The sequence below is a fragment of the Canis aureus genome, chromosome 18, assembly GCF_053574225.1.
Source record: "Canis aureus isolate CA01 chromosome 18, VMU_Caureus_v.1.0, whole genome shotgun sequence".
NCBI classification, from domain to species: domain Eukaryota; kingdom Metazoa; phylum Chordata; class Mammalia; order Carnivora; family Canidae; genus Canis; species Canis aureus.
In genome coordinates this window covers 15,232,289-15,365,191 of record NC_135628.1, presented here as the reverse complement: position 1 = coordinate 15,365,191, position 132,903 = coordinate 15,232,289, and the positions used below count along the sequence as shown (strand labels likewise).

The 132,903-nt window shown below is 40.9% G+C and overlaps 2 long non-coding RNA genes across 2 annotated transcripts in view; both read left to right on the top strand.

The window, feature by feature from the left end:
- The first annotated feature begins 89,736 nt into the window (after positions 1 to 89,736).
- Positions 89,737 to 126,225, top strand: LOC144288604 (uncharacterized). Its single transcript, XR_013356570.1, has 4 exons — positions 89,737 to 90,125; positions 90,372 to 90,470; positions 91,468 to 91,550; positions 122,336 to 126,225. It is a non-coding gene; the product is annotated as an uncharacterized LOC144288604 (long non-coding RNA).
- Positions 126,226 to 130,658: 4,433 nt separating this feature from the next.
- LOC144288272 (uncharacterized) overlaps positions 130,659 to 132,903 on the top strand; it is a 5,260-nt gene continuing 3,015 nt past the window's right edge. The window contains exon 1 of the long non-coding RNA XR_013356238.1: positions 130,659 to 132,390. This is a non-coding gene — a long non-coding RNA (uncharacterized LOC144288272). The remainder of the gene's footprint in view (positions 132,391 to 132,903) is intronic.

Sequence of the window (132,903 nt, the reverse complement as noted above, 5' to 3'; positions counted from 1 at the left end):
GTAGCCATACTTGTATCAGACTTGAAGCAAAAACAATAACAAGAGATGAGAAAAATCATTATATGTCAATAAAGGGATTAATCCATCAGAAAGCTATAACAATTGTAAATATAAATGCACCCAACATTGGAGCATGTAAATATATTAAGCAAATACTAACAGATATGAAGGGAGAAATAGACAATAATACAATAGTAATACAGACTTCAATACCCCACTTTCAACATTGGATAGATTATCAAGGCAAAGTCAATAAGGAAACAATAGGATTGAAGCATGCGTTAGATTAAGTGGAGCTAACAGACATCCATAGAACATTCCATCCAACAGCAGCAGAATACACATTCTTCTCAAGTACACATGGAACATTCTCAAGAATAGATAAATGATAGGACATAATGCAAGTCTTAGCAAATTTAAGAAGATTGAAATCATTCCAAATATCTTTTCCAACCACAATACTATGAGACTAGAAATTAATAACATGAGGAAAGCTGGAAAATCTACAAATATGTGGAAACTAAACAACACACTCCTGAATAACCAATAGGTCAAAAAAGAAACCAAAATGAAATTTAAAAATATCTCAAATAGAAACAACTTAAAATCTACACTGAAAAAGAAGTTCTAAGAGGAGAGTTTATAGTAATAAGTGCATATATTAAAGTGAGAAAGGTTGCAAATAACTTTACACCTCATGGAACTAGAAAAAGAAGGGCAAGTTAAGCCCAAAGTTAGCAGAAGAAAGTAATAAATATCAGAGTAGAAATAAATGAAAAAGAGACTAGGAAAAAAATAGAAAACATCAATGAAATGAAGAGCTGGTTTTTCAAAAAGATAAAATTGACAAGCCATTAGTGAAATTGGGGAAAGAGATGGCTCAAGTAAATAAAATCAGAAGAAAAAGAAGAAAAATTATAACTGATACTGCAGAAATACATAGGTTCATAAGAGATTAGATTACTATGAACAACTATATACCAATAAATTAGAAAATCTAGAAGAAATGGATAATTTACTAGAATCATACAACCTACCCAGACTGAACCAGGAAAAAAATACTAAGTTGGGACAGACCAATATAAAAGTAAGGAGATTGAATCAGTAATAAAAAACTTCCTAATGAAAAAAGAAAAAAAACTTCCTAATGTAGAAAACCCCAGGACCAGATGGCTTCACAGGCAAATTCTATCAAATATTTAAAGAAGAATTAATGCCAATACATTTCAAACTCTTTCAAAAAATTGAAGAGGTGGGAAGACTTCCAAACTATTTCTATGAGGCCAGCATTATACAATACCAAAGCCAGATAAGGACACTACAAAAAAAGAAAACTATAGACCAATATCCCTAATGAACATAGTAGATGAAAAAATTCTCAATAAAATAGCAAACTGAATTCAAGAATTCATTAAAAGGATTATACAACATGACCAAGTGGAATTTATCCCTAGGATACAAGGATGATTCAATATACACAAATCAATAACTATGATACACCACATTAATAGAATGAACAATAAAAGTCATATCATCTCAATAGATGCAGAAAAAGCATTTGACAAAATACAACATGTCTTCATGATAAAAACCCTCAACATTTTGGCTGTAAAAGGAACATACCTTAACATAATAAAGGCCATATGTGACAAACTCACAGCTAACATTATACTCAATGTAGAAAAATTGAGTATTTTCCTCTAAGACCAGGAGCAGGACAAAGGTGCCCACTTTCTCCAGTCCTAGCTAGAGCAATCAGACAAGACAAAGAAATAAAAGGCATCCAAGTTGGAAAGGAAGAAGTAAAATTGTTGCTATTTCCTGATGACATGATATTATATATTGAAAATCCCAGACTCAACTAAAAAACTGTTAGATCTAATCAATGAATTCAGTAAAGCTGCAGGATATAAAATCAATACACAGAAGTCAGTTATTCTCCTATACACTAACAACAAACACCCGAAAAAAAGAAATAAGAAAACTATCCTATTCACAACAATATCAAGAACAATAAAAGAACTAAGAATAAATTTACCAAGGATGTGAAAGATCTGTTCAATGAAAACTGGAAGATTTTGCTGAAAGAAGTTAAAGAAGACACAAATGGAAGGACATCCTGTTTTCATGGATTGGAGGAGTTAATATTGTTAAAGTGTCCATATTACCAAAAACCATCTATAGATACAAACAAAATCTCTATCAAAATTCCAATGGCATGTTCCACAGAAATAGAACAAAGAGAATCCTAAAATTTGTGCAGAGCCACAGAAGACCCCAAAATAGCCTAATACCTAAAGCAATTATGAGAAATAACAAACAAACAAACAAACAAACAAAAAACTGAAGACATCACAGTTGCTGATTTCAAACCATACTACCAAACTATAGTAATTAAAATGGTATGGTACTGGTATAAAAACAGACAATGGAACAGAATAGAAAGCCCAGAACTAAACCTCTACATAAATAGTCAACTAATATTTGATAAGGCAGTAAGGAACATCCAATGGGGAAAGGATCATCTCTTCAAAAAATGGTGTAGAGAAAACTATAACCACACACAGAAAAATGACTTTGGGCCCCTATCTTATACCACCCACAAAATTAACTTGAAATGGATCAGAGACATAAACATAAGACCTTAAACCATAAAGCTCCTAGATAAAACATAGGGAAGGAACTCTTTGTCATTGGCTCTTGACAATAATTTTTTGGATATGACACCCAAGGCACAAACAACAAAAGAAAAAATATCAACACGTGGGATTACATTAAACTTTAAAGCTTCATACAACAAAAGAAACAACAAAATGGACAGGCAGCCTACAGAAATGGGGGAAAAGTTTTGCAAACCATGTATCAGGGAAGAGGTTAATACCCAAAATTTTAAAGAACTCATATAACTTAATTACAAAAATCCAAGCAATTTGATTAAAAAATGGAAAGAAGAACTACATAGATATTTTCCCGAAGAAGACATCAGATAGCTAACAGGTGCTGAAGAGTTGCTCAATATTACAAATCACTAGGGAAATGCAAATCAAAACCAAGATGAGATATCACCTCATACCTGTAAGAAAGCCTACCATCCAGAAAACAAGAGATAAGTGTGGGCAATGATGTGGAGAAAAGGAGCCCCTTGTACGCTGTTGATGGGATTATAAACTGTGGAGGCTACTGTGGAGGCTACGCAAAAAATTAAAAATATAACTACCATATGGTCAGTTCAGCAACTCCACCTCTATATATATAACCAAAGGAAATGAAAACAGGTCACCAAAGAGACATATGCACTCTCATGTTTATTGCAGCGTTATTCACAGTAACCTGTATAAAAACAGCCCTAAGTGTCCATTAGTGGATAAATGCATAAAGAAAATGTGGTCTTTATGTACAATGGAATACTATTTGGCCATGAGAAAAAAAGGAAATTCTGCCATTTGTAACAAGATATATGGAGCTTGAGGAGATTATACTAAGTAAGGTAAGTGAGAGAGAGACAGACAAATATTTATGATATCTTGTGGAAGGTAAAACTGTAACCTTAAAAGCAGAACTGGTTACCAGGGGCTGGGAGGTGGGAGGATGGGAGAGATGTAGTTTAAGGGTACATACTTGCAACTAGTAGATAAATTAGCCCTGGAGACCTGATACACACTGTACTGACTATAGACAACAAAACTGTATTATAAACATTAAGCTTTCCAAGAGACTAGATCTTTATTGTTCTAAACACTGGAAAAAATTATAATTATGGGATCTGATGGAGGTGTCAGCAAACACTAACCCGATAACCATACTGCAATGCGAATGTATCAAATCAGTATGTTGTATGCCTTAAACTTATACAATGTTGTGTGTCAAATATATCTCAATAAAAAAGGTGGTAAATTTCCAGGTAGACTGTTTAGTTTTAACAACTAAATAGAATTTTTTTCCCTTAAAAATATAATAGTCTTAATAGGATATGTCTTGAGGTTGACCATTCTGTCAGTCTTACTAGACACATAATGGACCATTTCATTATGTAAATGATGATGTAAATGTAAGTCTTTTACCTCTGGGAAGTTTTCTTGGATTATGTTTTAAATTTTGCTTCAATTCCATTATTTAGTTTTTCATTTTTTAGTGACTCAAATAGTTCATACATTGAATCTTTTCTAATCTTTCACTAATTTTTTAGTGACTCAAATAGTTCATACACTGAATCTTTTTTTAAAGATTTTATTTTGTGGGAATTCTGGGTGGCTCAGCAGTTGAGTGTCTGCCTTTGGCTCAGGTAGTGATTAAGTCCCGCATCAGGCTCCCTGCGAGGAGCCTGCTTCTCCCTCTGCCTGTGTCTCTGCCTCTCTCTCTGTGTCTCTCATGAATAAATAAATAAAATATTTTTTTAAAAAAGATTTTATTTTGTTTATTTTAGAGAACACATGAGTTGGGGAGGAGGAGGAGAGGGAGAAAATCTCGAGCAGACTTCCCATCAATCACAGAGTCAGATGTGGGGCCCAGTCTTATGACCCTAAGATCATGACCTGAGCAGAAATGTAGTGTTGGATGCTCAACAGACTGAGCCACCCAGGCACCCCATACATTAAAGTTTTAAATTATCTTCTACCTCAATCACTTTCTCTCATTCCTGTTATAATTTTGTAATGTTGTTTTCATTCTTTTGTTTATTTTTCTGCCTTTCCTGAGCATAGTGTAATTTAGTCATAATTTCTAAGATGATTTTTGTCTTTTTCTTCATTTTCATTCTGAATTTTTATCCATTTATGTTTCGAGTTTCAAACTTTTTGAGTCAGGCTGGTTTTTTTCTCCATATCTCCAAATGCTTGTTTAAGGATATTTAATTCAGATTAGAGTACTGACATTTTCTTCCACTTTGTTATTGTTTGGGGAGGTACAATATTTATCAGCTAAAAGATTTTGATTTTCATGTTGTATTTTCTTCTTGTAGTTACTTTGCATGAATATTGTGCCATTTACTCTTCCTTTTGAAATGCTTTATTTTCCTGGGCCAGCAATAACTATACAGGTAGACAGGTGAGGAGTTGAATATTTAGGTAGTTTATGAGATTCTTAATTCAAGAGTTTCCTCTTCTGTTTGTAAATTATAATTTCTTAAAATTGCCCCCTCTCTTCTGATTTTGTGATTCTCTTATTTTTGAGGCACTTTTAATTTCTAGTTCTTCTTTTTCTTAATGCCAAATAGCTGAAGGCTGTTCTTTTCTTTTCCTCCAGCACCAGTGCTTTCCCAAGATTTCTACCCCTGTTCTTCCAGACTTTGAAGCTCCTTCCTTTTGATTTATCAGTTACCAGCACTTTAATCTACCATGTCTCATACTTATATTTAGTATTTTCCCATTTAGGAGAGACATTCTCTTCCTGGGACTTGTTATATCTGTTTTTCCATATGTAGGCCCCTGCTTTCCTTCCTTCTTTTCTGAACTAGCTCTTCTGAATTGGGTCATTTATTTATCTATTTAAGTATACTTTGAGTTTGCAGTATTTTCTGTCTCATGGTTGTGCTATAGGTATGGGTTCAAGTGGTTTTACTGGTTCATCTTGTTGATCTCTCTGGTTTTTGGGGGGAATGGTTATGGAAAGATTCAGAATATAGCATATTTCATTTTGATGTTTTCTCTTCTATCTTTTGGCTGTGCGTAATTTTACATGGTTACCACCATGGGTCTATTCTATTTTGCTTCTTTTAACTTAACAATATCATTTCAATTTCCCCAATTTCTTCATCATCTTAGAGATGCTATCATCATCTGTGAATAGGCCTGTAAGATTTTGCCAAGTGGATATGTCATGCTATATTTTATTACTTTTTTATTGTTGGATATTTACATTGGAAAAGAAAGATTACAAGTGTGTTTGGCATGAATAGATTTAGCTCAGGCCATTTTGAGGGATGAGCACTTGGGTTAAAATAAGCATGTAATAAATCTTCATGGAATCAAAGATTCAAAAGAAGAAACTGGACAAACGTTGCTCACATGGGAAGAAAATTGAAGTATCCTTTAAAGTGTCCAGTTAAAATATGTAAATATCATATCCCACAGGAATTTTATTGACTGTTTAGGACTCCACTTGGGGCATACCAGAAATAAATACTCTCGGAATGTCAGATTGCATAAATTTGACATTAAGTTAGGTGTTTGGTGGAGTCAAATGCAACAACTGTGCCTTAGAGTGAAGGTCATGAAAAAGTGCTTCAATCTGAGGGTAACTTTTATTCAGGGTGACTCCTGGGGATAAGTAACTGTGTGACCTTGTCATTTTCTTCCCTCTTCTTTGTATGGGTGGTGATGATTGAACCAGGGAAATGAATGAGGCTTGCAGTTCTGGATGTGGTCAGTCTCCATAAATCATTTCTTCCATTGTCTGAATACATTTGGGCATCCACAGTAGTTTATTTCCAAAGTATATAAAGAAGCAGAGGCCAAGGGTGTAATCTTGGAGCTATTTAAATAGAGTGGTTCCAGTCAAGACAAGCAGCTGTTCCCAATTATTAGTCCATATATTCTAGGTGCCAGGGAAAACCCACAAGGGTGTCACTAAATTGAATTTTAAAGTGACCTCCTGTTCAGATGAAAATCTCCTAGCTGTTGTTTTTTTCCCCAAAGAGTAGTCTCCTATTGAACAAGTTAGCAACACTCTTGTTATGAATGAATCATTGCTACTGCCTATAGAGGAAATCTGAATTACTTCATAAGGCTTCCAAGGAACGTGAATTTTTTTAAATGCCACTAGGCTAAGAGCCTGAACACCAGGACAAGAACTAGTGAGAAATCTGCAAAAAGAGCAAACTCTAAAGATGGTGAGTGGCTGTAACATTTTAAACTTATCTGAGTTGTGTTAAAGCTTGATTCCAAGGGATTTCTGGTTCCTGACACACATTTTGGTGGTCCTCAAGGGAACATGGGACTTATGGTCCATTTCTGCTTTGTGAAGTAGGTCTTTCTGTCTTTCGTATCACAGGTTATAGGAGTAACTTCCACCAGAGTTGTCCATGAAAAACATGAACCCCAAAAGAATGAATGGCAAGATACTCTTTTAAACACAAAATCTTACCATGGAATGCCTTCATATCCCTTCCACCTAATTCCACAAACTCTAGGGTTCAAGAGCACAAGCTCTGCAGTCCAGTTGCCTAGGTTTACGTCTTGGCTTCCTCACTTATAATGTAGTGTGACCTTAGGCAAGTTAGTTAACCTTTCTTTTTTATCTCCATTTTTGTATCTGTAAAATGCAGATAATAAACTACCAACTTAATAGGATTGTTGTGAGAATTTAATGAGGTTATCCATTTAAAGTGCTTGCCAAATGTTTATGGCCAGTTTTCTCTTCTTGCTCTCCTTTATCATTGTCTATTGTCATCCTTCTCAAGAGATATATACATGAAATTAAAACACTGCTTCCATTTATCTGACTCCTTTTATTCATGTTATCCATGTGTAGAACATGGACTATTTTAAGTTATTCAAAGCCAAGTATTTTCCTTTTCCTCCCTCCTCATGTGTAGACATTACAGAGAGAAGAGTAAAGGACTATTTCACAATTCACAAAACTAAAGGTGTCTTTTGTTAGGCTAATGGAAATATCTCCCAGGGTCACTGGCCAAACCAGAACATCACCCCACACAGATTTTGAAAGCGACCTCAGGTCAGTGAAAAATTACTCATTGTGCACATTTTCCCTTGATGATTTTAAGAATTGAAGTCTGAGGAAAACACATTTGGTAAATGTCAATGTAAAACATAAAAGCAATGTATATAATTCTATATGCCTCAGAGAGATATATCAGTAGAATATTTATTTCACAAATATGAAAAAGGCCCATTTAATTAGTTGTCAGGGTTAGTGAGTTTCTATTTTAAAGCACATATGAAAGCTCTTTGAACAGCAGCACAGTTTATTTAGTTGTTCTGTTTTACTACAGTGAGGTGCCAAGTTGACTCCAGAGAAATCTTGCAATGTGGTGCCTAGGAGTCTAAGACCTAAATTGAATGCCTAGGCTGCTCTCTGTCCTTGCCATGTCAAGAGCAAGCAAGCAACCTCAAGAGCAGCGGGCCTTTTATTTCACACAAATGAATTCTTAATAGTTGATGTTTATGATTGTTTTTACATACAGTTTTTATGACTTATTTTATGTCTACAAGTTTCCTAGATTATATGTCTCTGAGTTCAGTATTTCCCCTTTATTCTCTCAGACCTAACTGTGTTTGATATGCTGCATTTGATATGCTATCTTTTATTATGCAGAAGCCCTTTGATCTTTGCAGAGGAAAGGCGCCATATAAATGCAGAAATCCATTATAATCATACAGAAGAGTGGCTTTATGGGTGAAGTCCAGCTTAGCGATGCTGTTGGATTGAAGAGTATACTAGGCTGTGGAATGTTAATGCCAAAGTATATATTCAGATAAGTAGGCTTATTTGAGAAATTTATTTTTTAGCAAGCTTTTTAGTGAAGTAAACATACATATAAAAAATGTACAGATCATAAGTGTTCAGCTTGATGAATTTCAACACAGTGAATATACCCATACAGCTAGCACCCAGATCAAAAAATAGAACATTACAGTATCACTCATGCCCCTTATTCCCTACACTGGGACAAGGTTACTGCTATTCTTTTTATTTAGTTTCATCTGATTTTGAACTTCACCTAGATCAAGTCACACGGAATGTACTCTAGGATCTGGCTTCTTGTTCTTAGCCTAGAGTTAGCTAGATTCATCCATGTGGGAGTTCTTCAGTTTTTTATATTGTACCAATCTTATTGAATGGCTTTTTTTGTATGAATATACTACTATTTACCCATTCTACTATTGAAGGGCATTTGAATTGTTTCTATTTTTTGACTATTATATGTAGTGCTGCTAGATATTTGTTCAGATGTTTTTTGATGAAAATATAAATGTAAGTATGCTGGATGTGCACTTAGGAATGGTATTACTGGCTCATAAAATATGTATGCACATATTTTAGTAGGTATTGTCAAACCATTTTCCCAAGTGGTTGTACCAATTTTTACCCAATTTTTACTCCCATAAGTGGTGTGTAAGTGTTCTGGTTGTTCCACATCCTTACCGAAATCAGCATGGTCACTTTTTTAACTTTACACCTATTCTCTCGGGTGTAAAGTGTCATCTCATTGCAGTTTGATTTTCACTTCCTTAGTAATTACTATCTTACTGTCAAGTTACATTTTTTATGGGTTTATGGCTATAAGTCCTTTCTCAGATATGATATATGTATTGCAAATATCATCATCCATTCCGTGGCTTGAGTTTCTTTTTCTTAATAGTGTTTTTTGATAACATTAGTCCTTAACTTTAATGTATTTCAATTTATATTTGTTCAATGCTTTTTGTGACTTAAGAAATCTTTTCCTATTCCAAAGCATGAAGTTATTCTTCTGGGTTTTTTTCCCAAAAAAGATTTATTGTTTTACATTTTATATTTAGATTTACAAACCATTTGGAATTGATTATTTGTTTGTGGTTTAAGGTAGATGTCAAGATACACATGTTTTCCTTCCTTTTATAGATTTGCAACTTATCCAACATCATTTTCTTTTGAAAAGGTCATATTTTTTCCACTGAAATTCACTTTTGAATTCAAGGTTGAAATTCACAGCAGGAAGATCACCATTTTCTTATGCATAGGTTTTCAGACTGTTCTGCATAGGAATCACTATGGAATGTGGTTAAAATATAGATTACTAGGCCACACTTTCAGGGATTCTGATTTGCAGATGAGTCTCATGCTTGGGCTCTGGCCCATATTCGAAGGATTAGTGTTTCTTCCCTACCTCCCTGAACTAATCAGACCCTGCATCTTTATTCCTCATTTATCCATGTATAGGCATCTGTACTTCTATGATTTCTATGGTAGAGAAGACAAATCGATTTCTCCTACCAACTCTCATGTTTTGTTTGATTAATATTCATTCCCTTCATTAGTCATTCATCAATACTTATCAGTTAATGATTGTCGATTTGAATTTCACATGGGCATGCCACACCATTCTGGTGCTCAGTAAAGCTCATTGTAAAGAAAATCTTTTGAGACAGCAGCTTGTCTCTTAATATAACTTAACTAGTTGTCTTATCCTTTTGCTAGGATCCATCATATTCAATTAACCTTTATTGAACAGTAACTACTGGTTATCAAGCATTATCTTAGAATCAACTCTATCCTCAAAGTTCACACAGTCCCTAGTGGGGATGGGAAGGCTGATCAACTTCTTAGAAGATGCAAAGCAACTTGGCTGCCTGAAGAGCTGCTTGTAATCCCTTGTGTGCAACCCCTTCAGTAACTTGAAAAGCCCATATACATTGGGTAGCAGGAGCACTGTACCATTGACTCTTTTTTTTAATAATTTCTTTTTCTTTTAATGATTGTATTTATTTATTAGAGAGAGAGAGAGAGAGAGAGAGAGAGAGGCAGAGGGATAAGCAGGCTCCATGCCGGGAGCCCGACGTGGGACTCGATTCTGGGTCTCCAGGATCATGCCCTGGGCTGAAGGCGGTGCTAAACCGCTAAGCCACCGGGGCTGCCCTGTACCATTGACTTTTAAACAAAAACAAATCCAAACTGTGACACAGAATTCCAAATTAGTGAAATTTGGGGTAAGGTTGTATGTAAGCCACAGATGCCCATGGTCCTGGAGGTCAAAACACTTTTCCACGCAGAGGATAGGCATATAGACAAATAAATAAGGGGAGATCTTGACGATGAGTGTATTACTCACTTGCTCAGTGGTTGCTGCAGATTTTCCTGGTTTATCAGATGACACCACCCAGGGCTGTAGTGGGCTGTTATCCATCTTCACCCTCCTTTGCTGAAGAGGCTCGAATAGGGGGACAGGGAGCATCCTTAATGACCCATGTAGGTGGTGGATGAACACACAAGGCTTCTGATGACAGCCACCCTTCTTGATGAGATCATGAGGACCTCAGTGCTGAATAATATGATGAAGAAGGATATGGCTGCTTTTGTATCATAGATAATAAAGAGGGGGAAACCTTGTTAATTTGGTGTAAAAATAATTCAAAGTCATATATATCCCAAACTGAAAGCAAACACCAGAAAGGCTAGTTTTGAAATTGGAGGTAATTAATTCCTCATGCAATGTGCTGGAATTCAACCCAGACATGCCTTTTTCTTTTCTTTTTTTTTTTTTTTTTTTTTTTCAGACAGTTTACAGTCCGGTAGAAAGTAAAACCATGTAATCCCTTGGTGTGGTACAGTTTTACTGTGTATCTCTTTTTTATTATTTTGCTCATTTTGATCATTTTTTATGTGAACATGCATATAATGAATTCAGCTCCTCTTGTCTATAAGATTTATTTTACCCTGAAGACCTTTCTTCCCTCTATCAGTATCTGTCTATTGTTAGTATATTTCTTGATAGAAGAAAAAGATCTTTAGAGCATTGAAGGTAAATGTTAACATTAATTTGCAATTTTGATTTTTTTCTAATTCAGAAAAAAGGCTGCTTCTTATTAAAATCAGACAAGTTTAAGGTCAGAAAAACAAAGTTTAATTAAATTCCATTTCCAAGGAACTATAAGCCTCCATACTGCTCTGACCTATTAGGCCCTTCTACTTGAACCCTCTTCTATAGTCAAGTCAAAAATCCTTTTAGTCCCTAGTATATTGTGCATATTCTTAACGCTCTACTTTTGCTTCTTTCATTCTCTGAGCCTGGCAGACCTTCACTGCCACTTTCTTTTTGTTTAGTGGGGTGGTCCACTGCAACTCAGATACACAAGAGAAAATATATTTTTTTCTAGAATTATCTCGTACTCTGTAGAATTCTCCACCCTTTGAGGTGAGAAGAAAAGAACTAAATATACATTCTACTTATTTATTTATTTATGTGTTTTTTGTTTGTTTTGAGAGAGAGAAAGCAAGCATGAGCAGGGGGAGAGGCAGAGGGAGGAAGAGAGAGGGAGAGAATCTCTTCACACTCAGTGCGGAGCCCAATGTGGGGCTCGATCTCAGGACCTTGCAATCATGACCTGAGCCAAAAATCTAAAGTTGGTTGCTTAACCAACTGAGCTACCCAGGTGCCCCTTCTCTCTCTCTCTCTCTCTCTTTAAAACAGTGATTTCCTTTAGAAGTTTTTTTCTCTGGCATTCTTTGTCAAGAGCACGTGCTCTTTTTGTCCATTCATTTCTTTCTTACTTGACACCATGGCTGGTTTGTTTTAGCATTTTGAAGTTCAGTCCTAGATAGAAAGCTAATATTGAAATTGGAAATGTATCTAGAAGAATCCTTTTGAATCATATGTGCTTTGTCACTTTTAAATTTGTGTTAGTTTCTAGTAAAGGAGGTAAATGTGATTTATCATCTTCACTGGGGTTCCAGACCAGGCTGAGAAATTCAAAATCATGATCAAAATTAATGGTGTCCTCTCATAACAATGATGTCTTCCTGACTCTGTTTATTTCAGGGATATTTAATTTTTAGGAATGATATTCTTTCCTGACTTTATAGCAAGTTAAGTGGCTTTAAATATGAACACTTTTATTCTTTTTCAGCATAGTATTTCAAAGTTTATAGTAAGCTAAGTTTTCAAACTTCCAATTTTTGTACGCTTAAGCTTTTTATAACCATGGTGAAGAAAGAAAATATAAACATTTATGTTCGATTTTCCTCCTGCATGTCATTAGTATAAATTCCTGCATCATTTTCATTCAGAATTATAACTTTGATTAGATATATAGTTATAGATATAGATAGATAGATACACATGTTAGTATTTTTTGAGAAAGAAAATGAAAATAAATGGGATAATGGAAAGATGGGGCAGGATGGTAAGATCATTTTCATGAAGGAAGAATGTAGGTGGTCTAATTTGCTTCACTGTTGGTGCGCTGATAAAAAGGAATTGCCGTTCATGAAATAGTAGATCTTTTGTATCCATTTCATCTTTATTATTTCAATTATCTAAATGCACATGATAAATGACACTGATTCATGGGCTTGGCATGGGCAAGAGTTCAAAGACCTCATCAGCAACAGACCTAGGAACTGAAATGGAACAGCGTCCTTACCCTCACCCCACCACACATTTACTGTATAATAAGTTAACTTCATCAAGCAACTTCATAACTTTTACGGGTAGAAATTAGAAGACTCAATTAACATCATTATCTTCCTCGTTTGGCAGTCACTTTAAAGCATTGCAAGCTTAGGGACTAGCTAGATGGAAGAGAGTTTGTGGTTAACAAAAGAGCTGCTGTTGAAGGCAAACAGAGTGTCCATGAGAAGTATAAATCATGATCACTTGAAGGGTCAGGGAGTAGAATGATTTATTTCAAGGCAGAGTGATGTGGGAACGCTCTATGGAAAAATTTAGTTGCAAGTGTCAAGCCCTGAATCCCCATTCCAGCTCTGCTGCAGATTGGCATGGCTGGCCATCCTTCTTTCTGGGCCTCAGGAGATGGTTTGGTTAGTTGGTGTCTGTTGCCAGCTCCAGATGGCTGGGTTAGCAGTATCCACATTCCATAACAGGATAGGAACCAATTGGGCCTTAGATTTTATTTCCTTCCAATTTTATCTAACCTTAGGGAACTTCATGAGGATCCCATGTGTTGTTAGTTCTATTGGCACTAGGGGCCAAAGTCATGTACTGATTTGTTGTGGGCCAGTCAGGTACTGGCCCCTCTCCTAACTTGGATATCTCATTCTTTGGGCCTATTATTTGTTCATCAGGGGGACCCTGGGATATAGAATCCATAGGTCAGAATCCAGTACCTTCAAGTCATGTAAACAGCATGAAGCAACTGAACTATTAGCAGGCACCATCTCCTCTCATGAGAGACACTATGGCAGAGTATTGACAGGGAACTTGTGCCAACATCATTTGATTGCCTATCTTCTAATAGACTCTAAAATCTGCCGGAAGAATTTTTTTAAGTTTATTTATTTATTTAAGGGGGGGAGGGAGGGCAGAGGGAGATGGAAAATCTCAACCAGACTCCCCACTGAGTGTGGCGCCTATATGGGGCTTGATCTTACCATGCTAAGATCATGACCTGAGCCAAAACCAAGAGTTGGATGCTTAGATGACTGACCACCTAGACCCCGCTGAAAGAATTTTTTTGAACAATAATTTACTGATATACCTTTACTAACTAGATTGTTTAGCTGTTACATTTCCTAATTGTCTATTAATTTTTTTTTTGCCTTCAGGAATTTTTCTCCATTTTATTTGTAAAGTTTTGACTTAAATTATTTTAGCTATAACTTATATTACTTGTTGTTTTTAATAACTTTGGAAATGATTTAAAAAACAACTTTGAAAATGATCTGAATACCCATCCACTTCCTGGTTCCTATACATGCATAGCTCTGATAGCAAGTTCCTCCATCCTGTTTGAAAACCTCCAATGAAGAAAATAATCTTACTTTCCAGGACGTGTACTGGCATACAGGACATAGCACTTTTTTTGAAAACTTTATTTTTTAGAACAGTTTTAGGTTCATGGCAAAAATGACAGGCATGTACAGAGATTTCCTACATATCCCTGCCCCCACTAATGCATAGCTTCCCATATTATCAACATCCCCCACTGTGGTGGTGCATTTCCTACAATTGGTGAACGTACATTGACACATCATTATTACCCAAGTTCATAGTCTACCTTAGGGTTCACTCTTGGTGTTGTACATTCTATGGGTTTAGACAAATGTATAATGACACATATCCACATTATAGTATTATACAGTATCCACACTATAGTATTATTTCATTATCTTAAGATTCTGCTATGCTCTGCCCTTTATCCCTGTCCAACTCCCCCCCCCCCCCAACCTCTGGTAACTACAGATTTTACTATCAGTTTGGCCTTTTCCAGAATGTCATATGGTTGGAATCATATCAGATTGATTTCCTTCACTTAGTAATATGCATTTACATTTCCTATATGTCTTTTCATGACTTGATAGCTCATTTTTTAGCACTAAATAATATTCCATTGTTTAGATACACCACAGTTTGTTTATTCATTCACTTAACTAAGCCTGCTATAAACATCCATGTGCAGGTAGGTGGAAGAATTGAAATTTGAATTTTAGCAGTTTCAATCTAGATCTTTTCATTATTTTTTCTATTATTTTAGATTACAAAGCAATACACTGTAAGTCTGAAATTGTGCTAAAATGTTTTGGCTTCTTGAGCTTGTTTTTCTCAATAAAGCTATGAGATATTCTTTGCCAAAATGGACAAGGGAGTTTGTTGTGAAAATTGTTAAAATATAATTGAAGCCTACTGCTATTTTGAGTCATTTGGAAATTTTTTTTTTGCATTTTTTTCCCCCCAGTGGTCTGGTTTCAAATTTAATTAACTTGGAAAACTATGTTGCTATCACCTATGTGATCTTGAAAAATACATTTGAAAGAAGTAATTTCCTATGTATCCTATACAAACAGACCCCAAAGTGGGGTAAGTAATTTAATAATTTAATAGGAAAATCATTCTGTTTTAAGTGATAGTTAATTTACTCTGGTTGACCATTGGTTAAGTAGATAGGAAGGAATATGGAGTGCCAGAGGGGAAAAGTTATATCACAAGCTTCAGCTAATGCCCAAGGCAGAGATCAAACAGCAAGCTCTCAGTACTATGCATGACCATCTCATACTGCCTCCTTTTAAAAATAGATGAGGATGGACATCTAAATAAAAATGCATGAAAGGCAAGAGCAAGAGAATATAGAAATGCTGTATATTGATTCAGATCTAACAAATATAAAACCAGTCATTGGTGAGGAAAGGATTTTGGAATGGTCTTTAGAATCTTTTTAATATATGTTTCTATAAAGTTGGCTGTAGCAAACTTTTTCCTGTGGAATATGGTGTTAGAGGTGTACATTTTCAAAAGGAAAGGAAGGAAATGGTCCCACTATGTAATAAAAATCAGTATTGAGATTGAAGCAACTTGTATAAATCACACATTTTAGGATATATACTATACTTTCCTGACTCATAGTCCTAACAGTCAGATATGTAAACATGCAGACATAAAAACTGAACATATTTTATAATTAATTATAATCTCTGGTGGCAGGATCCCTGGGTGCCTCAGCGGTTTAGCTCCTGCCTTCAGCCCAGAGCATGATCCCAGAGTCCCGGAATTGAGTCCCATGTCAGGTTCCCTGCATGGAGCCTGCTTCTCCCTCTGCCTGTCTCTCTGCCTCTCTCTCTTTGTTTCTCTCATGAATAAATAAATAAAATCTTTAAAAAAAATCTCTGGTGGCTTAAGTTTTGGATTTCCTGGTCTTCAATATACTAAATTTAGTCTTTGAGATAAATAAATAGGCCTTTGTGGGGATTTCTAGCTTTTTTTTTTAAATCTTAATTTTTTAAAAAAATTTATTATTTATGATAGTCACAGAGAGAGAGAGAGAGAGGCAGAGACAGAAGCAGGCTCCATGCACCGGGAGCCCGACGTGGGACTCGATCCCAGGTCTCCAGGATCACGCCCTGGGCCAAAGGCAGGCGCCAAACCACTGCGCCACCCAGGGATCCTGGATTTCTAGCTTTTAGCTGCCTTTTGGTTCTGATAGAATTCATCTTGTGGTACTCTTTTGGTGCTATGGAAATATGTGCGCAAAAGTCACCAGGAGCCATTCTTGCTTCCTTTTAAGGAATCTACTTATTTCTGTAATCTGAGGAATAGGTTTCTGAAGAATGAGTTTCTTCTTTTAAGCACAGGTCACTTCACAAAGACCCCATAATATTTTTTCTTTTATGTCCTTGATCTGCATACTCTTTGGCTGCCTCTTTCTATGACATTTTGTGTTATACTTTCCTATTAAAATAGAAAACAGAAAGATAACTTGATCTTTCTTCTGGCATTGTTGATCAATTAGCCCTCCGTCCTTTTATTTTTTGCTATTCATAGTTTTAAAAAGCATTTTTTAGCTTCACAGCTTGCTATTGGGATTGTTGTATAAAATTTTAGAATTGTCAAATTTAGGGAAAATGACATTAAATTTATTTCAGAGCTTTTCAAATTTTCTTGTGAAATTAATGAATCCTAAATATTCTTTGAATTGATAGCACTCATTTATCAGTTGGTTACTGATGTCCTTGTTTCAGTTGAGCATTATGGGTTTTATATGCTCCTCACCATAGTAGTAATTTCATGTAAATGGGCCAAAAAAGGGCAACATCTTTTTCTAATATGCTCATATGATTTGTTCTTCATAAGATGGGTTATCAAGAAATTTAAGAGCCTGCTCATTACTTTGATTCTAAATGTATGTCTCCTTGTTAAAGAATTAATGATTTTTTGCATACTTAGAAAAATGCTTTGTTTGAAATTTGCTTCCTGATGTCAGAATAGTTTCTATTTTGGTGAAGTCCCAATGGTTTATTTTTGCTTGTTTCCCTTGCCTCAGAAGACTTACCTAGAAAGAAGTTGCTTCAACCAATGTCAGTAAGGTTACTGCCTATGTTCTCCAGAATTTTTATAGTTTCAGGCCTCACATTTAGGTCTTTAACCCATTTTGAATTTATTTATTTATTTATTTATTTATTTATTTATTTATTTAGTGTAGGAAAGTGGTCCAGTTTCTTTCTTTTCTTTTTTTTAAAGATTTTATTTATTTATTCATGAGAGACACACACACAAAGAGAGAGGCAGAGACACAGGCAGAGGGAGAAGCAGGCCCTTTGCCAGGAGCCTGATGCGGGACTTGATTCCGGGTCTCCAGGATCACACCCCGGGCGGCGCTAAACCTCTGGGCCACCGGGGCTGCCCTCTTTCTTTCTTTTTATTTTTTAGGTTTTAAATTAGCATTTATTTTTTAAAAATTTAAAAAATTTTAAAATTTAATTTGCCAACATATAGTATAACACCCAGTACTCATCCCATCAAATGCCCTCCTTAGTGCCTGCCACCCAGTTATCCCATCCCTGCACCCCCCTCCCCTTCTGCAACCCTTTGTTTCCCAGAGTTAGGAGTCTCTCATGGTTAGTCTCCCTCTCTGCTTTTCCCCACTCAGTTCCCCTCCTTTCCCTTATAATCCCTTTCACTATTTCTTATATTCCTCGTATGAGTGATACTGTGTGATGACTGTCCTTCTCCAACTGACTTATTTCACTCAGCATAATACCCTCCAATTCCATCCACATTGAAGCAAATTGGTGGCTATTTGTCTTTTCTGATGGCTGAGTAATATTACATTGTGTATATACCACATCTTCTTTATCCATTCATCTGTTGAAGGACACCATGGCTCCTTCCACAGTTTGGCTATTGTGGACATTGCTGCCATGAACACTGGCGTGTAAGTGTCCCAGCATTTTACTACATCAGTTTCATTCTTTTGCATGTTACTGTCCAGTTTTCCCAACATCATTTGTTGAAGAGTCTATGTTTTGTCCATTGGATATTCTTTCCTGCTTTATTAAAGATTAATTGCCATATAGTTGTGGGTTCATTTCTGGTTTTCTATTCTTTTTCATTCATCTCTGTGTCTATTTTTATGCCAATAACATACTGTTTGGTATACAGATTTGTAATATAACTTGAAGTCCAGAATTGTGATGTCTCTAGCTTTGCTCTTCTTTTTCAAGATAGCTCTGTGAAAAATGCTGTTGGTATTTTGATAGGGATCGCATTAAATGTGTAGATTACTTTGGGTAGTATATTTTAACAATATTTGTTCTTCCAATCCATAAGCATGGAATGTCTTTCCATTTCATTGTGTCATCTTTAGTTTCTTTCATCAGTGTTTTATAGTTTTCAGAGTACAGGTCTTTCACCTCTTCATCAAAAGAAAAACCTACACAGTGAAAGAAACCATCAACAAAACTAAAAAGCAACCTACTGAATGGGAGAAGATATTTGCAAATGACATATCTGATAAAGGGTTAGTATCCAAAATATATGAAGAACTTATAAAACTTAACATCCAAAAATGAATAATCCAATTTAAAAATGGGCAGAAAACATGAATAGACATTTTTTCAAAGAAGACATGCAGATGGCCAACAGACACTTGAAAAGATGCTCAACATCACTCATCATCAGGGAAATGCAAACCATAGCTACAATGAAATATCACCTCACTCCTGTCTGAATGGCTAAAACCAACAACATAAGCAGCAACAGGTGTTGGTGAGGATGTGGAGAAAAGGGAACCCTCTTGCACTGTTGGTGGGAATATAAACTGCAGCCACTCTGGAAAACACCATGGAGGTTCCTCAGAAAGTTAAAAATAGAACTACCCTATGATCCAGCAATTGCAGTACTAGGTATTTACCCAAAGAATACAAAAATACTAATTCAAAGGGATACATGCACCTTGATATTTATAGCAGCATCATCTACAATAGCCAACTTACGGAAACAGCCCAAGTATCTATCACTTGATGAATAGGTAAAGAGATGTAATATATATATATAATGGAATATTGCTCAGTCATAAAAAGGATGAAAGCTTCCTTTGCAATGCCATGGATGAAGCTAGAGAATGTTATGCTAAACAATATAAGTCAGTCAGAGAAAAACTAATACCATATAATTTCACTCATATGTGGAATTTAAGAAACAAAACAAATGCGCAAAGGGGAAAAAAAGAAGAGCAAACCAAGAAACAGGCTCTTAACCATAGAGAGCAAACTGATGATTACCAGAGGGGTGGTGGGTGAGGGATGGATTAATAGATGATGGGGATTAAGGAGGGCATTTGTTATAATAAGCACCAGGTGTTATATGAAAGTGTTAAATCATTATATTGTTCACTGAAACTAATATTAACACTGCAGGTCAACTAACTGGAATTTAAATAAAAACTTTTAAAAATCATGTGAAACACAAATGGTTGTACCAAAAAAGCAAGAATAGTTTTATTGATTCTATACAAAATAAATGAAATGTCCTTATTTTGTGCATTTATAATTTATGTGCATTATAACTTGCATTTTGATCAGTATTAATGAGAGAGGAAACTCCTTCTTGTACTTCTGATTTGAAGGACTTTCTGTAGAGTAGCTTCTGGCTCCATACATTTTAAATCTCATTTCTCTTCCATCACCCACATACTTCAAGTGTCAAGAGCTGTGAACTTGTTCATATCACACGTAGCTCCTCTGGTCTCACACCTTCATGTTACATGGGGAATCAGCACAGAGAGCTGTGGGAATGTTCCTGAAAGCCATTCTTACTAGGACAGCTGGGAACCTGACTCTGCATGAAAGTAACTGTGAACAGAGAAACATACCTCACTAAACCCAAATTACATGTATCCTCAACTCAGTTTCCCCTAGGTCAGTGGTTTTCAACTGGAAAGATTTTGCACCCCCGCTCCTACCTCAGGGAATTTTTGGAAATGTCTGGAGACATTTTTCATTCTCATGACTGAGGGAGTAGTGTGGCATTACTGAAATCTCGGAGTAGAGACCGGGAATACTGCTAAACATCCTCCAATGCACAAAATAGCTCTCACCACAAACAGTTATCCAGCCCCAAATGTCAACAGTGTGAGTCTAGTAAACTCTGACTAAATGGATTCCCCCAAAGCCACAGCTAATCCAATGCCACCTGATGTGAGCATCAGTGTGACAGAGGGGAAGTCAAAGCGGAAGTGACTGTAGTCATAACTGTGGTTAAAATATTTTACTTCTGAGAATGTTGGGAAACAATGACCCTGTGAACACATTCCTTGGTCTTGGAAGGGTTGGGGAAAACAAGGTGCCCTGAAGCTTCAGCTCATTAGTTTCATGGTAAAGACTCTTCTTTGGTGCTTTGTGTTGGATCCTTTCTTCCCTTCCCCATACCCTCCGAAAGTGGAACGTTTGTTTTACAAATAAGATGGGAAAATCCCGTAAGCACTGAGAAGTGAGACTTTGCCATTTTTCCAATCGAATAACAATCTGCTGGAGACAGGAGGTGCCAGTGGCTGTCCTTCAGTTTTCACCTGATCTCTTACGGATTCCTCATGGGCCCTACTTCCCAAGGATGATCTGGGTTTCCTTGGCTGGGAAGATATTAGCACTTTATACACTTTCCTTTCCCAGATGTTCCCTCAAAGGTATTGTCTTTACTACATCTGAACCCACAGTAGCTCCTTAAAATAATGCATTTCCCTGTCTGATGGTAAAAGCAACCTATGGATATGGAAGAACATTTAGAAAGTACAGAAAATGTAAAGAAAATTAAAACATTCTGAAAAACACCCTGTTATACGACTGTTCAATGTTTTGGTATGTTTCCTTCTAATCATTCCCTGCAGGATATGTGTATGTGTGTTTTTACATGTATTTTAATTAATATATAGTACAGTTTTCTGACCTTCTCATTGTTTTCTTTATATATTTTTATTTATTTTATCTATCATAATTCCCCTGTTGTTAGATATTTTTTTGAAAAATATGACTATATTTTTTTCATGACTATATGACATTCCATCCTGTGACTATCATAATTTATAGAAGTACCTTTCTTCTTGTAAATATATCTATACCCACTCCTAGTGTTCCCATTTATTTATATAAATATATAATTGTATAAAATGTTGTAATGAACATCCTTGTACATAAATCTTTGCCTATATCTTGATTGTCTCTCTAAAAGAAATTCCCGGGGGGATCCCTGGGTGGCTCAGTAGCTTAACACCTGCCTTCAGCCCAGGGCGTGGTCCTGGAGGCCCAGGATCGAATCCCATGTTGGGCTCCTTGCATGGAGCCTGCTTCTCCGTCTCTCTCAATCTCTCTCTCATAAATAAATAAATAAAAATCTTTTAAAAAAATAAAAGAAATTCCCAGAATTGGAGTAACTGGGCTAAAAAAAATGAACATGTAAGGTACTTGCATTGAAATTATCAAATTACTTTCCAGGCCACAGTGTAATTTAAATTTTATTCCTAATGTCATCTTGATGATTAAGAGGAGGATTCTAAACCCTCAACATCCTATTTTAATGAGAAAATCAGATCTCAATAGAAATAATCATTATTATATACAATGTATGAAACTGCTCTGCCAAGAGCATGTAATTTGGGCCTGAAGGTGACTTTAGACGCTGCCTCATTTTATGTGGGTATGAAGTGAGGCCTACAGAGATGAAGTTACTCACCTGAGGATGTACAGTGGATTGGTGTAGAAATGAAGTGAGAACCCCTAGTGCTAATGTCAGCACTTAAAATTTATAATTCTGTACACTTTATGTGGTTTTCAACTTAACTGATTTGAACAGAGTGACCCTGTAAGACAGAAAAGTCAAGAGTTATGATGACCATTTTCCAAATAAGAAAACTGAGGCCCTAAGAAATTGAAAGACTTGTGCATAGCCCTATAGCTATTATGGTTGAGCTTGAATATTCTACTCCACTCAGCCAGTGATCTCAGTCTTGGTGGTGCATTAGAGTCACTGGAAAAATACTTATGCTTGGACTCTATCTCAGACCAATTGATCAGAATTTGGGGGAATTGAGACTGAAGACTCATACTTTCAAAAACTCTCCAAATGATTCCAATGTGTAGCCAGGGTTGAGAATACTGCACCAACTTTAGGACAGCATAAAGTTCCATTTCTTCTGCCACCTCTGATATTTTGATAGTCCTGCTTGAAGCCTAGTTAAATATTAAGAAGGATTCTGAGGCCTCCCTGTCTTGTGAGCCTCAATATAGTGTTGCCATAAGCCGGGACTAGGAAGTAATATCACAAGTATCCTTGCTATCCTGACACTATACCACATTGTCATTCCACTCATAGCTTCTAGAAAGAATATTATCAATAAAGACATAGGAAGATAAGGGGGCAAATAAGAGTTAGTTTAGGGTATAAATGGCAAGCAGTCACAAAGGGTCTAAAGCAAATTGTTGTGGCATGGTACAGGTTCAAAAGTACTTTGCTCACAGATCCCCCCTGCCTGTGAAAAGAAACATGAATTATAAACAGCATTGCCATGAGTTAATCTTTAAATTCCTAGGTTTGGAATTGATTCTGAAACCTTTCGTGGTATATCCTAAACAAAATAGGAAAGTTAAGGACAGAAAGTTCAGTGAGACTCTTTAGAGCTGTGTTAGTGTGCTAGGGCTGCCATAACAAAGTGCCACAGACTGGGTGACTTACATAGCTGAAATCTATTGTCTCATAGTTTTGGAGGCTGGAAGTCTAAGATCAAGGTGTTGGCAGGGTTAGTTTCTTCTCCTTGGCTTGCAGATGGCCACCTTCTTCTGTGTCCACATACAGTCTTTCCTTTGTTTTTTTTTTTTTTATAATAAATTTATTTTTTATCGGTGTTCAATTTACCAACATACAGAATAGCACCCAGTGCTCATCCTATCAAGTGCCCCCCTCAGTGCCCATTACCCATTCACCCCCACCCCCCGCCCTCCTCCCCTTCTACCACCTCTAGTTTGTTTCCCAGAGTTAGGAGTCTTTATGTTCTGTCTCCCTTTCTGATATTTCCCACACATTTCTTCTCCCTTCCCTTATATTCGCTTTCACTATTATTTATATTTGTGCATGCATCCTTGGTGCCTCTCTGTGTGTCCAGCTTTCCTCTTCTTAAAAGGATATGAGTCAGATTAGATTAGGAACCATCCTAACGGGTTTAACTTAATCACCCCTTCAAAAGCCCTATCTCCTGATACATTTATATTCTGAGGTACTAGGGATTAGGACTTGAACGTAAGAATTTGGGAGGGGACACTATTCAGCCCATAATAGCATTGATCCTTGTAAAATGTTGAAAAATAATGCCTATCCATGTTTATCCGGCTCTCAGGCTTTAGGTTGGAACAGTCTTAACCAGGCAGTTTGCTTCCCAGAGGACATTTAGCAATGTCAGGGGACATTTTTGGTTGTCATAACTAGAAGGAGAGGTTGCTAATGGCATCAAGTAGGTAGAGAACAGGGGAGCTGCTAAATATCATACAACACACAGGACACCCTTCATATGTTTTCTTTTTTAAGATTTTATTTATTTATCCATGAGAGACAGAGAGAGAGAGGGAGAGAGAGAGGCAGAGAGAGAAGTAGGCTCCATGCAGGGAGCCCGATGTGGGACCCCATCCCGGGTCTCCAGGATCAGGCCATGGGCTGAAGGTGGCGCTAAACCGCTGAGCCATCGGGGCTGCCCTCAATAACAAATAATTGGTCCAAAATGTCAATGGTGTTGAGACTGAGTTAGAGGGACCTCATTTGGAATCCCTGTTATGACACCTAATAGACGTGTGGCCTTGTAACACACTCCATCTTTATGAATATTCTCATCTGTACAGTCCTCAGAGTGGGTTAAATGAGATAATCTATTACAGCTTCTAGCACACAGCCTGACTCCTGGAAGCTCTCAACAACCTTTAAGTGCTTTATAGATTTCTCCCCCAACAGATGCCTCACTGGAGAGCTCAAGTGAGAATTAGAATTGGGAGGTGTCCAGCGCGAGACAAGAGGAAGGGCCACGCCAGGCGCAGGTAGGTAATCGGGGTACAAGAAGGCAAAGGCCAAGACTTGCAGACATATATTGAATTCCATATTTTCTTTGGATGTTTTCCAGTTTCAAATATGTCTACTTCATTGGGTGAAATATGGCTTGAATTAGGGACAGCCTTTTCTCTGAATGTAAAAGGTTACATCATGCATTTCCAGGATCTGTGCAGCCTGCTTCTTCTTCCTCGAAATCATTTAGAAAGATGTGTCGGGCACATCAGATTTCCTGCTCACAATGTCAGGTCTGGAAGGCCCCTGAGGGGGAGGAGGGAGAGCCAGAGGGGGGTGGTGGTGGTGGAAAGCAGTCTTAGAGGGGAGGACTGTTTGACACACCAATACCCTCAGAGTTTTCTGCTAATTAAAAAGATATTAGAATGCATTTCTATGTTAGGACCCATGCTATATTTTACAGAAAAGTTTAATTACCTGGGCACTAAAGGCATCTTTTTATGCTATTATATTAGTTTCCTCCAACCTACACAAAAGGTAGTCCCTGGACTGGCAGTATTTGCTTCACGGGGTCTTTGTTAGAAACGCAGAACCTCAGGTCCTCTAATACTGAGGACCCTGTGAAGCAGCACCTGCATTGTAGTAAGATCCCTAGGTGATCCTACAGCCAGAGCAGCATGCTCTTGTCTCTGTGGTGTGGTCCCTTTTCCCTTTTCCTGGTATTTTGTCTTTCACCCTGCTCTCATGGCTCCACAGACCTCATGTGAATTTGTCTTTAATTGTGAGCCACCTCAACCCTTTCTGGGCTTCAGTGGGGTATAAATACTTACTAAGTGTAAAGGGTCATCTGTCCTCCAAACCAGGGTCTGGCATAGAACTCTTCTTAATTGTTCTGATTTCTGCTTTATAGGTTAGGAGCGGAGGCTCAGAAAGGATGACCCTGACTAAGGAAGGCAGTGCTCAGCAGTAGCTTCGAGGGCTTCATTAGTTCCTTATGACCACCCCCAAGCCACCACTAAAAATTGTCTGATAATAATAAAAGGGTGATAATTTTGCATAAAATTGTGCAAGCCATACAAATTTACTTCAAGACACTCCCCTCTCACCCTTCTACTCCCCCTTTCAACTCGTTTGTGGTCCCTGTAGCCCTTACAAATGGACCTTGGAGAGTGACACTACACCCAAAGCCACTCAATTCCACCATGTTGCCCCAGTGTTTCTTTTGGAAACTGAGGAAGAAAAAGTTTTGCCAGACACTTTGAATGAAGAAGGGTTTTTGGAAGTTTCCTTCTGCTTTATGAGATCTTCCCAAGGAAAGTGTCTTAAATGGCTAATCTATAGTCCCTTCCCATCCAGTTCTTTTAAACAGAAGGAATTTGACTGACTGTCCTGGATGTCCCACATCACTGTCCCCACAATGTGTCAGATGAAGAAATGAGGTAAGGTGTGCAGTGGAGGAAGACAATGTGTTTGCAAGGAGGACTGTCATTTGAACCATGATGCTCGCACTCGGGTTTATTCTCTTTCCATCATGCTTTGAGGGCCCAGTATCAGTTTCTGTGCCTAAAGAGGGGCTGTGAAGATCTCACATATGAAGAAGTCAAGAGACCAGCAGTGGGATTATAGCAAGGAATTGTAAGGAGAGCTGGGGCAATGGTGTTGCACAATCACATTAGAATCCTGGCTTTGCAAATTTACTGGAAACCAGGTCGTGGGCAAGTTAGTTCATCTCACTGAGCATTGTTTGTACATCCATAGAATGTGGATAACTGTACATTTTGGGCTTTTTGTGTAGTTGTGTAATCAAGGACCTGGCACATAGTCCAGGCTTAGTAGATGGTAGTTCTGGTGACAACCATGATGATGATGATGATGATGATGATAACTTGAAAATCACCTGAATTAAGAAACATCAAAGGCTTATGACTGTTCAGCCCTGAGGAGAGAAGTGCCTTAGAAATAGTTGTCAAACAGTTTTTCATGCAAGGATGGTGCTGGGTTTTTCTGTGCTCTGATAGACCTAGTATAGAGGCCATCTGAATGCTATACATAAGAAAATATTTCTGGAAATTAGACAGCCTGGTTTCAGTCTGGGCCTACCACACCCTAGCTCTGAAAATAATCAAATTGGCCAATCTAAGTCTCAGTTTCCCCATCTTTAAAGTGGAGATAATAATATGAGGGGACTCAAAGCATTTTTTGATTAATATATTTAACATAGTGCTGCATACAAAGTTCAATTGCTATTATTTGTATTTATATTTAAATACCAACCCAGCTTTTCCAGATCTAATTAGAATATTATAGAATGACCTATAGAAAGACTTTGCAAAAGTCTCCCTCTGAGAAGGCATTTCATGAGCAAAGGAAGTTGTCTTAGTGTGGAAGGGTTCAGATGGATGCCCAACTGCAGTGGAGACTCAGACAGAGAAAGAACCTATCTGGCTAGTCTAGTGCACTGTGGAGACAGGATTCTTAGGAGCCTGAACTGCAGGATTTATCAGCAGGATTGTTACTAAGAAAACTGGTAATCTACTTTTTAACCTTTCTTCTTGCCATATTGCCAAAGAACTATAGAATGGTCATGATGGGCCAATCTGTGTAATTTCCATGTACAATATTTAAATATTTTCAAGTTGGTTTCTATTTTGATAGCATGTTCTTCCTTCATGCTTATCAGCCTGTATAATCCGAGGAAGGTTTAGGATGGGCTCTTATAAAACAATCCTATGAACACATATGTATCATATGAATAGTGTGCTTCTTTTCTGCTTTCCCCTTTGTGTCAGATACAGGAATAGAAATAAGGCCTTCATGATAACAGTTAATATTTTTCCTCATTGCTCCTATGAGCTTATTATCTATTTGACATATTTTCTGGGGGAGAGTATTGAAATTTTCTTTAGTGTCTACCAATTAAATAATAAGCATTCTGATGGAGGAGGGTGGATCATGATCAGAAATAGAGACACCTGGGTGGCTCAGTCGGTTAAGCATCTGCCTTTGGCTCAGGTTATGATCCCAGCGTGCTGGAATGGAGCCCCGTGTCATGCTCCCTGCTCAGTGGGGAGTTTGTTTCTCCCTCTCACTCTGCCCCTCCATCCAATTGTGCTCTCTCTCTCTCTCTCTCTCAAATAAGTAAATATAATCTTAAAAAAGAAAAGAAATAAATAAACTCTGAAGCAAGTAATATCCTGTTTTTCTGAAAATGGTTTGGAAATAAGAAACAAGAACAGGAGAATGCAGAAAATATGATCTGTTATCTCAGATTGCTTCTAAAACAAACTATTTTTCCAAAAGTAAAGATGAATTTTTTTCCTATTATGCAATTGCTCTGGCCTGCATAAATCTAGTGGACACTTTCAGCTGGGCAGAAAATTCCCAGTTTTTATAAGTTATAAGAAATATTGTCTTCATTCCTTCTTGACATAAAGACCATTCATTCATTGATTTGTGAACTGATTCAGTCATTCATTCAACAATATCTATTGAGCATGTATTGTACAGAGATGAATGACCATGCATTAAGGAATGCACACTCACTGGGACAACAGACATATGCATCCACTATTACCAGTGTGGCGACTGTGAAGCACAGGTCTGTAAGCACTGAGTAGAGATCCCCATCTGGTTTGCGACTCTCAAGGAAATTTTTCCAAGGAGTGTTGAGCTGATTCTTGATGAATGAAGAATAATCAGTTAAGTTTTGGTGAAATAAATGAGAAGAGAAAGGGGTCTTGAAGAGGGAGAAAGGGCACATGCAGAGATACAGAGGTCAGAAAATGTGGGGGGTTCACAGAGCAAAACAAAAAGCAATGCTATTCCAGGAGGCAGTGGGGTGTCCTTGAGTGTCATGAACTGAATTCTGGTTAGTGCTATTGAAAGAGAGGAAAGAAAGAAACACAGTCCTGTGACTCCTTAATAGATCCATGCTTCCACCAGATTTCAAGACATGTTTTCATATGTGTTTAATCCCATATTGAGAAGGGTCTATTGTTCTCTGTTCTCCAGGAAATGCTCCATAGTCAAAACATCACTTGACATTCCATCCTCTTGCAACAAGCAGGATGGCTGAAGCTATACTTTGTCTTATAGTTATGATCCATGACAATTACATTACCAAGAATAACAGTCTTTAGAGCAAGATCTACAAATTTATCACTAGCGTTTAAATCAACGCCCAGTCACTTAAATAAATATCCACTTTGCTAAATTACCTTCTCTGTCAGTGTCAGGGAGAAAAGGAGTGCCTGAGAGCTTTTGTTTGACATTAGAAATGAAGACCCAAGGAGCAGGGATGGGCAAATTGAGAAATAAATTTCTCAAATAGTTAAAATATCAATGCTATGAAGTAAGAGGAATATTTCTGAACATCTATGTGAAAGTATTTGGCTCCAGGGTGTGAACGAGTGCTCTAATAATCTAGAGGTAGAAATCAGAAAAAGAGAACAGTTTAAAAGCACAAAACCCATTTTGACACATGTCTGTTTGGAGCAGTTGGGAGTTTTGTGAATGCCTCGCCAGGTGGCTTTTTAAGCTCTCCCTAATCTCTAATGAGTCTGCTTTCTTCTTTCACAACTGGGGCAGCTGTCGTTCCTCTCAGACTTGGCAGAGGGTATTGTTGATAAGGGAAAACCAATGAGGCTGAAAGGTTTTTTGAATGGCCCCTTCCCTTCTGTCTGCTAGGATGGTCTGCCCTTTAATAAAAGTAATAGCCAACCTTATGTGGTGGTGTATCAGGCATTTTACAGATGTGATTTCATTTCATCTTACATTAACATTATGAGATAGGTATTGCCATCCCTGTTTTCATAGGAGGAAACTATAGTCAGAGGAGTTTAACTAAGTTGCAAAAGTCACTGAGCTAATAAGTGGTAGAGCTGGGTTTGAACCAGGCAGTCAGATGCCCAAACCATGTTTTTCCAATGTAGTCTACTATCTCCCTGTAATATCTGGATTTGTAGCATAGGATTTGGGTTCCAACCTCTTAAATCCCCAGATCAGGTTTCTTAGAGCATAGTCTTTTCCACTGAAATAAGAATTATCCATAGAGAGAAGGGTAGAGATAAAAATTTAAAAACCCTAAGACTTATGCCTAAGATGCTATGGCTACAGAAAGCATCCATGAATCTCCTACTGTAGACAAAGTGGTTTGAGCAAGTCACTTAACTTCTCTGGTTTTACACCTGTAAGCTGAAGGAATAGGGTCAGATGTTCCCTATGGTTTATTTAGGCTTCAAATCTATAAATCTGATTTACTCAGCAAACAGAGAAAGAAGGCTGGGGGGTTTTTGGGGTAGGCTTCACAGGTAGCTCCTTAGTTTATATTATAGTAATATGTTGATTGAAGTCCTTTAGGCTGCAGTTATAGAAACCCAACCTGAACTAAGGTGCTTATGTTCAAACTAGGTGATTTTTATTAATTTCATGATTGAGGAACACCTGAACTCTGAAGTAGGTGGCTGGCCTTCAGGAAGACATTTTGCAGCTGGGGCACTGAGAAATCCCCAAGTCCCTGCCCTCTTGACCTTTCTTCTCTGCCTCTCCTGGGTACTTCTTTCCTCTTTCTTACAGAAGAGTCTTCCCTGTTTAGCTGTCCAGGTGGCAGAAAAATCATCGTCTCTTAGATCTGATCCAAATTTTGTAGGAACTGATTTCTCTGGCTTAGGTCCCATTGGACCAATCTATAGCAGCCAGAGGGCAGGGTCATGTAGTAGGGACAAGTTGCTTGCCTTCATCTGGGAGGGTAGAGAAGAGCTGTAAGTTGATAATGCACCAGGTTGAATCATTCGAGAGGATGAGAACCATGGTTCCCATTTATCAGAGGTGATGGCTAAGATGATGAGATACTGAAGGGACTTATACACTCTCATATAGTAAATGACTAGATGGATGAAGAATAGAACATAGTTTTTAGCTTTTAGTTCTCTCTGCCTATTTGACCGTATTTCATTGGATCTCATGAGGGAATCTACTACCTTATTTGAGTAGACTCTGTAACTGCTTTGAGTGGTAATTTTAAGTACCAGAATAGGGAATCTAAAGAATTAAACCCTCTCCCCTCTCCAAAAGGTACACCTTTTCCTATGCACAGTCAGTTGATCCAAAGTAAAATTAAATTGAAATTGTCCCCTTCCATAGCTTTCATTCAAAGGCTAACCTTATAAGACTGTTAGGAAAGATTTTATCAGACCATTTTGGAGGTGAGCAATAAATAGATCCCACATTTCTTATAAAGCTTAAAACTCATACTTCTCAGCCCTGAGAGAATGGCTGCAAGGTTTCATTGTGACTTTCTTGAAAGGCCTTACGTCTCTACCAGTAGGATGTGATCTTGTTTGAGGGACCCAGGCACTTGGAACATAGAAGAATTTCCTTTGTGTGAAACTTAGCTCAAACATGCTCTGTCACGCTTGATGGAGTTGTTTATGGGCTACTTCCTTTCAACCCCAACCAGCAGGCCCATGGCTGCATTTCACAAGCTATTAAAAACATGAACGCTCTCTTTTTTTGTGTGTGTGGCATCTAACCATTTATTTTGAATATTACATATTTGGAAAAGCATTCAAAATAGAAAATGACGGCTTTGGGGGATTCTGACTATGCCCTGAATAAACTAGATCTATAATCTGAAACATATTCACATTATGCAGGAATGATGACCATGGTCTGTTGCCATGATTTTTTTCAATACTTGAAAGCTTCATTTTTCTGTTTTCAGGGAATTATGTTTTGATTTCTGTTTTCCATAGACAGTAGCAGACACTCACCTCCCTTAATCATTCATGACCTTCCCTTACTGTTTTTATTTTGGCTCCAAAGAGTTTCTCCTTCTCCAAAAATACCCTCCAGAGCATTCAACATTTTTCTCAGTTATCACTTAAACCAATACAATCTTTTGTTAAATTAAATTCTTACAGTTTATGAAACACATTTAGGAACATTTTATCATTTGATCCTCTCATAAACCTTGTGAAATAGTTATCATTCTCATCTCCATTTTACAGATGAGGAAACTGAACTTTAGAGAGTTACCGAAGGTCACACAAGGTGGGATCTGCTTCCAGGGCTTCTGTCTATAGAGCGTGTGCTACTTAATTTTTCATTCATTCATCCACTCCATTAATTAATTAATTAAATTAATTAATTAATTCATTCAGCATAGTTTAGTATGGGTAATATGGCAAACAAATAAACTGGCACATCCTGCCCCTAGATGATCTAGAGCCTCAAGGAAATCCAGTGGAATGTGTTAGATCTTCTGGTAGGGTTAGTACATTGGGTTTTTCCAAAGACGCTTAGCTGTGTTGTGTCTGATAGCACCACACTTGACTACATTGTGAGCTATTCTCTCAAGTACTTGATCATGTGTCGCACTAGGCCTGTTGCTTTTTCCAATAAGGGCTAAAAGCAAGTGGATGACTACAGAGTAGAGAGGGAGGAGACCCACTAGCTCTTCCATTTGTCAACTACCACAATTTTGTGCTAGTGACAAGACACACACTATGCTTTCATCTTTCTTTGCCTTTCCTTCAAGCTTATTCCCAATGGCTGCTAATATTATTTCTCAGTAGAAAGACCACTCTGTTCATTTCCCCTACATTCTATCTGAGGGTTGGCAAAATTTCTGTAAATGGCCATAAGAGCAGGACCAGGTGAACAAGGCACTTATATCAGGTAAAAAATATAGGAAGGGGTAAAAAAGAAAAAAACATCAGTAATTAAGATAAATAAATGATAACAAAAATTTCAACAAAGATCTGATGAGTTGCAGTGCTGTGCAGAGCCATGTAGGAGCCTGGGGCAAAAGAAATAGAAATATTAATCCTTTGATAGAGTATTGAAATCTGATACAGGATTGGGCCTTCATTTGGCCTTGTTCCTAGGGCACCTTGAAATTCTCCTTATGCCTTTTCTTAGTGGCTCTCCTTGGGAAATCTCTTTTCTGTTAAGCATGCCTCACTGCTCCTAACTATGACCAACTTTGGAAAACCCAATATTTGATTTCCAAGGAAACCTCAGAGTCTAGAAAATGTTTCTGAGGTTTTCCTATAGCTAGTGATCATTTCTAATAACCTGGGAAGACAGGAGCATCCATGGCTTCCTGGGCCTTAGAAGCCTGCTAGAGAGGTCATTCTATTTCTGGATGTGGCAAAAAGAAGGCATTTGGCCATCTCTTCCCTTATGAATTCTTTTTTTAAAAGATTTTATTTATTTATTCATGAGAGACACACAGAGAGAGGCAGAGACATGGGCAGAGGAAGAAGGGAGGGAGCCTGATGCGGGACTTGATCCCCAGACTGGAATAACGCCCTGGGCTGAAGGCAGACACAACTGCTGAGCCACCCAGGTATCCCTCTTCTCTTATGAATTTTTGTTTGATCCAAAAGTCAGAATTCAAAACTTATCCTTCATTTGCACTATTAACATTTAACCTATTTTTTCTTTTAACCTATTTTTAAATAATCATAAATATGTTTATTTACAATATCCTCTTAATAGATTTTGAAATGTATTACAGATATTAACACTGGCAAAACAAGGTGAGGATCACTTCACTGATATGTTTGCTTTGGTCCCCCTTCTGTTGGTTGGTAATTACATAAAAGAAGAGTGCTATAGTCTGTTTATAGCCCCCTAAAATTCACTTATTGAAACCTAACCCCAAAGGTGATGGTATTAGGAAGTTGGGCCTTTGGGAAATGATGAGGTTTTGAGGATCCCAGGATTTGTGCCTTTATAAAAGAGGCCTGAGAAGGAAGATGTGGAATGGTAACTGGGTGATAGGCATTAAGGAGCACATGTGATATAATGAGCACTGGGTGTGTTATATGCAACTGATTAATAACTAAACTCTATATCTGAAACAAATAATACACCATATGTTAATTAATTGAATCTTGAAAATTTTTAAATAAAATAAAAAAACAAAAAACAAAAAACAAGGCCTAAGAAAGCTTCCTTGCCCCTTCTACCCCATGAGATTACATCTAGAGGTTGCCATCTGTGAACCAATGTCATGGAACCAATGTCATGGAGAAGCTGTTCAGAGGGTCCATTTCCCAGCCAGAAGCCACAGGTCAGATGATCAGAGGGCTGTGTGTTATATGTAAGTGAGGGGTTGGCTGTTTTCCTATAGATTCACATCTTTATAGGAATCAACATCTTTATGTGAATGACTCTTTCCAGCCATCCTCTCTTCCTGGCAGTAGGTTACTCTGAAACCTCACCACACACTATGTGTGGTCTCTTTCATGAATCTGCTGCCTGTGCACTGAGCCTCATGCCTGACCTTCAACATGGAAATCCATTCCAGGGGCAAGGACTGCATTCCTGTCTTCAGTCTCTAGGGCTGGACTCCTCTAGCACCTCTTGGTTCATATCTGGGTACACAGCATTTTGCCTTCTTGGGCAACCTGTAGTCCTACAGCTGTTTAGAGAGTTTCAGCTGTCATTCTATATAGAGAGACCACACTTTCTAAAATAAAAATTTGTGGGGATCCCTGGGTGGTTCAGCGGTTTGGTGCCTGCCTTCGGCCTAGGGCATGATCCTGGGGTCCCGGGATCGAGTCCCGCATCAGGCTCCCTGCATGGAGCCTGCTTCTCCCTTTGCCTGTGTCTCTGCCTCTGCTTCTCTCTCTCTCTCTATCTGTGTTTCTTGTGAATAAATGACTAAAATCTTTAAAAAAATTTGTTGAGCTCTAGTTTGTGCCCTATGAACTTACAAGAGAGTACATTAAATTAGGAATCTCTAGGAAATTCAATATGAATCTATGTAGTTTTGAGATTTGTGTGGATTTAAAAATCACTTATTAATTTTTATTATGATATTAGGACTTACATTGATTTTATAGGTAACAGTGATATATACTGCCTGCAAACATTTGCAAACTCATGCTAACTATAACTCATTTTGGGGAAAAAATAAGCATTTTTCCTTGATCCTGAATATCATATTCAGTATCTTCTCCTTGCCAAAGTTAACTATCTTTGAGCTACGTTTCAGAGCTAAATCTGATAGATTTTACAAAAGGAATCAGCACATAAATGTGCATTTTTAATGCTTACATGGGGCTCTTTATTCTCTAAAATGTAGCAGCATTATAGTCAAGCTGAGTGAATCATATTCTGCCCAAGGTTAGGAAGACTTGAGGACTGATTCACTTATTGCCCTTGAGCTCTACATAGGGATGCCCCAAGAGTCACATACCGGGAAAGGGACAGTGTTACAGTGCGAATGGCATCTCCATAGGCTCTGGTCAGCTCAACATAGCAGTGCAGTAAGTATTCCAACTAGTTAAAAGAAAAAAAGTTAAAAAATATATAAAAGACAAATCTCTTCTCAAACTCATAGTCCATTGATGGTTTGTGCCATTCTTTATTAAACCTGTGTGACTTGAAAAGCAAACCCCGTGCTGCCTTGTGAGATACCACAGTCATTCCTGCACCCTGGTTTTCCATTGCCCTTTTCTCTTTCTCTGCTGTTAAAATAAATGTCCCTTTCAAGATGTTTTGTACCCATTTTAAGAATGACTCCTACAAACTGCCCACAGATAGAGGAAGAAATGACTTTTTTTCCCCAAGCCTATTCTTTGGCACAAAAACATGAATTGATGTGTGTGTGTCTGATTTGAAATGCACAGCAAACAAGAAAAGAAAAGCCCCTGGGCAATTCTTAAACTCCAAACATAACCCCCAGCCCAGATGCACTGCATTTTCCCACTGAGAATTAGGATTACAGAGGGAAGCTGCCAGAATCAGGCAAAGTGAAGCTTAAGGAAACCTACACTCACAGTATTATCTCCTGTATGGTGGACAGGAGAGGGGATTTGTGGGACATGCCAACATTTGTTTAACTTTTTAAAAGCTGACTGAAGTGTAATGCAGTATCCAATCAATATGCTTGAGATGGATTTTCAGTAGGGCAAATAGGCTTAATTCCTAGATTTCCTCCCACTTCGTGGGGTCATCTCAAGAAAAGTCTGATGCATTTGGTAAGGTCATGGCATTCACACAGAGAGAAGTGAACTTCTTTCTTCATTCATGGTTTTTATTTATTTATTTATTTATTTTCATTCATGGTTTTTATTTTTTTTTTATTTTTTTTTAAATTTTTTATTTATTTATGATAGAGAGAGAGAGAGAGAGAGAGGCAGAGACACAGGCTCCATGCACTGGGAGCCCGACGTGGGATTCGATCCCGGGTCTCCAGGATCGCGCCCTGGGCCAAAGGCAGGCGCCAAACCGCTGCACCACCCAGGGATCCCTTCATTCATGGTTTTTAACATGAGTTTCTCCTTGAGTTAACTTTTCAGAGATCTTAAGGTGTTTGAGAATCTTCCCTTCCTCGAGAGACTGTGTCACATGCTGGATAGAACAGGGGCTTTGGAATAGCAGCCCCAGCCTCAAAGTTTGTTCAAGCACTTTCTATCTGTGTGACCTTGAGCAAATCACTTCATTTCTCTGGATCTCAACCTTTCCATCCCATCTATAATATGGGTAGACTTATCTCCTGTGCGCAAGATTGTTGTGAGCATTAAGGGAGAGGATGCATGTGATGTGATCAACATTCATTCATTCCCTCACACAAACCCCCTTTTAAATGTTTCTAAATGATATTTCTGGGAAAAAAGATAATGTCAAATAATTGTGAATTTCTGAATGAGATTTGCTTATTAGCATTATAAGCACACATATATTTTAAAAGAGGGGGGATGTTTGAAAGAAATTAAGCCACAAATCTAACTTACTTTATTTAAAGATATTTCTGTTTTTATTTATCAATTTATATCAGGCTTTGCTGGGGCACTTGGGTGGCTCAGTGGTTGAGTACCTGCCTTTGGCTCAGGTCATGAGCCAGGGGTCCTGGGATCGATTCCCACATTGGGCTCCCTGCAGGGAGCCTGCTTCTCCCTCTACCTATGTCTCTGCCTCTCTCTCTGTGTCTCTCATGAATAAATGAACAAAATACTTTTTAAAAAGATTATATCTGGCTTTGCTATTTTAGTCAAGGGCTTCTACTCTCCAGCAAGCATGTACCATTGCATTGAATATGCACTGTGTTTTGTATTTACAACCTTCAGACAGCTAGAACATTGGGGAAATGAACTGGTTTCAACTAAAATACATTGCCTGTTTTTAAAAATCTTTCCGATTTGATAAATCAAGAAGGGGTCCAAGAAACTTGGATGCAGCCTGGGCATTTTTGGCAAAGAAACCCCTATTCCATTTTGGAACTGAGTACAAAGAAGACACTTATCCCAGATAACACTTGTTTTCCTGTCTGGCCTTTGTCGCAAAGAAAGGCGTGGTGCGGAATCCTATATGTTTTGGGAGTCATATTTGCCAGAATAGTCAAATCTTGATGATTCAGGATCAGGAAAATGTAAAATGTATATGAATTCATGTAAAATCTCAAAGTCTCATTTTTAACCACTGATTCCAATTTCTCACCACATTAAGCTATTTTTAAAACTCAAAGGGAAATGAAATATTTAGACGTGAGATTTTCCCCTTTACTTTAACTTGACAAGCCCTCTGGAATCAGGTATTAAGAGTATCAAGCAGGGTAAAAGCAGAGCCAGGAGATAAAGCCCAGTGAGAGCTCTGTTCTTACTAGCTGTGTGACAATTGACAAGTTATGTATACTCTTCCATATTCAGTTTTCTCATCTGTAACCTAATAATAACAGAAGCAACAGAAACAGATTATTTACTTGCCAGTTAATATGGCAAAATGACTGACTGGTTGAATATTGGTATTTTCTGCCTCCGTTCACATATCAGTTATTTGCAAATTTTAAGGCACTTTGAAAGCATTTTTAAAAGAATGTTTGCTTTAAAATCTTTGCTTTGTGGCTTCTAGGATGATTTAGCAATTTTTCACGTACTCTAATGCCTTCTTTGTTTGCTTTTGAGTTTTATTTTTTCTAATTTTTTAGTCATTTATGAAAATGACTAATTTTTTCTAGTCATTTTTAATTTCTAATTTTTTAGTCATTTATGAAAATGACTAATTTTTTCTAGTCATTTCTAATTTCTAATTTTTTTAGTCATTTATGAAAATGAATGAAATTAGAAATAAAAGATAAAGCTTAAAGAACAATAAAGGCAAAATTAATGAAGGCAAAATATCCATAGAGTCCATTTTTGCCTCTTAGCCAATAGTTCCACACATTTAAAAAAATTTTTATAGTGTTGCACAATTTTTGCTACAGACAAAGATCACTCACGTGTTACTTTTAGAAATGGAATGTGGAATAAAAAGCTAAAGAATATTTATTTAGGCTATTTCTCGTTATTTGAGCATTCTGGTAGGCATTGTTGTGCCTTTTTCTCAAGATCATTATTATATACCTAGATGGTGAAAGTCCTTCTATTTTGCAGTTTGTAAAAAAGCAAAGTTGGCATAACTGCCAGAAAATGTGCTTAAATTATTCCAAAAGCAAAATACTTAGAAAGTGGTAAAATATCTAAAGAAAACTAATTAAAATTTAAAAATATAATTAAAATTAAGAGAATCATTCTAGGATGTATTGACATCACCAATATATAAATTACTGACCAGAGATAAGAATTTCTGGATCATTTTACTTCCTTTTTAAAAATATATTTTATTTATTTATTCATGAGAGACAGACAGACAGAGAGAGAGAGAGGCAGAGACGCAGGCAGAGGGAGAAGCAGGCTCCATGCAGGGAGCCCAACGTGGGACTCGACCCTGGGTCTCCAGGATTATGCCCTGGGCAGAAGGCGGCACTAAACCGCTGAGCCACCCAGGCTGCCCAAGGACCATTTTACTTCCAATCAGTTTACTTAGAACTGGACATAAAAATTTAAAACTCACAAAAAATAGTGCCAGACCGATAGAATGGGCAGAACTGGCTAAAAGTAAATAAAATATTTGAAAACCAATGATCTGGAAAAGAGACAAAAATGTAAAAACACACATAAAATGTTCAAGGCTATTTTCTGTATTCTCTCCCTGGCTCTCCAAATTAAAAAATCTGCAAAAGGCATAAAAACTCATAAAGAGTACCAAAACTGCTGAATGATAAACCAAAGTGACTAATATATATTTTAAAAATCTATGTCTAGATTTTTACTTAATCATTTAGCCAAATTTGTTATTTTAGCCAATTCGTTTTAAACAATTCATGTATGATTTCCTACCTTGCAGGATGGTGAATGAGGATGAAAATAGATGGTTTGTAAAGTAACTGGATCAAAATGGACACTTAATAAAACACAGCTCTCCATATTTTCTGAGGCTCAAAAAGCTTGATGCCAAAAAAGTATAACAAAAATTAGTGTAACGAATTGAAATAAGCTTGAGGATTTGAGGACTGCTGAAGAATAATTTCTGCAAATTATCTTTTATTCAGCATGTCTGATGTTTGCGTACTTAATGAAACTGTTCTCCAGCAGAAAGAGAAAGACAGGTAGGTTGATTCAATTCTAAAACTCATTGATTCATCAATTTACGCAATGACTATTTGGTAAGCGTTATTAAAGGAGGTATATATAACCAGAGGCTCAGCCCCTTCAAGGCTGTGTTCTGTGTTCTCTCCCTGGCCCTCCTGCTGTTGGTTTGTGGTGACCAGCACTTGCATCATGAGCTACAGTACTTGATATTACATGCAGTACTACCAGAAGTTTTGGTTACATTTTCACTTAGTGATACACACACACACACACACACACACACACACAATCAGCTAAGCCAAATTGTATCTCATGATTTATTTTCCTGTTTTTTTTTTTTTTTTTAAATAACTTTTTGCTTTGTCTATAGTTAAGAATTCTCTCATTTTCCACTTTGAAGAGAACTATGTTTGGGCCGGTCACCCAGTTGTTATCCTGCCAATAGCCCCTGCTTTGCTACTGCCTGTTGTATCTTCTGTTTTCCGAAACCCATCTCTCTCACTCTCTTTTAGGCTCACTCCCTCATTTTGATGAAATGTATGTATCTTCTGGTCATAGCTTGAGAAAAATGTCCATGGGTATGTTTGAAACTTTGCATGGCTTAAACTACCTTTATTTTGTTTTTGCATTTGATTTATGGTTGGCCAAGGTATAAAATTCTCGATTCTTCCTTTTTTTCATTCAGTATTTTCAGGCCTAATATTACCTCTACTATTGTTATAAGAAGTCTGAGTGTCACTCTGTTTTCCAGTCCTTCTTGAGGCTTTTAAGGTCCCTTTATTGTTGGTGATCTGACGAATTCATGATAATATGCCTTGGTGAGGGTCTCTTTAAATTTATTATGCTGACTGCTTGGTGGGCCCTTCCAATTTAGAGTCTGGGAATTTTTTCTTATATTATTTGATAATTTCTTTTTGCTACATTCTCTAATCTCTTTTTTCTGGAACTTCTGGAAATTGAACTTCCTTAATAAATACTCCAAATTTTATCTTTTCTGTTATATGTATCCTTTCGATTTCTGTCCTACTTTTGGGGAGATTTCTTTTACTTGACATTTTAACATTTTGCTGATTAAAAACAGTTAGCTATTATATTTTTAAGATTCAAGAACCCCTTCTTCTTCTTCTCCTCTGATTATTCTCCTTATATAACACCCTGTTCATGTTTCACAGTGTCTTTGAAATTCTGTCACTTCAAGAGGTGTCTCTGTTATCTTTGAGTTCTCTTTTATTTGTTTATTTGTTTTTGTCTCCCTTGTTCATCTTGGAAGCTTTCTTCAAATGCCTGGTATACTTGGCTGTCTTTTCATATGTTAAAATGGGCTACTAAAAAGGTGATTGGAAATGTGTACATATGATGCCTCCCTGTAGAGTGGTCTAGTTGCTGACTGGCCTTTTCACTGGTGACTCACATATCATTAACTATTGATCTTTTTGATATGATGATACTTCTAAGAAAAATCCTCTAACTTCCTGCCTAAGAGTTTTAAACTTGGCTGCTGGTGTTCAGAGGTGGGTAGGAAAGGGAGCTTGGGGAATATCACTATTCAGTATTCAGACTTTCACTTAATTGCTATATTTTTAATCTGCTATCCTAAATGGGTCCTTGCTCCAGGAGATTTTCTAATTCATGTTCTCCAGGGACTGTACCACTTATCTCTAGTCGGGAGAGGATTTCAACTGATGAGGGTGGAACCTGGAGTTATAACTGACTCTAAAATAGACTTCAGATAACTTCCCTATTCTTGCCATCCTCCTTGCCCCTGCCTTCTTGGTGTTTCCAATGCTTGAGCATTTCTAGAGTTTCACAGAATGACTCAGTTTGCTTCTAATCAACAGAGCTGCCTACATACAGGCAACTTAGTCCAAGCCTCTTACACTCCTTTGGGGCCATCCTCTTTCTGTACATATTATAGACTAAGGTTATAGATATCTCCTAATACTCTTAAAGATAGAGTTTGTGTTTCTCTTTTTCATTCTACTTACTGTCTGGGAATGATTTTTAAAAGGATAAGGAGATAGAAATATCTTTATATATTTAAATGTGAAGATTCTGGGGTTAACTTTCATATCAGAATATATTGGGAGTGGAATATTGCTCTTTGTGACTACAAATTAATATCTGGACACTAAAGAGACTGAGCAAAACTTCTTTCTTCTTTTTACAATAATTGGATTTGGTTCTCATGGAATTTTGAACTTGTGCTGACTATTGACCATGTATTTAGTTGCCTTAGATCCTCAAGTTAGCCAAATATCCCAAGTGTTTCTGGAAGGAGAATTGGTGATGAGGTAAACAAAGCCTCCTGGTCAATGGGCTCTTCACCGTGTGGGTCTCTCTCTTTAAGAGCTGTGCTGCATGCTGCTTATGTCCATTTAAAAGAGTTAATGCCAGGATCCCTGGGTGGCTCAGTGGCTTAGTGCCTGCCTTCAGCTCAGGGCGTGATCCTGGAGTCCTGGGATCAAATCCCACATCGGGCTCCCGGCATGGAGCTTGCTTCTCCCTCTGCCTATGTCTTTGTCTCTCTCTCTCTTTCTCTGTGTCTTTCATGAATGAATAAATAAAATCTTAAAAAAAAAAAAAGGAGTTAATGCTCTTCATCTTTGCTTCCAATCTCTTCATCTGGTACAAAGGAAGGATAATTTGCTCTCTAATTATTTCAGAGTGTGAATCTTGATTGTTACTTATGAACTCAGTGAACTTGGACAACCAAAACAATTTTGCAAGCTCAATGTCTTCCATAAGCTGGGGAACCGATACCAGAATTATGGATAATATTAAACAAATTAAGAAGTTAATTCATTTATGAACAAACACTTTAGACTTCTTTTAAGTACCAGGCATAATGCTTGGCATGGTGTAAAGATGCAATAATGAGTAAGCCCAAAATCCTTGATGGCAGTTGAGCAGGGGAGGGAAGCTTAAGAGCGGTTATTAGGGTGCACGGTGGTGAGGGCTGGGACAGAGGCATGCCTATGGAAGTACAGATATGAGCAAGTGACTTAGCCCTGGGGGTCTGGGAGCATGTCAGGAATCGCCTTTGATAGGATGAAAAAGCAGGAGCTACCCAGGTGAAGAGGAAAGAGAAGAACATTCTATGCTACGGAGACAGCATAAATAAGGATTACAGAGGTGAGAATTGACATTGTACAAGGAAAGTGAAAATGATTTAGTGTTAATGAATCACCTAACAAAGACCCCAGCACTCCAGAAATGTTAGTCACCTCCCTCCCTGCAACCCCTAAATGTGGTCTTACTAAAAAGCCAAGGGGTTCTCAATTCTTGGAGCCATGATACAGATGTATCTGTCATATGCATTAGGCAGAGCCACTGCAGGATGTGTGTATGTTCACACACTTGTACGTGTGTGTAAGTGTGTGTGTGTGGTGTTTGAGTGTAGGTGAGCTTGTGCTTTGTTGTCTATGGCTGGTTATACAGGTTTCATTAGGGAGCCAATTTCTTCCTCTTAGCAGTTCAGTTTGACCTCTGCCATTAGTATATTAGATTAGAGTATAATCTAATATGCATGTATATAGAATACACAAAAAATATACACTAATGTGGTCTATTAGGTTACACTCTGCTGTACTTCTCTATGAACTCTCTGTATAATTCTCTATGAAAACAGCTGTCATGTTCTATGAAAATCCTTGTGCTCAGACTGGTACCACAAAGGGGACTTTTTCTTAGCACTGAGTTAGGTTTGCATATTCCTGAATTCCCTGAAAAGGTATTCTTGCCAACGACTGCAATGGAATTGAGATATAACCCTCTCATTTGAGGCATTTGGGGAATTCCAGCTCAGTATTAAAACTCTGCTGTTGAGACTAACATAGATTTTTCTAATTAGATCATTCAAAAAAGGGGATGAATTCATCACCTATAAGTTCTCAATCTTCTCAGAGTCAGAGATGAGTTGACATGGATATCATACAAGTTGCCCTATTAGTTTTTATGGCTTTGCTTATATTTTCAATGGGGAGCATAATGTGACTTCATCATTGCTTGGCTTAACTTATTTCAGAATAGTGGTAAACATTTTCTGTCATTAGGTATATCTATAAAAGATGGTAAAAATCATAGAGATATAATATGGCCTCTGCCATTGTTATTCTCTTGTGAAGGTGGATTCTAGTGTTAATGCTGCCTTCAGATCCTAAAGCACAGTTATTGGATATTCTCAATCAATTTCATCATTTTAAGGAAGAATTCTATTGTAGAAACTTCACAATCATGTCTTGTAAATAAAGTGTGGAAGATAATTTTAATTTACACATGTGGTGTCACTATGAATTAATGAGAATCATTTTCAAGGATGCTTTGCAGAAGTGGTTCTGAAGGTAGTGTTAAAAAGAGTTTCAGAAAAAAATTGTTAGCATAATTGAAAAACTTTTAGTTTATTCACTTGCTCATTTATTCATCTAATGTCTGCCAAGGCCTATTATTATTTTCTGATACTCCACTAGGTACTGGGAATGAAAATGATGAATGAGACAGCCTGTCCTTTGATGAGGGATCCATCCACTTTGGATGGTTGGGATGGAGGAGGCCTGGAAGAAATACATGAAACACAGTATGATAAATGCTATAGTGTTGATATATTCTCTTGTCTTCCATATATTGTATATTATTCAATAGTGACCAATTCCTGGGTTGTTAGGTATTGTATATTATTCAATAGTGACCAATTCCTGGGTTGTTAGGAAAGACTACCTAGAGAAAATAATGATCTCTTCCCAAGCTGAATTCCTTGAAGAACGGAACTGTCTTGGGAAGATATAAGTTCTGCCTTAAAAGACAGACAATAAAAAAAAAAAAAAGGCAGACAATAGCATTACTTTGTAAATGTATTTATAGTGATGTATTTGCACTGGATATTTGAATTTCCCGTAGTATGCCATGGAAAGAAAGATTTCTGGACAGATTATAAAAGATAGTCACTAGTTCCATTCCTTTTAGAAGTAGTAAACACTATGGTTATTTTTCTGAGAAAACAATGAATATGAAAACCTTTTTCATATTGTTCATGAAGGGGTTGCAATTGTTATTATTATTTCTACCTTGTACCCATTTGTGCTTTATATCAACTATCAAAGACAGAGTTATCAAAATGACTAATAGAGGTCCTTGAAGTCTTTTTTTCTTATAACAAAGAATTGACAGGTTGAGATGAAAGAAAAGAAAAAGTAGTAGAAATTATTGAAAAGGATTTTATTCCATATATCTTAGGGAAATGCTATTTTATTATATTAGGATAAGATAGAAAAGCCATAACTCATTTGCCAGATGATAAAAGCTTAAACATCTAAATTCATTATTTACCTCTATTGATCTTGTTTTCATCATTTCATTTCTTTCTATGCAACTTTCTTGGGCATCAGTACCTCAACCTAACATAAATGTCACAAAATTCATAATTTATTCACTGATCGTAGCATTTTGGAGGTGAGATATTGCTTTCTAGCCAACACCAAGATTGATGGCAGCTGGTGCAGGTCCTAGAGACATTAAAAAGACACATAAGGCCTACATCCTTCTTTGAAGAAAGAGAAGCCCAATGAGAGTCTCAATAACGTAATGCTACAGCCAGACTCATGTGAAAAACCTGTGGTATACCTATGCTCTCTCGTGCAAAAACTCTGAGAATATTGGAAGCCTGAGAAACGTTTCAAGACTGACTCACGTTAGTTTGACATGTTCATTTATTAGCTGCTAAGTACAGACCTCACATTTGCCAGGCACTGAATTCTTGCCCTCGTGGAACAAATGTACTAGTAGATTAAAAGAATAATTGTATTAGGCATGGTTTATGCTTTTGTTGATGAAGCAACATCTATTAACATTCAGTTTTAGAACAGGGTGATTTCTAGGGTATGTGGCCCAGAAAACAGTATAATGATCTTAAAGTTCTAAAACGAGGCCCAGTTCATCATGATGATTGGCTGAGTCTGGAAATCTAGGATGGGACAGCTAAGTTTACATGATAGAAAACGGTGTGACCGCAGCTCTGGAGTTGCCTCCTGACATATTGAATTTCAGGGCCTGGACTCTGGCCTGAGAAGTAAGTGTTTATAACTACGTGTTTTCACATATGTTTCCCTGACTGCTGCATAATTTGGCCTTTGTTTATATATATGCACACACTGCAAAGGAAAAAGTATGCTTGACAAGAAAATTAGAGGATTTTGATGTTAAAAATGACAGGCAGACTTGGGGCTTGGAATCTAGTGAGAGATGTGGGTGGTGAAGGGTTAACAAGAAGGGGAGGGGAAAAAAATCTCCTCAGATGTGTTTTCAGGTGTAGAGACTAGTCCTTCCACAAAGCCACCACATGCAAGCCTAACATTCTTGGTAAGTCTCGAACAATAGACACTCTAAGATTACATCACATTGCGTGTTTTTGGTCAGGAGAAGGCATATTTGTGAATAGGTGGGCCCGCAGCAGCCTTCTGCCAGTTTAGTTCTGTGACTGACACAGACAAATAATTCCTCAAGTGGCTACATACTTAGGTATCACAGCTGGTGTGTGTGGCACGCGTGGCTGAAAGCCGGAGTGAGATATTTGTGAGGCTGGGGATTGGTGAGGCTGGTTTTCAAGGTGTTCCTTCTTTTGTTCCCGTTAAACCTCTTTCTTGCAGAATCTGTCAGAAAAACAAGCTTCACTTTGAGAGAGATTATGCTGAATCCCATTCAGTAAGCAACGAGGTGGTAATAACACTCTTGGGACAAGCTTTGGACTTAGCTTGCCCATTCCACCCCAATGATGTTTGGTAAATACCAAGACACCAAAGGGAGTCCTGAGTACTCCCCAGGTCAGCCTGTAACTCAACTCAGCTTGTAGCAGGTCAAGAGGAAAGACCGAGTTGTTAAATTGTTTTTCTCCTGCCGAACACTCATCAGCAGTTAAAAGGTAGAAAAGTGGAAACAAGAGTAGGGACCCTAAAGCCCAGGAGAGCTAGAAGGTTTAATAGCAGGTTCTAGGGCCATGCCAGGGCAATGACTGAAAGATTTCTGTTGCAATTCCCTGCTATTATTTTATTTACCTTTAAATGGCAGATCCAAAGTTAGAATTCCTTCAGAGCTACCTCAGTCACCTCTTTCGTCTAGTCTATAATCTGCTCTCATGGTCAAAGATTAATCTCCAGGGGAAAAGGGTGATCATGAAGTGGCTTTCCCTTGGCGTTGTCTTTATTTCTGCATGTTTGGCCTCTGACATAATTACCTTTTCTAATTTAATAAACATATGGAATTACTTTTTCTAAACATGACTAAAGGGTCAGAGTTTATGTTTCCTTTAATAAGATTACAAAAGTTCTTAAAGTTGAGAGTGAATTTTTTTCATGTGATAAAAAAATTCCTGAGAGATTCTTGATTTATTATTATTTTTGAATGCAGAGACTTGAGCACAATGTTTTAATTCTCATTAAATGCCTGTCTATAATTTTAACTATTTTTCATTCGATAGTTTATATCCTTAGGACACATTACATAGTGTGCTGGTCCCCGTTCCCCATTTTAAAAGTGGGGAACTTTATTTATAAATATTCTGGCAGTTGTTTTTAGATTTCATTTTATCCCAACATCCAAATATAATTGTATGTTTGAAAGTACATGTGAAAATGCAATATGAAAGTATCTTCTCAAATTAGTTTTATTAGAATAGGACAAGAATCCCAAATATGTGGGGGCGCCTGGGTGGCTCAGGGGTTGAGCATCCGCCATTGGCTGAGGGCGTGATCCTGGGGTCTGGGATTGAGTCCCACATCAAGCTCCCCACAAGGAGCCTACTTCTCCCTCTGCCTGTGTCTCTGACATCCCCCCATCTCTCATGAATAGATAAATAAAGTCTTAAAAAAAAGAATCCTATATATGTGTATAGTATTATAAACTTGCAATAACAGCTGATTTGCAGGTGTTTTTTTTTTTTGTAGTAGAATTCTTTGCTTTATAAAGTAACTTTCTACAGAGTTGATTTAAGTAGCATTCCCACCCATTTTGTTTAACAGAGGATTATGAATATGAAAAATTCCTAAGCACTTTGATGTACATTTAACTTCTTAACATTTCTATGGAGTCAAGTAAGGCATTTATATATTTTTCTTTCATTCACTGGCTATTTTTTAGTACTCTCTATGTGCTGAATGCTGGCCTAAATGCTAAGTGTGCTATAATGGCATACTCTTGTATTTAGTCTAGAGGGGGACATGGACATGTAGGCCGATTTACCATTGGGCATGACAAGGGCTATAGTAAATTATGCATACAGTGTTGGGAAAGCACGAGAGGAGCATCTCACTCAGACTAGAAGAGAAAGGTGGGCTTCTTAAAGGTGATGATATTTGAAATTAGTTTTGAAGAATGAGAAGAAGTTAACCACTTCAGAAAGGAGCAAGAACATTCTAGTTACAAAGAACAGCATGTAGGAAGGCTCCTCAAGGAATGACACTATCATAACACTGAGCAGGACCTTGATGTGTAATCAAGAAGATAAACATGCGAAGATATTAGATATTAGAAGATACAGAAAATATTAGAAGATAATAATAATCTCTCAGTTTGATTCCTACTTATTGATTACTTCTCTGTCTCCTCGACAGCTTCCTATATTTTCCTCTAATTCCAAACCTCAGACTTTCTGAGAGCTCAATTTTTAGTTCTCTATCTACATTCACAGTTAGTGATTTCACTGAGTTTCATGGCTTTCAATGCCACCTCTATGCCTAGAACAGTCAAGTGTAGATATTCTAGCCTAAATGCTCTTCCAAACTAAAAACTTGTCAACAAACTATATTTATGACATTTCTGTTTGGGTGCCTAATAGATCTTTCAGACCCAACATGTTCAAGACTCAATTGTTCATCTTCCCCACACTAGGCTGCTCCACCCACAACCTTCCTCACCTCCATTGATGGCCACTTCATTCTTCCAGTTGCTCAAGCCAGAATACTACAAGATATTTTTTTCCTGTAGTTAAGGTAAGATTCACAGAATATAAAATTCATCACTTTAACCACTTTAATGTACAAGTCAGTGGCTGTTAGTACATTCATAATGTGAAAACATCACCATCTAATTTCAGAATATTTTCATCATCCCCAGAAGTAATCCTTTATCCATTACCAACCATTCCTCATTCTCTCCGGTTCTCCGGCTCCTAGCAACCACTAATCTACCTTCTGTAGCAATGGATTTGCCTTTTCTGGATGTTTCATATAAATGAAATTAGGTAATATATGACCTTTTGTGTCTGGCTTCTTTCACCTAGCTTGATGTTTTCAAGGTTCATCCATTTTGGAGATTAAGAGTATTTTTGATTCCTCTCTTTCTCTCACACCTCATATCCACTACATTAGGAAATTCTATTAGCTCCATATTCAAAATATACCTGGAATGTGAGCACTTCTCAGTTCTTCCACTGCAACCACCCTGGTGTGAGACACTGTCACATCTCTTCTGCATTATTACTGTGGTTCCTATCTGTCTCCCTGCCCTATTCTCACCTCCCTCCAATGGATTCCACCTGTAGCAGTCAGAAGGATACTTCTAAAACCCAGGTCAGCCAATAGAATTTTCTTAATCACTTGTGGTCTTTGCAGTAGTAAAATAAATAAAAAATAATATGATTCAGTGATAATATACATCTGATATTCATTACAAACTACATTATTCTATGAAAGTATTCAAGGAAGAATCAAATATTTAATCTAATCAGAAATTATTTTTCCTGTAAAGCAATAATTAAATGAACTTAAAATGAAAATAACATTTCTCTAGGTCACAAACTAAGCAGGTGATGACAAAAAAAGAATCTCTATATTGAAGTTTAAAAGAAGAGTCTATTACATAATAGCTGCAATTTATTTGTAGACCCTTTGTTACTGAGAAAAATTTTTCTGATAGATGAATAATTATAAGATAAGCCAATAAAATAACATTTTCAGGCACAGGTTTTCACTATTCAGAATCTTTCAGTTAATAGTAGCATATCAGCAGGAAATCAGAATTTGTAAATTAGGCATTACAAATGAATCATTGCGTAAGATTTCTCAAGCTTTGGAACATACTATATATATACTTTTAATTTTTTTTTGCTTTCCTAAATCTCCTGCCTATTTTCTAGGATAAATACACCAACAATAAGGAAGAGGATTGAGGCAGGGTTGTGGAGCAACAATGCACTACATTACATTTTTTGATGGGGTTAAAGTTTGGTTAGAAAATGGTAAGCCATATTAAACATGAACTAATTTGATAGGCTCAAGCTAGAGATTAGTTACCAACGTGTTTATAAAGTAACATAAAACTAATTTCCAGCACTACGGCAAACATATGACACCTAGAAATGTTAAATGAATATATTTAACTACATCAGGAACAAAACAAGCAAACAAAACCCCAATTGCAAAATACCCCAGTTCAGAGCATGTCACTCTTTTACTCAAAACCCATCAGTGGGTCCCTATTCCATCCAGAGTAATAGCCAAAGTCTCTACCATGTCTATGAGGCTCTTGGGATCCTTATAACTTTCCAAAGAGTTGATTTAAGTAGCATTGCCCATCCAGACTGGCCTACTCTCACTCTTTCTCACTGGGCCACTCAGACCTTCTTGTTCTCCTCAAATGCAGTCTGCTCCCAGCTTAGGGACTTGGCACTCACTCTTCCCTCTGCCTAGAATGTGAACTCACTCATTTCCTTCAGACCCTGGCTTATGGGTCACCTACTCCATGAGGCTTTCACTGGTCCCCACCCTTCATCTGAAATTGCAACAGGACCTCCTACTCCAGCACTCAATCTCCCCAACCTTGCTCTTGTAAATTTTTCTAGAACACATATCATCTTCTTAACTTACCCTTTACCTTCCTTCCTTCCTTCCTTCCTTCTTTCCTTCCTTCCTTCCTTCCTTCCTTCCTTCCTTCCTTCCTTCCTCCCTTCCTTCCTTCCTTCCTCTCTCTCTTCCTTTCCTTTCCTTTCCTTTCCTTTCCTTTCCTTTCCTTTCCTTTCCTTTCCTTTCCTTTCCTTTCCTTTCCTTTCCTTTCCTTTCCTTCTCTCATTTCTTGTGCATGTATATCTTTCATCAGAATGTGAATTCTGTAAGGGTAGACGTATTTGTCTTTTTTTTTCAGTGATGTATTATATATATTATATAATATATAACATATATTTAAAGATTTTACTGATTTATTCTTGAGAGAATAATATATAACATATATTTAAAGATTTTACTGATTTATTCCTGAGAGACACACAGAGAGAGGCAGAGACATAGGCAGAGGGAGAAGCAGGCTTCCTGCAAGTAGCCTGATGTGGAACTTGATTCCAGGACCCCAGGATCATGACCCGAGCCGAAGGCAGACGCTCAACCACTGAGCCACCCAGGTGTCCCCATGTATAATATTTTTAGGACTAATCTACCATCTGTTTATCTTTTTATGTGCCAGGAACTCAGCTCAAGGCTATACTTACATTATTTATCTCATTTAATCCTCAGTAACTCTGTATGATGGATCATCATTTCTCCCACTTCCAGATGAGAAAACAAAAGTTAGAAAGGTCAAATAACTTACCCTAGGTTTTATAGCTCTTAAAAACTCAGACTGCTGAGTACTGTACTCTCAATAGTTACTTTGTATTGCTAGAGAAGTAAGCAGGATGGGGTCATGAAGGGTGCTGGGAATTCTTGAACTCTGTCCTGAAAAACAAGGAGAGAGCTAAACATTTTTCATCAGGGGTGTGATGGAATAAACTTCTGTTTCCACGGAGTATGGTAGGATAAGTAATGGTACCCTCAAAGATGACCACATCCAAATCCTCAGAACCTATGAAAATATTACCTCATATGGTAAAAGGGATTTTGAAAATGTGATGAAGTTAAGGATTCTGAGATAGGGAGATTATCCTTGGTTATCCAGATGGACCCAATAGAAGTACAGGAGTGTTTTTAAGAGGGAGGCAGGAGGAGCATAGTGATGGAGAGCTGTAAAAATGGAAACTGAGGTGGAATGATGCCCTCTGACATAGAGGAAGTGGTCAGGAGCTAAGGAGTATAAGCGGACCCTAGAAGCTGGAAAAGGCAAGAAAACTGAGTCTACCTATAACTTCTAGAAGGAATTGCAGTCCTGCTAACATTTTGATTTTAGCACAGTGGAATTGATTTTGAATTTCTGACCTCCAAAATTGTAAGATAATAAATTGAATTGGTTTAAGTCATTAAGTTTTTGGTAATTGGTTATAGCAGCAATAAGAAACAAAAACATGGAGTTTTCCCTTACTTCTTGAATTTAATAGGGAATTGATAAAGATCAGGTTTATCCTAAATTAAAAAATGACTCATCTCCTCCATGAATAGAGCCTGGCTTAATGGAGTGGCTTGTAGAGCTCACAAGAGTGTTAGGAAATATTAGGATAAGCTGCCAGAGTTCAGTGGGAGGTTGGGAGAGGGGGTGGTGTTAAGGGGTTCAGCTCTCCATGTTCTGGTTGCACATCTACTCTTGATACTGTCCTCCATGGAGCAAGAGAGGGGTTTGTCTGTATTGCAGTGCATTAGTGTGTTAAATAACCATAGCTGTCTTTTCTTCTCCCCAGGTGAAGGCTGGATAGCATAGCCTCAGAACAATGCACATACAGAGCCAAGTACATGAAAGGTGAAAGGAATCCTTTTTTTCCTTAAGTACTTGGAGTTTTTCTGATGCAAATACCACTAAACAAGGAGATAATTCTTCTTTTCTTTTGCAGTTTAAAGAATGTTGTCAACCTAAGACTAATTTAGACTCTTTAAGCAGAGCACATCATCCTGGGATCCTGGGACAGCTCTCTGAACTTTTTTCCTTTGAATTTGAGTTTGGATGCAAAGGTAGCTCAAGAAGGTACTTGAAGACAGCACTTTGGAAGGGAGTTAATTTGGAGCTGCCACAAGTTCAGTCACACACTGAACTAGTCCAGAGATGGGAACCCAAATGGAATCAATGTTTCCCCTCCTTGGCACCACTTGCAGTTGATAAGGAGTTAACTCACATTTGCCTGTCGCTTCCTGACCCAACCTTAACATGTGAGAAAATTTAGTTTCACAAAAGCAAATTTAGAGAAAACAGAGTTGCATTAATAAAATAGCAGTCCCTTTAGACTTGGGTCATCCTGAAGATTCAATTTCAAGAGTGTTTTAGTGTAAACACATTTCTAAAGTTTCCTAATGCCAGCTGATATAGTCCTTTTGGGAGAAACCAAATGTGCCCAAATAAAATAGGGGAAAATGCCACAGAGAAATTCCCATAAAAGATAAACTATTGCAAAAAGATATATGTTTTTTTACTCTCTGCTTTGGCCAGAGTTTCAACAAAGATAGATCAAGATAAAGGAAGGCAAAGATTAAACCATAGTACTTTTGATTAAAAGAGAGTCAGAATTGTTTAAAATGATCTTTCCATCTTCACAAGGTAGTCAGCTGTGGTCTGTCTGTACTCTCTGCTATGTCACTTGTGCTCCTCTCAGCAAGGGACTGACATACAGAGCCAGCACCAATTCTGGCAATGGATGGCATTCCCAGGGTAGCCCCTGAGGCTTTCTGCTTATTCCCTCTGTGGGGTCTTCAGAAAAAAATGAAGGCTGGCCATTCCTCTCTATAAAGCAGGGACAGCCATGTATTCATCAGCTCTTAGGGTGAGATGCTCCATGGCTATCCAGTTTTAACCAAGCAAACACTATTGCACTCCTTTCATTTAGTAAATCTTTACTGTACTCTTTGCATTGTGGCTTTAGACATTAACCTCTCTTTCCCTTAAAGATTTCATAATCTTCTGAAGGAGACACATCAGTAACCTTCATGCCTAAGTAACTCTCATTGCTGGGAAGGCCAGAGAGAAGCAGGTAATTCATCTTTGTGGTAGGTAGGGAGCAGAGGGAAGTTTCTGAAAAGAGTATCCAGAGAAAGCTACATGGAGCTGACTCTAATACCCTGAATTGTAAATGAATTACATACTAAGCCCCAAACTTTAGTTCCCAGTAGGAAATACTTGTTTGTCTTAGTGATGGATTGTGAGTCCAACAGAATAACGTGCTTGCATGTTATTTTACTGGTTTCTCATCCCCAATCCTGCTTCTTCCTCCTTTTAGTTCCAAGTGTTAGATATTCAGCTAAAGCAAGGTAAGCATGTCTGGTGTCAGGGTGCCATTTTAAAGCTTATGACTACACTGGTTGGGAGTTTATTTGCTCAGAGGAAATAATCTGTGAGGAGATTATAGAGACAATTATTACCTACTTTTATATAATAATTTGCTCTTAGAAAGTATGTTAATGGGCATGATATTATTTGGCTAATACTTAATTCATCCTCTAAGTGACTAGAGCCAACCTTTGCCAGGCAAAATTTTAGAGCCATAAGTCAGTGTTATGGGTTGAATTGAGTCTCCCCAAAATTCATATGTTGTAATTCTTGCCCCAGAAAGTGACTCCATTTGGAAATAGGGTCATTGCAGATGTAATTAGTTATGATAACGTCATCCTGGAGGAGGGAGGATTCCTAATATGACTGTTATTGTTATAAAAAGGTGAAAGTTGGACACAAACATTCCTGGAGGGAAGGCAACATGAAGAGGCACAGGGAGAAGACAGCCATCTACAAGCCAAGGAGAGAGGTCAAGAACCCCTCCTTCCCCCACAGCCAGCAGGAAGAATCAACCCTGCCACACCCTGATTTTGGACTTCTAGCCTCCAGAACTGTGAGATAGCACATTTCTATAGTTTAAGCTCCCCAGTTGTGCAACTATGTTGTGGCAGCCCTAGGAAACCAGTACACCCACCAAAGTCTGGAGTCATGGCTTCTGGTAGAGGGAACAGGTCTACTGATGTGTTGCTTCATTCTGTCAGAGCCGCTCACTTTCCTCTGCACTGATGGGAGGGAATTGGAGTTTTTTCCAAGAGATGCCAAGCATGAGTTATGAATTCAGCATGGCTCAGCATTTTGTCTTTTAAAAATGGTATTGGAAGAGAGTAAGACTCACAGATTAGCTTTCTTTTATTTTGTGGAATGTTGGACAGGAAAGAAAAAGAGAAAGAAAAAGCCCTCAGGGCACTTTAATAATACTTTTTAAGCAGTAGTGAAAAGAATTCATGAGTTATTGATGGGATATTTTTAAGGAGAAAAGGTATTTTTGTGATTTCTTTTTCAAATGACCAAAACCCAACCAGCCAACCAACCAAAAACAACCAACCCCTAAACTGATCAACAATTTAAAAAGCCTCAAAATCCCAAAACAAAAACTCTTCACTTTATTTTCTTGCAAATTTAGTAGAACTCAGTGATCTTCATCTCAACCTTCTGACTTAGTTTTTAGTTTTTCTCTGAATTTCAATCCTTATTGATGAGTATTCTTAATTTGGTGATTAATTGTTGCCCTTGAAGCACATAATTTGTTGCCCTTGAGGCACATGATTTGCTTTCCCTAATTTGCAGAAGACATATGTATTTGTTGAAGGGGTAGATTACAATAAGATTCCACTTTTTATTTTGTAAAATGATCAGCTATTAGTATTAATAGATTCTATGCATATACTAATTTGAATTTTGAATATTACCAAGTAGGAAGCAAGTGTCTAGAAAGAGTATGGACTTGAAATAAGAAAATCTGAGTTTAAATGCAAACCCTGACACTTCCTGTCTTGCAACTGTGAGCTGATCACATAACCTCACCAAACATGTTCAAGGCTACAAGATAGCTATCTCCTCCAAATGTTTATACTGAGAATTAAAATTAGATAATGAACATCAGATTATCTGGCATGATGCCCACACATAGGTACATCCTAAAAAATAGCTATTGGGAGTTTGTTAAATTGAAGCTCTGTTAGAGTAATAAATGGTGTTATTTTCATTCTAATTGTTCTGTTTTATAAATAGCATGTTTTTTTTCTCCCCAAACTGGAAAGCCTCTTAAAATAAGTAAAAAGAACCTAATCTGTAATCAATTTTTCAAGGCACCTAGTTTTAGGATGTCATTTAATATTTATTGAGGGTTTACGGTGTACCAGAAAGTATTTAGTATCTATTATCTCATTTGGTCCTTATAAAAACCCAAGGAGGGAGACACTATCATTACTCCCATGAGGAAACTGAACCCAGAGAATAACTCTAAGTGCAGAGCCCCCCTGGGAAGGGAAAGAACTAACTAGGAAGGGGGTTCAAACCAAAGTAGCATGGGGCCGGGACCAGGCTTTTAACCTCGGCACCAGTCTGCCTCCCTGTAGGGGAAGAATTATCTCAAGTGCTACCCTCTCACTATCCAGAGGACAGCTTATGGATAAAGTGTTTTTCATTGAGAGAGATAACTAGCAAAAGGGATTAGATTTATTATTACCACAGCATAAAGAATGAAGACTTCTCAGAGATCACTGCTGTCTTTAATCTCTTCTTGAAAGAAAAATCTTGGGAAAGGATAAATGAAAGTGAATGATGCCCAGCCTTGGGAGAGAAATGGTTTCCCACATCTGAGATGACTCACATCTTAACCTTTTTGCTCTAATTTCTCTCTTTGTACATATCCTATGATTTACTCTCTGGATGATGGCTCTGTAGCAAATTCCCGGCCAACGCACGCAGACATTATGCATTTCAGAAGACACATGCGCTCTGCTTTTAAGTGGTCACTTTCCCCTGGCTTCCCATATTTCTTTTCCCTCAAGAATACATTGTCTACCATGAAGTGGGTTAGGAAGCAGAACCACTTCACACAATAAAAATGGCAGGTTGATTTTGGAGAATTTTGCTGTGTCTGTTACAACCAATTGATCCCAGGTAACAGAGACTCTGGTAACCTCCTCCTGGGGACTACGGTGGTGCTTGCGTGATGCTGGCTTTGTAATGCAGTGTGCTGTGGCGTGTACATGGGGTTGATCACTGCCCGAAAAGTAGGGACTTATTCCCTGACTTTGTCTCATCAATCTGGTTCATTTTGCCTCAGACACATTTTTCTCCCTAAGATTATCTCCACAAACCTCAGTGCCGAGAAGAATGAATTCCAATAAAACCCAATAAATCTGACAGAAAAATGTGGAGTTAGAGATCCACACAGACCACGAGGACTGTCGCATTAAAGGCTCCTGGGGATTTTTTTTATGACTTTTTTTTCCCTCCCTCTAATGCTTGGTCTCTTGCTTCCATAAATTCTGCGGGCTGGCTTTTCATTAACTCAGAAAGCTGAAATAATTCTTTGTAAAGAATTCTTTAGTCACACATGATTCAAAAGTTCACCAAGATCAAAGCTGGTCGGCTTTGTGGCGGACCCAACACCGTATATTTCATGTAAATGGTGTGGCTTGCTGCATTCTCAGCTGGACCTGCTCCAATTTCACATCCCCTCTGTAGATAATGGGACCCTCTTATGCCGTCCCCAGCACAAGGGGCTGCTCTGTGTCCAATCCTGTCTCCCTCAGGAGCCCATACAGATGCTGTCTGTACAGGCCAGTGAAGTCATTCTGACATCCCCCTCAATATTATCTGAAATTTCATGAAGCATGGGAGTCGTTCTTGGCCCTAGGGGGGCTGGGGCAGTGGGATGGGGGAGGCGGGGAATGGAGCAGAGAAATGCTTCATTGTTCATGCCTCCTCTGTCTCTCTGATTTTCCCTTTAGGAGGGTGGGATGTATTAAAGAGACCCAAAGGTGAGATTAAAGTAAACCAAGAACAACAAGAACAGACAGTCTTCCTTCTTGGGGATATCACTCGCTTGTTCTCAGACTGTCTTATTGTCCTTACATTTTTCATTTAAAATATATGGGCACAGGAGGAAATGATGTGTGAGAGATACGGGAGAAAGAGTTTGACAGTCGGCCTGTAACAGTAATAGTGCTGGAATAATAGAGGGCCTTTCAAGGGGCTGACCATTTCCATGTGTACCCCCACTGTAGACAGAGGGGCTCAGAGCCATTTAGATATTTGCCACACACTCGGATGGAAGCAAGGATAGAGAGCCACGAGGACAGTAAATTCTTCATGATGTAGAACAGGGAAAAGGGTGTCCTTGCAAGTGAACTTCAGAGGCTCCTAGTGTCTGCTTACTGTGTACCTCTTGGCTGCTGTATTGATTACCTGATAGCCACCTAAGCTGGTTTCCAGGAGAGACCATGGAACGAATGAGCTTCTGGTCTTATGCATGATCAGTAGTGGCTGTGATACCTGAGAGAGCACTTCCGGGGCCTTAGAGGAGGTCCAGAGATGAAGGGCGGGCATAGGAAATGATGGAAAGGCAGGGGATATACCTGAAACAGGGAGAAGAACTCAATGAAGAGAGGATGAAAAGGCAGCCAGTTGTCAGAGGGCAAAACAGACACCCCCATCACCTTGTGCTAAGCGGAACTGGCAATCCTGTGTCCATTTGGTAGTCTGGGTAAATTCTTGGGGACTTCAGCAGACTAGCTAACATGGCCTTTCCATGATATCATAAGATTCAAGCCCTAAAAAAAAAATTCAGGTTCTGATTCATCTCTCCCTTGCTTTGCATTGACCCCTTCTGCCTTAGTTGTCACATCTCCATTATAGGATCATGGTACCTACGCCTTAGCCTATTTCGTCAGCATGTTAACGAATATAATAATGTAGGGAGTAATTCAAACTTGTAGACAAATGCTCTGTTTTCCAACCTGATGGAAATATTGACAGTGAAGTTAGAAGAACAAAACCTGGTGTTCTATTGCTTCAACAACAGCCCATACATCACAGAATTTGAAAGTCAGCCTCCCCTCCTTCCTCCACAAGGAGCAAAGTATATTTTCAAAAATGGAAGCATCTGGTTAAATATTAAATAGGAGAGTCATTCTTCTGAGGTCTTGCATTGCCAGCACTTAGGTAGCAGTTAAGTAAGATGGCCGTTGGCTTTGACAGCCATGCATTTATGATGCTGTATAAATAATAACTGACAGCAACTCCACATACTCTTTCCACCAGGCTCGCCTCTTTGCACTTTCTTTAGTGGTTTATGCGTACACACGTGCGCACACACGTGCGCACACACACACATATGCTTGCGCCCACGCATGCGCGCACACACACTTTGCCCTACTATCATAATAGCTATTGTCTTCTCCCCTCCTGTTTCTTTCAACAGATGTGTCCATTTTTAGTTAATGTAAAGGAAATGGCAGCTCTTAAAGGTAGCTTTTGCAGTGGGAAAGAGTTACATTAACTGTGAAAACCTTTTAGTTGCACAATTTTTATATTCAGACTCCCTTCTCCAGACATTGCTTCCCCAGGTCTGCATTTCCCTTTAAGCTTACTGGCTGTCAGAAGGGGCTGCTTAGGGGCCGTGAAGGAGCAGTGCACAGCAGCAGCTGAGAGAGTTGAGCTGAGGCCCCTGGGCCAGGGAATAGCAGCATTGGAAGCCTCTGACAAAGTACTATTTGTGTGTTCAAAAAACATTTTATGGAAAAGTTTGTTGTGCCAACCTGTGCTCAAAATGCTAATGGTATTTGCCTAGGCCATTGGCCAAATAAAAACAGATTCACACATCTAAAGTAGAAGGACACTTGAAATAATAACTTTACGTTTTCAGAGTATCTCAAAATGTGATTAGCATATGTGCTCAGGAGACTGAGATCCACAGGGCTACTGTAGGGAGAAGCATCAGACACAAACTGACCTCAGGAAGAGAAAACTTGCACATTGGCAGTGTGGGAAAAATCTCCCATTGTCGTTTTCACTGGAATAACTGGGAGAGAATCCACAGAGGGGCAATCTCGGGTGTTAAACACTTTCCAGGCAACTGAGAATGCCAGCTCATCATGCCAATGTCAGGAGTAGCAGAGAAGGCCCAAGGATGCAATTCATGTGAGAAAGATTCTGGAAAGTGATCACGCTGAACCCACCTGGTATCTAAGGACTCACACTTCAGCCAGCAAATGCATCTTACAGGCCTTATTCAACAGAGTTTGTCCCCAGAAAGACAGATGTCCCCCCCTTCCACCTTGCCCTGGTGCCCAAATATTAAGAATGTACAAAATAATGTGAGGATTCTAAAACACTCTCTGGAAACTCATAAATGCAGGAAAACCAACCATTATCCCACCTTATAGAATGCTAAGTCCATAAGGGCTCAAAGACTTGAGGAAAAGTCTGATGACAATCTTTCCACACTATCCTTTTCCCCATTTCTGAGAAAAACCTTCTATGTCCTCCTAAAGGCTGCTTCCAGCAAAAGTGAGCAGAGGGGGCCTGTTTCTTTTGTAGATGTACTTGATTTTTATATTAAGAAACTTTGCGATGCTTCCATACCCCTCCAAGTGGAACTGAGAATCACTGAACAGACAGGATCTTCATAAGCGTTTTGAGCACCAACTATGTGCACTGATAAATTCTGAGCGATATGAAAGTTTTCCAGACAGAAAATGTCTGCACCTTCCTCTGTTGAACAATCTGTAATGGAGATTGGAGATAAATTCCATCAGAACAACTTACAAAAAAAAAAAAAAAAAAAAAAAAAAACAACAACAACCTACCAACACCTGAATATGAGCTTTTGTTCCTGAGCATTTTCTTTGAGTTCTGTGAGGAGATAAAGCCTTCCCCCAACCAGTCAGAATTTTTTTCTGCCCTCATGTCTAATCAACCTACAGATCATGGTGGTCCCCAAATATGGCTTTCATTGGAATCACCTAGGAGGTTTGAAACACATTACCTCTCACCTTCCTGAGGTGTTGATGTAATTGGTCTGAGGTGTGCCTTGGTTGGTGTTAGATTCGATATCTAGGGGTGAGAATCTTGGAGGACATCTTAGAATTCTCCCTACCATGGTGGTAATTGTTAGAAAGGACAGGGAGGGGAACCCTGGGTGGCGCAGCGGTTTAGCGCCTGCCTTTGGCCCAGGGTGCAATCCTGGAGACCTGGGATCGAATCCCACGTCGGGATCCCGGTGCATGGAGCCTGCTTCTCCCTCTGCCTATGTCTCTGCCTCTCTCTCTCTCTCTGTGTGTGTGTGACTATCATAAATAAATAAAAAATTAAAAAAAAAAAAAGAAAGGACAGGGAACCCCTTTCTGGACAGTAAGTTACTAAAAGTCAGGGCCAGGGTCAACCAGTAGATGAATACTTTGAAATGACTATTCCTTTAGCAGTGACTACCAACATCTGCAGATGATGGACTGTGGGGCTAATAGAGTAAACTGGGAGAATAGACTCCTGCTTACTCCAGGCTTTACAGTTAGCAAAGACTTCCCTAGAGTTGGCTTAGATGTGTGAATGCTGGGCTCCAGGCAGATGGGGGCAGGAAATCTCAAAAGGTACCTCAGGGATGGCTGAGATGCGAGGAGGGTTTGAGTACCAGAGGTTAAACAGGCTGGGCTCTGCTCTCCTCCTTGGCGCTCAAACTGGAACAGCTCTGCTTTGATGTGTTTTGGGTATTGGACTAGAATGCACGTGACTTCTGGAGACACATTTCTTCCTGAAGTGGTTTTCAGGGTGCCTTGCGGGGCAGGTGGGGTAGCTGTTAATTTCCCTGCCTTGCTGGTGAGGGAACAGGTTCCCCAAGGCTTCACAATGTCCCCAGCATCCATTTAGCCAGAGATGCTTCAGTCTGCTCTGAATATGTTGGCACTTGCTGCCCTGAAATATCTTGCAGAGCCCACTTATAAGCCATGTGATAAAAATCAACTTTTTTTTTTGCCTTAGAGCAATCTAATTTTGACCCCCAAATCTATACTCCAGGTTGATTATTTTTTTTTTTTAATAAAGCACTCAGCTTCTTGGACTTTTCCCACAAATCTATACTATGAAACCATGAAGGATATTCAAAATGATGTGCTAAGCACTGAACGCAATTGCAAAGGAATTTCTCACACAGATAGATAACTGGTTGTGTGTGTGTGAGTGTGTGTGTGTTGGGGAAGTGGAGGAGAGAGAGGCTTCACTCAAATAGGTCCAGGTATCTTATAGTAATCTACTATGAAGAGGATGAGAGTTATTTGGATGCATATACTTTTTTTTAGTGTATTTTTTAGAGAAAAAAAGTTACCTAATTTTACCATATTTAGATTTTGATAGATTTAATAAGGACCTTTGAAATCACTGGAAAAATGACAAAGAGGAAATGGAAAATACTCTGAGTTCATGGCATGTTATCAACCAAAATATTAAAGTTGCGTGTTGCTAAGCTTTCAGACTTTTCTCTTGCTTTTGGAAAGGGATGGGTTTTCCTCCTGGCTGCAGGATTTTTACAGTATTATTGAGGCTGGCTAGTATTGCAGTAGGAACTCTGCTGCCTATAGGAACGGCATTAGCAGTGAGAAGTCAGCGAAGTAGTTGATTTGCAGGGTATTTCCTAGAGAGAAAATCGTGCTCATCTGTCTTTTCTTCCTTTGAAGTGTCCCTCGTGTGGTCTCAAAGTGGGGGGCTTTGAGAAGGAGGGGTTGCTCGGGGGAGGAAGGGAAGCCAGGCCAGGGAAATGTATCTGGGAAGAGCAGCCCCGGCTGCTGCTCTCAATCCCTCGTCCCTTTGCCGCATACGCACAGACACAGGCACATTAGCGGTCAGTTTAGCTGCAATATTCACAGCACATTTGCTGGGGTTCAATTGATCGCTTCAAGCAAGAGATAGCGTCAGCAAGGATGTGGTATGGAGAGGCCTGGTGCTTGGGGGCTTCCGCTCTCACACATCATCAAGCCCCATTTTGAAATGGTTTGAATTAATGACACTTATTCAGACAGACAAAGTAGATAAATGGAAATATTAGACAAGGCTTTTCACCTACTTTGCTCAACATTTCCCGTTACCTTGAGTGCTGGAAACTCTCCATGGTCTTGCTCAGCCTGAATAGGAGCTGCATGAGCTCACACCCCACACCGCCTGCAGCAGGACGTGCACATGCCCATGTAGGGAGGGTTACAGTAAAGGAAGCCCACTCTGCTGGGGCAGACGGGGCCCAACGCAGAGAGCATGCTTGGGACGTAAGTTCCTATTCTCCAGCATCAGGGCTACCCCTTGCGGGGTGCCGTTCATCTTGTAGATTTTTAAAATGATTATGACAATTTCCTGGCCGTTGGTGGAAAAGTATCTTGAGCAAGGGCAGCTTTGACAAACTTGCACAAAGTGGCCTTTGAGGCCAGTGGCAGGGCTGCCAAGCATCACCAGGCAAACAAGGGCTTTGGAGTCAGAGCCCAGCTCTAATCCTTGCTTTGTCATTTCCTGCCTGTGTGACTTTGAACAAGCCACTTAAACACCCTGAGCTTTGGTTTTACCATCTGTAACCAGGGATTTTATGTGTGTCTCAAATGAGGTGAGCTGGGAAAATGCTTATCATGGTAAGAATCGTGTGAGCTCATGGTAGGTGCTCACAAATCATCAGGCCTTTGCCTCCCTGATCCACCTCTCTACCTCTTTACTAGATAAAGTAAATCACACACCATGTGACCCTATGGGGGCACCTAAGCAATAAGGCCTAAACTTGACTTGGCAGGATGTGTTCATTTGCAGGACTTGGAGTTTGACAGTCTGCAAAACCATCCTTTAGCTGGGCCTGGGGAATTCATTTCCAGGGAAGCAGCCAGCTTCCTTTTCCTCTTCACCACAGGTGAGGGGCAGGGAACCCCCAGTCTAGGTAGGCCAGGAGCTGAGTCTGGCAGTGAAAAGCAAAGGGAGCAGAGGGTGTGGATGTTGGGCTATGGAGGGGAGATAAAGTCCTGAAGATGAGTTGGTGAATCTTGCTCTGTCTGGTCCTAGGACCTGCTCTGGGAAACTGCTCTGAGTTCCTATTTGTCTCCTCTCCTGCCCCCCCCCCTTTTTTTTAGAGAGAGAGAGAGAGAGAGAGAGAGAGAGAGAGAATGCAACTGGGGTAAGGAAGGGCAGAAGGAGACAGAGAGAATCCCAAGCAGGCTCCACACCCATTGTGGAGCATGACTTGGGGCTTGATCCCACCACCCTGAGATTGTGACCTGAGGAAATCAAGAGTCAGACACTCAATTGACTGAGCCACCCAGCTGCCCCCTCTCTTGTCTTTTTCATGTACATGAAGGAGCAGGGTAGAGCGTGATCTGGAGTCGGACTGCCTGGGTTCCATTCCAAGCTTTATGTACTTACTGGCTCTGTGGCCTTGGACAAGTTACTTAACTACTCTATGCTTTAGTTTTCACATCTGTTAACTAGGGGTAATAATAAAATACCCACCCCATAGGGTGGTTGCAACAATTACACAAGAAGGACTTGGTTTAGTAAGTATTAATATATATTGACATCTTCTATTTGTGGTCTATTATACCAAGTCACCTCGGATTTCTAATTTATGTGATTTTAAGATGCATTCAATGGATTTTGCATGCAAACTGATATTTTTATGATACCAACAGATTATGCATTTGGTTCTAGCACCCATTGTTGGGACAGTGAATAAACCAATCTGCTAGGCTTGGGTTCCCCCAGGCCCTCTTTGATCCCCTATCAATTGAACCTTTGGCTGACTTTCTTGAGGCTAAACTCTAAAACTCCTTTACGGATCGAGGGATTTTCATCCTGAAAATATTATTTTCACTTTCCTTTCCAAAGGGGGTTTACTCTCCTCTAATGGGACAATCCAAGTTCTTTTTTCAGATTACATGTTTTTAGTGTAGCTGTTCTAAGGGGGAAAATATATGGTTAGATGAAAGAGCTCTGTCCGAGTTCTATGTGTGTTGATGGAGGTTTTCAAACACAAATATTTGATAAAAATATGTGGTTTTATTTATTTATGTATATCTATATATTAGAAATGTTAACTTGAACTGAACCGTTTAACATGCTTAATCCGAGGCAGATGGAATGGTCAGTGAATTATTTTTGTAAACCACTTCTGTTGGCATTCAGAGCTTCCTTTCGTATTGATTCCATTCTGGCTGGCCACTCGAGGTTTCACCAGAATAAGCTGGTGCCAGACTCCACTTCAATGACATATGTGTTCATTCCCCTGAAATACAACACAATTGCAAATTTCTTCAGCCCATAGAACCACTTTTGTAACTAATTAGACCAGACAGGGTGCTGCGGAGAAACCCCGGACACAGCATTGCACCCTGATAGATATTCATACAGGCCAGCCCCTTCACAAAGTGAACAATTGCCCAAATAATTATTTCCTGCTGTGGACTCCTTTTTTTTTTTTTAATGCTTTGTTTGTGAAATCCTATTTTCTTCCCTACTTTCCTGTTGACTGCAGCTAAATTGAATTTGGTCCAACCCATCTCACACTCGGTCAGCAAAATACTTCACTCTGTGGAGGAAAGGGGTTAACCCTTTGAATGCTGCCTTTCTCATGGGCCTGGGACTCATCTCTGGTTATCTCTTATTTCAGTAGTCAAGCAGAAGGACAGGAAGGGCTGTGCTGATCTGGGGGGATGAGGAAGGCGATAGAAACGCAATATGTTATATTAGGATCATGACTATTTTTGGTAAAGAGAGTTCAGGTCACTTTTCCTATTGTCATGCAGAATATGGAATTATGAGAAGGCAAAGAAGACAATGTGGACAGGCTCATAAATACAAAAAAGGAGTATACTTTCTACCAAAGGTCTTCTTGAGAAACATGGCATAAATTTGGAGTGAAGGGCTAGACTGTTGTTAAACAAAATTTAGAAAAATTGGGGTAATCACTCCTGAGAAACAAGATTCATAGAGGATCTGAATTTAAAAGGGGGGCAAAGGTGACTTTAATTCATATCACATCTTACAGCAGTCCATAGTGGGAATACCCGTCTTATTTGTGTTTTTTTGCCATTTGGATTCAGAGGAGCTGTGTTGTGAGATCGGAGAGCCAGGTCTGTTGAGAGGTGCGAGATCCTGAGGAAAGAGAACCAGCTGTGAGAAATATTCTGGCCAATATCAGCAAGTGTGACTTTGTCAGCACGTTGTGGCGCCTGTCCTCCATTGTGTGAAAACTGTCCCCATCCGGTGAGAGTTTGTGGAACTTGCTGGAAGCGGAGATGGTGTCAGAGGCTGCATTTGCCGGTCAGTCTGGAAAATGTAACTTGTTTCTGCAGGTGGAATGTCTGGGTCAAAGCATTTTCCTGGTTGATGGAGAGACTCAAATTTTCCTGCTTAAATATTGTATGAAGTTCTACTTCCACCTGCACAGTACGAGAGTGACTGTTTTCTCCAGCCCACCCCACCCAAAGCATGTACTCAAACTTTTACATGTTGCCAATATATGTTTAAACAGTGGTATTTCACTTATGTTTTAATGTGCCTTTCTCTTACGAGTGAGCAAGCATCTGTCCCTATGTTCATTCAAGAGCCATATGTAATGTTTGTTCTGTTGTATCCTTTTGTAAATTTTCTATTGGCTGTTGATTTATTTTCCTTTGTATTTACAAAAGCTTTTTTTTTTTTTTTTTTTTTTTTTTTTTACAAAAGCTTTTAAAACCCATCTCATGCAAATATAAGGATATTAATTCTTGATTTCTTATGTAAGTTGCAAATGTTTCCTTAGTATGTTGTCAAACTTCTGACTTTGCTTATAGCAATTTTTTTGCTATGCAAAGATTTAAAAAGAAATTTATGTGGCAGGATTTATCCATTCCTTTTTATGAGTTCTGGATGGTAAGTAATACTTCTAAAAGCTTTTAAAGTTAAATTTTAAAATTTCCTATATTTCGACTTAAATGTGAAATAGTAAAGAAAGATAAAAGGAATAAAACAAATAAGAAAAACCATAAAAGACTGTATTGTTCAACCGTATGCAAATAATTTTGACACTGGGTGAAATGGAAAATTTTCCAGGAAAATGTAATTTTCCAAAACTGACCTAAGAAGAGAAAGAAAATCCAAACCAATCAATTCCTAGGAAGTTGTCAAGGAGTAATCCATCACGAAAGCACCATGCCTGGATGGTTTCACTGGGCAATTCTATGGCCTTTTTAAATAAAAATAATTCCATAGCATAGAAAAAGCATAGAGCAGAGAAAAAGAAGAAAAGCTTCCAATTTTGTTTGACAAGATACATTATGTTGCTACCAAAACCCAAAAAATTTTGCGAAAAATAAAGTGTAATTTTTCCTATGAATATTTATTCTAAAATCTTAAATTAAACTTGAAGAAACATGATTCAGTGGCACGTTAAAACAATAATGTACCATATCTAAGTTGGTATTCTAGGAATGCAAAGTTGGTTCAATATTAAGAAATTTTCAAATGAATTCATATTAATATAAGAAAAATAATTTTTATCAAAATTATTTAATAGATGCTGAGAAAATCATTTGACATAATCCCATGTCCAGTCTTAACAAAACAATAAATTAAGAACAGATGCTTCATTGACAGGTATCTCAAATCAAAAAGCTAATACTTAATGCTAAGAGCATTCTCACCAAAGTCAGGAATATTATATAGATACTGCTGTTATTTATCATTGTACTGAGGAGCAAACTGATAGAATCAGACAAGAGCAAGAGATTATAGCTACAAAAACTAGAAAAGAAGAAATAAAACTATCAACATTTGTGGAAGATCTTATTTAAATCTATTGAACCCAAGATCATACCTGATAAACCACCAAAAGTGAGAAAGTTTAGTAAGATATCAGGGTACAAAGTTAATAAAGAGAAATAAACAGCTTTTGAAGTTACAAAGTATAATTTTAAAAATCATGCATTTAATAATAACGAAAGAGATAACATACCTAGGAATAAACTTCATAAGGATAACAAAAAGCGTATGAAGAAAACTTTAAAATCCCTTGTGAAGAGCATGCAGGCACGTGTGTGCACAGATATATACACACACAAATGGGAGACATACCAATTCTTGGATGGGAAGACAATAACCATAAATATGTCAATTTTCACTAATTATAAATTTAACATGATCATAACAAAAAATAACCCATAGGACTTTTAAAAAATAGCTGAGGCAATTCTAAATCAAGAAGAGCAGGAAACTTCCAGTTATAAAATAAATAACTCACAGAGATTTAAAGTACAGCATAGGGACTATAGCCAATAATATTGTAATAACATTGTATGATGATAGATGGTAACTACACTTACTGTGGCGAGCATGAGTCACGTATAGAACTGTTGAATCACTATGTTGTACACCTGAAACCAATATAACACTGTATGTCAACTATGCTTTAATAATAAAATTTTTAAAAAAAGAAGAACAGGAAAATTCTGAGGAAAAAATAGAGTAGTATGGGAAGTCATCAGATATAAAATTCTAACTACTTAGGAATAGCAACGATGTGATACTGATGCATGAACAAACAGATCAATGGAGCACACTGAAAAGTCCAAAAATAAGCCTCAATATATGGGAATCTTATATATGGGGAATTAGTGCAGGAAGTCTGTGCTACTCTGTAAGTGGTATTAGAACAGATCATAAAATCATAACCAAGTGGAAAGAGATAAATCTGTATTTATACCTCATGATATATGCCAGGATAACTTACAAATGGATCAAAGTTTAAATCTAAAAAAAAATAGCGTTCAACTGGTGTTGGGTTTTAACTCAATGGCAGGTGTATTTTTTTTTTTTAATGGCAGGTGTATTATGAACTTACGCTGTGTCAGCAAACATACTCCTGCCATTTCTTTTTAACAGTTGTATAGTATACCACTTAACAAAATATCATCATTTGTTAAATTAAACTGCTATTTATAGAAATTCTAGAGTATTTCCAACTTTTTGCTTTTATAAGGCAAGCTGAGGATTATTTATCAGAACAGCAAAGCAAATTTCTCAAAATTGAGGTCAGCTATTGTATTCATTTCCTGTAGCTGTGTAACAATTGACCACAAATGTGATGGCTTAAAAGGACAGAGGGGATCCCTGGGTGGCTCAGTGGTTTAGTGCCTGCCTTTGGCCCAGGGCGTCATCCTGGGGTCCCGGGATCAAGTACCACATCAGGCTCCCTGCATGGAGCCTGCTTCTCCCTCTGCCTGTGTCTCTCTGGCTCTCTCCTCTGTGTTTCTCATGAATAAATAAATAAAATCTTAAAAAAAAAAGGACAGAAATTTATTTTTTCACAGATCTAGAGTCCAGAAGTCCAAAATCAGGATCCCTGGAATAAATTGTCAGCAGGACTGTACTCCCTCTGGAGCATATTCCTTTTCTCTCAAAGCTTCTAGTGGCTTCTGGCATTCTTTGGCTTGTGGCCATACCATTCCAATCTCTATCTGTGTAGCCACATTGCCTTCTCTTCTGTGGTCAAATCTCCCTCTGCCCCTCTCTGAAGTATACATGTAATTATATTTAGGGACCCTCTGGATAATCTAGGAGACTCTCCCCATCTGAAGATCCTTAATCCCATTTGCAATTTTGTAACACAGGTTCTAGGGATTAGGACTCTGACCTTTTTTTTTTTTTTTTTTTTGAAGGGGGTGGAGACATTAATCATGTTCTTGGAAGTCCATAGATTGTTCCAACCCTGGAGAATTTTTAGCAATGTTAATTTATATGCAAATTCTAGGCTCTTCCTTTCTCCTTCTTCTCCCTCCTCCCAGTGTCCTTGCCCCAAACTCCCCAGCACCTGATCATCTAGGAGGCAGGGCAGATGAAGGCTGTCTTGGTCTTACTCCTAGGCCACCTGTTCACGCCCTGAGGGTGATTTTTCCAAGGGCTCATTATAATGTCATGTTTATCTCTTCTTTACGAGGATTTCTTTTTGGTATTAGACAACGTTTCCTCCCTCTTCCCGTTGGTATGTAGCTATTCATTTTATAATCATCACTTTGCTACATGCTCCATTCTAATGGTTCCTTCTGCACTCATTTCTCTTGTAGTTTCTAACTAAATGACTGTATTATCTGCTATTACAAAAATAGCACCTTCAGGTCTTGACAACTTTAACAGAAAGGAAAAATAAAAATTTTTTACAAATCCTGTGTCCTCTGCTCCCCCCAAACATCTCAAGCCACTGGTTTTGGCTTTCTCTACTTCTCTGTGCTCTTTTTTGGCCTTAGCAAAGAGAGAAACCAGAGAGCCCCCTGACCCTCCAGGGCCAAGTGCTTTGCTGGAAATCTTGCTGATCATGCTGTGGGTGCTGGGATCCGCCAGTCAACTTCCTGCTCATTCCATGTTCTGTCTTGGCAGCCTTCAGGTCTGTCAGCAGGGAAGTTTGTTTAATAGGTCAGTGACCCAGTCCCCAACCTTGGGACAAATTCTGAGAATAAGCAAGCAGGAAATCTAGTGGCAAGCCCATTCCCAGATATTGTACTGTTGCATGCAATACAGGCCCATGTCACTCTGCTTTTCTGTGCAAAACTCTCTAGCATCTGTGTTGAAATTTCCTTTATTTCTTCATTTCTGGATTCAATGTGCTCCGATGTAAAGAAGATGGGACTTGCATCAAACTGGCAGGAATTCATATCCTGGATCTTCCACTGGCATATATAATCATTTTTTCCAAAATACATTATGTGATTCAGACTCAGTTTTCCAGTCAGTGAAATAGGCCCGATGAAATCATGTCAAAGGTTACCCTGAGGATTCAATGAGACAAAGTATGTCATGCACCTAGCACAATTCCTGGCACATGGGGGCTTTTCAACATATACTCCCCTTTTTACTTTTGATCAGCGTTGATCTTTGTTTTTCGTTCTCATTTTCCCCCATGACATTCAAATTCCCCTCTTAATCTATACTTAGCCACAGTATGCATTAGTAATTAAGGTAACTGATATTTCTATTTATTAAGCCAGATTCTGTACTGAGTAGCTTATGTGCATTTTCTCAATCTAAAATTAAAAAAAATCAAGAAACAGTCAAACCCTCATTTGTATTCCTTTCCAGTCTCACCTGCCTCCCTCAAACAGAAGTTTAAAATTGATGAGGATCTTTTCTGGCCCCCGTTTTTATAACTTTGCTCTATTTCTATAGACAATACAGATACTGTAGACAAAATAGTGTTTCCTTGTTTTAAAAATTTACACAAATGGTATTGTACTGTGCTTTTCCTTCTCCAACCTGGTCTTTGGGATCAACAATGTATTTTACATTTAGTCCATGAATTTTAACCAGTGCAATAGTTTATTGAATTAAGACACTACTATTTATCTATACATTCCTCTACTAATGAACAATTCATTTGTTTTAAAATTTATAAGCAATTATGTAATAGCTATTCTTGTGTATGTCTCCTTATTCTCAGATTATTTTTTCAGAAAAATCCCTAATAGTCTAATCGTTTGCCGCATTTTAAAGACTTCTGTTATCTACCGTCAAATGTTAATCCATGTCTAGCAAAATTATCTACGCTTTCACCAGGAAAGCCTGAGAATGTCTGTTTCTCCAGATCATTGCTAACATCATGTATTCTGACTCATTTAAAGTTTTGCTACTCTGATAAAAACAAAGCCCAAACAAAAAGCCATCATCTCACAGATTTAATTTTCATGTCTTTGATGAGCGGTGACACCGATTAGCTTTCCAAATACTTATTGGCCATTTGTTATTTTCATTTTGTGAATTTTTCTATTCTTGTCTAGTCTATTATCATTATCTTCCATATATTTTGCAATTTGGTGTCCAGTTTGCCATTTACCTTTTGGCTTTGTGGTGATTTTTATTCTGCAATACTTTAAACTTCTTATACAGTCTAGTGGTCAAGCGATCAACATTTTCAATGGAATCTTTTCTATTTTTTAAAATATTGAGTGATAGTCAATTAAACTTCATAATTACACCTGCTATGTGAACAACCCTAAGGATTACAAATTATAGTTATAATTTCAGGGGGAAACTGCAATTTAGTTGTGGGACAAGGTACTCATAAAACCATGGTCAATAATACAAGCTGTCTACGATGAGTATCAAATACTTGGCACACAAAAAAGGTGACTTCACTTTGCCTGCCAGGAAGCTGAGGGCAAAGAGCACAAGTGAGTGCTGAATCACAGTGGCTCAATTAGCTTAGGTGGTTCACAGAAATGCAGAATATTAGGGCTGGAATAGTCTTGAGAACCATCTAATCCAAAATAAAAATATATGTCTTTTGGGAGTTGACTGAATTCCCACCAAGATGTCCTGCCAACAAACCCAGCAGCAGTACCAGCCCTCACCAAATGTTCTCCTAAGAGCTCCCCAAAGTGCTCAAGGCCATGTCCTTTCCTGGCTCTTCCTGCTGTGTCCCCAGTCTTGGAGCAGCTGCCACATGAGCTATCTCAGCCCCCCATAGATCCCACCTGACTGCTGTGAGTGGGACCTGCAGATCTTCTCGCTGTTGCCCCAGCTCTGGCCCTATGAACCATGGATGAGTAGCACTAAGGAGGTCAAGGGTAAAAGATCTGTCCCAGCCTGAGCTCTCCACTGCCTGGCGCTGACAGCTCTTGTGTTGGTGGGGTGGGTTTTCTTTTGTGCAGAACTTTGTTGTATCTGAAAACTCAGTATTCATCATGAATCCCGATTTCTTCTTTTTTTGCTTCTTACAACTTGTATGGTATCTTATCATTGTCTGATTATTTGGCCTCTAAAGACTAGGACCCCAGGACACTTCTCTTTAAGGGAAATAGCAAAGCTGATGAAGTGGTGAGCCAGTTGGGTATATCAAGGAGCCCTTCTACTTCTGTTTTTTTTTTGGGGGGGGGCTTTTTATTTTGAAATAATTATAGACTCACAATAAATTGTAATAATAGTACAGAAAGATCCAGTGTGCTCATTACCTATCTTTCCCCAATGATGCCCTCTTATGGAATAGTGCATTTTGAAGCAAGGAAATTGGCTCAAAACCATCAACTTGACTCTGAATCTTACCATATTCACCAGTTTTTACATGCACACTTTTTTCTTTTTTATTCTTGTATAATTAACATAACAATCTTGCATAATTATATTAGCTTGAGATGTGCAAATGTTGATTTAACATGTCCGTGCATTACTCAATGCTCACCATGAGAAACATGTCACTATACAGCATTATTACAATATTGTTGACTATACCTACTATGCTGTACTTTTTATTTCCATGACTTACTTATTTTACAATTAGAAGTTTGTGCCTCTTAATCTCCTTTACCTATTTTACTTATGCTCCCATCCACCCTCCCTCTGGCAATCACCAGTTTGTTCTCTGTATTTGAGAGTACATGCACACATTTTTTTGGGGCATGTCTTTGTATATAACTAAATGATATTTTATAGATTTGTGTAGGTTCATATTGCCTCTACCACATCAATTTTCCAGAACCTTTCTGTCACCAAAGGAGCCACCCTTTGTGGCCATCACCTCCTTCGCTTTTCTATCCACGGACAACCACTTACCTAACCTCTATCTCTACAACTTTGTCACTTCAACAATGTATCAAAGGAATCAAATGGAATCATATAGCTGTATAACTCTTGGGGTTGGCTTATTTTCACACTGCATAATGCCCTTGAGATCTATCCAAGTTGCTTCATGTATCAGTACTTTGTTTCTTTTCATTGCTGAATAGTATTCCATGATATGGACGCTCTACAATTTGTATTACCATTCACCTGTTGAAGGACATTGGGTTGTTCCTGGGTTTGGGGTATTACATATAAAGCTGCTCAAGTCATGTAACTGGCTGAACAAATTAAATGTCTAAGAGTCATAGAGATATTTTAAAAATGAACTCTCTTAATCTTTGTCAATAGAAAAATATACACATTTCTAGAAGAGTTCTTTCCTAGCTATATACTTCACGGTTTTCTTAAAGGGGTGTCTTAGCAAATGCCCATTTCCAGATCACTCTTCTGATATCTATCAATGACTTTCAGACTTATGTTTGGGAAGACCAAAGCTTGTGCTCTGCCATTAAAGGTCACCTTTCTGAAAATACTAGCTGTTAAAACTTGTCATTTGCTATTTGGATTCTCACTTTGGAGCCACTGTACATTTTCACCTTGTTTCATTGTCTCCCAACCATTTATCACTCTGACTTCATGATCCTTATGGATTTGTTCCCCTGTTTGTTGACTGCCCCTTCCACAAGAGCTGGACTTTGCTTGGGTATGTGCTGTCCCCCAGTTTATAGCTTGAGGACCAGGCATAGAGCAGATGTATAATACATGTTTGTGAATTAATTATGTCTTCAACACATAAAGGAAACCTTAAATATTCTTCCCAAAAGACTTGACTGAAGTAAATATAAGTAAAACCCACCAAATAAGTAGAGTGAAAGAAAATCATTCCAGGATTTGGATTTAGAAAGCCCAAGGCCTAATCTCAGCTCTGCCCCTTACTGGCTCTGAATCTAGACAAATGCTTCAACGTCTTTGCTAAAGTCTTTTCATTGCAACACCATCATCTTCACAGGATAATTTTGAAGCTCAAGTAAGACAATTTGTGTGAATGCACTAAAGTGCTATATAAATTTAAGAGATTCTCCCTAATCATCGTTCTCATCATTGCCACCATAAGAGCAATTTCCCCCTCTGGAAGCATGAAGCATCCAGGCAACAGCAAATAGGAAATCATGACATTCCTGTGACATTCCATCCAGTAGAGGGCAATAGTTCCCATCAGCTAAGTCCAATGTCTTAAAACATTAAGTTGAAGTTCAATCATGGCAATTTGTAATCATTTGTATTTATTGTTACAGGAAACACACACGTCCATCCTAGTAATCCTTCCATCCAGCGATTTCTGGTATTCTTGTTTGATCTTGCCTGTAGCCCAAGCTTTTTTTGGATGTGTCTGGTTGCCATGAAAGTTATCTTTAAAAAAAAAAAAAAAAAAAAAAAGGATTTCCATTCTCTCTCTTCCTGATTGGCTGGGCAAAATGCAGAACAAATTGTGGCTCAGAAATGATAACACAGGCATGCTTCTCTTTTGACTATAACCTTGGCATTGACAGGATAATTGTTTTGCTTGCGTAGGTCATCTGAGAATCTTCCCAGTCCTTACGTGGGAATTCTCTCACCTATATTCTCTGTCTGCTGACTTACTATATGTATTTCATACAAGGATTGGTGGGGAGGGTTCTTCAAAGAAACTAATCTTGGGAGTCTATCTGGTACGTCTAGGAACTCCCTCCTAATAGTGCCTATCAGTAGCCATGCCATTGATGCAGGGACAGACGGCTGGGAAGTTGCTAGGGGGCTTCACTGCAGAGAGTGAGTGCAGCTGGGTCTTTGATATACTGCTTTAATCTACTGCCAGGGGAACCACACTAGAGTAAGGCAGGGTAGCCACCTTTGGAAAGCAGAGAGAGAGAGAGATACATAAGGTAACTCAGTTCTTTTCAATTAATGAGAACTAGTTAGTATAACTGGGGATAGTTCTGGGATACCATTTCTTTTTTATGGAACTCTATTAATCTTTGAATCATACCAACCCCTTTTATTAAGGAAGGCACCGAGATATTTAAGTAAGATGGTTTATACATTTGAGTACCATTCATTCATTCATTCATTCATTCATTCATTCATTCATCTAATGTCAGTGGAAGGCCTACTGTATGCCAGGAATTAGAGATTCAAAAGGAAATAAGATCAAGACCCTCCTCCCCTTTTTGAGTATTTCCTAGTCTCTGGGGGAGGCTAATGTAAACCATAAATGACCCTACAGAGGAGTAAGTGCTATAACTGAGCTAAGGGTGCAGGGACAGGAGAGCACAGGAGATGATTGGCTGTGTCTGCAGGAGGTTTGTCAGGGGGTAGAACTGTGTCTGTGTGTTATGTGACTTGTTTCAGGAAGTATATTTTCCATCTTATTTCACCCTCTAAGCAAATCTTGGTTCACATCCTCCGGAATGCTGAATGAGAAGGATGTAGTTAATTTTTACTATTATCACTCTCCCTCCAAGTCTTCCCAGCCTTTCCTAGTACAAAGTTGTGGTTATATTTGACAGTAGGGAATGGGGGACCACCGGCACATACTTTCTGAGAGCTAAAGATGGGAAGCCTGATTTTGAGGCCTTGGGGAAAATGTCACCTTCTTCTGTCTTCCTTGTTATCTGGCCAAAGAGAGAAATAAATGGAACTTGTCTGGCTTTCTCTGGCAGGGACCACAGTAACTTTTCCCCAGGACAAGGCATGCCTCTCAGTGCTTTGCCATGATTGCTTTTGGGTCACTTAGTAAAAGTACTGACTTAGGGAGAGGACACTGCAAACTTTAGATGGGGGAGGAGGCCCAGTTCCAGGAGAAAAACTTCCCCTCCTCCACTAAGACCTTCCATGACCATAGGCAATAATTCATTCTCCCTTCCTGGGACCATACTACTCTGTATATTGCTCTGTGTATTAATTTGGCCATTTTGCCAAGCATCACACTCTCAGTGTTGGATTTCCAGGATAACTTTAGGATATGCCTCAAAGCAGCAGTTTGGCCTTCTAGCACCTTGGATCCCCTGGAGCACCAGTTTTTGGGGTAGCAGGTATTGAGTGGCTCCCCCTTGGCTGAATGGGTGGATAGAGATGACACACCAGCAGAATGCCCAAGGCTGCTTACCCTCTAGGTTGTGATCAAGCTGGGGGCAGAGCCCAGCCCCGGGGACGGCACAGCCCACACTCCTGGGCTGGGAACATTTCAGACTCATACTGGCTCAGCTCTGTAGCTGACTGTGGCCAGCTGGGACACTAAACCATTTGCTTGTTCTGTCGGCAGCCCTGAAGAACTGGAGTCCTTCCCCTGTGGGTGAAGTCTAAATTTAGCCCTGAAGAAGCTGCCTTCCCATTTTGCTGGAGAAAAGCTCTTTTCACTGGAATGGGCCTCTGCTTTGATTAAGTGGGAGGACCCACATCTGGGAATACATAAACTTTATTGTCCTTGGATGACAAAACGGTTTCCCTGCCTACTGGTTTTCCGCCTTTTTAGCCTGAAGTGTGATTGCCTCTGCTTATGACTGTGTTGGCCAGGGCAAGCCATTTGGCTGTAGACTGGGCTCCCAAAATCTGAGCCTAGACTGGAGTTGACACCTGGGGACATTGTTGTATCCCCACTTCACCTCTGTAGGCCCAGCTCTATGCATGCAGAATATGATAGAAGAACAGGAGGCTGGATCTCTTGAAAGATCCTGGAAGATATGAGGCCAAGATTTGTAACCTTTTAGAGCAGATTCTAGGATTTCAGGAGGGCTGAAATATCTTGGGACATCCCTATAAGGCTCTAGGGTTCAAGGTGTCGGGGTAGTGGGCATTGAGTGGCCCACTAAAATGAACATGAGACTCCTATCTTGGACAGACACCGGCCCCAAGGGGTTCTCTGGGCAGAGAAAGGCTTCTAAGACTTCTGACCCAGAGCCGGCTCCTTAGGTGATCCCTATCCTAGAACCCCTCTGCTATTTGAGTTTTATATGAATAGTTTAAGGAACTGACAAGTGAACCTTCCTTTAAAAGTCGACTCCCCTGGTGCATGGTCACATCTCTTCTGATAAATGTTTTCTTTGCTGTCCAGTGATACAAGTTCTGGCCAACTCCTCTATGTAGGAACTTCTGAAATATAGGGCAGAGAGCACTGGACTTGGATTCCAAAAAGCTGGATTGCCGGGTGGTCTGGTTTTACTGCCTATTAGCTGTATGCCTTTGGGCAAGGCACCTTCTCCAGACTTCTGTTGCCTTGTCTGGAAAATGGCAAAAATAAATCCGTAGTCATAGCTCTGTTGTTAGCAAAAAGTGAGAAGATAATATATATTTTCAAAAGCTCTTTGTAGAGGTAGATGGCCTTCTCTATCTAGTGACCTGAGCTGGTAGCAAATTGTTTGGATTTGATTGGTTCTCATATACACCATGGAAAGCTCTCTTCACTCAAAGAGCTCCCTTTAGGACACTGGGGGGCTTGGTAGATCAAGGGAACTCCTGCTCAATTTAGACCTTTCACTCTCCACCTTTGTCTCATCTCTCAGAGTCTCTTTCTTTTCCTGAAGGAGGATGGTGAGGAGGTCTGGGAACAAGGAAGCATGACTTTTGGATTGATTGGGCAGCTGTTTTGCTGAATGCCCATACGCAGATTGTATCTGGTCTGACTTTACCTCAGTTTGTCGGTCTACAGAATGGATGCACAAGTACCCATAAGCAGACCTTGAGAAACAGCTTAGTAAGAACACAAGAGGAAAAATGTAATAATTGCAATGCCGTAGTCATCATCCAAATCCAGTATATCTTCTGATATAGGACCTAGAGATTGGTAATTTCCCAGGCTGACCTGAGCAGCATTCAACATTAGTACTAGAATAAGCTTCCCCATTTAACAGTAATTGATAGAATGGAGAGAAATTAGGCTAAATCTAAAAGATATTAGGCTCTGGGTGAGGAAGAATTGAAAAGCCACCCTCTTGCTGTAATTTTCCAGGATGCCCTGGACAGCCCCCAGAAGTCGTCAGTATGGAAACAGCTCAGGAACATTTTACAAGCTAGTAAAGCATTGTGGAGGTGGGGCGGGGTGGGGGGAGTGTAGGGGGTGATAGATTCTTTGGAATTTATCTGCATGGCTGATGTCACTTTCTCAGCACAGGGAGCCAAACTGTCTCGATGTCTGTGGCCTCTTTCTGGAATCATTTCCCAGTAGTTAATCCCAGGTGACCCTTGAGGCTGCTTCCCTGTCAGAAATTGTTGGCTTGCAGCAAGAAGTGGCCCTTTCTGGGTCCCTGAAGTTGGCAAGGAAGCTCCTCCTTCAAGCCTAAGTGGAAAGGAAATTGATGGCTTCTCTGGACTGAGGTTCTCTCTCCTGCAGACCCACGTCTGGGCTGTCCAAGGCTCATATTTTACGTCTTTGCCTCTTTGCCTCCATGCCTCCTGGAGTGGTAATAACTGTCACCCTCACTAGTTAAGCACCATCCATAAAGGCTCAGCACAATTTTCTGCCCCCAGCTTGGGGACAATAATGTAGCTTCCAACAGCAGACGGGGAAGCGGGAGGCACCCTGCTATCTCTTAAGACCCCGCCAAATCCCTGGCTTTGTCGTGGTAAACAACATCAAGTCATCTTTCCTAAGCTTTAGTTATTATAAAATGGTGTTTGTTTTAATTTGGACATTTAGAAAATGCGACAATGGATCCAGAAAAGGAAAGGGACAAAGAGGAAGGGGACACATGAATATTTATTGAGCATCTACTCTACATTAGGCACTGTGCTGAAATATTTTAATGTACATAGTCACATCTAGCTCTTAAAACAACTCCCTGGGCTAAGGCATTAAAAATCTCATGTTATGGATGTGGGAATTCAGATTTGAAGAGCTTAAAATAAAATGAAGGATGACATGGCTTTTTCTTGATTTTCTTGAGGGTTGGCTTCTCAGTAGAGGTGATACCATCTTGTGCTGGGAAGATAAAAGCAACGATCCCAATGTCACAGTAGCAGGGACCTACTGACATTCTACTTGGTAGATCCAGTCCCCTCGAGAGGTCCACATGAAGCCACCCAATAGCATGATGGGATTTTCTAGGCAAAGCACTCTCTCCTCCAACAGGAGAGTTGAGGCAACCAAACCTTGCCTCTAGGACAGGGTGACCCTTCAGAAATCAACTGCTCCCAAGACGGCTGTACAGGTCCCCAGGGCTGGGGGCCAACATTGCTCCAAAATCTTAATGCTGCCCAGACCAGCCTCGGGAAGCCAGGCATCCCTCTCCAGCTGGCGAGACCCAGGCTGACTCATCTGGCCGCAGGATCCCGAGCATCAGCATGCCCTCCTGTCTGCCACGGCCTCTGCTGTGACCAAGTGGCCAAAAGTCATGGCAGTGGCAGGGGTCTGAAGCTGCAGGCTGCTGGCTGCCCAGCCCCGAGAAGGAGCATTCTGGAGGCAGGGAGTTCAGCCGGCCCCCTGCATTCCAAGCCCCCCTTCCTTGCCCGTGGCTCCATCCCCCGTGACCCAGGGCGTGGAACATGATTCCTTTCTCCAGAAGCCCCGTGACTGAGATGAGACAGGAGGGACCTGCAGTCCCTCTTCCAAAGATGTTTATCCCCCAGAGCCAGGAATCCTCGGGGTGGGCGGGGTGCGCTGTCCTCAGGAACAGCCTGCCACTCTCTGACCTGCTGCCGACCTTAACTCCGGTGGCAGCCACTCCCCTGCCATTTGCTCCTGCGGTCAGAGAGCGGGACAGATGACGCCATGGGCCTTTTCAGAGCGCTGAAGCGAAGTTTTGACAAATTCCAAAGAACATCAAAGTGCAGAACAACAGCCAATACATCATAGTCTGTCACCAGGGCCCCCACCCCTGATTATCACATTAAATCAGCAACGGGCACATTTCAGCTGGAGCTCAGCGGACGCCTGCCGGAGCTCAGAGTTTCTCCTTCCAGAGTTACACAAATACGGCAATGGTGACATCTGAAGGTCTGTACTCTGGGCCCTGAAAATCTGTACGTCAGCAGCTGAGCCCTTCATTGCACGGTGCACCTCCCTCCCCCAGAAGCAGATTATTGGGATTCCGTAACCCACTAGCCCAGAGCGCAGAGGTGGGTTCTAATCCTCGCTCTGCCCCTTAATAGCTTGAAATCTTTAACAAGTTAGTACCTCTGGGCCTCAGCTGCCTCAGAGTAAAACGTGGACAATGACACATCTATTTCCAAATTGTGAGTTTAGTTGGTAGCAGTTCACCACTGCATCTGTCCCTGCCTGGGAACCATGGACAGTGCTTGCTGGTCCTAATGTTTTGAGGTTTTTTGTTTTTTTTTTTTTTTTTTTTTTAAGGATTTTATTTATTTATTCATGAGAGAGAGAGAGAGAGAGAGAGAGAGAGGCACAGACACAGGCAGAGGGAGAAGCAGGCTCCATGCAGGGAGCCCGATGCGGGACATGATCCTGGGTCTCCAGGATCACGCCCTGGGCCAAAGGCAGAAGATGCTCAACTGCTGAGCCACCCAGGGATCCCCCGGTCCTAATGTTTTGTATTTGTTTCTTGATGTGTTTCTTGTCTGTAACGTTTGGGATGTAAGAAAGATAAAACTTTCTCTGCCCCTAAAGGTTTGCCGAGAAATACATGTGCGTGAAGGGGAGGCAGGCCACTCAGGGCTGGAGTTTCGGGTTATGAAGGAAATACTTGCTGGGCTGGCATTTCCCTGGGTAAATTCTCACTGGGGGTGGGAGCGGAAGGTAACTTCAGAAAGAGCTTACGCTGATCTTTAAAACCGTTTCCCCCGAACTCTGGAGCATCCAAAGAAAGCAGAGCTATGGGCCAGAATGTCCCAGAAAGAACAACAGGCATGTGAATTCTATGCCACATGATCAGACATAAGAAATGTCACATTTCTCTTATTACTTTAAATCACATTTGATATGCTATTGCAGCCATCCTGCCAGGCTGGTGGGAAATCCAGTCTCGGGCCTTTCTGGAATGCCCCCTTCCCCTTGGTTCCTGTGAGCGTCCCCCCGCACATTCACGGACGGCCCTCCGCTCTATGGCCCACATGGGTGACCTGGGGTGTATTTCATTTGCCTCATCATCCTCGGAGGCCCGTGGCTCTACCTTCTCTTGGCAAAGCTTTGCCATGGCTGTAGCTTCTCCCTGAAGCCCTGCCATCTCCCTAGAGGGCTCTCAGGGAGGTGGAGCCTTGCTGCCTGGGAACACAGGTCTCTAGCCCTGTCTCATTCTGGAAGAGGCCCTAGAATTCTTTTCAGTCCCCTTTTGCATCTTTTGGTGAAGATAACCAGTAATCTCCCTGCAGAGGGCCTTTAGGAACAATGATAGCCTCCGCTTCCCGGGCCTGGGGGAAAGATAGGTTGTCCAGGCTAACTAGAATTAATCAGCTTCTGTTACTGAGTAAGGTAACAAGATAGGACTGGAGACTTTGTCTGGGGTCTCAGGAAGGGAAAAGGAAGAGAGAGATTTAAAGAATCACATGTGAAACTGGATAGGATTCAGTTGGCTCTAAAATACCCGTCACTTCCCTCTACTTCTACCCGTATGAAGGTCAGCAGGGCACGGGGGGAGGGCTAGGTGGGCAGTAGAGGAAGAAGACTCCTCTGTGAAGCCCGAGACCCAGCAGAAGAGACTGTCTGCCAGCCACATGGCATTAACATCCTGGTAGATGAAGAAGGCGCTTGCCTGGGGATGATCTGATTTGACAGAGACACTCTGCGAGATAGATAGGTGGGGCAGTTGTGACCCCATTCTCCAGGCAAGGAGACTGAGGTTCAGATGGTTTAAAAGACTGATGCAAAGTTACAGAGCTGAGGGGCAGAGCAAGATGAGGCTTTCAAGTCTACTTCACTTTTTCTTCTAGAATCCCCAGTTTCGCTCATGAGTTGAGACTAGGCTTCAGCTACATCCATCAGTAGCTTGGGATGTTTGCCTTTTGGCAGTGAGCTGGCAATCTGGAAACCTGCTGATAGATTTCGTCTAATTCTTGTTCTTTTGCTATTTTTTTGTTACTTTCAGGAAGAGGAGCTAGAAGTAGAACATATTTCTTGTGAGAGAATATGCTCTGGACTTTGATTCATATCTGCTGGGTCCCCAAAGTCTAGGTTATGACAAGTTTAAGATCACGTTGCTACTTCTATGCGCATTCAATAGACTATCTTAGTAAGGGGAGTAATTTTATAAAACTATTAGTTCTAGTCTCAAAGAAGAATTGCAGGAAACGTATTTCTGACTATTTAGAAGTGACTCATTATGGGACTATTTGAAAACTATATATTATTTTTATCAGTAAATAGAATTGCCTATAGTCAATGTTATCTCGTCACATCCAGGGATTCTAAGATCCGGTTACCCATTTCCCTCAAAACAACTGACAGCAAAGCTGGGGAAGAGAGAACCCACCACAGTCTCTGCAAGGCTAGACCCCCCCACCCCAAGCCCCACTGCAAACTATAACGCCCTTCCCTGCCAAATAACAGAGGGCAGATAAGATGGAAATTTTCATTCCAGTTCTCAATAATTTCCACAGCCTGTGAGATATCAGGATCAGAAGAGGTTCCATAACCAGAAAATCTTGGCTGGAGTTTCACTGTTTGGGAGCAAAAAAAAGGAAAATTAAGGAGTGCCTCAGATAGCCTTTCTTAGGGGGCTATGTCAGGATAGGGGCTTTTGAATATTTAAATCGAAACAAAGGATGGCTAAGAGTTCTTTTCCCAACTACATATCAGACAGTAGAAAGTGTTTTTATAGAAAATCCCTGATCTACTTTTCATTGGCTGGTATTTGTGAGGCAGGAACATTCAACTCTACCTATGTCAGCTGGATGCTCTGACAGGTATCCATCCGTTCACTGCATGAAGCACGTGGGTCCCTAGGTAGTTTGACCATAGCTGAGCTCTGCCCCTTCCAAAATGACCGTCATGGAGCAGGGCTGCCAGTTGGAGAATGATGGGTCAGCCCAGGCAGTTTTCTGGGCTTGCTTCATACAGAGGGTGTTGGTCCAGGTCTTTGTCTCCCAAACAATCCCTGGTTTTGACACTTCCTGAGAGAGCACGGCTTGCTCCCTGTGTACCAACCCTGGAAAGCAGCTCTTCCTGTTAGGAAGACAATGGTCCTTATGGGAACGCTAGGGTTGCATGGGAGAAAGATTAGAACAGCAAGGAGAAGCATGCACACTTTGCTGGCAAGGGAAATGGAAGGCCTGGAACCCTACAGTGGGTTGACCTCAAGGTGTCCTGAGGGTTAGGTGGCATCTGCCTGGAGCAGAAGAGAGCTGCTGAGGAGGACATAAAGGGGGTTAGAAAGGTAGTGGAAGGTGGAAGGAGGCGGCCTGAAGTATTTAACACCCAGCTTAGGCATCTGGGATCTGTGGTATTGGTCTTTGCCACTCACAGTATGGTCCAAAGAGCAAGCATCCTAGTCACCAGAGAGCTTGCTAGAAGTGCAGAGTCCGGGGCCCACCCCAGACTTAGGAGATCACAGTCAGCACTTTAATAGGAACCCCAGGGCATCTGTGTCTTCATTCAAACACTGCTCTAGGCCTTTAAGAGGAAGCAAGAAAGATCTGGAGCTGGGGGTGGGGGCTGACATGATGGTGGAGGTGTTTGGGAATGAGTCCACTGGGATGGTTGGAGAATACTGACTTAGGATCTCCTGGCCACAAGCCTGGGGTGAGTAGGGAGCGAGGAGGAAAGTCAGGGGACGTCAAAGTCTTTTCACCAGAGCAACGATGCCCGAGACAGTGGTCTACCTCCCGGCTTCCCCTCAGGGGGCTGCGCCCTTGGTGATCAGCCCAGACTTCCCACAACATTAGGAAGTGTGTGTTCGGGAAGTGGACGTCCCAGGATCTGTGTGTTTGAAGTCAGATTTCATTGCTCGGCTGGTTTTCTGCCCGACGGTGGGAGCCGGGATAGCATAGGGCCTGCCAGCGCCCTGCAGCCACACGAACACGCTGCCGCTCCTGGTGGAGCCAGAGCTTCTGTGAAGGACATTTTAGAAGCTTCCTGCGGCTGCAACAAATTGTTGGGGTCTGTCCCACAACACCACTGTGACCTGCTTTTTCACAGTCTTAGGGCAACCAGCTCCTGACACTGAGCACTCGCAGGGCCTCGAGGCCTCTACCTCAAATGGGGCATGTGGAGCATTGCCCCTAACACCTCCCCTCTCTGTGCAAGCGTGGCAATTCCTTTTTCTTTTTTAAAAAGATTTACTTATTTATTCATTCATGAGAGACACGGAGAGAGGCAGAGACACAGGCAGAGGGAGAAGCAGGCTCTCTGAGGGGAGCCCGATGGGAGACTCGATCCCAGGACCCCAGGATCACAACCTGAGCAGAAGCCAGGTGCTCAACCGCTGAGCCACCCAGGCAATTCCTTAGCATGGCAATTCCTGGGCCTCTTGCCCCAAGGAGGAGGTGATTGCTGCTTCTCTGGAGGTGGTTAAGAATAAGGGAGGCGGTAATCTAGGTCTGGGGCCGGGTTAGGGCTGCATCTGTAGGGAGAAAGAGAGGATGGGTGACAAAGAGAGAATTCTTGCAACTGGAACATTCCAGGGTTCTCAACTTTGAAAGGAAAAGGTGTGAACTTCGTTGTTAGTTAATTCCTGCCTTTTTCAGTTGTTCTTGGAGTCTCGCTCTGTCTAAAAGGAGATGATCATAGCTTCTCGAAGGTCGTGAGAGCCTGAGCAAACCACCTGGCACATGGACGGCTAACCAGTGTTGGCTCCACTGCCTCTCTCCTGCTGTTTCTAGCAACTAACCTTCCGAATTAAATAGTTCCTGTCTGGTAATTCAGATCAACTAGAGGGAATATGAGTCTCGAATACGTGACATTTTGAATTTGAAGGCTACAGTTTAGAATACATGTGACCATTTGCTGAAACCGAACCACTTCCTAGAATGGAGTCTTTGGGGGACCTGTTTCATGAACTGAATTGTCACTAGCACATTAGTTATTTGAGAGCACACAGGTTCCTTAGGACACAAAGGCAATTAAAAGCAGTATGTTCTAGTGTCTCTGATTTAAATGCTTCTAACCATGCACTTTTTTTTTTCTAGTCTTGCTGAGTACAGTCCATACCCTGTGAGTCCAGAGGCCAGCCTCCGATGACTGCTACTTATTCCAACTGCATTCACACCAAGGGCCCCATGGCTGAAGGTTCTCGATGTTGTGGAAAACCTCCCATAAAGTCTTCTTCTCATATAGCCCTTGGAAACACAGAAGGCCCCCTGAATGGTCAGACCCACCTCTTCCCAACACCATAAAGAACTATATTTTTGTTTCCTACCCCAAACACCGTATAACTCATTTCCCGTTTTTCCTGGGAGATTGTGGTAATATGGGGAGGCCTGGGGGGTCCCCAGGATAGAGCCGCTTGTAAAACAACTGTGCGGGGGTTCCAGATCTGACTTAATCAACCTTTCTCAAGATCCCGTAGACCCATAAAACTGCTTTCCTACCCGGTTCAGCCGGCTGATTTATTTCTCACCCCGCTGTCGCTGTCGCTGCTCCGAGCAGGTCATTTGTCAGGTTGAGAGAATTACAATCCACAGGACCCTCACTAGTGCTATCTCAGTTTATAAATTTCACGAATTACAATTTATTGCTACGCACCCTGCGGAGTCTCATATTAATAAATTGCGTCCCATCTGCAAAAGCCCGCGTATATGGGTCCCCTGGACACAGGCTTAGGGTCCTAGGGCTGCGGCGCGTCTGCACGTGGCCCTGGCCCTGAACCGGCTGCAGTCACGTTCCCGCTGCCTCCCTCTGATTTTGCCTCCCCTTGCAGCGAAGGTTCGCGGGCCCTGCTTTCTTGTTTTTACCTCCGCAGGGATGTTGTTTAAAGGACGTGTGTGCATGTTTGTATCCTGGTGGGGAGGGTGCGGTGGCAGCAAGAACTTTATCCCTTTCAAAATGCACAGATTGTACCTTGTTGACTTTATCAACCTGTGGGTACCAAAAAAAAAAAATCCTGTTAATGATGCACAACTTTCTTTTGCTCACTCTTGTCCTTACCGGCCCCTGGAATCTCAACTCCAGCTTTCTGGAAGCCCTCACTGGCTTCTCACGTGCTCTCAGAAGCTATTCCAGCTGTCCATAAGGTTCCATCGTGCAAGGCCTCTTCCTTTTCCCTTCTTTCCCCTGCTCTGGCCTCTTCTGCCGGGCAGGGCTGCTGGCACCTGTCGAGCACCTTACAATTTCTACCAGGTACCCCTAAGTTCACCCGGCACCTTTGTTTCTTACTGAAGACCTGCTGGCTACATCTGCTTCCCATTGGGCATGATGGCATGATTCTCGCTCTCTCTCTCTGCCATGGATCCGCAAGTCCCTGCTATGGACTGGTTTGTGTTTCCCCCAAATTCATGTGTTGAAGTCCCTAACCACAACTACCTCAGAATGTGACTATTTGGAGACAGAGTCTTTACAGGGATAATTAAGTTGAATGAGGTCATTAGGGTGGACCCTAATTTAATATGATGGGTATCCGTAAAAGGATGAAATTTGGCCATGGAAAGATAGAGAGAAGACCATGTGAAGACACAGGTTGGTGAAGCCACCTACAATCCAAGAAGAGAAGCCTCAGAAGAAACCAATCCAGCCAGTGCTTTGGTCTCAGACCTCTAGCTTCCGGAACTGTGAGAAAGTAAATTTCTTCTGTTAAAGCCACCTTGTTATGGCAGCCCTACCAAGGCAGTGCAGTCCCCTGCCAGGGGCTGTCTGGAGACTTCACGGTAACTAAGCTGGGTACCAGTGGATGTCAAGTTGGGGGAACGGGATTGTGACTTCTGTTGAGATTTTGCTTTGTTAGAGGAGTCTCAGGGCTCTACTGTTGGTACCTGGCTGGCTTCTGTGCATAAGGACTAGCCCAGACATCTGGTGCAGCCTGCTGCTCCAGGCCTGTCTCCCTCCCTTCCCAGCAAACAGCCTGTACTCAAATCATACAGGACTCGTGTTTTCTGGAAACTATTGTGACTTAGTTAGAACCAAGGGCTGGGATCACGCAGGGAGATGTGGAATCAGAGAGATCCTCCTATTTGGTGGGTGTGGGAGCCAAGGCAGAGACACAGCTGCTGCCAGAGGTGTACCTCTGGAGGCTGAGGGAGAAGGAAGAGATACTCTGGTTGCTCCCTTCTTCCCAGCCTCCGTCCCCTGCCAAGTGCCTCCTGTTGGCTGAACCCACTGGAAAGCACAGGAGTCTGGGAAATGCAGCCTACAGGGGCCTGCCCCAGCCACAGACAGCAGAGTGGGGCACCCAGGCCCGGGACCAGCCTTCCTCTCACACCTCTGCATTCGTTGTCTGTGGCTGCCACACACATTAGTGCAAAGTTAGTGGCCTAAGAAAACCAGAAATTTATTCCCTTACTGTTCTGGAGGCCAAAAATTCAAAATCAGATGTCAGCAGGACTACACTCCCTTCAGAGGCTCTAGGAGAGAATCCTTCCCTGCCTCTTCCAGTTTCGTGTGATTTCAGGGGTTCCTCAGCTGTGGCTGCATCCCTCCCATCTTTACTTCCCTCTTCAAGTGGCCCTCTCTTCTCTCTGTGCGTCTCTCCTCTGTGTGACTCTTGTCAATGGGTTTGGGACCCACTCAGATCTTTCAGGATGACCTCATCTTGAGATCCTTAACTCACTGAGATCTTTGCCAAATAAGGCTGCGTTTGCAGGTTGCTGGGACTAGGATGGGAATGTACTTTTGGGGGCCACCTTTCAATAATCTTTGTTTGAGCTACTCTCTAACTAGAAAATCCTGCAAGTCTCCACTCTGGTTGGGTGGGGGGTCACCCTTCCTGAACTACACTATCAAATAGACTCACAACCCCTCCTGAGCCTGATCATCCTTTGTTCACGTGCATGGTGCTTGTCGGCTTGGCGGTCCATTCCATTAGACTAGGAGCTCCTCAAGAACAGAGCAGGGCCGGGATCCCTGGGTGGTGCAGCGGTTTAGTGCCTACCTTTGGCCCAGGGCGCGATCCTGGAGACCTGGGATCGAATCCCACGTCGGACTCCTGGTGCATGGAGCCTGCTTCTCCCTCTGCCTGTGTTTCTGCCCCTCTCTCTCTCACTGTGTGCCTATCATAAATAAATAAAAAATTTTAAAAAATTCATAAAAAAAAAAAAAAAACAGAGCAGGGCCTGTGTCGTCTGCTCCAAGGACCAGCTCCTCTTAGCTTCTCTCTTTCACGAGGACTAAGATCTTTCTGTCTGGGCCCCAGTTCTCTCTTTCTGTTTTGGGTCAAAATAGCTTTCCTTACTCTTGAATCGTATGTGGCTCTGTCCTCCATCTGACACACACTTGTTGAGCACCTCATATGTCTGGATTTTATCCCACAATTTGTCTGAACCCCCTTTTTCCCGGACCTATATCACACAGGATTTCCAGTACAATCCTTGTTCATGAAGTGCTGCTGTTAGAAAGTCTTGTTAGAAACAAATAGGTCCAGGACTAATGATGGGGGATGAAACATTTTGTCATCTTAGCATTTCTGGTAGAATTTGATCTGAAATTTGGGAAGAGTGAGTCTAGTCTTTAAAAACACATTTAAAAATAATAGGCAGGTGCTTTTCTGTAATGAGTGATTTTTGCATTTTGTTCCAAGAAGTTTTGTAAAAACTTTCTGAAGTCCTGCAGAGGAAAACCTTGATCACCTGTAACATTTGGGAAATGGGGAGTTTTATTCTTTTAATTTGCCATAAGTGAAACTTCTTTTGGTTTTCAATTCTTGATGCTATTTTGCCTAAACTACGTATCTCTTTGCTGTTTCAGTAGGTGAAGGGGTGGCCAATGGGATGCTTACTTTCTGCTCATAGGATACAGGACTAAAGATGCAGGCTTGGGAATGAAGCTGAGTAACCTGGGGCATAACCTTGAAAAAGCCTCATTTCTCTTCTTGTTTTCTGGGGATTTTCTATTTTTCTCTAAAAGTAGAGAGCAGAAAATATTAAACTGACTGAAGGTTTCTTTTGCTGACTTCCAATCAATTCTAGCTTTCCTTCTGCAGTGCTAAGAGTACGTTGTTAGCAGTGATTAACTGCCTCTACATTGAAGATAGAGAATATTATAAATGTTGGCACAGAGAGAAGTTTTGACCACTTTTCCTGACTTCTCCAGCCTGAGTACTTGGAGTTAGGTGTGCATGTGAGCATGTAACTGAGTGTGGGTACAACCGAGTTAGGCTAAGGTGGACAAAACTACAAAAGAGTGAATGAGAAAAGCAGTGGATTAAATATCAGAAGCCTGCCCGTTTTATCCCTCTCTTTACTGCTGAGCAGTGTGAGGACCATTGGCAAGCAGATTTACTGGCTCTATTTTCTCATCTAAGAATGAGGCTACTTCTCATCTCTGTCTGCTTTCTAGGATTGTTATGGGAATATGATAAGATGTTTTTTAAAATGCTCAATGAATAAAATACTGCACAGACTTCCCATGCCATTACCATGACATCAAGCCCTGTGAAGAAGTGGTGTTTTTATAAAGGACTACTATTTTTATTTGTTTATTTTTTAAAGATTTTATTTATTCATTCATGAGGGACAGAGAGAGGCAGAGACTTAGGCAGAGGGAGAAGCAGGCTTCTTGCAGGAAGCCTGATGCCAAACTCGATCCCAGGACCTCTACACCTCCTATGGGGCTTGAACTCACAATCCCAAGATCAAGAGTTGTATGCTCCACGGACAGAGCCAGACAGGTGACCTTGATTCTTTGGGTTTTAAATGGAAGAAGCAGGGGTGCCTGGGGGCTCAGTGGTTGAACATCTGCCTTTGGTTCAGGTCATGATCCCAGAGTCCTGGATTGAGCCCCACGTTGGCCTCCCTGCTCATGGGAAGCCTGCTTCTCTCTCTCTTCCCTGCTCATCCTCTCTCTACCTCTCTCTCTCTCTCTCTCTCTCTCTCTCTCAAATAAATAGGTAGACTTTTAAAAAAAGATTTTATTTACTTATTCATGAGAGACACAGAGAGAGGCAGAGACATAGGCAGAGGGGGAAGCAGGCCTCCTGCGGGGAGCCTGATGCAGACTCAATCCCAGGACCCTGGGATCAGCCCTGAGCCGAAGGTAGACACTCCACCGCGGAGCCACCCAGGCATCCCAAGGACTACTATTTTTAATTGCTATTATTGTTGTTTCATTTGCTAACATTGGTTCTGCTTTGATCACACTTGAGTTTGTGTGTTGGGCTCATCGCACAGTCTGCCCTGCCCTGGTACACAGCTGTTTGTTGTATGCCGGGAGGAAGCTAGATTCTGCTTTTTTATCCCACGTGAAACCTTGATGTCTCCCTGGGTCTAAAAAAAAAAAAGAAAGAAAGAAAGGGGAGAGAGAATTAGACGCCAGAGAGACACTATATATAGTTTTTCTTTGACTGCTGGAAAAGATAAGTGGCTGAAAAGAGACTGGAATTGTTTGCCTATAAATTGAGTGCCAGCAGCTTTATCGCTGAATGCTGCAGATTATGTTGAGTGGAGTAATCAGGAGGAAGAAGGGGAGGCTACAATAACACTGCGATAGGGACTATTTGGAGTCCACAATCAGACCCTCCTTGACTTCTGCACCCTGCGTGGAAAGTGCTTATGTTACAAAACAGCGTGAGGTCCTGGCCCCGAGATACTTATGTGTCTCGTGGGTAGTGAGGCGGCCGTTGCCAGTTAGAATGGTATGCTCCTTGGCTGGGTCCGATGTCACCTGAGAGGGCTGGGTGGGGTGGCGGGGATGGCAGGGGCTTCCTCCCACGGGGCATGGCAACACCCCAGAGCCAGAATCCAGAGCACCGCTGAGAAGGGCAGTAAACGCCTGGCGCAGAATAATATTTGGGCAGGGTGTTCCTTGAACCATGGGACCCTTGGAGTTTTCTAGGTTTTCCTCCTCCTGCAACCCTATAAGCTACAGGTGATAAATAATTTCTTCAGTCCTAGTGGCGCCTGGTGTCTCCGTGGAGCACCCTGGTTGGCCCCCAGACGAGGCCACCGTGAGGGCTGCAGTTGCATCATTGGAGCCTAGGATGGAGGGGAGACTTGCGACAACTTTGGGGGACCCCAAAGCCTTTCTGCTTAGTTGGTGTTGCTTGTGTGGTGCCATGGTCTGAAAGGTGCTGTTTGCTTCCAAGTAGTCCTGTGTAGGGGTTGGGGGGCATTCAAGTGGCCAGGGAGCAGTGAAACGCGGTGACATTCATGTTCTGCTGGCAAGCATAAATCAACTCTGGAGGCTTCTCCTCCTTTATCTTGGCAATGGGTTTGCTTTCTTGATAAATCACCCTCATGACCAAATGGATTTGGCCCAGATTAAATGTCTTTTGATGTAATTTACTCACATTATTTCTCATTTGTGACTCCAGTGGGCTCACAGGAAGGACAGACTCAGTCTCCTATAAAATGGATACTCGCATTCTCCCCGGGATCCTGCTGTGTGAAGAGCCCCACTACTGTAAGACCAGGTGAGTGGTCAAAGAGGAGCCCGTAGTGGGTGCCTCTTCCAAAGTCCAATAGCTGAGCATGTTTGCAGACATTCCAGGTGCTCCCTGTTGCCTTCAAAACTAAGCCTCACCTCCCTAGTGAGGGCCTTTGTTCCCAGCTTCATCGCATGCTACTCTCTGCTTATACACCCTTTCCTCTGGCAGCACCAAAATACTTGATGTTTCCCAAACCATTTTCATATCTAACCCCCTGAACATTACTCTTGCTAACTCCCTTTGGCCCAAATGCCTATCTTTCTGGTGAGTTTCCACTTATTCTTCAAAAACCTAACTCAGGTGTGCCCTCATTGACTTTGGGGGCCATCTATCCTCCTTACCACTACTCTGAATGGCCTGAAGTGTTCCCTTGTCCATGCTCCTCAGGGCAGGGTGTTTATCCCTCTAGGGTAGGGCTTATCATCTGGCATGATAGGTATTTGCTCAAGGTCTGACTTTCCCACTAATACTAGACTCCTTCAGGCTGATATTTGGCTTAGGTACCTTTTTAAGTACCCAATAACCAGCACACGCTCTGTCCTTGATTTCTTCTAAATTAAAATGATGTACCTGTAACATATGTGACAAAACCAAGTGCTGATTTCTTCTTGTCCCTCAACAGTTATGGGAGTAAAAGGACATAATTCTCTGAAAATTATGTCATTTTCTATCTGCTACCTTATGGCACATTATGAATAAAAGCAAAGAATAATGTAAATTGGATTGGAGATTTGTAAGTTGGAAGCAGGAGAGAGAAGACTGAAGATCATTATTTGTGGGAATAATCCTTTGCTCTTATTTTGGCTATTCATTTCATCTTTCATTAATATTTCTCGACTCTTATTCTTACCACCCAAAAAGAAGTGACAGTGTGATTACTTGGCTGTGTGTTGTGCTGAGTAGAGTAGCATTGGATTGACAACCCAGGCATCCAGATTCAAGTCCTAAATCTTCTGTACACCATAAATCATCTTTGTTTCAGTTTCCCCATCTGGAAAATGGATCACTCTGCCCAATCCATCTCACTCAAGAACCATTTTTGAAGGTAAAATCAACAGAAGAATAGTAAGTACACTCTTTCATGTGTCAGGCATTTTGCTGGGTCTTTACATAGCTCTGAGGCTCATTTTGGAGGCAAGGACTATGAGGCTCAGAGGGTCACCCATGGTGAGGTGCTGCCTAAGTCACGGGTATGATTCAGGCCTGAGTCTAAGTCCAGAACCCAGGCAGGTGTACTCTGCCCATTGTCCCCTGCTTGTATTTTGGATATAAAGATGCTAAATACTCTGTTGTTTTTAGGCCCTGTGGAAATAGTGCATGATCTCTGCAAAACGGAAAGTACCTAAATGCCATATAGTTGCCAAATATTGAACATCTAACAGAATCTTCTTTTTAAGTGTTCCAGAATGTCTGTGTCTTGTTTGTGTCCCTCACTGCTGTTAGGGTGATCTTTTTAAAATATAATCTTACCATGACTCTCCCCTCCTAAAAACCTTCAATGGCTCTCACTTGACTGTTAAGATTCCTGAGAAGAATTTGGAGACCCTTATGATCCAGCCCTTGCATTTATTTCCTGCTTCTTCATGTTTATCTCCCCCAGCACCCCACCCTTATCATGCCAGCAATAGATGGAAGCAAGATAGAGGTGGTGGTGTTCCTTCCAACTCCCATGACCACGCTGTGTTGGCTTGGTGAGCTCTACATGTATTCTCTCTACCTAAAAGAGGTCCCCCACTTGCATAGCTAGTTGCTCAATCCATCTTCCCTCGTCTCTTCTTTCTTATTTTCCATATTAGTTATCCATTGTTGCATAATGAATTGCCCCCAAACTCATTTAAAACAATAATCATCACTTAAGATGTCACACTGTTTCTGAGAGTTAGTGATTCAGGAGTGGTTGAGCTGGGTGGTTGTGGCTAAGGGTCTCTCAAGAGGCTGAAGTCAGGTTACAGTTGGGCTGCACTTATCTGAAGGCTTGGCTGGTGCTGGTGCACTAGCACTAAAACGACTCATTTGCATGGCTGGGATAATAATGCTAGTTGTTGGCATAATGCCCCAATTCCTCACCACGTAGACCTCTTCACAGAGCTGATGGAGTATCTGCACAATATGATGATTGGCTTGTCCCAGATCTTCATTTTTACTGACCTTACATTTTCTTCAGTGTAGCAATGCACCCACCTTACAATCTGGAATTCCCGGGCTCACTTTCACCTAAGGTAGCCCTGGGACACCATTCAAGCCAATGAAATATATGTGAAGCTTATGTTTTATTGGGTGGAGCTTCCAGGAAAGCTCTTATTTCTTGGTCAAAAGGGACAGTCTCACCTGGTGCATACCTTTTCACCTTTATCTGTTCTTCCTTTCCCAAACTCACATTTGATGTCTGGATACGCAAGCAGTCATTTTGCAAGCAAGCTGATGAAAGTGGCAAATGAGGAATGGCAGAGGCGAATGATAAAAAGAGTTTGGTCCCTGACGGCTTCAAGGAGCTTCTATACCTGCCCTAGACTACTTAACCTCTGCACTTGTTACTTGAGAAAAATGACCCTGATTTGCTTATGTCACTGTTGTCAGTTTCTTGTTACATGCACCTGGCCACAATTCTATCCAATATACCCCTTTGTCTTTTTCTAAACTTGTAAAATTTCTTTTTAAAAAAAACTTGCAAAATTTCTATTACTATTCACGTCACACTTAATTTTCATTACTTATTTGCCTAGGCTTCTCCTCAACTCTTCAATGAACTCCTTGAGGGCAAACATTGAGCTATAGTTAGCATTGTACAGTACATTTTTATTAAGCTGATGAATTTATATGTAGAAGAAACTTTAAATGGATTCTTTGAGCTTTGACCTCAGAGAATAAGCTCCACCACTCTATTGGTGATCAGTGAATCTGGTCTCACCCTGACTTTCTTTCCCACCAGCACCAAGACCTCGGTTAGAGAAGAAAGACATCAAAGGCAATGGCGGTGGGGGCTAGAGAGGGGAAGACCTGTTTGATGTGAAAAGAAAGGGAGAGGTCTTGGCTAGGTGACTACAAAGAAGCACTTCTGTGAAAATGGCTGCTAGCTCACCAGGTCATTATTTTTGCCATTCACCTTGCATGGGTCAGAGGACTTGAAGACAGATTCCTGCAGCCAGAGAGTCTAAGCTCATCACGAACATGACTCCAACCTGTCACAGGGTGCCCTCCCCCCTCTCCTTAAGGCCTCTGCCTCAAAGGATAAGGAAGGAAGAGTCAAAGTTGATTCCAGGGTGATGAGGTGACTAGGAGGGTGCCTTGTCATTAAGAGAAATAGGTGGTCAGGGGCTGGGGGCTGAGTACCCAGCTGGCTTGCTTCTGACATCCCAGTGGAGATGTGCAGCAAGCCAGCAGGAGTTTAACTTAGGGAGTTGTCAGGGTGGAAGTGGTCCCTGAAAATGTGGGGGTGAAAATGATCCCCCAAGGGAGAGAATAGCATACAAAGAGAAACCGGTCAGGATCATCGAAACTTTGGAGAATTGATTGACTTGGGTGAAAAAAGAGAAACAAACAGAGGGTTTTTAGGGTAGTAAAACTATTCAGTATGATTCTGTAATGGTCATCATACATTTTCCAAAACCAACAGAATGTATGAGACAGAGTAAACCCTAATGTAAACTAGGGACCTTAGTTAATAACATTGTATCAATATTAGCTTATCAATGATAACAAATGAACTACACTAATGCAAATGTTAATAATGAGGGAAGCTGGGCAGAGGGGGTGGCATCCAGGAATTCTCTGTACTTTCTGCTCATTTTTCTATAAACCTAAAACTGCTCTAAAATATAAAGTCTATTAATTGCTTTTAATCACAACATAGATAAAGAAAAAGGGGTAGGAGGAGAGCAGAAAGTATTCAGTGGAAAAGGGAGTGGGGTGGGAAGGAACGCTAGTAGTTAATGGGGCTGACACTAAATCAGGAATTAGAACAACCTAGATCAAGCCATTTACTCTGTGTGACCTTGGGGGAACTCACTATATCTATTGTGTCTGGGATTCAGTGTCCTTATCTTTGTATCGAGTATCTAAGATATTATTAGAGTGTTTTCTCAAAACTTGGTAAACATTTTACTGGTGGTTTTGGAGATGCTGGAATGTGACCTTCGATAATATTGAATCACATGGTGAGAAAGTTATCTGCTCTCCAGTTCAATTTCAGTTTTGATTTGGTCAAGTAGAAAGTCTTGATTCAGCGCTAATCTTACTTTAACACCTTTTTAACATGTAACCACTGATTTCATTTTTTAAAAAATCATGGTAAAATATGTATAACAGAAAACCTACCATTTTAACCATTTTTAAGTGTAAAGTTCAGTGGCATTAAATACATTCACATTGCTGTGCAAACGCCATTACTATCCATCTCTGGGACTTTGCATCATCCTATACTGAAACTCTATACCTGAAAAATAACTTCTCGTTTCTCCCTCCCTGAAGCCCCTGGTGACCATCCTTCTACGTTCTGTCTTTATGAGTGTGACTACTCTAGGTATCTCATGTAAGTGGAACCATACAGTATCTGTTCTTTTGTGACTAGCTTATTTCAGTACACATAATATCTTTAAGGTTCAACTATGTTGTTGCATGTGTCTGCATTTCATTCTTTATTAAGGCCAAATAATATTCCATCTGTTGATGGACGTTGGATTGTTACCACCTTTTGACTTGTGAATAATGTTGCCATTCTTTGTGTAGAGGAATTGCTGGATCACATGGCAATTCTATGCTTAATTTTTTGGGGGAACCACCATATTGCTTTCCACAGTGGCGACACCACTTTATATTCCCAATAATGATGCACAAGAGTTTTGATTTTTCCACATCCACACCAGTGCTTGTTATCTATTTGTTTTCATAATGGTCATTGTAATATATGTAATGACCTCGTTTTTAAAGACTTATTTATTTCAGTGAGTGAGAAAGTGCAGTAGGGAGGGGTAGAGGGAGAAAGAGAGAGGGAATCTCAAGCAGACTTCTCACTGAACTTGGAGCCCGACCTGGGGGCCTTGATCTCAAGACCCCGAGATCAGAACTGAGCAAAAACCAAGAGTTGGATGCTCAACCAACTGTGCCACCCAAGTGCCCTGTGATGATCTCATTTTAAAACAAGGTGTGAATGGTTTTTGGGCTCAAAGCCTTAGCAAGTGATGGTTTCCAGATAGAATTATAGAAGGAATGCTAAAAACATGGCCACCTGAAGGGGACCTTTGACCCCTATTGTTTGCCTCTCCTGGGGCTATGACAGAAACCTGTGGGCAACTGGATGTGAGGCCCTGGGATCTGCTGAGATCCTTATGAGAGAACAGGTGTGGTGCTTCTTCCTCATGGGCTTCACAGTGGTTGGGAAGCAGTGTCTGGGTCTAGGTTCTGGAAAAGATCTGATATTTGGGGGGCAGAAAGGGTTGATATTGACCATTTGCAAGTGAGCCAGGCCTCTGTGAACCCAGATAAGCCATGAGGAAGTTCAGTCGGGCTGAGGCTTCCTACTCCCTGGGTGAGTGGTGGAGAAGCCAGAGAGCTGACTTTTCCCAGGAACTCAGAAATCTACCTTTGATTATTGTCCCACAGGTCAGAGTCACTTTAACTTTAAAATTTAATCGCACTATTTGTTTTCACAGAATTTCTTTATACTGATTCCTCTTATTTATGACAAATGATATTGATTCTTCACTTACATACATTATTCTTTCAAAATAAGTTAAAATATGTGAGTTATTTTAAGAAAAACACTAAGTAGATAGTAATCTAGGGTAAGTAGATATGGCAAAAATTGGGAAAAATTGGGAAGGTGGAATCTCTGAGATATGACATACTTTTTTTCATGGGTCATGAAGTTCAAATAGCAAAATGTGTGTGAAAGTATTTTATTAGCTGTAAAGTACCCTTTGGGTGTAATATATCATTATTTTCATGACAAGTGCTGCAGATTTGATTCAGTTAAGTGGTGTGGGGAGAAGTCTGATGGTGGAAGATTAAAGAGTAGGAGGTAGAGAATGAGAGAACAGGTGCAGGCAGTAGGCTTAGCAAATTTGGTTTTGAAGAGGAAAAAAATCCCAAAGAATGGGGATGCTCTGAGGGTTCTCATGGATGCAAGAGCAGGACAGGAAGCTCATTTGGCAATATTTGTGGGTTGAAGTACATGTGATGGAGCAATCCTCTGGATGAGGCAGGAAAGGTGGGATTTGGGGCAAGAGTGGGAGGTATACAATTCAGCATCAGAGTCAAGGGCCCACTGGCTTGGTGGAAGTGGTGGGGAGAGTACCAGTGAGCAGCTCTGGTGTTCTCAGGGAAGCAGGTGAGCACGTGGGGTACATCTGCAGTTCATTCTCGGTGAGAGGGGTGACTGGTAGGAGTGCAAGCCCCAGAGCAGCATTCTTCAGACTATGTGTGCAGAAACATCTCTTGGGCAGAGTTTTCATAATGCAGATTCCCAGGCTCTTTTCTCTGACTCTATTTTGAAACGTCTAATGAAGGGCCTGGGCATTGAACTTTAGAAAGTCCCTGGTGAGGGGGGGGGCGGCACCAGGGTGGCTCAGTCGGTTGGGCATCCATCCAACTCTTGATTTTGGCTTGGGTCGTGATCTCAGGGTCATGGGTTTGGGCCCGGAGTTGGGCTCAATGCTGAATGTGGAACCTGCTTGGGATTCTCTCTCTTTCTCCCCTTCTCCCCCAACTCCTCACACACAATCGCTCTCTCTGTCTCACTCTCTCTAAAAAAAAGAAAGTATCCAAATGACCATGATGCTGGCAAATAATTAAACACACTTAGGAGATACAGGGAAGAAAGCAAAGGTGAACAAAAGAGACTGTTGGCTCTCCAGTTAGAGTTGGAGATCATAAAAGGATTATTTCATGTATTGCATCCTACTTCACCTTTTTGAATTATTGACTATTGAATCTATTGAGCTCCAGTATGGCTGGTACTGTTGGGAATGTAGAGGAAGGAGCAGTCCAGGATCCTGGGTGCTAGATGACTTCTATGACGTCAGGTGGCATCTGTCACTCCATTAGTGCATAGTTGTAAGGGTCATTAGTGAGCACCGCTGGCTTGCAGTCCTGTGGCAGGCCTTATTCTGCTTCGTTTCTGGGGATGGCATTGATTCCTTCTAGTTTGGAGCTGATAGAGACCTCTCCTGACATGGGTGCTAGCGATCTTCCAAATGAGACTTAAAACCCTAAAATGCATTTGTCGTGTGTCTTAAAAGTATCTCGCAAGCAGTCTTGTCTGCTGAGATTTGCGCTCTGTGATCCCCCTTGGGGATGGAGTCTAGGGATTTTAGGCAGAGGCAGGTGTTACACTTGGAGGTGATGTTGAGGCTTGAAGACTACATACAGTATTACAACATTCAGTTGGATGTGATTCAGGGCAAGTTCACACAGCCTCCCCTTCAGAAACCTATGCAAATCTCAACTCTATTTGCCAGGACGCTTGTAGGCAGTTGGCTGCTAATGCACTTATATGGAATTTGGACAAAAATGCATCTTGCCCCTCTGGACTATCATTAAGCACATGCTCCAATAGTTTGCTTTCCTCATTTGGTTTCTTCCATTCTATTGTCTTTCCTCACTCTTTCCCTTCATGGTGTGCCCCTTACCATCCTTCCCTTTAGTTGTACCAGATAGTGTAGCAGGAGCTCAGAAGAGGGAAGGGCCTGTTGCTTAAGCTGGGGAAGTGGCACTGCCCAAACTGATGGGTTTGGTGCGTGATGACAAGGCAGATGATGGAACAGTCAACCCTGGATTGGCTCCTCTTCTAGGGAGTTAGGAGTCATTAAAAGGTCAGTTTTAGAAGGAACTTGACACTATAGCAGAATTCCAGTGGGATAGAATTTCTGCATCTAAAGGGACTCAGAGATACAAATCTCACATCTGAAAGGAGCCAGTTCTTGTTCTGTTCTCAGATTTGATCTTCAGTCTTTCTGGCTGAGACAAATTTGTTCCACAGAGCCCCCTTGTGGAGTGTCACAGTGTACAGCTTTATATTAAAGGCTCTGAGAAGTCCTGCAGCAAGGAAACCTGTTTCTTCTCATTCTGCATTCCCTTATCTTATGAAGCCAAAAAGCCCTCTTTTCCACTTCTTTACCATATACCTCCTGGATCACTAAAAATTACCCTTTGGGAAACATTGTTCTAAGAATTTGATAATTCTAAAACCTCTCCTGCATTATAAAAAAAAAAATCTTGTTCCTCTGTAAATATTAATAAGCTATAAAAAGGTAGAAAGGCCTATTTTTTCTTTCTCTAGAAACAACAAGAAAAATGGATATACTCATTATAGCATATGCTATATAGTTATGCATATGCTAACTGCTATAGCAAACAATTCCCTAAATCTCAGTGTTTTTTTTTTTTTAAGATTTTATTTATTTATTCATGAGAGACACACAGAGAGAGGAAGAGACACAGGCGGAGGGAAAAGTAGGCTCTGTCCAGGGAGCCCAACGTGGCAGTTGATCCCTGGACCTGGGATCATGCTCTGAGCCAAAGGCAGACACTCAACTGCTGAGCCACCCAGGCGTCCCAATCTCAGGGGTTTTAAACTATAAAAGTTGATTTCCCCACCATGCCACCATCTAACGCAGGTAATAGGGAACTCTGCTCCATACAGGCATTTAGGGAATCCATACTCCTCCCACTCTGTGGCTTTGCCATTTTCAGAATGGGACTTTGATGTCCCCTGGTGTGATCTGGCTGCAGATGAGGGAAGAGAGAAAGAGAAGAGAAAACACACCCTTTTAGCCTCCTGGGCCTGGAAGTGACCCAGCCAATTCTCTCACATTCCGTGGGTGAAACAGAGTCCTGCACCCCACCCAGGTCATGTGGGCTAGGAAAGGTGGCTTAGCTGTGTGCCTAAACAGGTGAAATGTGCGTGCTGCACATGTAATTCACCTCCACCACTGTGAGAGAGCAAAGATACTGAATTTAGCTGTTTGAATTTTACTCTGGTGCCAATCTTGGTGGGAGAGTAGAGAGACCCAAGAAATGGAGAAGGTGGATGTTACTGAGAAAAAATTGAAAGACAGTGGCAGAGTTTGTGAAGTCTGCAGCAAAGAGTAAGAGATAGCCAGGAGCTGGCCTACAAGGTGAAGAGCCAAAGAATCCATAATCTCCATGAATAGAAAATGTCAGCTTTAGGCTCTGAGAAGAGATTGCATACTATTTTTTTTAAGATTCTATTTATTTGAGAGAGAGAAGGAGGGAGGGAGAGAAAGAGAGCACAAGTGGAGGGAAGGGGAGAAGAGGGAGAAGGAGAAGCAGGCTCCCCGCTGAGCAGGGAGCCAGATGCTGGGCTCCAACCCAGGGTCCTGGGATCATGACCTGAGCCAAAGGCAGATGCCTGACTGAACCACCCAGGTGCCCCAGATTGATTTCTATTAAAGGAACATGGGGAAAAAAGACGGAAGTAGGCATAGGCAGGCACAGATTCCAGGAAGGATGGAAGGGTAGCAGCTATCCATATGTTATTTCCATATGGGTAATTGTTCCTATTTTATCTATAGTTTATCTACAGAATAAACATTTCTTTAAGGGGGGAAAACAGCATTTCTCTTGAGGTAGGCACAAAAGTGGAATGATCTTTATTTTACTTTTATTAGTTTTACTTTTCTGAATATTTTTTTCCCACGAGCCCAGTGGCCCAGCCCTCTGCGGCTGACTATGCCACCAGTGGGCTACAGGTGTTCTGATATCATGGTCTTCTTCACCTTGGAGAATGGGACAGGATGGGGTTAAGACCCTTTAGTAATCTCCTCTGCCTCTGAGGATCTCCTCCATTTACTTCGCTCATCATACCAACATCATCATTTTCGACGTTCACTGATGTGAACAATCCTGGGAAGTACCACACCAGCTGGGTATCGGTGACTGCGAAGGCACTGGGTGACACCAACCATAATGAGCCACAGTCAACTCACAGAATACCATATTTTATTTATTTATACCCAGCATCGCATACATGCCTGCCAAACAAGATGCAATCCAATTTGAAATATGAAGAAAATATGACAAAGGGGAAATAAGGGTTGGAAAGATAAGAAGGAGCCAAGAGTGAGGTCGGTTCACAAACAGGCATGTAGAATAAACTTGCTGGAGGTTGGAAGGAAACTGGCTCTGAGCTTTCTAGCTGCTGATGAAAAAAAAGGACAACACAGTCAATTCCACATTCCATGGTATCAATAATATAAAAATAAATTGGATATTCAGAAGAAGCACAGCTATTCCTAGTACAAAAGTGGGTCCTAAGAAAAGACATTACTTTTCGTAATGACCCAAACCCTTCACAACATTCTTGCAGTGAATACAAACACATGTGTTGTGGGACTCTTCTTCATGGTGTCGGCCAATGTACGTTCAGGGCAATACTCCAAAGTTCAGGCTGGGGAAAGCAGTTTGGGAAGGGATGACGGTGGAGCCAGGAATGTGTCTGTACGAGATGTTCAACATCATGGGGAATCTGCAAATGCAGTGCCACTTTCCGGCTATCACATTGGCGAGGGTCAGGAAGAAAAATTCAAAAGAATAACAATGACTTACACCTGTGAGGGTGTGTAGAAACCGGCACTTTTTATATTACGAAATTGATACAACCTTCTTGCATGGCAGTTAGGCAATATAAAAACACATGAAGACATGTACAGTCTTGAGGAAGACTCTTTCTAGGAAATTCACTGAAGGAAATAACCACGGGTGTGCCCAAAGCTGTAGCTACAAAGATGTTGCTTGCTGTAGTGTTTCTAATATCTAAAAATGACAGGATAGAAACTATACAAATTGTAGTTCACCCATAAAATGGGATAGGCATTTAAAATCATTTCGAAGTAAAAAAAAAATTGAGAAATAAATCATGTTGGATGAGTTTTCCTGATGTGGGAATGTATTTGTAATTAAGTAAATGAGATAAGCATATTACCTTATAGTATGTACAGTATAATCTTATCTTCTTAAAAGAAAAGCACATACATGTGTGTACACACACACACACACACACACACACACACACACTGCTTCTACACATGTAAGAATTCCCATAAGGTCTGATGGCTACAATGTCAGAAAACTATTGCAGTAACTTGTGTGTATATACTCTGTCACAGAACCATAACCCTGGAAGGGGCTAGTCCATTATTCTTGTAGTCAAGTTTCCTTTCTTTCTCTCTTAATCTACTCTTTAAAGGGCCAAATAAGCCATTGGTGGAGCTGGGTTGGGGGGTGTGGGTTGCAGGTAGTGGGGAGTTCAGGTTACGTTTCAGGGGTGGCCGAGCAGGCCACGGAGGAGGCACTGCAGTTACCTGAGGAGGACATTAGCCTCCTCTGTCCACAGGGCAGCCTCTTGCCGTGCTTCCTTCCCTACCAGTATTTGTCTTCTCCGACATTAAAAAAACAAATGCAAATGGGGTCAAATAGAAGCAAAGAGGGGGAGGAAGAGGAAAATGAGAAAGAGAGGAAGAAATTCTTTTAAAATAAAAGGAAGTTAGGAAGTTACCAGGAGAGTATAACATTGGCACCAAGGCGAGAAAAGAAATATGTAAAGGAAAAAGAAGCGGTATTAGTTAAAAATCCATTTAAAATCTTTATAAGATACAGTACATGAGATAAAATGGGTAACATTTAAAATAAAAGATAAAAGACTAGAAGCTAATAAGGTAAAAGGATAAAAACATAAAAGCAGAAGAGGTAAAATGTTAAGATAAAAGGCTCGTGGATAAAAAACTGAAAATGCAAAAGCAGATGGGATTAGCAATTACATTCAGGAATTCAGGACTGAAGAGCCTAGGTTGCGAATATGAAAACTAAGATTTCACAAGGTGAGTACTTTAGGGGAATGGTAGGTTTCTGGGTGGCTCCCACATATTTTCTGGTGGTTTCTATAAGATCTGACTCCTGGAACCTCACACTGCCCAGCAGCAGTGGTGCCAGGGGGTGATTTCCTGCTGGCAAGTGTCTTTCTTGCCTATACTCCTAAAAATTCTACACCCAATTCCAACCTATGTATGTGTGTGTGGGTCCCCCACACATGCAAGCAAATAGCTCCCTGACACTAGCTGGGTGTCCTACAATTCAACTCAATTCCTGACCCTATCTACCTGGAGACAGCATCAGATCCCACAGGATGGGGCTCAGTCCTACATGACCACACTCCACGCATCCTCAACACTTCAGATGCCAATCTCAAGTCCAAGTGGTCACCTGTGCTTCAGACCAGCTGGCTGTAGATATTGGAGGTCCTAATGGTCCCCTTCCTGGATTCGATTAATTTGCTAGAGTAGTTCACAGAACTCAGAGAAACATCTTACTCATTAGGTTACTGGTTTATTATAAAAGGATGTGACTCAGGAAGAGCTAGATGGAAGAGTTGCCTTGGGCAAAGTGTGGGGAAAGGGCATGGAGCTTCCATGTCTCCTCCTGATGCACCACTATCTTGGCATCTCCATGTGTTCACCAAGCCAGAGCCCCTCTGCACCCTGTCCTTTGGGGCTTGTATGAGGGCTTTGTTACATATGTGTGATTGATGAAATCATTGGCCGCTGGCTATGGATTCAACCTGCAGCCCCTCTTCTCTACCTGGAGGTAAAGGGGGTGGGATTGAAAGTTCTAACCTTCTAATCTCATGGTTAGTTCTCCAGCCAACCAGCTGCATCCTTAGCTGAGGCCCCTAGATCACCTCATTTCATAACAAAGGATGCCTTTACTGCTCTGGTCACTTGGGAAATTCCGATAGTTGTAGGAGCTCTGAGTCAGAAATGGGGATGAATATCAGATCGCTATGTCTTCTTATAAGTCACAGTTTTACAACCATCGGCATTGTCATTTGGTTTGAATTGAAGAGCCAGAGGTGTTCTTGTGTTCTCTTCATTGCTCTCAGCTTTCAGGGCACGTTTCGGGTTCCTCTCACTAGGCTACGAGACCCAGCAGATGTGCACATGGCCTGCTTCTTCAGGTCCCAACATTGAACCACACAGAACCACCTGATTGGGGTGCCCACAGGCCTCTGCCTCTATACATTTCAGTCCCTTTGCCTGGAATGCCCTTCCTCCCTTCTGTTGCCTGGCTAGGCTAGAGCCTGTGTTCTGAGGCAGCTCAGGAGTAGTTTCCCTGAGAAATCTTTTCTGAATCTCATCACTGTGTGCCTCCCCTCCCCGCCCCCCCCCCCCCGCCATCTGGTATCTGGTTCAGTTTTCAATCACACTGCGGAATAATAATTGTTGATCTCCTGTCTGCCTTCCCCATGAGCTCAAGGGTCAGAGACTACTGACTACTAATGAAAGAACCGCTACTAGTAAAGCACTAGCCATCCATTTTCTCATCAGACCCTCTACACCCCTACAAGGCAGGCCCTGATAGCCATTGGTACAGATTAAGAGACAAAAACGTATTTATTTCTTTGACATACCTTCATTGACCTCATACTATGTTTCAGGCTTAAAGTGGTTAAACAACTTATTCAAGGAGGAGGATGGGGCACCTGGGTGGCTCAGTCGGTTAAGCGTCTGCCTTTGGCTCATGTCATGATCCCAGTTCCAGTGGTTGGGATCGTGCCCCACATCGGGCTCCCTACTCAGCGAGGAGCCTTCTTTTCCCTGTCCCTCTGCAGCTCCCTCCCCCTCATTGCTCTGTCTCTCTCTCTCTTTCTCTCTCTAATAAATAAATAAAAATCTTAAAAAAATAATAACTTACTTAACATCACTCATTTAGAAAGTTGCAAAGCCATTGACTGAACTCATGCCCACCAACTTCCGAGCCTGTGCTCTCCCTAACTGTATTTTTCTCTCGTCAGCATATATTAAGTGCTCAGCAAATGTCAGTTGCAAAAACAAATGAAGGAATGATTGTAAGCTCCTCAGGTAACATGCAAATGAGGAAAAAGACTTTGGGGAACCCCTCTTGCTTTCTCTGATTCACATTCTCTAACAATTGGCTATGATGTCACTACCTGGAGACACTTTGTCTGCATCTTTTGCTCTTCTGTATGCTTTAAAATGAGGTGCTGTGGAGCATGTGGAGTGTGTTAGAAAGATGTCAAAGGTTAACACACAGGTTGCCATGAAGCTTTCCTGGGAATCTTCCTTGGAGGAGGGAAACAGGGCACAGACTTCAGACGTTTCAAGTCTTTGAGATTTCTAGGATTCATTTTTATGGTTTGAGAGTGGAATGTATGGTTTAAGCAAACACAATTAAATCCAAATTATCCGTGGCCAAGCAGCTACTTGCTGTCTTTCTGTGTGGGGAAAGGTAGGGCTTTTTAGGGCTAGAACATAGCTGGAAAAAAAAAAAAGCTATGAAATGGTTTTACCCTTTTCTCTTTGTGTAAATGTTCATTTGAAGCACACCACATTCCTGAGGAGGCTGCCGTTTTGTTTGTTTATTTTTTGATTTGTTAGTGTCTTAGAGCATGAAATCTTATTTAAAAGGCACTTCTCTTTCTTGAGAAAGATGCCCAGGATCTTGCATTCTCAGAGTCCAAATCCAGAAACCAAATACAGCTTTTGCCTCTTTGGGGCATCTCTGTGTTCCTTAAAATATACTAGTGTTTTCTTTTCTGCTAAAGATTCTTCAGAGACGGAGTGCAGGCAATTTGTTGTGACTCATAGCAAGTTGATTTATTCGGAGATTGTTTTAAACATTGTGTATCCCTTGGTACGTAGTGTATGTGCTAGAGTGTCGTCTCCATATGGTTAGTGTGAACCATTTGAATAAAGTACCAGATGGAAATCATCGTCCAAATTATTCCTTTCCCATCACCTAAATGCAAACGGTAAGATGGGAAGTCATTTCCCATAGCCTCCAAAAATAATAATAACAATAATAATAATAATAATAATAATAGTATTAAAAATCCTGACAGATATCTTCAGATGGTATGGTATTATAATGACCGTAACTGCTATAATGGGACCCTTTTACAGATGGCAGCCGAGCCAGAGCAAACTCTTCATTAGGCTTTCTAAAAACTGTCATATACTTTCTCTTCTTTATGGTTCAAAACAACAAAAGGCCCTTTGTGCCTTTAGAAACTTAGCTGCAATTTCAACTAAAAAGAGAAGCACATTAGCTGCTAGTATGCATGAGCCATATCATCAGCATAAAAATGAATTTGTAATATTTTGCCACATGTGATGTATTATTGCTGGGCTATGTAAACAATACTGGGTCTGAAATCGAGCCTTGGGGACTCCCTTTACAACTGACAAATTGAGAAACAAGGCCATCAACTCTCACACATTGCATCCGGTGAGTAAATAACTCAGCCAGGATCCATTTCCAGCCCAGTCTGAGATAATCTCTGTCCTGTAACAATAAATCATAGTCAAGGGCGTCAGACGCCCCAGGCAGATCTATAAACCTGTAAACACTGCTATGCTACACGATTCTGATTTCTTGCAAAAGCTCAAGCTAAATCATTCCTGGGTTTAATCTTAGCATTGGTCATAATTACATTCACAGCTCCTGTCCGTCCCTCAAAACCAGCAGGGTTGCTCCTTAGAAATAGATCAAGGTGGTAGCCTGCTCTCTTTGTTGGTTCTTTGGTTTTCCCCTCCACGCTTGTGAGTTCAGTGAGAGCTGGTATCTGTGCAGAGAATCGGGTCACACGGGCCCAGGACAAGCTCTGTTTATTCCAGAGGAAGGACACTGTGCGGTGAAGTTGGATTGTTGAGGCTGATGGTTCTCTGTCATAGGACTGGGAACAAAGCTTTGGGCCAGAAATGGCCTAGGGGATGGTGGGTCCTCTCAGCTCTGCTGCCCTAATTGCTTTCCTCCCTTTGGTTTTAGGGGCATATGTATGTGATTTCATAGGCTTCTCCATCGGTTTGGTGACTACGTTGAGCACAACAGGACAGTTAATACTTGGTTGTATAGGGTTAAAGCCAATCCATAAAACCTAAGGTTTGGCATCTCTGTGTTTAGTTCTTTAACTTACCTTTAAATTCTCAGTAGGGTTTATGTATTGCTGTTTTCATACCTTTGTTTATCAACTGAATCCAGTACACTCAGGAGCTAAAGAGTCAAAGAGAATTTGGAGTTTCTAGGTAAGGTGCCGAACTCCTTTTGTCATGAACACTGGCAGGAAAGGGAATTAGCATTTGTTAAACACAAAGAAAATGCCAGGCCCTGGGCTGCTGAGCTTTGAATGTTCTCTCACTGAATCCTCATAATATTCCTGTTGGTGGGTGATATAATCCTTGTTATTTTTTTATAGATTTATTTATTTGAGAGAGAGAGAGAGAGAGAAAGGTGGGGGAGAGGGGCAGAGGAAGAGAGAGAATTGCAAGCAGACCCCCTGCTGAATGCGGAGGCTGATGCAGGTGGGACTCAATACCAGGGCCCAGAGATCATGACCTGAGCCGAAATCAAGAGTCAGAGGCTTAATCAACCGAGCCACCCAGGCACCCCTATAATTCTTGTTTAACAGAGAACAAGGCCAGGACCCAGAGAGGCAAAGTAACTTGCCCAAGCACACACAGCTAGTTGAGTGACAAGAGTCGGGATTTGAGACCAGTCAAATGTGACTGCAGGCCCATACCCTATGGTCTTCCTCCCTCCCAAGAGAGATATCTTAGGTTTACGTGACCTCTTTGTCTTAAGGCTGGGTAGGCAAATAAAATTTATGCAGAATTCAGTCAGTTTGTAGTAATGCCTGGCAGGCTGTGTTGAGAGAGATGCTTGTTGGGATCTGTGGCTGAGTAACAAGGTCTGACATGTGTGCTTTGGGGAGACTGAGCATCTTCCAGCCTTCTCCTCAGGTTGCCAGGAGACACAGCCCATCTTCTGGCAGAATTTTGCCTGTGTGAAATTTGTGGTGAGTAGTAATGTAGGTCAACAAGTAGCCTGATGTTTATAAGTTGGTAGCAATGTAGTATTGTTCACAACCCATTGGGAAGAGACTTCCCCAAAAAGAGTGCCTCCCAATCACCCCTCTGGACAAACCGTCAAACTGTGGTCAGTCGGCATTTCAGGGGCTCATTCTGGGAAGGAGGCTACACCTGAAGGAACTGTGGAAATACCGAGGATTTCACACCCCAAGGGCATCCTATTTATAAAACCGTTATTTTCCATCTTCTGGTTGATTTAAAGAAAAAGAGATAAATGAATGAAGCCTAAAGAAACTATCACAGCAAACACTTCTCCAATAATTAGGTGGTGATGTAATCGGTTACCCTTAATCTATAAAGGCTTGTGGGTTGCTTGCTGGCTACTTTATTTTCTTTTCATACTCCTTTATCTTCCTTCCCCACTCCTCCACCCCCCCTCAAAACAAACCCACAACCCAATGGTCCATTGAACAGACATCTGCACTGAGTGCCCTTTCAAATTATTTTTTTCCTTATAGATCCCATATTTTAAATGCTTTGGTCTAGCAGACAAACTTAGTAATAAATATTAAATTTTTGATTTTTATTAATCAAAGACTGTGTGTCAGAGCTTTTGCCTAGAATATGACAACTGTTACCAGATGAGTTTGTTTCTCCAGCTAAAATCAAAGAAATTTAGAGTTTTAGATAGTGTCTTTAGATCTAGTCTTATCAAGGATAAACATACAGTTTCCACTGGGCTTTTTGAAGTGATGGAAATTGTTCATCGATACTCATAACTGCCTTTGAAGACTTCTAGGAGGGGAAGTCTTCAAACCCAGTTTGAGGACCAAATCATTGATTCCTGGGTGCCTGGTAGACATTTTGCAAAATCCAGGATGGTGATGCTGCTCCCCTAAAAGTAATACCTGCATCTTTTTCTTGGCCAAGTCTAGTCATAAATTCAAAATCCTTGCCTAGGGATTAAATTTTCCATTTCAGATGCTTGTGTGCATATGAATAACATCTTTAATTCTAAGGTCTTAGGACTCATCAGGAAAATTAGGCCACATTTAGTTTAAATTAAACCTCCCAAGGTCTTGGGGCACCTAGATGGCTCAGTGGTTGAGTGCCTTTGGCTCAGGTTGTGATCCCCTGTGGTCAAGTCCCATATTGGGCACTCCAAAGGGAGCCTGCTTCTCCCTCTGCCTGTCTGTGTGTGTGTTTCATGAATAAGTAAAAATCTTAAAGAAAAACAAATCACCCAAGGTCTTGTATGATGAGTTACTAACAGTAAAAGAGACTAGAACCCAGGATATTAGGGATCATTCATAATTTTCACCATTAGACCATACTTCCTCCCAGATACAATTTTTAAGACCTTCAAATAAAAATAAACAGGTTTTCCGGCTGCAAGATTTCAGTGTCTGTTTAATTCCCAGTTAGCCTGGAACCCAGCCGTCCAGATGTCTCTGGGAGAGGAAAAGATGGTAAGACCAAATGTTACTCAAAACCTTGGAGACAAGTTTAGTTCCAGCATGAGCTAGAGTTTAACTAGATTGGAGATTGATACAGGCCACGTTCCTCAATTCCTCTACATGCGTTCCCACTGAACACCGTGGTTCAGGGACCAATGACCCAGACGCCTTAGATGTCAACATTCGTGAATCCAGTTTCAAAGTGTGCTTATTGTTTGTTTTTTTTGGTTGGCAAGGGGACGAAGCTTAAAAGAGGTGAAAGTTTTAGGCCAAAGTGATTCCCAGCCAGTCTTTGCATTAGAAACTAATCCTAACAGTCACCTAATCATCTGCACCCCACTCCCAATTCCATTCCTGACTAAGCATCTTCCTAATGAGGTGTCCCAAATGGTTTCAGGTGGACTCACACTGGAGGACATGTGAGGGGAAATTTTATTATTTTTCTGAAGAGAAAAGGGCAAGAAGGGACTGAAGTGTGAACTTTATCAAGAATGTTAGAGAAAACCTCTAAAATTTATCACGTACCCTTTAATTGGGGCTGTGTGATTCCCAACCTAGTAAGACTCTTTCAGCAAGTCCTTAACTGGGATGGTTGCAGGAGACCACTGAAGAGAGTCCAGGGTGAGAATTTTTAGAGCCTGGTTCATTGCATTCTTGGTGTCTAGACTATAGAGAATTCAGGAGGACAGCAAAATACAGCTCTGTCTGAAAAACCACCCAAGAAGTCCAGAGATTGTTGATGGCTTAGTCCATGCAGACCCAGGGTACATGGACAGATTTCAGAGCCTTTACATTTATGATCAGCAGGGATTCTGAAAATGAAGAGTGTGAATCAGTGATGCCTGATAAACTTCAAAAAGGGAAGGAGGACCTCAACACCCCGGAATGAAGCCAGATATGGCCATGGTGTAGATAGATGTCTGCCAGCTGCCATTCAGGCCTAATCACAGAGGCATTATCCAGGCTGATGACCCCATCCTTGTGCAGAAATTAGGAACACCAAACTAGAGCTGTGTGACTTTCTTGCCCTGGCCTGGATATAAAAGATGCTTAGAAGAGACCATAAATCCAGCTGGTGACCCTGGCTTCAGCCCAGCGCCTCTTACCTCCCTAAATCAGGTCTCAGAGCAGCTTGAACATAATGCAGAGGAAGATAATTCTTCTGACTGTGGAAAATATTAGGCAGTGACATAGATGACAAAGATTGGCTGGAAAATCTAAGAATTAGGAAAATAGTTATTTAGACTAGCTCTTTGTCCACTTAATATGATATAGACATAATTAGCTCTATAGGCTTCAAATTTTTCATCTATAAATTGGAGACTCTAGTAGTATCTACCTCAGTTGGTGGCTGTGAGGATAAAATGAGTAGTGTGTGTAACTCACTAAGCCATGTTGTTGTAAGTGAACCCTAAATGATATTATGGGGAGAGATTTTTGCTTCCTGTCCTAGAGGTGAGACATTCTAGCCGATTGTTACTGAGTTCAGGAATACTCTTCCTCTTGTTTCTGTCACTCTGTACACACACACACACACACACACAGATGTGTGCATGCATATACCTAGGGGTATTAAAGAAAGTCTTTTCTTTTCTTTTTTCTTTTCTTTTTTTTCTTTTCTTTTCTTTTCTTTCTTTTCTTTTCTTTTCTTTTCTTTTCTTTTCTTTTCTTTTCTTTTTCTTTTCTTTCTTCTCTTCTCTTCTCTTCTCCCCTCCCCTCCCCTCCCCTCCCCTTCCCCTTCCCTCCCCTTCCCTCCCCACCCCTTCCCTCCCCTCCCCTTCCCTCCCCTCCCTTCCCCTTCCCTTTCCCCTTCCCCTTCCCTTCCCTTCCCTTCCCTTCCCTTCCCTTCCCTTCCCTTCCCTTCCCTTCCCTTCCCTCCCCTTCCCTCCCCTTCCCTTCTCCTCTTCTTTTCTTTTTAGAGAAAAATAGTACGCACTAGTTGGGGGGTGGGAAGGGGTAGAGGGAGAGAGCGAATCCTAAGTGGGCTCCAGCACAGAGCCCACCATGGGGTTCTATCTTATGATGCTGAGGTAATGATCTGTGCTGAGGATCAAGACACTTGACAAATTGAGCCACCCAGGACCCCAAAAGTGCTCTTTTAAAGCTATGCTTAATCATTTAGGGTTTGGCGAAAGCTATAGCCTCTCTACCGGACATTCTGAGGCTCAGAATGATCTTGAAAAGACTGAATGGTGCAGAATGAAATGCTGAACCAGTTTTCATTGTACTGCAATGTATCATTTTTGTGTGTGTGTGTGCTCATTGCTGAGAGACAATATTCTTAGTTTTCTCATGCACACTTGTTCTGAGCCTGGCCAAATGTGACGATGTGACAAAGATCATAGTTCTTTTGGTTCTGATACAGTAAATGTTATGACATGTTTAAAGCACTGTGCTAAGCGTTGCACACATATGAACTCATAGAGCTTTTTGCTAAGACTCTAAGGTGTCTATTATTTGTCTCTTCCTTTGAATAAGGAAATTGAGGTTCAGAGAATGTAAGTAATTTGGCCAATCTCACAGAACCAATATGTGTAGACCTGGGATTTGAACTTGAGTCTGTGAGAATCAGACCCCAAGCTCTTAACTACTCCTTTTTCTCCCCTGCTTCTCACTTCACAATGCCAATGTGACTGGTGCAACAAGTGCTCTAACAGTGAACGTGGCTCCAAGCTTCAGAAGGGGAGCCTGAGGGAGATGGATTGTCATGTGACTTGTCAAAAGAGTTGCCTGTTTCTGTCCTCTTCCCAAAGAGAAGGGTTTTGTCATACCAATCTCAGCCGGGTTTTGTCAAAGAAGAGACCTAGCCCTTTTCTTGGATCTTTGCTTGCCTTCCTTCTATTTCATGAGTCTGCCTGTCTTCTACCTTGTTATTCAAGAGAGGCCATCTGAAGTTCATGTCATCGATCCTTCTGCCTCTTAGTAGTCAAATCAAAAGCACGGAAATCAGATTTTCACTGTGAATTGAATTGAAAATTTGTTGAGCATCTTATACGTGATAAATCTTCATTCTTACCCCATCGCTGTTATGTAGGTGTTCTAAACACTGTTCTACAGGTGAGGAATTAAAGCTCAGGTTACATCTGAGGTCAGATACCTAGTTGGTAGACAAGCTAGCACATGGATCTTTGTTCTAATTGAATACAATGCTCTTGCTTTCTGCTTCTGCTCCATCTGAACACTCTGATGCAGCGGTCCTCAACCAGTCACAATTTGGCCCTGCAGGGGACATTTGGCAATGTTAGGGGGTATTTTTGGGTTTCACAACTGGGGGCGGCTGTAGGCAACTAGTGGGTAGAGGCCAGGGATGCTGCTATACATCCTTCAATGCACAGGCCAAGTTTCACAATAAAGAATCATCAGACTCAAATATTAATAGTGTCAAGGTTGAGAGACCCAGACCTGAAGCTCTACAGGAGAAGCTGTGTGATGTAGTGGAGTAAGAACAGGCTTAAAAACACTAAGCCATCCACAGAGAGTTTATCTCAACTCTGCAGGGGAGGTCTAGTTACCTCTGTTTCACACACAGAGAAACTGAGGCTCAGAAAATTGAAGCAACTTGCCCAAGATCACAAAGTTAGCAATTATTGGAGTTAGAATTCAAATGAAGGCCTCCTGAGCAACTCTGGAGCTTTTTTTCCTTTATCATAATTATACTTCTAGGATGTTGCTTTTCTCCTTGAATTTAGAGGTTAAGGTCTATTTAAACATTATTTAGCTGGGTCAGTGGTTCTCAGACTATCACATACATCAGATTCACACGGAAACTTGTGAAAACACAAATTGCTGAGCCCCACCACAGAATTTCTGATGGAGCAGGACCCTGGCAGGGCCTGAGAATTTGCATTTCCAACAAGCTCTTGGTGATGCTGTTGCAGCTGCTGGTCTGGGGGTCGCACTCTGAGAACCACTGTGTCGGGTCTGAAGCGTGTTTTCCCTTCTTCTTCCCTTTGGAGTATTCTCCAACCTCCTCCTCCTCACCTCTCGCTCCCCCAACTTTCCAGGGACCCAGGAATGCTGAATGTGCAGCCTGGCTCCCACACACAAACTGAGGCTGACAGGCCAGTGAAATATTAGCGGAACATGTGAAACCTACAGCCTTATGAATGCTCACTGCAGAGCGCAGCCAGATTACACGCGTTCCTGGTCCAAGTGTTCCTTACAGTCTCCTGGGAGTGAATTAAAATCATTTGCTGGTGACATAGGCGGGTGAGCTGGTTCTGGGTCGAGTCTAATCTGGGTCAGAGAGCACAGGCTGATCTGTCATCTGAAACACTGAAACCTCTCCCTCGTGTCTCCTGGGGAACCATGGCTGCCCTCTGTGTGCAGAGGCAAGAGGGTGGAGGTGCAGATGGAGGCCTAGCCCCTGTCCTTTTGTCTGGCAGCTGCTTTCCTCACAGGGTGGCTGCTTTCAGGCAGCAGTAGGTGGTCTGCCTAAGGGGCTGGGAACCAGGATTCCCACAGCCCTGGGGGCTCCCTCCAATTTATTACCTCTGAATGCTTGGAACATCTGATGTGCCAGAGGTCCAGGAATTTGTGATGAATATACAATCAAGACATGTGCTGTGCTCAAACTAGCACTAAGTAGACCAAGGAGGGGGAGATAGAAACCAGCCTGATCATGTGCCAGGCATTGTGCTTGATGCTTTATAATCATCTCATTTAGTCTTCATAACAGTTTTGCACTTTAGGTATTCTCACTAGCATGAAGAAACTGGGGCTTCGAGAAGCCAACTAGCTTACCCATGTCCCTAAACCTTGGAAGTGGAGTCAGGATTTGAACCCAGGCTAATCTGACTTCAACAGCTATTATCTTTCCATTTAATCTGTGTGTGTGTGTGTGTGTGTGTGTATGAGAGAGAGAGAAAGAGAGAGAGAGAAGAGAGGATGCTTGAAAATGTGAGGTTCAGAGGAAGTGAAGATGCCTTATGTCTGATGACCTCCTTGTTCTTAAGATAGTTTTGACTTTTGCCAACCTTTGTCAAGTAATTTTGGAAAAGCACTTCTTTTGCTTGATGCATAGAAATTTGGAAGAAGGGGAAATAATATATTAGTATATGCTCTGAAAGGTTAGGTAAGGTTTCCATGGTTAGGTAAGTGACATGTGGAGTGAATATTTGCTTCAGAGCTTTGCAGGAGGCACAGTAAATTCCAAAACTATTCACGGAGTTTTAGAAGAGGGCTAATGCAAGGTATTAGAAAGTTGAGACTTGGTGAAGGTAGAAATGCAATTTGTTCTTTTCTAAACAAAGTTTACCATCTTATCTTAAATGTAGGCAGAACTCCACTGCTTTTTTTCCCCCTCTTTTTTATGAACAAGAAAAATAAATCAACTTGCTTCCTATAGTTTCCCTGACTTATGAGAAATTCAAAATAGGTCTTTGTAATTTTATCCTATCCCAGAAAAAGGCAAAGGAAATATGAGCCCAAAGGATTGCCAACCCATTAACTGTGGTCCCCAATGCCTGCGTCCTACTTTCAAGTAAGTTGGGCACTTGAATTGGTAAGACATTTTTGGCATTCACTCATCTGGAGCAAATTGTGACATCCATGGGGTTGGAAGAACCAAACATTTAAACCACTGTTGTGGATAATTGGCCTTGAGCCTCCTAATCCCATAATATGCTTAGTGGTGTCTGCAACAGGCCTGACTTCCAGCAGTGGCCAATTGAAATGAGACTCAATTCACAGCATAAGTGATAATACCTTCCATTACTTAATGCCTTTTACAATCTTGTAAAGCATTTTCAGTTACTTTATCTCATATAATCCTCAGAACAACTCTATAAAGGAGATATTTTCAACTTCAATTTATAGACAAGGACACCAAGGCTTAAAAAATCACACAGTTAGTAAGGGACAAAGTCCCAACTCAAATTCAAACTTTTAAGTCCTATCTGAGCGCTTTTTCACTGTATTTTTATCTGCCTCTTTGTTCTATAAATTTGACTTCATTCTTTTAATTTAGATATTAGATTTGGTTTATTTTTATTTATTTATTTAAAGATTTATTTATTTATTCATCATAGACAGAGAGAGAGAGAGAGGCAGAGACATAGGCAGAGGGAGAAATGGGCTCCCCATGGGGACTGGGACTCAATCCCAGGACCCCCAAGATCACAACCTGAGCTGAAGGCAGATGCTCAACCACTGAGCCACCCAGGTGCCCCTAGATTTGGTTTAAAAATAACTTTTCTTCAACGTGGATGGAACTGGAGGGTATTATGCTGAGTGAAGTAAGTCAGTCGGAGAAGGACAAACATTATATGTTCTCATTCATTTGGGAAATATAAATAATAGTGAAAGGGAATATAAGGGAAGGGAGAAGAAATGTGTGGGAAATATCAGAAAGGGAGACAGAACATAAAGACTGCTAACTCTGGGAAACGAACTAGGGGTGGTAGAAGGGGAGGAGGGCGGGGGGTGGGAGTGAATGGGTGACGGGCACTGGGGGTTATTCTGTATGTTAGTAAATTGAACACCAATAAAAAATAAATAAAAAATAAAAAAAACCTTTTCTTTGATATAAAATAAATCTATATTTTTATTGAAAATATAAAAAGAAATCAGTGAAGATACCTAGTCACCCTAATTAAGAGGACTCTATCAACATGCTGCTGTAGTTTTTTCTATACATATTAAATTAGTATGTCTTCATTTTGATTGAATTCAAATTGCGTGTATATTTTTCAAGAGCCTCTAGCACCATTTCCAAAAACTTAAGTTGCTCTAAAGGGATCAGGAGTGGCTGGAGGGATAGAAGAATGAGTGCATTCATTCATACATATGTGTGGGACACAAAAGAATGAGAAGAAATTGTTCCTGCACTTGAAATGCTTGCCATCTAAATATGACAAGATAGGACATTTACTCATTCAGCAAACTTTTGGAACTAACAAAAACATAAGGTAGCACCTAAACCCAAAGTTAATAATGAGGTATAAGTGTCATGTGTAAGTGTTGAGAATGGAATTAAGCAGCATGAATTGGACTAGTCCAGGGGAGTTCTTGGGGAGGGGGGGGACATAATCTTCAGTTAAATCCTGAGAGAAATAATGTTTGTGGTTGGCAGAAAGATATGACTCTCTAGTCTTTTCTAAAATAATTGCCCAAAGAAGAGTAACTGTCCCACTAATACCTGAAAATTGGAAGTTACTTGTATTCTAACCATTTTCCTTTGGTGTTTGGGTCCCTTGAATGAGAGTACAGTATATCTGTGAGCCAAAGAAATGTATTCTTTTAATATATTTATTGAAAATGTAACTGTGGCCTGGGTTTCTGAAGAGTGCTACTTTCTAATCATTGGGGAAATAAGAGAAAGACATGAAAATAGCAGCTTTACTATTTAAACGTTGGGGAAAAGAAATGACACAAGCTAAATAATTTACAGATTAAATATCTGAGTGCTAAGGAAGAGGTCAGCTTTGTTGCTTTTAGAAGAATGATTTATGGGTCTATTTAACTTTTAAAGTCCTGCTGTGACATTTTGGGAACATGCTTTTCCATTGATAAGTAATACTGTACTGTGATAGATGAGGGAACAATAGCAGGAGTTTGGCCAAATAGCTGTTCTTAATGTTTGTTTAACAGATAAAGAAGTCAGGTGACATTTTCTATCAGTATGTTGTGCAATCCTGCAAAACTAACAGTTCCAAGATTTAGCAGAGAAAATGAGAAATTCCCAGGGAAACTCTGGGTTGGCATTTTGAAAAGGCCATCCGACATCAGCTGGATTCCTTAAATACCTTTTCCTATGGTCTTCATGATTCAATGGAAAGTGCACAGGCTTTGAAGTCCGATCTTTGTTCAAATCCCGGCTCTACCACTCCCTATATGTGAGCCTTTGGATCTGTTACTTAACCTCCATAAGTCTGTTTCCTGGGGTTAATAATAGCTATGTCACAGAGTTGTTGAGATAATGAAAAACAGTGACATGAGTAGAATGATGGTTCACATAAAACTTGATGCTTAGTGGACACTTAATACACCCATTCATTCAACAAACATTTGGCACGATGCTAGAGGCTGGGGAGAACAAGAATGATTAAGATGGATAGATTCAGCCCTCATAGGGCTAGCATTTTAGTGGGAAAAGCAGAAAATAAAAGTAAACAGGTAAATCACCACAAATGTAGGCAAATGTTAAGAAGACCCCAAAGGGAGCTTGAGACTGAGAATATTTAGAGTAAGTGTGAAACTACTTCACACAGGGTAGGAGAGGAATGTTTTTTGAGCACATAAATTTTTATTTTTTATTTTTATTCATTTATTTATTTATTTTTATTCATGAGACACATATACACAGACAGAGACACAGACAGAGGGAGGAGCAGGCTCCTCGTGGGGAGCCTGATGTGGGACTTGATCCTCGGATCTGGGATCTCTGGGATCACGCCCTGAGCCGAAGGCAGACGCTCAACTGCTGAGCTACCCAGGTGTCCCGAGCATGTAAATTTTAAGCAGAGAGCTAAAGCATGAGAAAGAACCAGCCATGAAAAGAGTGGGGCCTAAAGCATCCTGAGCACAGGGAATAGCTGTGCAGTGGCCCTGAGGCAGTAAATAAGCTGGAGTGTTCCAGGAACTGAAAAAGACCGATGGATGTGGCATGAAGAGCAAAGAGGTGAACAACCAGGGAAGGAGGAGGCAGGAGAGGTCAGCAAAGATGGGTCACATGTGACGTTGCAAGAGACTTTGGATTTTATTCTAAGTACAATTTTATCATTAGTTTTGTTTTCTTCCTGTTGTAATTTCAACCACTGTTTAGCACCAAGAACCTGCCAGCTGTCATCCCATTTTGCAGGAATTCCAAAGAGTATGTGCTGCACAGATCAAGGAATAAGTACTAGGTGGGGAGAAAGCATAGCCTGCTGGAAAACTAAGCCCCTGGAACCTGCAACGAGGAGCTACTGGTCCAGGATCTGTCACTATGTACAAAGTGTCAGAGCTGCAGTAGGCTTAGAGTTCCTCCTCCCCGCTCCCTCAGGGTACAGATGGGAAGGAAGCATGGGGCCTGGTTTTACACTAACTGGGAGAAAGAGATTTAAATGCTAATTTATGGACATCCTTGTTTTCTAGAAAGGGTGCTGCCACTTTCTTGTTTAATTACTTTGATCTTCTCCAGTACCTGTAGTCATTTTAGTCAGGTTTCCCGTAAAAGAAAACTGAATAAGTTGGCTAAGAAAGTGAACCTATGGTGTAACTACTCTGGAAAATAATGCGGTTTTATTCTGTTAAATTGAACCTTCATGTACCCTTCCTGCCCCGATTTCCACTTCTTGGTATATTCCCAAAGGAAATTCCTACACATGAGCACCAGGAGATACATATAAGAATGCTCAAAGAAGTGTTGTTCTTTGTAGCAAAGAACTGGAAATAATCCAAATACCCATCCTCAAGGAAATGAATGAATAACTCATGGTATAATCACACAATGGAATATCACGCCACAACAACATGGGCTTCATTCAGTATAATATTAAATGAAAACAAGTCCCAAATGACTTCTTAGAACATCATACTTTTCTTACGATGTTCAAAAACAGGCAAAATCAAACAATGTATTGTTTAGGCATTCATATATATTTGATCAAACTTTTTAAAGCAAAGGAATGATAATCATAAGATTCTGGATCCTAGTTACCTCTGTGTGGGAAGGCAGGATATAGGATATTAGACACATAGATAAATAGAGGTAAATACACTTCATGTTCTTAAAGAGAGTAGTGGGCTCATGATTATTCACGGCATTGAATGAGTGAATCAATAAATGAGTGAAATAGAACTTTACCTTATATAGACCAATGATGCCATGTGTTTGAATGAAGGTAATGAATAATTCAATTCTACAATTGAAGTCCATTAAAAGAAAAAAAAAGAAAAAAGTGACTTATGGTTTTTCCATGATGCTGAGATGCTTGGGGATTAAAAACAAATATTTGACATTTAGTAGAGCTCTGAGCTATTCACTTGGGTAGTTTCGTTATGGGTCTACAGCCACTACTATGCATATGCCCCCAACAATATCGCAATATTTTGCATATATATTGTTTATTGCATAGATTTGTGATCCTCAAACTTTTCTGATTATGCACCAAATCAGTAAAAAATTGGGGACATCCACTCTTAGTATCTGTGAATATACTATTAAACTACATACACTTACTATTATTACTAAACCATATTAACACTAAATCACTAAACCATGTTAACAACCACTTTGCTTTTGTATTTCATGGTCTCCCCGTTGTCCCCCACCATAAGTTTCCTTCTTTGAGGCTCATGATATCCCTGAGAGGCAGAAGGGACAGACAGTGTTATTCCTATGGCACCAACTGAGGAGAGGGAAGCCCAGAGAATTCTTGGCTCTTCACATTCCCAAGAGAGTGGCAAAGTTTGAACTAGGAGGAGGATGGCCTGGCCCCTCCCAAGGGCTCATTCCACTATCCTTGGGAGCTTCTTTTCAATTACCAACAACATTATGTGATTCTTAAAGTTGGACCAGCCTGGCTTCAAATTCCATCTCCAGTGCTTGGTTGCTCTGTGTGCTTGGATGAGTCACTCAATCTCTCCGAATCTCAGTTTTTTCATGTGTAAACTGGAGAGAATTCTCCCTGCCTCATATGGTAGTTGTAAGAAATAAAAATAAGATCAAACAGTAAAACCTAATCGAGAGGACAAGGCAGTCAACAAATGTTAGTTTTCTTTTCTGTCTTATCCTGCTTCCCTAGTCCATTATATGGACATACGTGATAAAGCAATTTTGGGAAGGCAGGGGAAGAAGCAGTAATTGTAAACAGCATATAAAATATAGTTTTATGTATTTTATTTTAAGTGCAGAAAGTCCTATGAACAGTATTAATCTTGTCTCTAAATCTGTCTCGTATTTAGATAGGACTTTGGCCCCTAGGTGGGCAGTGCTATCACAATGAAAGCAAAACAGGCCAAGGCTACTGTAAAGCAACGTGGTCCACACAGACTTTGTGTCTCTTCCACTTTTTTGGTATCAAACGTAATGCCACACTGAAATGTTTCATCAGTGTTCCCATTATTTAGCTAACGCCTAGCTCTTAAATTTGTAATACATTTTTCTTCCTTATCTCTACCCGAAGGAGAGGAAAAGAGTTTTTGTAACTATCTTGGGATGGGAAGAACCAGCTAGCCTGGGCACCAGAGAATCATACAATTCATATGTGGCCCTGTCTGTGAATAGAATTCCTATAAACGTAAGATATAATAACACATCTTTACAGAGCTGACCTACTGAATGCCTGCACGTGTTTCTAATTTAAGTGGGATTGTTCTCTCAGGAGATTCCATTCTCCCTTAAAAAACACACATGTACAAACACAAAACTTGATTTAAATGAAACAGACACCTTAAGAATCTTAACAAGTAGGGTTGACCTTTGCACATAATTCTACAAAACGGTGTTGTGCTTCTCAAGTGCTGCCAGGAGGCCTCGGATAGATCAATGCACTACAACCCCCTTCCTGAACTTCTGTGAGCACTGATAGTAGATCCAGAGGAGAAGAGATTCCATGAGACCCATGTGCCAGGATGACTTGGCCAAAATCAGTTGGCTCTGTTTTTCCCACTGTTCCAGGCTGTAACCGAAAGCCCTTCTCAAAATGTGCTACCTCTCATTTGACAGTAGCAAGGCCTTCGAGTGCAGAGTCCGTGGAGGTTACCTTTCTGCGTGAACACATATGGACAGCAACATACATGCATGTGCAGGGACACCTTAGACACATGCGGCTTCCATGCATGCATGCTATTGATCAAGAGTCCAGGTTTACTGTGGTGCCCGGATGGATTCCAGGGCATGAGATAATAGAACAAAATACATGAAATCTACTCTGAGGTCAGTTTACTATCTTGTTGAAGACATGTTGATATCTTAAAGAGGGTTGGGTCATCTTTTGAACTTCATTTCTCATGGTTTTGCCAAGGGCAGAAGTTGTACTTACGAGGGCACTTGTCCAGAATAGACAGATCCATAGAGACAGGAGCAGATTAGTTGTTGCCAGGAGCTGGGGGTGGGGGGCAGCAGGGAATGTGGAGTGGCTACCTAATGGGTACGAGGTTTCTCTGGGGATAATGAAAACGTTCTGGAATTAGATAGTAGTGATAGTTGTTCAACATTGTGACTTTACTAAAAGCCCTTGAATTATTATACACTTTAAGATGGCTAAAATGGTGAATTTTAGGGTAAGGGAATTTTATCTCAATTTGCCAAAAAAAAAAAAAAAAAAAAAAAGAGAGAGAGAGAGAGAGAGAGGGACAATGAACTAAGACCATTAAGCCAGGGCACAAATGTCAGATCTCCTAAGTGCTAAAGAACCAAAGACTGCATCCTGAGGATGGCTAAGAGGTGCTCCCAGGGCCTGGGGCAGGGCTGGGAAAGAGGATGCTTTGATTCCAGCACTGGAAAGAAGCAGGTGAGGAGTCTTGGGGTCAGGACTAGTGGGAACACGCCGATGCAGTGTGTACACAGAAGTGTCCGGAAGGCACCCACTCACCTTTTTCTGGCCATTGCCCCTGTTTGGCTGTTTTTTCTGATGCTAGATTATGTTCTATAGAATAAGAGCAGGGAGTGCTCCCTAAAAAATGTAGGTCTGATGTCTCAAAGCACAGCCTCTGCTTTTCTTTGCCTGGGATTGAATCTGACCTAGATGGATCTTAGTTCTGATGCCATCTGGTATTGCTTGAGCCTCTGTGCAACAGCACTGGGGTCGCTCCAGGTAGCTTGAACCAGCACGGAAGTGCAGGATGCCAACTTTCCCAGTTTCCGTGGCCAGAACTTAACCCACACATGTTGACATATACTGTGCATTTCTCCCTGACAATCAAGCCCAATGTCATTTCTGAGTTCAGTTCAAGAGGAAACCAGCTTAGTTCTAAGGTAAATGAAATTGTGCTTCTTATTTGGGAAGTGAGAAGGCTGAGTAACTGATGAAGATTTTTTTTTTTTAATCAGCTCTCTTACAAAACATTAATGTCAAGCCTGAATTTAGAAGTGTCACGTAAAAAGTTTTTTATTTTGTTCATACAGCAGGACTGAAATGGTCTCCTCTGGAATAAACTCTTTTGTCTTGAAAAATACCAGTAATGAATGCTATGAATTTCTGTATCGGAAAATTTGAATCACCCTGGGATCCACATGAGTTCCTTGATGAAAATGTGAAATTAATTTTGTACTAAATAAAACTTGAAAATGGTTTCAATTACAGGGGGGAAAACGTGAAATGAAGACAGTAATTCCACTGTATCATATTCTCGCTTCATTATTCTGAATTTTTTTAAAGAAAATCATCATTTCTAGATACTGTACCATTTCATAAAGATGTTGAGACTGTGAACACTGGAGTTTGTGGTAATAGTAGAAACCTGTCCCCTTGTAAAGAATTGGCCAAGGCTTTGGGGTGATGGAGGAAGGGAAGCAGAAACAAGTATTTATGGAGCATCCTTTATATGCCAGGATCTGGGCTAGGAAATTTCACATATGTTCTCTTATTGATACTCATGACTGGAATAAATATTGTTATCTCTGTTTCAGATGGAAAATGAAGGCTCAAAGAGATCATAGAAGATGAAAAAAGTGACAGAGGTTGTAAACCAGCAGAATGGGAATCCTAAAGTCTGCTTTTCTTTGCAACCTCTAACCCATCACTGAGGGCAGCCAGATAGGCTCCCACACCCCACACAGAAGGCATTTCTCCAGCCTTGCTCCTGGTCAGCCTGAGTGCACTCCCTGACACCTTCTACCTGGCCTGGGTTCCTATTCTTAGTCTTCACCCCTTACCCACATAGCTGACCCTTTTGAGAGGGTCCTCAGGGTATGCCAGGAACTGCGGTCTGAGGATAAAAGTGAACAAAGCCACAGTTCCACTCGCTAGGAGCTCAATTTGAAGATGAACTTCGCAACATTTAACTCAGTGTCTTCACCTTAAAATGGTGAGAATGATACTTGGCCCGAAGGGCTCTCTCGTGGGTTAAAGTAGCGTCAAGTGTCTTGCATGGGGACTGGCTTGAAAGAGGAAATCGAGCTATATTAGTTCTCGTACTAGTACCTCTAGTTTTTGGCAAAAGGCAGAAAAGAAACTTCCTTGGAAATGTTAAGAGGCATCAGATGGAGTTGGAGGCAGACAGCATTTGAGGGGTGTCTTCTGCTGGTTGCTACCAAAATCTTGGTGTTCTCCCAACAAATCTGAATATAATATAGCTTTTAACCATCAGGGTAATTTAAAGACTGGTTTGGTGGTGGAATTTTATGGTTGCAGGATGAGACCTGAGTGGAAATGGCTTCTTGGCCACGTTTTGCGTGTGATGCCTCTTGGGGTCTCCATCTCTATCTACCACTGTCAAAAATGGGTCCAAATCAGAGCAGGAAAGGGGAAATGTTTTCCTCACTCCAACACGCAACTCTGCTGCTGGTCAAAAGAAGCCCTTTTTAAGGAGCCAGCTCTTTGGGAATGAAGTGGAAGCTGCACTGTTCAAAGCAGAATGAAGATTGTCATTGCAAGCGGTGAGGGGCCTCTCCCAGGGACGTGACAAGTAAAGAAAAGACAAACAAACTGAAGAAAGAGTGAGTGCTGGTGCATGTGGAGATGAAGAGCTGCACATTCTGGGCGTGGGGAACTTGGTGGGGGCCCAGGGCAGAGCTGTACCTGTGGTCCTGGGCACATAGGTACCTACCACTCACTTTACTGCTTTTCCTAAATTTATCAGAGCAGATCCACCCTGTCCCCTCCTGTTGCCCTATAAGGCAAGTAGAAGGAAGGACACAGGAAATTGAATGTCTGGGGTGTGTTGGGCACGCTGCAAAAGAACATGGTGACTTTAATTCCTTTAGTCCCCAGGGCTACTACTCTTAGAAATACTGGGATTGCTCTTCCCGTTTTGCTGGTAGGGAAACAGCTTCTCAAGGATAAGAGCCTTTTGTCTTTGGGGGTGTCTGCTTGTAAAGCTTAGAACACATAAAGGAAATATAATTTGGCATCATGGGTGAGGGAATACATACTGTTTATGCTAAGTATTTCACCCCAAAGATGTGCCCCTTAATCCAGTCCCTAAATTCTCAATCACTGCTTGTGGGTCACGTAACATGGTTCATCTGCCTACACAGCACGCACATTACTTTGCAACTGAGAAGATGCTGGGGAATAATAGTAACGATCCAAGTCCATTCAGGTTTGGCAAATCAACAAACTTTTCAAGCCCTTTGAAAACAAATCCAGACAAAATGCAAAGGGCTTGAAAATGATCATTATGATTTGGAAATGGACCCTTTGCCTCCCATATCCACTGTGTCCTGGATTAAAGTTGCCTTTAGCTTCCTTACCTTAAAGACAACGATGAAACATCGTCCTACCACTCTGGGCTTACTGGCAACATGGTTTTGGACTGTGTTCCTTGGAATCCCGGGGTTCCTTGAAGGATCCCCATGGATCCTTTCCTTGGGGAAAGGTTGTAGTGAATCTGAAGAGGCTCCCGGCTGTCTCCCTCTTACACACCTCTTCCCTCCCCTCGCCCACCTATACTTTGATGAGAACAACTCTGCTTTTATTGGTTCTATGTATTGGCCTTCCCCTTTTGCTTTAATTTAGAAAAGCTACATCGCAACTAACAACAACTTCAAAATCAAGGCTTGAGGAATGGTAGCTCTTGGAATCTAATACAAAAAGCCCTCCTTTGGGAGATGTACCTGAAGGTTAATGGCTTGGAGAGTTTCACCTGAGGGGGTATGAGCCAGAATTTAGGGAAGCACGTTTCACTTTCCAAAATCATGTCAGCTTTCAGAACTGAAAAAGAACAAACCACTGCAAATACAGAATATATCAGAAAAAGAACAAAGTGTGGCAACACCACCAGTGAGATCAGACTCCCTTTAGCCCACAGACTTACTGATTGGAGTTTTCTGATGAGGCAGACAGACTCATGGAAGGCTGCCAGGAAATTCTGGACATCAAATTGCTTTTGCTAAGCCAACCCAGCGGTATAGTAAAGAGCTAAGGAGTCCCAGGAGAGGAGTGGGAAAGGATTGGTCTCTGTTTCTCTACCCCTGATGTGGGCCTTTTTCGATTAGGAAGTGGAGTGTGAAGGAAGTTATCGGGGGTGAAATCAACTCAGCAAGAAACCTTTTTAGACCAAAGCCCAAGGAAAACTAATAAAACCAGTTGGGCCGCTTCATGCTTATCATATGTTGTGCATGTAGGTCAGCTCGCTTTACAGCAGAGACAGACACCCCCAAAACAAAACACTCAGTTCTACAAAAGGATTTCCAAGCCCCTAAAGGATGGCCTGGTTCTTTCAAGGGACATTTGCTATTTGAAACTCTAGCACAAGCAAATATCTGACACACAATTTCTAAATTAATGATTGAAATGAAATGGTGCCTCGTCTATGGACTGGGGATTATATTCAGCTGGGAGAAACCAAGCCCCCCAAAGCAGAGCCTTAAACAAATTACTGGTTCTATTTTTCTTAGACGATGAGCAGTCTGGAGGCACACAGCTGCTGATCTTGGAACCGTGGCTCAATGATGTTCGGGTCCATCTCAGGTTTCTTCTCTGCAGAGCAACGGTTGTTCCCCCTTCTCCTCTGGCATCTCGTTCATGTTCTAGATAGGATGAAGAGGGGAGACACTTAAGGTGGTTGAGTCTGCCTTCCTCCTCCTCCTCCTCCTCCTCCTCCTCCTCCTCCCATCCCCACATCTTAAGGGGTTCTCTGGTAACTTCATCCAACAACTTCCACTTATATAACTTAACTAGAACTATGTCACGTGCCATTCCATCTGAAGAGGAGGCTTGGAAATGAAACATTTTAGTTGGGCGTCTTGTTGTTCCCAAGAAAATTGGGGCTAGTTTCCAAGGTAGAGGGGAGAGGGCATACCGTTCTGACAGTCGTAGTGTCTACCAGAAGATTCCTTCCTCTGAACTCCTCGGGACACATCCATAAGTCCTCTTGGCCTGCTCCATTCAACCTTTTATCGCACTTCGTTCTCACTGTGATTTCCTTGTCCTTTCTGTAACGGGCTGTGATGTTCCTCATGACCTCCGGTTCCTCACTGGACCATCACACCGTGTGTGATATCATATCATCCTCTGGCTGATGAGGGTACAAGTGAGGCTCACGCTGAGTCACCTCCCTGTACATGGAGACTGTTGAATTCAATCCTTGGCAGGTAAAGCAACTGGATCTGGGCTGGAGAAAGCTCACTGATAACTATGGGGCTTCCTTTCAGGGTTCGCTGGCATGAGGTCAAAAGTGCACCAGTGCCAAGTCCACAGTTGATTCAAGAGTAGCTACTGTCCAAGGATGCAGCTGAGAAATATTTCAAACTTAAACGGATTGTATTTTTGTCCCCTCCTCAGTAGTAGGTGACCTCAAGTCCTACTTTGCCAAAAAAAAAAAAAAAAAAAGATGAGGTCGTTTGACTTGTGTCCTTTGTGCATTAGAAATTGCTGTATTTGGGGCAGCCCAGGTGGCTCAGTGGTTTGGCGCCTGCCTTCATCCCAGGGCCTGACCCTGGAGTCCCGGAATCAAGTCCCACATCAGGCTCCTTGCATGGAGCCTGCTTCTCCCTCTGCCTCTCTCTCTGTCTCTCATGAATAAGTAAATAAAATCTTTAAAAAAATTGCTGTATTTTTACCCTTCCTCTTTGTTTCACATGGATTCTGAAGAATCCAGTTGTTGCTTTGTTCCAGTGCTCACCTCCCACCTCTGCCCCATGGCTCTTGACCCTCCCCTCCTCCCCTCCTCCCATGCCTTGTTTTACTATCAAGCTCTCTTTCCCTTGCCTTTGCAGTCCCTCCACCTCAACCAGAGCCTTCTTGTTCATACACAGACCATCATGCTACTCTGCCCTTTGTCCCTCCCTCCAGCCTACGGCCCACCTCCCACTCACTTGATAGAGGACCTTGTCTCTCTCTGAATTCTGGTACCTACTCTCTCCTCTTCACATCTAGGAGTGGTAAGAGCTCAGGAAAAGACTGAACGTTAACGACTGTTTGCTCTGGATTGGAGAAATTATTGGTGATTATTTATTTATTTATTTATTATTTATTTATTTATTTATTTATGCTAGACATAAAGAGAGAGAGAGAGAGAGGCAGAGACACAGGAGGAGGGAGAAGCAGGCTCCATGCCGGGAGCCCGAGTGGGACTCGATCCCGGGACTCCAGGATCGTGCCCTGGGCCAAAGGCCGGAGCTAAACCGCTGAGCCACCCAGGGATCCCCGGAAACTTTTTTTTTTTTTTAAGGAATCTGTTTCTTTATTCTTGTATACACTTTCTATTTTTTGACACCAAGCATGTTACTTTTAATTAGAAAGATAGGTTAAAGTTGGATAACTGTCTACCTAGAAAAACAAGTGGATGGGTAAGAGAGAGAATAGAAATCAAGAGAAGTGGAGTTAGAAATTATTTCCTAATTCATCAAATGTCACTAACTTGGCTTCCTCATTTATAAAATCCATAAAATGGCAACCATAATGCTTACTCTCCATAACTCCCGGAGCTTTTGGGAAGATTAGATGAATTAATATATGTTGGAATGATTCTTAAATTATCTGTGGTAAGGACCAAGTTTGTTTCTATTTTTAAGAAATGGATTAACTAAATGGTTATTTAGATTTCCTTCGTTTTTACCTAATGTCCTTTATCTGTTCTAGTATCCCCTCCAGGATACCACATAATATTTAATTGGTCTGACTTCGTAGCTCCTCTTGGCTATGACATTTTTCAAATTTGCCTTTTCTTGATTACTTTGACAGTTTTAAGGCATAGTGGGCAGTATTTTGTAGAATGGCCCATTATTGGAATTTGTCCAATATTTTTTTCTCATAAAACCGGAGTTAGGAGCTATTGGGACAAAGACCACAGAGGCCATCCTCATCATGTCGTATCGAGGGTACAAGCTATCAACATGATTTATGACCATTGGTGCTGACCTTGATCACCTGGTTAGAGGATTTATTTCTCTCTGATTTCCATTTTGTTTATATGTGGTCCTATTGCATGTACACAGTTCTGTGCCACATGCAACTCATTGAGGTGGCTTGTCACGTGTGTGGATGTCACAGCCATGTCAAATTGCCAGAAAGTTTCCAAGGCTTACTCTCAACTTTTCCCGCTTATCTCATCACAGGCCAATAACAGTCTGCAGACTGGCCTGGGTCCATGGCCACACTTCAAGTAGCTCTGTGCTAACGCATACAGCACAAGGAGGTTTTAATAAATCATTGGAAATCAAACTGGGCATGATTCAGACACAAAAGGTGAACTTGAGTTGGAATCTTGACATCATGGCAGTGAGCATGGGAAGGAGTCTTGGGGGAGAGACTTTTCAGTCCCTTTGTCCTACATATGTGGAGTGTGAGCCTCAGGGGAAAGGATAAGGTGGCTTCCCATGGGAATATGTGGTGGCAAGCTGGGTGTCCTGTCCCTAACTAGGGCTCTTCCCACCATCTGACTCTGATCAGAATCATTGAGGGTCGTCCTCTGAGGAAGAGCAGGGAAGAAAACAGAGGAGGAATGGGGGAGAGGGCTTAGATCTACAGCAAAGCTAGATTTCTCCCTGATGTTCTGACCTTCTGCCACCTTGCAAAAACTTAAATGAGCAGCTAAGAAAACCAGAATGTTTGAGGAGAGGCCGAGGTGCCTACTTGGAAATAGTTGGTATTCTGATAATTGGAGGTAATTTATGCTTTCAAGATAAATAAGTCAGTCTCCCTCTGGCACTGTTGTATCTGTCTTGTCTCAGGGCAGGTCAGAGAGAAAGAAATCCAGGGCTAAGTGTGGAAAACAAATCAGTAAGTGGCAGAGTTGTCCCTTCCCTCCCCCTCCACTTTTACTTTCCTTACAAAAAAAAAAAAAAAAAAAAAAAAAGGAAGAAAGCAAGAAAAAGAAAAAAAAAGGTGGAACGGAGATGTGGGTGAAGGACTAGGGAAACAAGAAATCAGGGACACAGGAGAGGTTTACTCATTTGACTCCTTTTTCTGTGGAAATGTATTTAGGATTAAATTAGACATGACATTTAGTAGACTTGCAATGGAAAAATATTTTCTTATACCTGAAGGAGCTCTGGGAAAACGGAAGAGCCTGGCAACCAGGCTGGCCCGGCCGGGGTACGGTGGGTAGGTCAGGCCATGGCTGTATGGTGTGATAGGCTGCACAGGAGCCATGGTGTCATGGACAAGGGGACCTTACCTGCTTGTTAACCACCCCTCATTTGCCTTTCTCTGATTTTGGAGTTTTTTATCTTTGGAAGGGAGAGGAGATATAAGAAATGGATGTTATCTGACTGGGATGTCACAGACTTCCACGACCACCCATGGCCTATGTGAAGAAGTCCCTGACCCTCACTGTGGCATACTGGGCACCCCACAACCTGGGCCAGCCTTCTCTATGTCACTGTTCCCCTCTACCCTTCTGCACCTATTCTTTCTTCATCCTGGAAAGGCCTCCCTCATCACTCGTTGTTGAAATCTCATTCAGTCTTAAGGCTCCAGGTCAAACATTCCCTCCTCTGAGAAGCCTAATCCAACTCCTTAGGTTCAATCAACAGCCCCAATCCCACCCCTTGCTGCCTATTGAAAGTCTAAAGCCCACAGCACTCACAACATTGTTTTCAACAATAATTTATATGCAAGACATCTACAGGGTGCTACTGTGTGTCAGGCACAGTGCTAAGAGCTTATATAACTGTCTTAACGAATCCCAGGAGGATCTAGCAAGTGGGAACCAGGATTACCTTCCTTCTGCTGATGGAAAGGAGAGCCTCTAAGAGACCAGGTCGTTTGCTGACAGTGATACGGTCTATGCAAGAGGGGTTTAAACCCAGGACTTTCTCCTATTGAATCCTGACTCTAGCTGAACTACCTCACTCACCACACTCAGCCCCCACGTTGGTTATCCATGAACCTCACTTTGGCTCCAGGACCCCTCACGGCTGCAGCCTTCTTGGGAGCACAATGCCCATCAGATTGTCCTCTGAGTTCCCCCTTGACTCTGGGCCACAAAAGGAGCTGGGGACTATCTGTTGGCTGATTGTAAACTTGCTTGCTTGAGCTCCCTCTCAAAATCTTATCGCGGTAAAGCCTTGACTCAAAAGGCTGTAGCCCATACTGCTCACATAAGGAATAGCCTAGCAGTCCGGAAAAACCCAGAGTTGAGTGTTAGTGGCTGGGTGTGTGATTTCCTTGATACTGAGGGCTTTCATGGTTAGAAACAGAAGGCTTTTGAGCGCAAATGAAGCCTTTTTCTTAAAGACCAAACTAACTTCAGCTCTGTCCGTCTCAGATCTGCTGCAAAACTAGAAACTTTTCACATCAGTCTCTTCCTCCTGGCTTGAGCAGAGATCTGTCATGAGTCTGTATCACCACCAAGCAGATGAAGCGTCTGCACCATCAAGAGTGTATTTGGAAGCCAGTGGGTTGCGTCTTGTTTTGTCTCTTGTCTGGGGACAAATCCCAACTTCTAGGCTTTTGAAATAGCTCAAAGGATGGGAAGGCATGCCTAAAACAAGAAATTCAAACACATACACACACACAACTTTTATTTGTGTGTTTGTGGATATGCACTTACCTCATCAACTTTTATTGAGTCTCTAAACGGAGTTCGTTGGCATGTCCTTGAGAGGAAACAGAAGTGGAGGTCTTTGAAGAAAAGATTCATGGTGTCCTTGGAGCCAGAAGAGGCTTCGCCACCAGCCTCCAAGAGTGTTTCCCTTGCTTTGGAAAAGTAATTCTCAGCTATTCCCACACATTTCTTTTCCCACATGATGTTAGCAAGCTTTCCCCACTCAAACCCCACTGGGATTTTAAGTACTATTACAGGGCATTCACAACTTAATTTGGAGGACTAGCCTCTTGATAATGCTGATTCTTCCCATGTAGGAACATTGTGTATCTTTCCATTTTTTCATGTCCCTCAATCAGATTTTAGATTTGTCTCTAGGCAGCACTTGCTCATTTCTTTAACTGTATCTCTCAAGGTTTTGTATTGTTGCAGCTATGGTTGGGGTATAATGTTGAATTCATGCTATTTTGTTTTTCAGAAGAGGGTCTCCTGAAATTAGGCAAATAGGCTGGATTCCTATTGCGGGGTTTCCGTGGCCTCACTTCGTGGGCATGTGCTCGCGGGCAGCTGCACACTGCAGGAATTCGGACTTCGAGGGTGATGGGTAGGGAGAGGGGTCCTTAATCACCAAGCAAAGGTGGGTCTGAATCCATTGCTTCCCCAAACCCAGGGGCTTCAGTGATCACCTGTTGTTGCTCACACATCCGCAGGTTGGGGGAGATTTAGCTCATCTAGTTGGGGGCTTGGTTGGGGTCCTCTGCCTCTGGCTGTGGATGTTGAGTTTGTGTCGAGCTTGCTCTGCTACTCTTTAATTCTGCATGAGGTGGACTTAAGGTCTCTTAAGTTCTGGACATCAAACTGGTACGGCCAAGGCAAGCCATATGGCTGAATTCAAAGTTAGGGACGGTGTGCACACTATCCGGAGGGTGGAAGTGAAGCCACGGTCATGTCTCTGGCTGTTGCTCTCACTGGTGACCTGCTGACTTGCCCCACTGGTGTGCCCAGCAGCCACCCCGCAGCTCCTTCGCTTCCACCAGACTTCTCTCTTCAGCTGCTCTGAAGCATGGGCCAGGCTCATGGACAGCTCCACGGGGGTAGAGAAATCCACCAGCAATTCTGCAGATCTGCCTGAATGTTGGGGACTTGGAGGCAGTGAGACACCATATAGGAACTAGTGCGTCCTTGTGGGCTCCAGTTGGCCATTGCTCTGCCTCGCTTTGCATACAGCTTTCCTTTTCAAGGGCTGGATCCGCTGGCCTGAAGCCTGGCACCAAAGGCAAGCATGATGCCCTTCAAAGGACTGCTTAACTCACTCCCAAGATCCCAGAAGATCTCATCCCTATAATAAATCCAGCATATCCCTCCTTATGATTCTGATTCTCTGCTGGAACACTTCCTCCTGTAGCAAGGGAAGGATATGTGGCCCATGATGAGGCCAGGGCCAGGGAGGGTAAAGAATTGGGGCCAGTAATTTATTCTCCCAGGATCACTGTGTACTCCGTACAAAGACAGGAGCTTACATGCAAACCCTTTCTGAATATTTTTGTAGGGGCAAAGGCAAGTGTCCTTCCAGTTAACTTTCAGAACACAGCAACTTTAAAAACCTGTGTGTCACATTTTGCTTAACTACAGATTTAACCCTGCTGCACTATCCACTTTAAATGATCTGAGAGACTTCCAGACAATGACCCCTCGGGAGAAGTTACCAATACTTCATTAGAAAGGGATTTTTAAAAAATAGGCTCTCTTTTCAATCAAAGCTGAAGGTCAGATCGCATTCTAACAAACGCCTCTCCAACAAAATTATGTAAAATAATTAAATTTCTAAGGTCTAAATCCTGACCCACTTACTTGAAAGAATATTTGATAGGTTAATAGGGTAAATAATTAAACAACCCTGGTCTCTTTAGAGTTCTTTTTAACAGGATTTGATCTTTAGTATAAATAATTTCTTCTCTCATTTGCCTACCACCATCCTGGATTCCCCGTTTGTTGCTGGTCGAAGCTGTGGGCTTAAGTAACACTTTAAACGTGAGTTTCCTAAGAAGCCTTTGTGCCTTTATTTTTTCTTAAAACAATTTTGGCTTGCCTGGCCTGGGACAGTGGCTTTGGGGCTTTTGGGGAGATAAGACGCTTCAATGTTTTCCTGACAGCTGAACTAAAGAAAACCTCTTACACACACGTCATCTGATTTGCCTCCTGTCATTTTGATCTCTCCTTCTGACAGTTCTGATCTAATTTTTCTTTCTAAAAAGGGTATCAATTTCAAGGTTCATAGTTCTCAGGATTTAGAATCTTTGATTAAAAAAGTGAAATTTAATCTTGATTCAAGGGTAGGGAATGTGAGCAAGTTTAGTGGGCTTCGCCTCCGATAGAAGACTCCTGTGACCAGTATTTATTATGGTAATGCTTTGTTATTATAAACCTCCTATGAATAATATTTTGGGGAACTACTGCACAACAAGGCATACATTATAACACCCCCGTTGGGAGGGGGGGTGACATCAACGAACTGAGAAGCACAATTATCTCATGGTTATGCAT